General features: G+C 39.7%; 1 protein-coding gene and 1 long non-coding RNA gene across 3 annotated transcripts; both read left to right on the top strand.

The window, feature by feature from the left end:
- Nucleotides 1-41248: 41248 nt before the first annotated feature.
- Nucleotides 41249-111770, top strand: LOC131821333 (uncharacterized). Its single transcript, XR_009349878.1, has 2 exons — nucleotides 41249-41400; nucleotides 104238-111770. It is a non-coding gene; the product is annotated as an uncharacterized LOC131821333 (long non-coding RNA).
- On the top strand, nucleotides 99491-103745 carry PBDC1 (polysaccharide biosynthesis domain containing 1). 2 transcript variants are annotated; one of them, XM_059157359.1, is made up of 6 exons: nucleotides 99491-99638; nucleotides 99730-99795; nucleotides 101066-101125; nucleotides 101614-101754; nucleotides 102769-102880; nucleotides 103202-103745. In XM_059157359.1, exons 1-6 carry the CDS (start codon nucleotides 99609-99611, stop codon nucleotides 103456-103458), a joined length of 666 nt encoding a protein of 221 aa, XP_059013342.1. In that variant the 5' UTR covers nucleotides 99491-99608; the 3' UTR covers nucleotides 103459-103745. The 2 variants fall into 2 exon arrangements, with proteins under 2 accessions (XP_059013342.1, XP_059013343.1); XM_059157360.1 differs by lacking the exons at nucleotides 99491-99638; nucleotides 99730-99795 and adding an exon at nucleotides 99834-99976.
- Nucleotides 111771-144179: the final 32409 nt, after the last annotated feature.

Genomic DNA, 144179 nt, shown 5'->3' on the forward strand with positions numbered 1-144179 from the left:
CAATCTAATATTTTTACCATTGTATGTTACAGACTTCTTTTCCCGGGCTGCTTTCAGGATTTTCTCTTTGTCACTGAGACTTGTAAATTTTACTATTAGGTGACGGGGTGTGGGCCTATTCTTATTGATTTTGAGGGGCATTCTCTGAACCTCCTGAATTTTGATGCTCGTTCCCTTTGCCATATTGGGGAAATTCTCCCCAATAATTCTCTCCAGTATACCTTCTGCTCCTCTCTCTCTTTCCTCTTCTTCTGGAATCCCAATTATTCTAATGTTGTTTCATCTTATGGTGTCACTTATCTCTCAAATTCTCCCCTCGTGGTCCAGTAGCTGTTTGTCCCTCTTTTGCTCAGCTTCTTTATTCTCTGTCATTTGGTCTTCTATATCACGAATTCTTTCTTCTGCCTCATTTATCCTAGCAGTGAGAGCCTCCATTTTTTGATTGCACCTCATTAATAGCTTTTTTGATTTCAACTTGGTTAGATTTTAGTTCTTTTATTTCTCCAGAAAGGTCTTTTATATCTCTCGAGAGGGTTTCTCTCATATCTTCCATGCCTTTTTCGAGCCTGGCTAGAACCTTGAGAATTGTCATTCTGAACTCTAGATCTGACATATTACCAATGTCTGTATTGATTAGGTCCCTAGCCTTCGGTACTGCCTCTTGTTCTTTTTTTTGTGTTGAATTTTTCCGTCTTGTCATTTTGTCCAGATAAGAGTATATGAAGGGGCAAGTAAAATACTAAAAGGGTGGCAACAACCCCAGGAAAATATACTTTAGCCAAATTAGAAGAGATCCAGAATTGTGAGGGGGGAGAAAGGGGATAAAAAGAGGTTCAAAAAGGAAGAAAGAAAGAAAAAGAAAAAAAAAGAAAAAAAAGAATTTAAGAAAAAAGAAAACTCCTAAGAAATATATAAAAAAGAAAAAAATATATATATTAGATAAACTAGTAAAAAATCGTTAAAAAAGAAAAAGGTAACAGTTAAAAAAATTTTTTTTTACCTGAAGGCGAGAAAAAAAAAAATGATAAAGAAAAAAATTAAATTAACTGCAAGACTAAAAAAAATCACAGGGAAAAAGCCATGAGTTCCGTGCTTGGCTTTCTCCTCCTCTGGAATTCTGCTGCTCTCCTTGGTATTGAAACCGCACTCCTTGGTAGGTGAACTTGGTCTTGGCTGGATTTCTTGTTGATCTTCTGGGAGAGGGGCCTGTTGTAGTGATTCTCAAGTGTCTGCCCCAGGCGGAGTTACACCGCCCTTACCCGGGCCGGGGTGAGTATTCCGCTCGGGTTTGCTTTCAGGAGCTTTTGTTCCCTGAGCGCTTTCCATAGAGTTCCGGAGGACGGGAATACAAATGGCAGCCTCCTGGTCTCCGGCCTGGAGGAGTCGAGAGCCTAGGGCCGCGCTCCTCAGTGCGCCCTCAGAGAACAGCGCCCAGTTACTCCTGTCTGCCTGATCTCCGGCCGTGCTCCGAGCTCACTGAGCCTGCCACCGGTTCAAGGTAACACCGAGCTGCGAGCTTACTGTCGGCTCTGTCTCTGTAGCCGGCTTTCCCATTCCAATACCCACAAGCTCTGCGACACTCAGATACCCCCGATCCTTCTGTGACCCTGCGGGACCTGAGGCCCCGCTGACCCCGTGTGGGGTTTGCCCCGGGTAGCCTCTGGAGCGATGTCCCTCAGCGGAACAGACTTTTAAAAGTCCTGATTTTGTGCTCCGTTGTTCCGCCGCTTGCCGGGAGCCGGCCCCTCCCCCCGGGGTCTATCTTCCCGTCGCTTTGGATTCACTTCTCCGCCGGTCCTACCTTTCAGAAAGTGGTTGTTTTTCTGTTTCCAGAATTGCTGTTCTTCTTCTCTTCGATCTGCCGATGGATTTTCAGGTGTTGGCAATCTTCAGACACGCTATCTAGCTGATCTCCGGCTAGCTGAAGTAGTCTCAGCCTGCTACTTCTCCGCCATCTTGACTCCCAGTGAATGATTTTTTGATCAGTTAATCTTTACTGCTTCTCAAGAAAAAGAAAAGGAAAGGAAATGGAAAGGAAAAGAAATGAGAGGAATTGACCTCTGACAAATATGAACTTATCACTACAAAAGCTAATTATATTCTCTCTTCAAGGAGAGAGAAAAAAATTTAGATGTAGAAAATGTATTTTTTTACATGCATACACAAAAAAGAGTGACACACAACTGATTTTGAAATCTTATCACCCTTCACAATTTTATTAAGCTTATGATTAAAAGTCTACCACTTATTGAGGTTCTTGGGTGGCTCAGTCAGTTAAGCATCTGCCTTTGACTCAGGTCATGATCCCAGGGTCCTGGTATTGAGCCCCACATTGGATTCTTTGCTCAGTGGGGAGTCCACTTCTCCCTCTTCATCTGCCCCTTTCTCCCCATTCATGTTCTCTTTCTGTGTGTCTCAAATAAATAAAATAAAATCTTTTCAAAAATCTAGTACTTATCCCAGATTATAGAAACAAAGAAGATTTCTCCCATGTTAAACAAAATTATCTCTCCTTTTAAGAAATAAGACAATTTTGTGTATGTAGGGGGGTTAGGATGGTGGAGTAGTAGGGGGACCCTAAGCTTACCTCATCCTTTAAACACAGCTAGATAAATATCAGATCATTCTGAACACCAAGAAATCAATGTACAGACTGAGAGAGTAAACTGAACATCTAGAGGGAGAAAAAAAGGCCACATTATGGAAGGTAGGAGCTGTGGGAGTTGATTTGGGGGAGAAAATAATCACAGGTGTTGCAAGGAGAGAGAGCCCTGATCATGGAGAGAGGAGAGAGAGAGAGAGAGAAAGAAAGAGAGAGAGAGGAAGCAAGGTTCAGGGGATTGCAAAGAAAAACACTTCCCAAAAACCATTCACTGAGAAAAGGAGAGGGGCTGATTATTACAAGTTATTACAAGCAGTGGAGCTCAAAGTCTGAAGTTTTAGAAATCCACATCATTGCCTGGGTCATGCCTGGTGGGCTTAGCAGTGCTCTTGTGGAGAAGGAGGGCAGAGGTCTGGAAGCAGACAACATGGTCTGAAGATCCCATGGGTCACACTGGGAGAGACAGTTCCCCACCTTGCACTGCATTTGGAAGAGGTGATACAGCCTCTCAGGGGACAAAAGAGAATGTGGGCACCATTGAGCAGCCCCTTTAATAGGCCTCGTTAATTAGCATACCAGCAGAGGCACCTGCAGAAGGCAACTAACATGGAAATGAGCTTTTGTCTGTGCTTCCACATAAACTCCAAGACCCTGCATGGTCATACAACTGCTTTCTGGGACAAATTGGCACCAACCACAGTGTGACAAGACCCTCCCCCAGAAGATCAGCATGGATCCACACCATGCCAGTTCTCTAAAATTTGGAGTTTTGAAACATAGTCATGCACCTGAGATAAAATTCAGGAGCACTGTGCCACTAGGCAGGCAGACAGCTCAGATACAGTGTGAAGGCAGGGTTCTGACAGAAGCTTAGGACATAAGAGGTGAGATTTTTCACTCTTCTGTGAAGATTTACTGAAGAATGGCAGACATGAACTCCCCACTGTGGGCACAGGAGAGCAGGGTGATGCCATTTCTTCTTTGCCCATCAGCATGGACAGACTTCAGTGACCAACACAGCACCCCCAGGTGGCTGCAGCTCCAACACAGCCCCACCCCACTCTGCCCAGCAGGTGTATCTTTCCTAGGGCAGGTCTGCCTGAGAACCAGTGCAGCAGCACTCCCCATGGCCCAAAGAAGCAGCACAACCTCCCTACATGGACCAAGTCTACTGATCATGGAGGGCTACAAATCTTCAGCTCTAGGGGAAATAGGATCTAGTTTTTTCTAACAAGCAGACCAAAACACACCTAGTTAAAACTCACCACACAAGGACAAGATCCAAACTGCAGGCAAGGAACAACTCAGGCAGAGGACTGACCTGAGGGAAAGAGCAAGCAAAACACAACAGTAGAGTACACAAAAAAATTCCTAAAGCACCAAGCCCTGGACAGTATATGACCTCTTTATTACAGCCATTATTCTCAGAAGCAGGAAACATAACAGGTTTTCCTAACATAGAAAAGACAAAAATCTAGGCAAAATGTCAAGATGGAGGGATTCATCCTAAAAGAACGAAGAAGAAAAAGTTACAGCCAGGGATCTAATCAAAACAGATCTAAGTAATATTCTGAACCAGAATTAAAAACAACAATGATAAGGATACTAGTTGGGCTTGAGAAAAGCTTAGAAGACACAGGGAGTTCCATCCTACAGTGAAAAAAGAAAGACTAGTCAGGGTGAAACAAAAAATGCTATAACCAAGATGCAAAACTGATTGGATGCAATGACAGGGATGGATGAAGCAGAGGAATGAGTCAGTGACATATAAATAATGAAGCTGAAAAGAAGAGGGAAAGAAGAATATATTGGATAACAAATGTAGACTTAGAAAACTCAGTGCCTTGGGCTCTCTGCTCAGCAGGGAGCCTGCTTCCTCCTCTCTGCCTGCCTCTCTGCCTACTTGTGATCTCTGTCTGTCAAATAAATGAATAAAATCTCAAAATAAATAAATAAATAAATAAATAAATAAATAAATAAATAAATAACTCAGTGCCTTATAAAGGGCAATAACATTCATTAGGAGTCCCAAAAGAAAAGAGGGAAGGGGGGCAGTTTTCTTTGAAGAAATTATAGCTGAAAACTTCTCTGATCTGGGGAAGGAAATAGACATTGAAGTCCAAAAGGCACAGAAAACTCCCATCAAAATCAACAAAAAATAGGCTAACACCAAAATGTATCATAGTAAAATTTGCAAAACACATGCATAAGGAAATAATCCTGAAAGCAACAATGGGGGGGGGAAGCCCTAACCTACAAGGGAAGACAAATAAGGTTTGCAGCAGATCTATCCAGAGAAACTTCAGAGGCCAGAACAGAGTGACATGATTTATTCAATGTGCTAAATGAAAAAATATGCAGCCAGGGATATTTTATTTACTAAGGCTGTCATTCGGAATACAAGGAGAGATGGAGAGAGTCCCCAATAAACAAAAACTAAAGGAGTTCCTGAACACTAAACAAATGTTACAAGAAATATTAAAGGGGACTGCTTGAGGGGAAAGAAACATCAAAAGCAACAAAGGCTAGAAAGGAACAGAGAAAATCTCCAGAAACACTCATTTTACAAGTAATACTTTGGCACTAAATGCATGAAATGCATTAAATGGCACTAAATCTATTAATAATAACTCTGAATATAAATGGACTAAACATTACAATCAAAAGACTAAGGGTATCAGAATGAATTAAAAGAATAAGACCCATTGAAATAACCAAAGCTGAAACCAAGGGTCAGATGCTCAACAGACTGAGCCACCCAGGTGCCCCCAGACAGACTTGATTTTAAACCAAAGAGTGTAGAAAGAGATGCAGAAGGGCACTATATTACAATTAAGGGGTCTATCCAACAAGAGGATCTAACAATTGTAAATATTTATGCCCCCAACTTGGGAACACCCAAATATATAAATCCCAGTTAATAACAAACACAAAGAAGTTCATTGACAAAGATACAATAAAAGTATTGGACTTTAACAACCCACTTACACCAATGGACAGATCATCTAACTAGAAAATCAACAAGGAAACAATGGCTTTGAATGACACACTGGACCAGATGGTCTTAACAGATATATTCAGAATATTTTTTCCTAAAGCAGAATACATTCTTTTCAAGTATATATGGAAAATTCTCCAGAATAGATACAAACTGGGTCACAAATCAGGCCTCAACAACTACAAAAAGACTGTGCGTATTTCCTGACCACAATGCTATGGAAGTTGAACACAAGATAACATTTGGAAAGACCACAAATAAGGGCCTCTGGGCAGCTCAGTGTGTTAGGCCTCTGCCTTTGGATCAGGTCATGATTTCAGAATCCTGGGATTGAGCCCCACATCGGGCTCTCTGCTCAGTAGGGAGCCTGCTACTCCCTCTCTCTCTGCCTGCCTCTCTGCCTACTTGTGATCTCTCTCTGTCAAATAAATAAAATCTTTTTTTAAAAAAAGACCATAATGGGACGCCTGGGTGGCTCAGTGGGTTAAGCCGCTGCCTTCGGCTCAGGTCATGATCTCAGGGTCCTGGGATCGAGTCCCGCATCAGGCTCTCTGCTCAGCAGGGAGCCTGCTTCCTTCTCTCTCTCTCTCTCTCTGCCTGCCTCTCAGTGTACTTGTAATTTCTCTCTGTCAAATAAATAAATAAAAAATCTTTAAAAAAAATAAAAAAAAAATTTAAAAAGACCATAAATATATGGAGGTTAAAGAACATCCTAGTAAGGAACATAATGGGTTAACTAGGAAAGTAAAGGAGAAATTTTAAAAAATACATGGAAGCAAATGAAAATGAAAACATGACACTCTCAAACTTTTGAGATGCTACAAAAGTGGTTCTAAGAAAGAACTAAATAGCAGCACAAGCCTACATCAAGAAGCAAGAAAAGTCTCAAATACATAACCTAACCTTACACCTAAAGGAGCTAGAGAAGGAAAACAAATGAAACCTAAATCTAGCATAGGGGAAATAATAAAAATTAGAGCAGAAATAAATGACATAGAAACAAGCAACAACAACAACAAAACAAAAACAAAAACAAAACAAAGAATCAGTTGAACAGATTAGTGAAAGTAAGGGCTGGTTCTTTGAAAGACTTAACCAAATTGATAAACCCTTGGCTGGACTTATTAAAAAGAGAAGAAAAAGGACTCAAGTAAATAAAATCACGAAGGACAGAAGAGAGATCACAAACACTACACAAATACAAACAATAATAGAATATTATGGAAAATCATGGGCCAACAAACTGGGCAATCTGGAAGAAATGGATAAATTCCTAGAAACATAAACCACCAAAAATGGAACAGGAAGAAATTGAAAATTTGAACAGGACCCTAACTAGCAAAATAATTGAATCAGTAATCAAAGATCTCCCAATGAAAAAACATGCAGGGCCAGACAGCTTTCCAGGGGAATTCTACCAGGCATTTAAAAAAGAATTAATGCCTATCTTTTTCAAACATGTCCAAAAAAATACAAATAGAAGTTAGACTTCCAAACTCATTCTATGAAGCCAGCATTACCTTGATTCCAAAAGAAGAAAAAGATCACACTAAAAAAAAATTACAGACTGATATTCCCAATGAACAGTGATGTAAAAATTCTCAACAAGAAACTAGCAAATTGAATCCAACAGTACACTAAAAGACTTATTCACCATGATCATGTGGGATCTATTCTTGGGTTTCAGGGAATATGCCTCTCAATAGAGGCAGAAAATGCAGTAAAAAATACAGCATCCATTCTTGATAAAAAACCCTCAACAAAGTAGGGATAGATGGAACATATTTCAACATCACAAAAGCCATATATGAAATATCCACACATAGTATCATCTTCTATGGGGAAAAACCGAGAGGTTTTCCGCTAAGGTCAGAAACAAGACAGGGATGTCCACTCCCACCATTGTAATTCATTAACACAGTACTGGAAATTCAAGTCCCATTATTCAGACAACAAAAAGAAGTAAAAGAATTCAAATTGACATGGAAGAAGACAAATATTCAGTATTTGCAGATGACATGATACTCTGTAGAAAAGCAAGAGTCCATGAAAAAATTACTAAAATAAATGCACAAATTCACCAAAGTTACAAGACATAAAATCAGCATACAAAAATCTGTTACATTTCCATACACCAATAATGAAGCAGCAGAAATTGAAATCAAGGAATTGATCCCATTTACAACTGCACCAAAAACCATAAGATATCTGGGAATAAACCTAACCAAAGAGGTAAAAGATCTGTACTCTGAAAACTATAGAACACTTATAAAAGAAATCAAGGAGTTCAGGAAGAAATGGAAAAACACTCCATGTTCATGGACTAGAAGAACAAATATTGTTAAATTTTCCATACTACCCAAAGCAATCTACAGATTTAATAGAATCTCTATCAAAATACTGCCAGCATTTTGCACAAAGCTAGGACAGACAATCCTAAAATTTGTATGGAATCACAAAAGACCCCAAATAGTGAAAGCAGTTTTGAAGAAGAAAAAACTGAAGGTATCACAATTCCAAACTTCAGGTTATATTATAAAGACACTATTAATCAAGACACTTAATCAAGACACTATTGTACTGGCACAAAAATAGACACATAGATAAATAGAACAGACTAGAAAACCCAAAAATGAACCCATAACTATATGGTCAGCTAATCTTTAACAAAACAGGGAAGAATATCCAGTGGGGAAAATCTCTTCAACAATGGGCGTTTTGAAAACTGGACAGCAATATGCAAAGGAATATAACTGGACTACACTTGCTTATGCCATACACAAAACTCAAAATGGATGAAAGAACTACATGTGAGACAGGAATCCATCAAAAGACTAGAGAACACAAGCAGCAAACTCTTTGACCTTGGCTGTAGCAAATTCTTTTTTTAAAAATTTTTATTTCTTTTCAGCATAACAGTATTCATTGTTTTTGCACCACACCCAGTGCTCCATGCAATATGTGCCCTCCATAATACCCACCACCTTGTTCCCCCAACCTCGCACCCCCCACCCCTTCAAAACCCTCAGATTGTTTTTCAGAGTCCATAGTCTCTCATGGTTCACCTCCCCTTCCAATTTCCCCCAACTCCCTTCTCCTCTCCATCTCCCCTTGTCCTCCATGCTATTTCTTATGCTCCACAAATAAGTGAAACCATATGATAATTGACTCTTTCTGCTTGACTGATTTCACTCAGCATAATCTCTTCCAGTCCCGTCCATGTTGCTACAAAAGTTGGGTATTCATCCTTTCTGATGGAGGCATAATACTCCATAGCATATATGGATCACATCTTCCTTATCCATTCGTCCGTTGAAGGGCATCTTGGTTCTTTCCACAGTTTGGCGACCGTGGCCATTGCTGCTATGAACATTGGGGTACAGATGGCCTTTCTTTTCACTACATCTGTATCTTTGGGGTAAATACCCAGTAGTGCAATTTCAGGGTCATAGGGAAGCTCTATTTTTAATTTCTTGAGGAATCTCCACACTGTTTTACAAAGTGGCTGTACCAACTTGCATTCCCACCAACAGTGGAAGGGGGTTCCCCTTTCTCCACATCCCCTCCAACACATGTTGTTTCCTGTCTTGCTAATTTTGGCCATTCTAACTGGTGTAAGGTGGTATCTCAATGTGGTTTTAATTTGAATCTCCCTGATGGCTAGTGATGATGAACATTTTTTCATGTGTCTGATAGCCACTTGTATGTCTTCATTGGAGAAGTGTCTGTTAAACTTAACATGTTGTCCCACTCTGCTTTCTTTGCTACTTGTTAAACTTCTTTTTCTTCCCTAAACCTTGACTATCCCCCCAACCCCCTCTCATACAGCAAGCTCATTACTGTCTCATTTGTCATTTAGAAAATATTTACAATTAAAAGGAAATTTCATTGTCTTCCCTCCACCAAGATGATCAACTTACTGGTATCTTTACCTATACCTTTTGCCTTCCTTTCTTTTATAGTGGATGAAATGTCCCTGTTTCTATTGAAAGCTGGTGCCTGTACTTGTCCTAGGGACATGGCTCCTTCTTCCTCTTTTTTAAATATTATTTTTCAATATCTGTATAATAGGTTACACTATGGATAATATAAAATTGATTTAATTCTCTAATGATAAATTGTTTCCAAACTTTATCATTATAAACAGCACAGAAATAGATATTCTTACATATATTCCTGTGTACTGGTACTTTTACATGATATGTTTCCAAATGTAGGACTCATGGTTTGAAAAACATGTGTATTTTCAATTTTAATAGACATTTGCATATCACTTTCCCAACCAGTTGGTTTTGGCTATTCTAATGCCTGTACCTTCCCATTTGAATTTTAGAATAAGCTTGTCTATGTCTATGAAAAACTTGCTAAAATTTTTATAGGAATCACATTAATGTATAGATCAATTTGAGCAAAATTGGCATGTGTAGTATAGTGAGTCTTACAATCCATCAAGATGGATTGTACACTACATTTGTCTTCTTTGATTTCTGTCATCAACATTGTGTAGTCAGTAACAATGTCTTGTACTTTAGGATGAGTAGATATACACCTAAATGTTTTGTGGGTTTTTAAAATAGTGATTTAATATACTATTGTATTATTAATTTCAATAGCTACATGTTTATTGGTAGTATATAGAAATGCAGTAGATTTTTATATGTTTGAGTTATGACATTGCTGAACTCAATAATTAGCTTTAGGAAATTATTTTGATAGATTCTTTGAGATTTTCTTTGTAGGAAACCCTGATATTTGCAAATAAAGACTTATCTTTTCATTCTAATATGTATTTTTATTATTTCTTTTTCTGAATTATAATGAGTAAGAGTGGCAAGGGTGGACATCATTTTCTTGTTCTCAGTCGTAGGAGAAAGTAATCAGTCTTTCTCCATTATGTATGTTAACTGTAGACATTTTACAGGTGTTCTTTAGGAAATTGATGAAATTCTCCACTATTCCTAGTCTTCTTGGAGTTGTTATCATAAAACTGTGTTGGATTTCATCAAATACTTTCCCTGGGGGCGCACGGGGGGCTCAGTAGCTTAAAAACCTCTGCCTTCAGCTCAGGTCATCCTGGGATCAAGCCCCGCATTGGACTCTCTGCTCCGCAGGAAGCCTGCTTCCTCCTCTCTCTCTCTCTCTCTGCCTGCCTCTCTGCCTACTTGTGATCTCTGTCAGATAAATAAATAAAATATTAAAAAAATACTTTCCCTGCATCAGTTATTCTGATCATATGACATTTATCCTTTAGTCAGTTGATGTGGTGGATTACACTGATTTTCAAATCTTGAATTAGTTTTATATACCTGGAAAAGTCTCACTTGATTACAGTGTAAAATCACTTTTATACTTTGCTAAATTTTATAACCTAGTATTTTTGCTGAATATTTTTCCACCTAAATTTGGGGAAGATATTGGTTTATAGTTTTATTGTCTTCGGTTTTGGCATCAAGGCCTCAAAAAAAGAAAAATGATCTGGGAACAGTTCTCTCCTATTCTATTTTCTAAAAGAGATGCAAATTTTGTGTTAATTCTTCTTTGAAAGTTCACTGAAATTCTCCAATGAAGCTATCTAGACATGAAGTTTTCTTTTGCAGAATTCTTTAATTACAAATACAATTAAATTAACAGTTGTAAGATTATTACACTTACTTATTCTATCTCAGTTGAGATATAGTTTTTTTTTGGTTTTTTGAGGTATTTGTACATTTTTTTTAAGTTGTCAGATTTATTAGTGTAAATTTGTTCATAGTTTTCTCCTACATTTTAACAGTTGCAGAATCTTTAGTGATATCCTTAGTTTCATTTCTGATATAGGTGCTTTGTGTCTTCTCTTTTTAATCTTTGCCAACCTTGATAGATGTTTCTCAGTTTTGTTGATTTATTTTAAAGAAACAGCTTTATTGATTTTTCAATTGTTTTTAATTTAATAGATTTCTGTTTTTATTATTGCTAACTTCCACTTGTTTTAGATTCATTTTACTTTTTTAAAGGTTTTATTTATTTATGTGAGAGAGAGAGTGAGAGAGCGAGTGAGAGAGACAAGAAGGGGGGAGCTACAGAGGAGAGGGAGAATCAGGCTCCCAGCTGAGTAGGCATCAAGGCACCCCTCATTTTACTTTTCTAATTTCTTAAGGCAGAGATTTTGATAATTGACTTGAGATCTTTTCTATTTTCTGATGAAAACATGCAGTGCTACAAATTCTTAAGTACTACTTTAGCTGCATCCCACAAAATTTTAAAGTGCGTGCATGCACACACAAACACACACTTTATTTTTATTGATAGATTCTTTCAAGGTGTGCATTTTTTTTCTTTTTTAAATTACCAAGGGTTGGAAGATTTTCTTTTTTTTTTTCTATTATTGTTTTGTGCAAAGATGTAAAGAAAAGGGAACCCACTTGCACTGTTGGTGGGAATGCATACTGGTGCAGCCACTCTGGAAAACAGCATAAAGTTCCTCAAAAAGTTAAAAATAGAATTACCAGCAATTGCACTAGTAGGTAATTGCCGAAAGAATACAGAAGTACTGATTCAAAGGGATACATGAATCCCAATGTCTACAGCAGCATTATCTACAATAGCCAAATTGTGACAAATGTCCAAATATCCATCAAGTGATGAGTGGATAAAGATTTGAGATGGGGTGCCTGGGTGACTCACTTGGTTAAATGACTGCCTTCGGCTCAGGTCATGATCCTGGAATCCCAGGATCAAGTCCTGTTTCGGGCTCCCTGCTCAGCGGGGAGGATGCTTCTTCCTCTGAAACCCCCATGCTCTCTCTCATTCACTCTCTTTCAAATAAATAAATAAAATCTTTTAAAAATAAAATAAAAAGATTTGAGATACATAGATACATATATATTACTGAGTCGTAAAAAATTATATTTTATATATGTGTGTATATACATACATATATATTACTGAGTCATAAAAAAGAGTGAAATCTTGCCATTTGCAAGAATATGGATGGAGCTAGAGAGTATTAAGCCAAGTGAAATAAGTCAGTCAGAAAAAGACAAATACCATATGATTTCATTCATATGTGGAATTTAAGAAACAAAACAAATGATCATAAAGGGGAAAAGGAGAGAGAGAGGCAAACCAAGAAACAGAGTCTTAACCATAGAGTACAAACCAATGGTTACCAGAGGGGAGGTGGGGTTATGGGTTAAATAAGTGATGGGGATTAAGGAGTTCACTTGTTGTGATGAGCACTGAGTGCTGTATGTAAGTGTTGAATCCCTAAATTCTACACCTGAAACTAATATTATACTGTATGTTAACTAACTGGAATTTAAATTTAAAACTTTAAAAATATATATTATTGTTTTCTTGCTTTATCCCATTATTGGAAAAAGTACAGTATAATTTTAAATCTTTTAAATTTGTTTAAGTTTGTTTTATTACTAAAATAATGGTCTGTTCTGGTGAATCTTCATGAACACTTAAAAAGAATGTGTATTCTACTGTTGTTGGCTGGAGTGCTCTGTAATTGCCAATTAAATCTTGTTGGCTGATGGTATTGTCGAATTCTATAGCTTTGCTTATTTTGTTCAGTTATTCCATCAATTTTCGAGAGAACAGTGTCAAAGTGTTCAATTATAATTATGGATTTTTCTATTTCTGTATATAGTTCTCTTAGTTTTTACTTCACATAATTTGCTACTGTTGTTTGCTGCATCAGTATTTAGGATTTCTATGTCCTCTCAGTTGACTGACCCTTGTACCACTGCCCTTGGTAATTTTGCCCTGATATCTACTTTATCTCATATTGATATTGGCACTCTGCTTTTGATCAGTGTTTGCATGGTATACTCTTTTTAACAAGTTTATATTTCAGTCTGCCTATATAATTATATTGAAAGTGAATTTCTTATAGACTGCATATATTTGAGTCATGTATTTTTATTCACTGTGCCAGTCTATATACTTTAAAAAAAAGAAAACACCTAAGAAAAATATAAAAAAGAAAAAATATATGTATTAGATAAACTAGTAAAAAATCGTTAAAAAAGAAAAAGGTAACAGTTAAAAAAAAAAATTTACCCGAAGGCGAGGAAAAAAAAAAACAAAAAATGAAAAAGAAAAAAATTAAATTAACCGCAAGACTAAAAAAAATCACAGGGAAAAAGCCATGAGTTCCGTGCTTTGCTTTCTCCTCCTCTAGAATTCGGCTGCTCTCCTTGGTATTGAAACTGCACTCTTTGGTAGGTGAACTTGGTCTCGGCTGGATTTCTTGTTGATCTTCTGGGGGAGGGGCCTGTTGTAGTGATTCTCAAGTGTCTTTGCCCCAGGCGGAATTGCACCGCCCTTACCAGGGGCCAGGGTGAGTAATCCGCTTGGGTTTGCTTTCAGGAGCTTTTGTTCCCTGAGCGCTTTCCATAGAGTTCCGGAGGACGGGAATACAAATGGCAGCCTCCTGGTCTCCGGCCTGGAGGAGTCGAGAGCCTAGGGCCGCACTCCTCAGTGCGCCCTCAGAGAACAGCGCCCAGTTACTCCCGTCTGCCTGATCTCCGGCCGTGCTCCGAGCTCACTGAGCCTGCGACCGGTTCAAGGTAACACCGAGCTGCGAGCTTACTGTCGGCTCTGTCTCTGTAGCCGGCTTTCCCGTTCCAATACCCACAAGCTCTGCGACACTCAGACACCCCCGATCCTTCTGTGACCCTGCGGGAACTGAGGCCCCGCTGACCCGGGTAGCCTCTGGAGCGATGTCCCTCAGCGGAACAGACTTTTAAAAGTCCTGATTTTGTGCACGGTTGCTCCGCCGCTTGCCGGGAGCCGGCCCCTCCCCCCGGGGTCTATCTTCCCGTCGCTTTGGATTCACTTCTCCGCCGGTCCTACCTTTCAGAAAGTGGTTGTTTTTCTGTTTCCAGAATTGCTGTTCTTCTTCTCTTCGATCTGCCGATGGATTTTCAGGTGTTTGCAATCTTTAGATAAGCTATCTAGCTGATCTCCGGCTAGCTGAAGCAGTCTCCGCCTGCTACTTCTCCGCCATCTTGACTCCTCCGCCAGTCTATATACTTTAATTGGCCTATTTAGACTATTTTACTTTTTGTGAGGGGTTAAACAACAAAAATTAATTTTCTCACAGTTATAGAAACCAAAAGTCCTAGATCAACATGTTGGCAGAGTTGATTTCTTCTGAGACCTCTTTCCTTGGATTTCAGATGTCCATTTTCTATGTCCTCACATGGCTACTTTTCTTTGTGCACATACCTCTGGTGTTTATCTATGTGATCAAATTTTTTCTTTTTATAAGAACACCAGCTATATTGGATTAGCACCCACTCTGAAGTCCTCATATAAAACTAATTATGACTTTGAAAGTCGGATCTCCAAATAATGTCACATCTTCTTTTTTAATATTGAGGAAAAATTGATATATAACATTGTGAAAGTTCAAGGTGTGCATTATAACTCAACATCTGTACTCATTACAAAATAATCACCTCCAAAATTCTATTTACCATCCATCACCGTATACTTGGCCCCTTCACCCATTTTTCCCACCCCCCCAATCCCCTTCATTGGTAGCCACCAATCTGTTCTCTGTGTTTATGTATTTGTTTTTGTTTTTGTTTTGTTTATCTGTTTAGTTTTGTTAGTTTATTGATTCCACATATGAGTGAAATCATATTGTTTTTTCTTTCTCCTTTGTGACTAGTTTCACCTAACATAATACCCTCGAGTTCCATCCATGTTGTCAGAAATGGCAAGATTTCATTCTTTATTATGGCCAAGTAGTAGTATTTCAGTGTGTGTGTGTGTGTGTGTGTGTGTGGTGTATACATACCATATTTTATTTATCCACTTATCTATTGATGGAGATTTAGGTTGTTTTCATATCTTTGCCATTATAAATGATGCTGCTATGAACAATACAAGGGTACATATACCTTTTCAAATTAGAGTCTTTCTATGTTTCAGATAAATATTCAGAAGTGGAATAACTGAATCATATGGTGGTTCTATTCTTAACTTTCTGAAAAATCACATACCATTTTCCACTGTGGCTATACCAATTTACATTTCTACCAACAATGTATGAAGATTAATTTTTTCTCCACACCATCTCCAAAACTTTTTATTTTTGTCTTCTTGATGATAATCAATCTAACCAGTGTGAGGTGATATCTCATTGTGGTTTTGATTTGTATTTCCCTAATAATAAATAATGTTGACTATCTTTTCATCTGCCTATTGACTATCTGTATATTTTCTTTCCTTATTGCTTATTGCTTATTCAAATGCTTATTCAAATCATCTTCCCAGGACTTAATCAAGTTGTTTGTTGTTGGTTTTTGGTGTTGAGTTGTATAAGTTTCTAATATATATTTTTTAATACTAATCCGTTCTTGGATATGTGATTTGCAAAAATCTCCCATTTAGTAGATTTTTTTCTTTTGATGAAGAAGTTTCCTTTACTGTGCAAAAAATTTTGGTTTGATATAATCCCATTTGTTTATTTTTGTTTTTCTTTCCCTTGCCCTTGGAGTTAGAGCTACAAAAACATTACTAAGGCTAAAGTTAAGGAGATTGTCACCTATGTTTTTTCTAGGAACTTTATGGTTTCAGGTCTTACATTCAAGTCTTTAATCCATTTTAAGTTAATTTTTGTGTAATGTGTAAGATAGTAGTCTAGTTTCATTCTTTTGTATGTAGCTGTACAGTTTTTCCAACACTGTTTATTTATTTGAATATAGTTAAGACATAATGTTACATTAATTTCAGGTGTACAACATAGTCACTCAACTTCTATATACATCATTCTATGCTCAGCAAAAGTGTAGCTACTGTCACTATACGGTACTATTACAATATCTATATTTTCTATGCTGTGCCTATTTCCATGACTTATTCCATAAGTGGAAGCCTGTATTCCCCACACCCCTTTACCAGGTTTTCCCATCTCCCCACTCCCTTGCCTTCTGGCAACCATCAGTTTTTCTTCTGTATTTGTAGGTCAAATTCTGCTTTTTTGCTTGATTATTCATTTGTTGTATTTTAGATTTCACATATAAATGAAATCATATGGTATTTGTCTTTCTCAATCTGACTTATTTCACTTAGTATAGTACTCTCTAGGTACATTACTGTTGTCACAAATAGCAAGACCTCATCCTTCTTTATGGCTGTATAATGTGACTAAATATATAATAACATTTTCCTTATCCATTCATCCATCAGTGGACACTTAATTGTTTCCATATTTTGGCTATTGTAAATTATGCCGCAATAAACATGAAGGTGCAAATATCTTTTCAAATTAGTATTTCCTTTACTTTAGGATCATATGATATAGGATCATATGACATTTCCACTTGCAATTTTTCTGAAGAATCTTCATACCATTTTTCACAGTGGCTGCACCATTTATATTCTTACCAACATTGCACAAGGGTTTCTTTTTCTCCACATCTTCGCCAACACTTGGTATTTCTTGTCTTTTTTATTCTAACCGTTCTGAAAAATGTGATGTGATATTTCATTGTGGTTTTGATTAACATTTCCCTGACAATTAGTGATTCTGAGCATCTTCTCATATCTGTTGGTCATGTGTTAAGTCTCCTTTTGAAAAAATGTCTAGTTTCTTTGCCAATTTTGTAATTGGTTTACTTTTTCTTTGCTGTTGAGATACATAGTTTTCATATAATTTGTATATTCACCCCTTATTTGATATATAATTTGCAAATATTTTTCCCATTCTGTGTGATGAGTTTTTGTTTTGTTGATAGCTTCCTTGACTGTGCAAAAGCTTTTTATTTTGGGTAGTTTCAATTATTTATTTCTGCTTTCATTTTTCTTGCATGAGGAGACATATCTAGAAAATTTTGCTACAACAAATGTCAAAGAAATTACTCAAAGTCAACACACACAAAACAGATAATCATATAAAAAATGGGCAGAATACATGAACAGACACTTCTCCAAAGAAGACATACAAATGGCTACCAGACACATGAAAAAATGTTCATCATCATTAGCCATCAGGGAGATTCAAAACAAAACCATATTGAGATACCACCTTACACAAGTCAGAATGGCCAAAATTAACAAGACAGGAAACAACATGTGTTGAAGAGGATGTGGAGAAAGGGGAGCCCTCTTGAACTGTTGGTGGGAATGCAAGTTGGTGCAGCCTCTTTGGAGAATAGTGTGGAGATTCCTCAAGAAATTAAAAATAGAACTTCCCTATAACCCTGCAATTGCACTCCTGGGTATTTACCCCAAGGATACAGATGTAGTGAAAAGAAGGGCCATCTGTACCCCAATGTTTATAGCAGCAATGGCTACAGTCGCCAAACTGTGTAAAGAACCAAGATGCCCTTCAACGGATAAATGGATAAGGAAGATGTGGTCCATATACACTACGGAGTATTATGCCTCCATCAGAAAGGATGAATACCCAACTTTTGTAGCAACATGGACGGGACTGGAAGAGATTATGCTGAGTGAAATAAGTCAAGCAGAGAGAGTCAATTATCATATGGTTTCACTTATTTGTGGAGCATAAGAAATAGCATGGAGGACATGGGGAGTTAGAGAGGAGAAGGGAGTTAGGGTAAATTGGAAGGGGAGGTGAACCATGAGAGACTATGGACTCTGAAAAACAATCTGAGGGGTTTGAAGTGGTGGGGGGGGGTGGGAGGTTGGGGGAACCAGGTAGTGGGTATTAGAGAGGACATGGATTGCATGGAGCACTGGGTGTCATGCAAAAATAATGAATACTGTTATGCTGAAAATAAATAAAAAATAGATTTAAAAAATTTAAAAAAAAGAAATTACTGTCTGTTTTCTTCCAGAAGTTTCATATATTTTAAATCTTTGATGTCATATTCTGCATCTTTTCATTTTATGCATCCCATAATTAATTATTGTAATTTTAGTTAATTTTACTACTTTTGTTTTTAACCTGCTTACTTGCTTCATAAGGGATTGATCCACTACCTTTACTAAAGTCATACCTCAGAAACATTGTGAGTTCAGTTAATACTTGGTTGCAAGTTTGCAATAAAATAAATGTTGCAGGGGCGCCTGGGTGGCTCAGTGGGTTAAAGCCTCTGCCTTCGGCTCAGGTCATGATCCCAGGATCCTGGGATCGAGCCCCACGTCAGGCTCTCTGCTCCGAGGAGAGCCTGCTTCCTCCTCTCTCTCTCTCTCTGCCTGCCTCTCTCCCTACTTGTGATTTCTCTCTCTCTGTCAAAATAAATAAAATCTTTAAAAAAAAATAAATAAATGTTGCAATAAAATGAGTAAAGCAATTCTTTCAAGTGCATATAAAAGTTATGTTTACACTGTACTGTAGTCTATTAAGTGTTCAATATCACTGTATCTAAAAAAACAATGGGCATACGTTAATTGAAAATACTTTACTCCTAAAAATATTGTCATTTGAGCTTTTGACAAATCATAATCTTTTTGCTGGTGGAGGATGTTGTGTCAGTGTTGATGGGTGCTGACTGATCAGAGTCATGGTTGCTGAAGGCTGGAGTATCTGTGACAATTTCTTCAAATAAGACAACAGGGAAGATTACCACATCTGTTGGTCCTTCCTTTCACAAAGGATTTCTCTGTAGCACATGATGTTCTTTGATAGCATTTGACCCACTGTAGAACGTCTTTCAAAATTAGAGTCAATCCTTTCAAACCTACTGTCGATTTATATACTGTTTATTTGATTTTCTAAATCTTTGTTATCATTGCAATAGTCCTTTTTTTTTTTTTTTGGTTCCAACATCCTTCTTCACTATGATTCTTTTTTTTAAATTTTTAATTTTTTATAAACATATAATATATTTTTATCCCCAGGGGTACAGGTCTGTGAATCGCCAGGTTTAAACACTTCACAGCACTCACCATGGCACATACCATCCCCAATGTCCACAACCCCACCCCCCTTCTTCCAACCCCCCCTCCCCCCAGCAACCCTCAGTTTGTTTTGTGAGATTAAGAGTCACTTATGGTTTGTCTCCCTCCCAATCCCATCTTGTTTCATTTATTCTTCTCCTACGCCCTTAAACCCCCGTGTTGCATCTCCACTTCCTCATATCAGGGAGAGCATATGATAGTTGTCTTTCTCCGCTTTACTTATTTCGCTAAGCATGATACCCTCTAGTTCCATCCACATTGTCGCAAGTGGCAAGCTTTCATTCCTTTTCATGGCTGCATAGTATTCCATCGTGTATATATAACACATCTTCTTTATCCATTCATCTATTGATGGATTTCTAGGTTCTTTCCATAGTTTGGCTATTGTAGACATTGCTGCTATAAACATTTGGGTGCACATGCCCCTTCGATCACTACGTTTGTATCTTTAGGGTAAATACCCAGTAGTGAAATTGCTGGGTCAAGGGGTAGTTTTATTTTCAACATTTTGAGGAACCTCCATGCTGTTTTCCAGAATGGTTGCACCAGCTTGCATTCCCACCAACAGTGGAGGAGGGTTCCCCTTTCTCTGCTTCCTCGCCAACATCTGTCATTTCCTGACTTGTTGATTTTAGCCATTCTGACTGGTGTGAGGTGATATCTCATTGTGGTTTTGATTTGTATTTCCCTGATGCCGAGTGATATGGAGCACTTTTTCATGTGTCTGTTGGTCATCTGGATGTCTTTTTTGCAGATGTGTCTGTTCATGTCTTCTGCCCATTTCTTGATTGGATTATTTGTTCTTTGGGTGTTGAGTTTGCTAAGTTCTTTATAGATTTTGGACACTAGACCTTTATCTGATATGTCGTTTGCAAATATCTTCTCCCATTCTGTCAGTTGTCTTTGGGTTTTGTTAACTGTTTCCTTTGCTGTGCAAAAGCTTTTGATCTTGATGAAATCCCATTAGTTCATTTTTTGCCCTTGCTTCCCTTGCCTTTGGCAATGTTCCTAGGAAGATGTTGCTGCGGCAGAGGTCGAAGAGGTTGCTGCCTGTGTTCTCCTCAAGGATTCTGATGGATTCCTTTCTCACATTGAGGTCCTTCATCCATTTTGAGTCTATTTTTCATGTGTGGTGTAAGGAAATGGTCGAGTTTCATTTTTCTGCATGTGGCTGTCCAATTTTCCCAGCACCATTTATTTAAGAGGCTGTCTTTTTTCCATTGGACATTCTTTCCTGTCATTGCAACAATCTTTTAAGAATCTTCATTAGGGGGGCGCCTGGGTGGCTGAGTGGGTTAAGCCTCTGCCTTCCGCTTGGGTCATGATCTCAGGGTTCTGGGATCGAGTCTCTGCTCGGCGGGGAGCCTGCTTCCTCTTCTCTCTCTCTCTCTCTGCTTGCCTCTCTGCCTACTTGTGATCTCTCTTTATCAAATAAATAAAATCTTTAAAAAAAAAGAATCTTCATTAGGTATCAGTTTTATCTTAAGGAATCACTTTGTGTTTAATCCATATAGCAACACCTTATCCATTAATGATTTATTATGCAATAGCAGCAATTCAGTCACAACCTAAGTCTCCACCTCTAATTATAGCTCTCTTGCTATTTCCACCACAACTTATTTCCTCCACTGAAGTCTTGAAACCCACAAAGGCATTCATGAATGTTAGAACCAACTACTTTCAGACTTCTGTTAATATTAATATTTTGACCTCTTCCATGATGTTCTTAATGGATCTAGTATGGTAAATCCTTTCTAGAAGGATTTCTATTTACTCTGCCTAAATCCAAAAGAAAAAATTACTATCTATGGCCTTTATAACTTTAAAAAGGTATTTTCTTAAATAATGAGATTTGAAATTTAAAATTATTTCTTGTTATGTGGATTGAAGAACAGATTTTGGGTTAGTGGGAATGAGAAAAACATTAATCTCATTGTATAAATTGATCAGAGCACTTCGGTGACCAGGTAGATTGTTAGAAAGGAATAATACCTTTATTTTTAAATTTTTTGAATTTTCATATTCATTTTTAAATTTGTGTATATAATATACAGTGTTACATTAGTTTCAGGTGTAAAACATAATGATTAAATGATTCCATACATTACCCAGTGCTCATCATGATGTGTACTCTTAATCCCATTCACCTATTTCACTCATCCTAACACTCACCTCCCTTCTACCAACCACTAATTTGTTCCATATATTTAAGAGTCTGGTCTTTTGCTTGCCTCTTTTTTTCTTTGTTCTTTTGTTTTACTTCTTAAATTCCACACAGGAGTGCATTCATATTGTATTTGTTTTCCTCTAATATATTTCACTTAGTATAAAACTCTCTAGCTCTATCCATGTCCTTGCAAATGGCAAGATTTCATTATTTTTGATGGCTGAGTAATATTTCATTATACACATATAGACTACTTCTTTATCCATTCATCAGTTGATGGACATTTAGGTTCTTTCCACAAATTGCTATTGTTGATAATGCTGCTATAAACATTGGGGTGCATATACACCTTTGAATCAGTAATTTTGTGTCCTTTGGGTAAATACCTAGTAGTACAATTGCTTGGTTGTAGGGTAGTTCTACTTTTATCTTTTTGAGGAACCTCCGTACAGTTTTCCAGAATGACTGCACCTGTCTGCATTCCCCCCAACAGTGTGAAAGGGTTCCCCTGTCTCTGCATCCTTGGTAATATTTGTTGTTTCCTGTGTTTTAGTTTTAGCCATTCTTGCTGGTGTGAAATGATATCTCATTGCAGTTTTGATTTGTCTTTTCCTGATAATGAGTGATGTTGAAGTTCTGTTCATGTTGTCTGTTAGCCATCTGGTTGTCTTCTTTGGAAAAATGTCTATTGATGTCTTCTACCTACTTTATAACTGGATTATTTGTTTTTTCAGTGTTGAGTTTTATAAGTTCTTTATATATTTTGGATACTAACCCTTTGTCAGATATGTTATTTGCAAAATACTTTCTCCCATTTTATAGGTTGTCTTTTAGTTTAGTTCATTGTTTCCTTTGCTGTTCAGAGGTTTCTTATTTTGATCAAGTCCCAGTAGTTTATTTTAACTATTGTTTACCTAGCCTCAAAAGACATATCTAGTAAGAAGTTGCTACAGTTGATCTCAAAGAAGTTACTACCTGTGCTTTCCTCTGGGATCTTGATGATTTCCTGCCTCACATTTAGGTGTTTAATCCATTTTGAATTTATCTTTGTGTGTAGTGTAAGAAAGTGGTCCAGTTCATTCTTCTGCAAGTTGCTATCCAGTTTTCAAAGCACCCTTTGTTGAAGAGACATTTTTCCATTAAATAACCTTTGCTACTTCCTCAAAGACCAATTGACCATATAGTTGTGGGTTCATTTCAGAGTTTCCTATTCTGTTCCATTGATCTATGTGTCTGTTTTTTGTGCCAGTACCATATTGTCTTGATCACTACAACTTTTCAATATAACTTGGAGTGTGGAATTGTGATGCCTCCCACTTTGCTTTTCTTTTTCAAGATTCCTTTGGCTATTCTTTGTCTTTCATGGTCCCACACAAATTTTAGGATTGTTTTTATCATGAACCATTGTTGTACTTTGTCAAATGCTATTTTTCCATCTATTGAGAGGATCATATAGTTCCTGTCTTTTCTTTTATTACTGTGTTGCATCACATTGATTGTTCTGTGAATATTGAATCACCTTTGCAACCCAGGGATGAATCCTAAGTGATTGGGGTGAATGATTCTTTTAATATACTGTTAGATTTGGTATGCCAGTATTTAATTGAGAATTTTTGCATCCATGTTCATTAAGGATATTGCTCTTTTTAGTGGAGTCTTTATCTAGTTTTGGTATCAGAATAATGCTGGTCTCACAAAATGGAGTTGGAAGTTTTCCTTCCATTTCTATTTTTTGGAATACTTTGAGAAGAATAGGTATTAACCCTTCTTTAAATGTTTGTTAGAATTCCCCTAGGAGGCCATCTCGCCTAAGACATTTGATTTTGGGGTAGATTTTTGATCACTGATTCAATTCCTTTGTTGGTTATTGGTCTCTTCAAGTTTCCTATTTCTTCCTGTTTCAGTTTGGTATTTTATGTTTTGGGACTATATCCACTTTTTTCAGGTTATCCAATTTTTTGGCATATAATTTCCCATAATATTCTCTTATAATTGTCTTTATTTCTGTGGTGTTTATTTCTCCACTCTTATTTGTGATTTTCTTTATTTGGGTCCTTTGTTTTTTCTTTTTTTCAATTTTAATAATTTTCTCAAAGACCATCTGCTGGTTTCATTGATCTGTTCTATGTTTCTATATCATTTATTTCAGCTCTAATCCTTATTATTGCTCTACTTCTGCTGGCTGTAGGCTTCATTTGTTGTCCTTTTCCTAGCTTCTTTAGGTGTGAGTTTAGGTTGTGTATTTGAGACTTTTCTTGCTCTTGAAATAGGCCTATCTTATTGTATACTTCCCTTTTAGAACCACTTTGCTGTATTTCAAAGGTTTTGGACTATCATGTTTTCATTTTCATTGGTTTTCATGTATTTTTTATTTGTTCTTTTATTTTCTGTTTCACTCATTCATTCCTTAGTAGGATGTTTTTTTACCCTCCATGTATTTGTGATTTTTCCAAGTTTTCTTTTGTGGTTGAATTCAAATTTCATACCACTGAGGTCTGAAAATATGCATGGTATAATCTCGGTTTTTTTGTATTTGTTGAGGCCTGATTCATGACCCAGTATGTGAGAATTATGGAGAATGTCTCATGTACACTTGAAAAGAATGTGTATTCTTCTGCTTCAGAATGAAATTTTCTAAATATATCTGTTAAGTCTATCTGGTCCAGTGTGTCTTCAAAGTCATTGTTTCCTTATTGATTTTTTTGCTTAGATGACCTGTCCATTGCTATAAGTGTGGTGTTTAAGTTCCCTGCTATTATTGTATTCTTATCAATGAGTTCCTTTATGTTTGTTACTTTTTTTATATCTGGGTACTCCCATTGTTGGTGTCAGAAGTATTTACAATTGTTATATCTTGTTGGATAGTACCTTTAATTCTGACATTCTATATCTTCTTCATCATTTGTTACACTTTTTGGTTTGAAATCTAGTTTGTGTGAGAGACATGTGGGGGATAGGCTGAAGGATGATGTATATTAAGGAAGGCACTTGTTATGGTGAGCACTGGGTGTGATATGGAAGTGATGAAACACTTAATTCTATTCTAGAAACCAATATTGAACTGTGTGTTGACTAGCTGGAATTTAAAGAAAAATTTGGGAAAAAATAAAATCTAGAGTGTGTGATATAAATATTGCTACTTTGGCTTTTTGTTTGATGTCCATTTGCATGATATATCTTTCTCTATTCCTTCACTTTCAATCATGGGTGTCTTTAGTATAAAATGAGTCTCTTATAGGCAGCATATGGATAGGTTGTATTTTAAAAAAACAAGATATGAACTAAGAAAAGTTTTCAATTTATTCACTATTAAGTGTGATGTTAGCTGTGGATATTTTAAATATATGGCCTTATTAGGTTAAAACATTTTCCCTCTAAACCTAACTTGTTGAGAGTTATGAATCATCATGAATGGATGTTGTACATTTTCACATTTTTTTTCTGTATCTATTGAAAAGATCATATGGGTTTTTTCCCCTTTGTTTTGTCAATGTGTTGTGTCACATTGCTAGAGTCATTATATGGTGAAGGAAACAATCAGGAAAACAAAAAGACAACCTACTGAAGTTGAGAAGGTATTTGCAAATGATATATCCAATAAAGGATTATATCCAAAATATATAGAGAACATAAAATTCAACTCCAAAAACACAAATACTCTGATTAAAACATGGACAGAGAACATGAATAAACATTTTCCCCCAAGAAAACATATAGGTAGCCAACAGATATGTGAGAAGATGCACAACATCACTAATCATCAGAGAAATGTAAATCAAAACCACAATGAGATATCAATGCACATATTTCAGAAAGTCTAAAATCAAGAAGAAGAAAAGAAATAACTGTTGGTTAGGATTTGAATAAGAAAAGAAACCTTGTACACTGTTGGTGGAAGTGGAAGCTGGTGCAGCCATTGTAGAAAACATTATGGAGCTTCCATAAAGAATGAAAAATAGAATTAGTGTACAGTCCATCAATTTTACTAAAAGACCTCACAAAAATAATGAGCCCTGCAAGAAATATTAAAGGGGACTCTGTGAGTGGAAAGCAAAGACCAAAAATGACAATGATATTCTGATCCTACCTCTTAGAAAAGCTTTAGTTGAATCCCAGAAATTTTGGACAATTGTTTTAACTTTCATTTGTTTCCATGTATTTTTTTATTTCTTCTTGATAGCCAACCAGATTTCTTGGTTGGCCCATTCATTGTTTAGTATCTTATTAGTTAATCTCCATGTGTTTGTGTCCTTTCCAGATTTTTTCTTGAGTTTGACTTCTGGTTACATACTGCTGTGGTTGGAAAAGATGCATGATAAGATTTAAATTTAAAAAACCTATTAGGACTTATTTTGTAGCCTAACATGTGATCTATTCTGGAGAATATTACATGTGCACTTGAAAAAAGATGTATTCCACTGTTGGGGGATGGAATGTCCTGAATACATCTCTTATCCATCTGGTCCAATGTGTCCATAGGAGCCATTGTTTCTTTGTTAATTTTCTGTCTGAATGATCAATCCATTTTTAAAATATTTTTTTATTATGTTAGTCACCATACAGTACATCATTTGTTTTTGATGTAGTGTTCCACGATTCATGGTTTGCATATAACACCCAGTGCTCCATCCAATACCTGCCCTTCTTAATACCTACCCATCACTGGGCTAACCAATCCTCCCATCCCCCCTCCCCTCTAAAACTCTCAACTTGATTCCTGGACTCCATAGTCCCTCATGGTCCATTTCCCCCCCTGATTCCCCTTCCTTCATTTTTCCTTCCTTTTCTTAACATCCTCCATGCTATTCCTTATGTTCCACAAATAAGTGAAACCATATAATAATTCTCTTTCTCTGACTTATTTCACCTAGCATAATCTTCTCCATCCATGTCAATATAAATGGTAGATATTCATCCTTTCTGATGGCTGCTATGAACACTGGGGGTGCATGTGCCCCTTACTTTCACTACATCTGTATCTTTGGGGTAAATGCCCAGTAGTGCTAATGCTGGGTCATAGGGTAACTCTATTTTTCACTTTTTGAGGAAACTCCACACTGTTCTCCAAAGTGGCTGTACCAGCTTGCATTCCCACCAACAGTGTAAGAGGGTTCCCCTTTCTCCACATCCTCTCCAACACTTTTTGTTTCCTGTCCTGTCCATTTTGGCCATTCTAACTGGTATAAGGTGGTATCTCATTGTGGTTTTGATTTGAAAAATTCATAGGAAGGATGGTCTTTGGCTTCCAACTGTCTGAATTTTTTCCAAATTTTTTTCCTGAGATTGAGTTCGTTTCCAAACATTATGGACTGAGAATATGCATGGAATAATCTCAGTATTTTGGTATTGGTTGAGACCTGATTTGTGACCCAGTATGTGGTCTATTCTGAAGAAAGTTCGTTTGTGTTTGAGAAGAATGAGTATTCTGTTGTTTAAGGTGGAATGTTCTGTATATATGTATGAGGCCCATTTGTATATATCTATGAGGTCCATCTGGTCTAGTGTGTCGATCAAAGTTCTTGTTTCTTTGTTGATTTTCTGCTTAAATGATCTATTGATTGCTGAGAGTGGAGTTTGAAGTCTCCTACTATTAGTGTATTATTATCAATATGTCTGTCTATTTTCATTAACAATTGGCTTATGTAGTTGGCTGTTCCCATGTTGAGGGTGTAGATATTTACAATTGCTAAATTCTCTTGTTGGATAGACCCTTTCATATAGTGTCCTCCCATGTCTCTAACTACAGTCTTTAGCTTAAAATCTAATATGTCTGATATGTGGATTGTTACTCCTGATTTCTTTTGAGGTCTGTTGACATGAAATATAGTTAGTTTTCCATCCCTTCACTTTCAGTCTGGATTTATCTTTAGGTTCAAAATTAGTCTCTTTTCTTTTTATTCAGTCAACAACTTGGTGCTGTTTCATGGGAGCTTTTAAGCTGTTCATGTTGAGATTGGTTATTGACAGGTGTGATATTATTGTCATCTTGGGGTCTTTCTCTTTTTATAGAATCCTCCTTAATATTTTTTGCAGGACTGGCTTGGTGGTCACATGTTTTTTCAGTTTCTGCCTGTCTTGGAAGCTCCTTGTCTATCCATCAATTCTGAATGACAACCTTGCTGGATAAAGTAGCCTTGGCTGCATGTTTTTCTCATTTAGTACCCTGAATATATCTTACCAGCCTTTTCTGGCTTGCCAGGTTTCTGTGGACAGGTCTGATGTTATTTTGATGTTCCTCACTCTGTACATAAGAAATATCTTCCTCCTCACTGCTTTCAAGATTTTTTCCTTGGATCTAAGATTTTCAAATTGTGCTATTATATGTTGTGGCTTCAGTCTGTTCTCATTGATCTTGGGAGCGGTCTTCTCTGCCTCTTGGAAATGAATGCTTGTTTCATTTCCCAGATTAGGGAAGTTCTCAGCTACAATTTACTCAACTATATCTTCTAAACCTCTCTCTCTCTCCACCCCCTGCCCTTGGGGATCCCAATAATTCTGATATTGGATTGTTTCATTCTGTCGCTAATTTCTCTCAGTTTGATTCCTTGGGTTTTAATTTGTTTTTCCCATGCTGCCTCAATTTCCTTGTTTTCTATCTTCTTATTCTCTATCTCACTAATTCATTCTTCTGCCTCATTGTCCCTGGCAGTCAGTGTATCCACCTTAAACTACATTTCATTCATAACATTTTTAAGTTCAGCCTGATTAGATATCATTTCTGTCCTCAGAGATTTTATATTGTCATTGATATGTTCCTCACGCCTAGGTATCACCTTGATAATTGTTACTCTAAAGTCAATTTCTGACATATTTGTTATATCCATATCCATTAGTTCTGTGGCAGAGGCCACAATCTCTGTATCTTTCCTTTTCTAGGGGTTCCTCACCTTAGCCATTCTGTCGAGGGGTAGTTCAGGGAATGTACAGAGTCCGAATTATTGAGCACAACCCAAGCAAGATGCACCTGTCTTATGAGGACCTTAGGGTTTTCAGCCTCTTATTCATCCAGCCTGTCTTCTGGGGGAAGGGTCTTCTGTGCTGTTACTCAGGCAACCCTGTTTGGTCATAGTTGCCCTGCCTCCTGTTGGGAGGGTTGGGGTCAGTGAAAACCCATTCGGGGAGTGGTGGTGGTGGTGGCATTTGTTCTTTGGTGGCTTTCCCTTGCAGCTTTCCACATCTCTTCTGAGAGTCAGAGGAAAAGTGACTGTGTCCATATCTCTGTCTCAGAACAGAGAGATAACAGTCTGCTCTTCACTGAGCTCTCCAGGCCACACTGCTTCTGTTTCTGTGTGTGCTGCTAAAAACAGCAGTGTCCTGGGTTGTGTGCCCCACAGCAGCACTCCCAGCCCTTGCTTCCATGCCAGGGCACATCTCTGCCCTTTGCGCTTCTAAAACCACAAGCCACCCCCAGTTTGCATGCATGCCCCCAAAGCTCCAGGTTTCAGTCTGGGGGCTGCCCTAAAGTTCTTTCCCCAGGCTATGAACTACCTATCTGTGAGTGTTTGCCTGCTCCCCACCCTGGGAGACTTTTGCGGTCCTGTGTTATTTCACCTTCCCAGCTCAAGTGCTTATAGAAACTCCCTACCCCTTCCATTTATTTTCTGATATCTGCCTGTGGAATCATGGCTCCCTGTGTTATATCTTGAGACCAACCACCAAAGATATTCTGTTTGTAGAGATTCAGATATATCTTCTTATGTCTCAGGCTTATTTCATGGGTATTCAGAATGGTGTGGTAGATATCCAGCTCAATTCAGGGGACTGGTTGAAATAGGTCCCCTACTCCTCTGCCATCTTTTACCTTCTCCTGGATCATCTATCCATTGATGTAAGTGGAGTGTTATGGTCCCTGAGTATTATTGTTTTATTTTCAATTTCTTCCTGTATGTGTGTTAATAGTTGATTTATGCATTTCGGTGTTCCCATATTGGGTGCAAAGATATTTAAAATTGTTGTATGTTCTTGTTTGATTTTTCCCTTTAACATTATGTATCATTTTTGTCTCTTGCTACACTCTTTGTTTTAATATCTATTTTGTTTGATACATACATTGCTATTCCAGCTTTCTTTTCACTTCCAGTTCCATGATAATGGTTTTTCAATCCCTTCACTTTTAATCTGCAAGTGTCTTTTAGTCTGAAGTGTGTATGCAACATGTAGATGGAGCTTTCTTTTTTATTCATTCAGTCAGCCTATATCTTTTGATGGGAGTGTTTAGTCCTTTTACATTCAAATTATTGTTATGTATGTATTTACTTCCACTTTGTTACTTGCTTTATGGTTGTTTCTGTAGTTCTCTTCTGTCCCTTGTGGTTTGATCCTTTCTTTAGTGATATGCTTAGATTTTTTTCTTTTTCTTTTTTTGCATTTTTATTTTAGATTTTTAATTTCTCTTTACCATTAAGTTGATATATAACATCCTATGCATATAGCAGTCTATATTATAGTTGATGGTTACTGAAGTTTAAACCCATTCTAAAAGCACTTTTTTACTCCCCTGACCTACGTTTTATGTATATGATGTCATATTTTACATCATTTCATTTTGTGAATCCCTTGTCTGATTTATAAAATTGTGATTTATTTTCTTGCTTTTGTGCTTTAATCTCTATACTGGTTTTATAAGTGATTAGTCTACTATTTTCATTGTGTTTGTATTTACCAGTGAAAATTTTTCCTTTCCTTACTTTCCTAATATTCATTATGACCTTTTTTTCCACTCAAAGAACTTCCTTTTACATTTCTTGTGAGGCTGGCTTAGTGGTGATGAACTCCTTTAACTTTCATTTGTCTGGGAAACTCTTTATTTCTCCTTCTATTCTGAATGATAACCTTGCTAGAGAGAGTATTTTGGTTGCAGATTTTTTTCCTATATTCAACACTTTGAATATATTATGCCCTTCTCTTCTGGCCTGCAAAGTTTCTGCTGAAAAATCAAATGATAGCCTTATAGTGTTTCACTTGTATGTAACAGCTTTCTTTTCTATGACTGCTTTTCAATTCTTTATCACTACATTTTACCATTTTAACCATTATGTATCCTGGTGAGGACCTTCTTGGATTTGTTTTGTTAGAGGATCTCTGTACCTCATTGATCTGGATGTCTGTTTCCTTCTCCAGATTAGTGATTTTTTTCAGTTCTTATTTATTTAAATAAATTCTCTTTTTCTTGTTTTCTCCTTCTGGGATCAGTATAAGGAAATATTATTATGCTTGATGATGTCACTGAGTTCCCTGAAAACTTTCTCATTGTTTATTATTCTCTTTTCATGTTCAGCTTGGTTGCTTTCCATTATTCTGTCTTCTACCTTGATGATTTGTTTTTCTCTTTTCTTGTCTCTTGTTTAGTCCATCTGGTATATATTTATGTTATTGATTTCCTCATCTCTGATTGGTTCTTCTTTATATTTTCTGTCTCTTGGTTGAGATTCTGTCTCAGAATCTCACTGAGATTCTCGTCTCTTTTCTCAAGTCCAGTAAATATCCTTTTGACCATTACTTTCAGATCTGTATCAGGCATATTGTTTATCTATGTTTCATTAATCTCTTTTGCCATGATTTAGCTCTTTTTTTCCATTTGGAACATATTTTTCTGTTTTTTCATTTTGTCTAACACTCTATCTCGCTTCTCGGGTGTAAATCAAGTGTAGTGTCTAACACTCTATATTTCCATGTATTATGAAAGTCAGCTATATCCCCCACTCTTTAATGTAACAGCGTCATGAAGAAGATACCTGTAATGCCCAGTAGTACAATATTCTCTATTCACCACAACCAAGCACTTAGGACTGTCTCCTATGTGTGTTTTTTGTGCCCTACTGCTGTGTTTGAGCTATGTTTGCCTTCAGCCCAGTCTGCTTCAATGGCCCCTTTTGTTTGTTGTTGGCATTGTTTATTTCCTGTGCTGTTAAGAGGCCAATCTGGGGGCGCCTGGGTGGCTCAGTGGGTTAAGCCGCTGCCTTCGGCTCGGGTCATGATCTCAGGGTCCTGGGATCGAGTCCCGCATCGTGCTCTCTGCTCAGCAGGGAGCCTGCTTCCTCCTCTCTCTCTCTGCCTACTTGTAATCTCCCTCTGTCAAATAAATAAATAAAATCTTAAAAAAAAAAGAGGCCAATCTATACTCACCTTGGACTTACAGATGAGTCAAAGAAGATGGCTGCACTCAGCCCACTTGCTGGGCTGTGGTTGCATCACACTGTAGTGTGTCTTTCTGCATTGTCTCCTGATAGGCTTTTGTGTGTGTGTGTGTGTGTGTGTGTCAGGCTCATAGTCCAGCCATATTCCTGCTCCCAATCCATTTGTTGGTGTTATAGTGACCCCAAACTGCAGAGCTCTTTCCTTGTGCTGCACACTATGAGACTTCTTTGGTGTGTTGGGCTAGCTGGCAGATCAGATGTCTGTCTACTGTCCACTACTGGGGCTACATTCAAGCTTGTGTGTGTGGTTATTTTCTCCTCTCCCCTGGAAAGAGTCACTTTGGGGTGGTGTTGGTTACTGTTGCAACTGCTTGCAAAATGAAATGTATGAGGGGCCCCTTTGGAGGGACTTTTGCTGTGTGGGACAGGTTAGTTTGAGCAAACCTGCAGGAGAATGTGGAAGCTGGGCACATGGTGTTAGCAAGGTATGTGTCTTTCCTTTGTCCCTTCAGGGGTCACTTGCTGGATAAGAACTGGCTGGAGTTACTTTGGAGAGACTTGTGTCAAGTGGGGCTGGATGGATGGGGTGGATTTTAGGAGAACACATGGGTGGGGTGCATGGTGTTAGAAAGCTGTGTGGCTAGTGTTTATAATGGTTTCTGGATATCTAAGTCTGAGGGTGCAGGGTTTGGAAAAGAGAAATGGCACCCACCAGGTCTTTCATTATTAGAGAAACTACCTAAAGAACCGTGACCCTCCACAAGCAGTAATATCTTGAAAGGAATCTTTTTTCTAGGGAGCGTGACTCAACTGGGGGCTTAAAGTATTCAGATAACTATGTTGTAAACAGAAGCACTATCCTTCAGACTTTCTTATTACATTTATAGAGCACAGGCAGAGTAGGTTTAGCATAATTCTTAAGGGACAAAGGATTTGCAGAATGGTAAATGAGCATTGGCTTCAACTTAAATTCACCAGATGCATTAGTTTCTAACAAGAGAGTCAGTGGTCCTTTGAAACTTTCAAGCAAGGCAGGACTTCTCTCTAGCTACAAAATTTTTAGATGGCATCTTCTAATAGAAAGTTGCTTGGTATGCAGTGAAAATCAGTTATTTAGTGTAGCCACCATTATTAGTTATCTTAGCTAGATCATCTGAATAACTTGGCTGAGTCTTCCACATCAGCACTTGCTGCTTCACCTTGCACTTTTTTGTTATGGAGATGGCCTTTTTAAAAAAACCTCATAAGCCAGTTACTGCTCTCTTCATATTTTTCATCTGCAGCTTCCTCACTTCTCTAAACCTTCACAGAATTAAAAAGAGTTAGGGCCTTGCTCTGGATTAGGATTTGGCTTAAGGGAATTTTTGGCTGGTTTGATCTTATATTCAGACCACCAAAACTTTCGCCATATTATCAGTAAGGCTATTTGACTTTGTTATCATTTGTGTGTTCACTGGAGTATTATGTTGAATTTATTTTAAGAACTTTTTAATTTTTTTGCATTCAAAATTTGTCTGTTTAGTGGAAGAGACTTAGCTTTTACCCCATTTTAGCTATCATTTCTAGCTTTTGATTTTAAAGTGAGAGAGCTTTTCCTTTCCTTGAAGACTTTGGGGCCATTGTAGGATTATTAGTTAGCCCTGTTCTAATATTGTTGTTCTCAGGGAATATGGAAGCCCAAGGAGACAAAAAGATATGGAAGAATGGCCCAATGGTAGAGCAGTCAAAACATACACATTTATCAACTAAGTCTGATATGGAAGTTTCATGGCATCCCAAAATAATTACAATAATGACATCAAACGTTACTTATTACAGAAAACTATATAAAAAAGTAATAAGGATAGAATCTGAAATATTGCAATAATTACCGATACATGACACAGAGACATTAAGTGAACAAATGCTGCTAGAAAAATGGTGCAGATAAAATTGCTTAATTCAGGGTTGCCACAAAACGTCAATTTGTAGAAAATGCAATATGTATAAAGTATAGTAAAGACCAATAAAACAAGTTTCATGTATATATAAATTTACTTTATATATTATATATTTATATAATTTATATTATATATATTTATATATATATTAACAAGCCTGTATATATTTACCTGTTCCAGTAAGGTTTTCACTTTTTCATGTTTGTTAGTAATTAGTGCCATTTCTTTTCAACTTAGATAAATCCCTTTAACATTTCTTTTAAGGGTGCATGATGGATGAATTCCTTCAGCTTTTGCTTAACTGGAAAACTATTGATCTCTCTTTCAATGAGAATTCTTCATTGGAAGTTCTTGTTTGTTTGTTTTTTTTTCTCATTTGAGCACTTTGAATATGTTATGCTTCTCTCTTCTGTGTGCAGAATATCTGCTGAATAATCTGCTTAGAGCCTTATGGGGTTTCCCTTGTACATAAGTTGTTTTTTCTCTTGTTTTTTTTTAAAGATCTTTTATTTATGAAATTTTAACATTTCTATTAAATTGTGTTTTGGTGTGGATCTCTTTGAGTTCATTTTATTTGGGACTTATTGAGATTCCTGGAACTGGATTGATGTCTGCTTCTTTGCCCCAGATTAGGAATGTTTTCAACTATAATTTCTTCAAATAATTTTTCTGACACTTTCACTCTTTTTCTGGGCCCTCTATGATTCGCATATCACTTGATGTTATCCCAAAAGTCCCTTAAAATGTTCACTTTTTTTCCCTGCTCTGTCTTATCCATTGCCATTGCTTTGTCTTCCAGGTCACTGATTTGTTCTTCTGCTTCATCCAGGCTGCTATTGAACCCTTCTTGCATATTTTTCAGTTTAGATATTTTATTCTTCAGCTCTGTAACTCCTGTGGGAACTTTCTTATATTTTCTATATTCTTCCTGAAGAACTCACTGTGCTTAGTCTTTCTTCTCCAAAGTTCAGTAACACTATTATTACTTTGAACACTTTATCAAGTAGACTGCTTTCATTGTCTTTTTTCTGAGGTTTTTTCTTATTCTTTCATTTAGAACATATTTCTCTGTCTCATTTTTCCTCTCTATATTTGTTTGTATTTGGTGATGCAGCTGTCTCTTCCTGTCTTGAAGGGGTGTTTGCTGGAAATCTGGAGTTGTGTTTCTGTCTGTTGTCTGTGCAGTGTCCTGGGAGTAGTAGCCTTCTACCTCCTGTCTTGCTGATTTTTTTTTTCAGTCCCACAGGGACCAGAAATGTAATTCCCCCAACCAGCAGTGCCAGATGTTCAAGGAGTGTACTTTTTGTCAGGTTTGTCTGAACTGACAGTAACATGGTGGATGATGACAGGCTGGGATAAACCTATCCCCTTGGACTGTCAAAGTATGTGCTGCAGTGAACAAGCACCAAGACTGGGTGAGCCTACCTGCTGGTGTCTGGTGAAGCAATGATTGCAGTGAGAAACACCAACCTGGGACAAGCCCACTTGCCAGGTCTGGCAAGACAGGGACCTCAGTGAATGAGTGCTAAGCCAGGGCAAGACTGCCAGTTAACTTTGGCAAGGTTGGAGCTCTAATGGAGTTGCACTTGCCCAGGGTGATCCCACTTGCCAGATCTGATGAGCTGGGGGCAGTGGACAGTAACTAGGCCAAGCCTGGTGAGATAGGTTACAGAGAATGTACAGGTGGGGTAACCACCACTAGCAAGAAAGATTGAGAACACCAAAATTGGTGCCTACCAGCACCAGGCTAGTGAGGAAGAAGGCAGGCAAAAAATGGCACCCGTCAGTCAGTGCCTTTGTCTCTAGTGAGTTCTCCAACATACCCCTGCCCCTCTGGTATACTCCCTAATACTAGTCAATGAATCTCCCATACACATAGCATAAGTGCTTCTCAAAGCACTGCCTGTTTTGGAACTTGGTTTGGTACAAATGAATTTATGTGCAAGCCCTTCAAGAGTGCAGTTTTGGTTTCCTATATCCCTCCTGCTCTCCCAGGTGTTAGCCCCACTGGTTTTCAAAGATAGCCATTTGTGGGAGGGCTTAAATTTCTAGTTTAGGTCACTTAGGCTGGGGTGCCCTTAATTTGACTAAAAGACCAGAAACAAAAAGGAAAAAAAGGGGAGGGGGGAAAATATAATCTAACAGACACTAGATCCCAAAATTATAAAGGAAGAAAAACTTCATATATATATTTAAATACAATGAAAGGAAGCAAAAAATGAAGAATATATCTATAAAATGTAAATGTAAAAATGAAAATTAAAAACGGACTTACAAAAGAGCTAATAAAATGAACTAGTTGAGAAAGAAAAGAAGAAGAAAGGAAAAAGGAAATTTTAAACTGAAAGACTAAAGAATCATGAAAAAACCTTGAATTCTATATACCATTTTCCCCTAGTGTGGGAGTTTTTCAGTTCTATGTGATTCATAAACTTGGTATTAGCCTGATGTTTCTGCTCACCTTCTGCGGAGGGGTCTGTTGCACTGATTCTCAGATGTCTCAAGTGTTACAATGTGCTTGGATAGGGGCCCAGGCTCAGTGTACTCTGCTTCTGGTTGCTCTATGTGGCTTTTGTTCCCTACAGGCTTTCTGAGCCAATTTAGAGAATAAAATAAAAATAAAAATGGTGGCACCCTCATCTCCAGCCACAGAGCTGGCCCCCACTCTTCAGTGCACCCCCAGGGAGAAGCGCCAAACTCTGCAGATTCTTGTGGTGCAAAGGGCACCACTCCTAACGGAGGAGGGAGGGGTTTTCTCACCACAGCTCCGCTGATTACTTGGTCTCTGCTCCCTGAGAAGTTGCCCAATAGTGCATGCACCCGGACAGCTCCTCCCAGAGGATGAAGGAGGGCACCATTTTTTTGCTGGTCTCCCACTTGGAAAGCAGGCCCTAATCGTGCCATGGTTCATGGCTTATGGTATCACCTAGCTGAGAGTCCACATCAGGGCTCTCTAATTACAGCCAGCTTCCCTGCTCCAAGGCCTCGGAACTGCGTCACACTCAGGCATCACTGTTCTTTCTGTGACCCCAGGGTTCTTGAGATCACACTTGAGATCACACCTAGGATTCTGGCTCTTTGCCACCTGAGCACCTTTCAGACAGGGATGTCCATCACAGGAGCAGACTTCTAAAAGTTCTGATCTTGCACTCCATTGGTATAACACTTTCTAGTAACCAGGTGATAGAGCCTCCCTCCCCCTGCAGTTTATCTTCCAATATATCCCATCATATTCACTTCTTTGCACGTCCTACCTTGCCAAAAGTGTTCCCTTTTCTATTTCTAGGATTGCAGCAATTCTTTTCTTAGATCTCGGGTTAAATTCACAGCTGTTAAGAACAATTGCATGGATATCTAGCTGATTTCAAGAGATCAGATGAAACGAGGGTCCCCTCCTCTTCTGTTATCTTCCCTCCTCTTCCCTAAAGGTGTTTTTCTGTTGATATTTACTTTTCAGAAATTTATGACATGTCTTTACATGATTTATTTTGGTTCACCTATTTTTGGTGGTTTAACTCAGGAGTTTCAGTCTTTAGGTTTATATCTTTTGTCATATTTCAGTGTTTGAGACTATTACTTTCATTATTTTTTCTCTATTTTATTTAAATTCTAGAATAGTTAATATGAAGTTTTATATTAGTTTCAGGTATACAATATAGTGGAATTCCACACATCACTCAGTGTTCACCATAAGTGCACTACTTCATCCCCATCACCTATTTCACCAGCTCCCACCCACTGCCCCTCTGGTAACCATCAGTTTGTTCTCAATAGTTAAAATTCTGTTTTTTGGTTTGTCTCTCCCTTTCTTTTTTTTCCCCCTTTGCTGACTTGTTTTGTTTCTTAAATTCCACAGGTGAATGAAAATATTTGTCTTTCTGACTGAATTTTCACTTAGCATTATGCTCTTTAACCCCATCCATATCATTGGAAATGGCAAGGTTTCCTTCTTTTATATGACTGAAATATATCTATATCTATATCTATCTATATATATATATTCCACACCATCTCCATCTATTCATCAATTGATGGACACATGGACTGTTTCTATATCTTGGCTATTATTAAATAACGATGCTATAAACACAGGGCTGCATAATGCCTTTAAATTAATATTTTTGTATCCTGTGGATAAATATCTAGTAGTGCAATTGCTTGAACATATTTAAATTTTTGAGAAAACTCCAAACTATTTTCCACAGTGGCTGCCCAGTTAGCATTCCCCACAAAAAGACACAAGAGTTCCATTTTCTTTATTCTCACTAATACACATTGTTTCTTCTGTTTTTTATTTTAGCTATTCTGGGAGGTGTGGCATCTCATTGCAGTTTTGATTGCATTTTTCTGATTAGGTGTGATGATAAGAATCTTTTCAGGTGTCTGTTGGACATCTGTATGTCTTCTATGGAGAAATGTCTGTTCATTTCTTCTGTCCATTTTCCAGTTAGATTATTTGGGTTTGGGGGGTGTTGATTTATATATGTTCTTTTCATATTTTGGATATTAACCCTTTATCCAATATGTCACTTACAAATATCTTCTCCCATTCTGTAAGTCACCTTTTAGATTTGTTGGTTTTTTCTTTCACTGTGCAGAACTTTTTATTTTGATGAAGTACCAACAGTTAATTTTTGCTTTTGTTTCCATTACCTTAGGAGACATACTGAAAAAGATGTTGCCATAACCAATGTCAGAGATTTTACTTTCTGTGTTTTCTTCCAGGATTTTTATGATTTTGGGTCTCATATCTAGGTATTTAACCCATTTTGAATTTATTTTTGTGTATGGAATAAGAAAGTGGTCCACTTTTATTATTTTGCACGTAGCTGTCCAGTTTTCCCAACACAATTTGTTGAAGAGACTGTTCTTTTTCCAATGGATATTCCTTCCTTCTTTGTCAAAGACTAATTGACCATATACTTGTGGATTCATTTCTGGGTTTTCTATTCTGTTCCATTGATCTATGCATCTATTTTTATGCCAGTACCATACTGTCTCTTGATCACTACAGCTTTGCAATGTAACTTGACATCTGGAATTATGATACTTCCAGCTATGCCTTTTTTTTTTTTCAAAATTTCTTTTGCTATTTGGTGTTTTCTGTGGCCCCATACAAATTTTAGGATTTTTGTTCCAGTTTTGTCAAAACTCCTGGTGGTATTTTGATAGTGATTGCATTATATCTGTAGATTTCTTGGGTAATATAGACATTTTAGCAGTAGTCTTCCTATCCATGAGTGCAGAATGTCTTTCCATTTCTTTGTGTCATCTTCAACTTCCTTCATCAGTGTTTTATATTTTTCAGGGTATAAATCTTTCACTTATTTGGTTAGGTTTATTCCTATGTATATTGTTTTTGGTGCAATTGTAAATGGAATTGATCTTTTGATTTCTCTTCTGCTGCTTCATTAGTAGTGTATAGAAATGCAACAGTTTTCTGTACATTGATTTTTGTATCCTGCAACTTTACTGAATTCATTTTTCTATCCTAGTAGTTTTTAGGTGGTGTCTTTAGAATTTTCTATGTAGAGTATCATATCATCTGCAAATAATGTAAGTTTTACTTCTTCCTTTTCAATTTGGATGCCTTTTGTCTCTTTTTGTTGCCTAATTGCTGTGGCTAGGAATTCCACTTCTCTGCTGAATACAAATGGTGAGAGTGGACATCCTTGTCTTGTTCTTGACCTCAGGGGGAATGCTCTGTTTTTCCCCTCTGAGTATGATGCTTGCTGTTTTCATATATGCCCTTTTATTATGTCAAAATATGTTCCCCTTGCAACTACTTTGTTGAGGGTTTTTATTATGAATGGATATTGTATTTTGTCAAATGCATTTTCTGTTTCTACTGAAATGACTTTCTGTTTCCTTTTCTCTTATTGATATGATGTGTCATGTTGATTGATTTGTGAATATTGAACACACTTGCATTCCTGCAGTAAATCCCACTAATCTTGTTGAATGATTTTTTAATGTATTGCTGGATTCTCTTTGCTAATATTTTGTTTTGGATTTTTGTATGTATGTTCATCAAGTACATTGCCTTTAGTTCTCCTTTTTGGTGGTGTCTTTATCTGGTTTTGGTATCAGAGTTAAGCTGGCCCCACAGAATGAATTTGGAAGTTTTCCTTCCTCCTATACTTTGGAATAATTTGAGGAGAACAGGTATTACATTTTCTTTAAAAATTCAGTAGGATTTTCATGTTAAGCCACCTTGTCCTAGACTTTTGTTTGTTGGGAGATTTTTGATTACTGACAAAATCTCTTTGCTGGTAATTGATTTATTCAAATTTTCTAATTCTTCCTGCTTCAATTTTGGTAGGTTACATGTTTGTAGGAATTTATCCATTTATTCTAAGTTGTCCAATTTTTTGGCATATAGTTCTTCATAATATTCTCTTAATAATTGTTTGTATCTCTGTGATGTTTGTTGTAATTTCTCCTCTTTCATTTATTTGAATCCTGTCTCTGTTTTTTGATTAGTCTGGCTAGAGGTGTGCAAATGTTATTTATCTTTTCAAAAACCAGCCCCTGGTTTCATTGATTTGTTCTATTATATTGTTACTTCCATATCATTTATTTCTGCTCTCATTTTATTATTTCCTTCCTTCTGCTGGTTTTGGGGTTTGCTTGATTTCCCCCCCTATCTCTTTTAGGAGGAAGTTTAGGTTGCTTATTAGAGATTTTTCTTCCTTTTTGAGGTAAGCCTGTATTGCTATAAACTTCCCTCTTACATCCACTTTCTGATGAATCCCAAAAGCTTTGGTCCATTATGTTTTCATTTTCATTTGTTCCCATGTCCTTTTGGATTTCTTCTTTGATTTCTTACTTAACCTATTCATTATTTAATAGCATGTTCTTTAACCTCTATGTATTTGTGGTCTTTCCTGATTTTTTCTCGTGGTTGATTTCTAGTTTCATAGCACTGTGGTCAGAAAAGATGCATGGTATGATTGTGAGCTCTCTGAATTTGTTGAGAGTTGTTTTGAGGCCTAATATGTGATCAGTTCTGGAGAATGTTGCATGTGTACCTGAAAAGAATGTATATTCTTCTGTTTTAGGTTGGGATGTTAAAATATATCCATTAAATCAATATGTCCCAATGTGTCATTTCTTGCCAAATTTTTAGTTGAATGATCTGTCCTTTGATGTATGTGGGGTGGTATATTCCCCTACTATTATTGTATTACCATTGATTAGTTCCTTTACATTTGTTATTAACCACTTCATGTATTTGGGTGCTCCCATAGACAATTACTTTTAAATTTTTTAAGATTTTATTGATTTATTTATTTGACACAGACAAAGAGAGATCACAAGTAGGCAGAGAGGCAGGCAGAGAGAGGGACGGGGAAGAAGGCTTCCTGCTGAGCAGAAAGCCCAACACAGGGCTCGATCCTAGGACTCCGAGATCATGACCTGAGCTGAAGGCAGAAGCTTAACCCACTGAGCCACCCTAGTGCCCCAGACAATTATTTTTATTTATTTTTTTTAAGATTTTATTTATTTATTTGTAAGAGAGAGAGAGAGTGAGAGCGAGCACAGGCAGACAGAGTGGAAGGCAGAGTCAGAGGGAGAAGCAGGCTCCCTGCGGAGCAAGTAGCCCGATGTGGGACTCGATCCCAGGACGCTGGGATCATGACCTGAGCCGAAGGCAGCTGCTTAACCAATTGAGCCACCCAGGCGTCCCCAGACAATTATTTTTAAATTTTTAATCTCACTTCTCTGTTTCTATGTGAGATTTTGATGATACAAACGTTAGATCTTTTGTTCAGACCCCTTAGTCCTTATTCATTTTTTCAGTATATTTTCTTTTTGTTTTTCAGCTTGAATAATTTGATTGTTCTATCCTCCAGTTTATTGTTTTCATTCTGTAATATCACTTTATTGTCAAGCTAAGCAGTAATATTTTCTTTGTTCATTATATTCACTTCTAGAATGTCCATTTTAACTTTTGTTATGTTTCATTTTTAAACAATAATTTCTAAGTTTTCATTTGTTTCAAGAGAATTTTAATTATTCTTGTGACATTTTTATTGTGGCTGTTTTAAAATTCATGTTCATATCAGTTGGAACTCGACATATTGTTGGTGTAAATGCAAATGTGTGCAGTCACTGTAAAAAACACTTTGAAAGTTTATTAAAAAGTTAAATATAGCATTATCATATGATTCGCCAATTCCATTCTTAGGTATAAACCGAAAACATGTAAGGTGATGCATCTATTCAAAAAGTTACTAGAGGGACGCCTGGGTGGCTCAGTTGGTTAAGCGGCTGCCTTCGGCTCAGGTCAAGATCCCAGCGTCCTGGGGTCGAGTCCCACATTGGGTTCCTTGCTTGGCGGGGACCCTGCTTCTCCCTCTGCCTCTGCCTGCCACTCTGTCTGCCTGTGTTTGCTCTCGCTTCTCTCTCTATGACAAATAAATAAATAAAATTAAAAAAAAAAAAGTTACTAGAGAATTCCTTTCAGGAGAAATTAAAGAACTAAAATCTAACTAAGTTGAAAATTTTTAAAAAACTATTAATGAGGTGCAATAAAAAAATGGAGGCTCTTACTGTTAGGATAAATGAGGCAGAAGAGAGAATTAGTGATATAGAAAACCAAATGATGGAGAATAAAGAAGTTGAGCAAAAGAGAGACAACCACTGGATGATAAAGGGAGAATTTGAGAGATAAGTGATACTGTAAGATAAAACAATATTACAATAATTGGAATTCCAGAAGAAGAAATGGGAGGGGGCAGAAATGTTTATTAGAGTAAATTATAGCAGAGAACAATCCTAATTTGGCAAAGCAAACAAGCATTAAAAACCAGGAAACATAGAGAACTCCCCTCAAAATCAATAAAAATATGTCCATACCCCATCACTTAGAAGTCTCAGTGACAAAGAGAAAATCATGAAAGCAGCTAGGGACAAGGGGTTCCTAACATACAATGGTAGAAATATTAGATTGGCAGCAGACCTATATACAGAGACCTAGCAGGCCAGAAAGGACTAGCATGATATATTCAGAGCACTAAATGATAAAAATATGCAGCCAAGAATACTATATCCAGCTAAGCTGTCATTGAATATAGAGGGAGAGATAAAAAGTTTCCAGGACAAATAAAAATGCAAAGAATTTGCAAACAACAAACTAACCTATAGGAAATATTGAAAAGGGTCCTCTAAGCAAAGAGAGAGCCTGAAAGGAACATACCAGAAGGAAGAGAGACAATATACAGAAGCATTCACCTTACAGGCAACACAATGGCACTAAATTCTTATCTTTCAGTGGTTATCCTGAAAGTAAATGGGCTAAATGTCCCAATCAAGATACACAGGGTATCAGAATGGATAAAAAAAAAAAGAACTATTGATATACTGTCTGCAAGGAACTCATTTTAGACCGAAAGACCCCTCCAGATTTAAAGTGAGGACAGAGGAAAACAATTTACTATGCTAATGGACATCAAAAGAAAGCTGGGGTGGCATTCCTTATATCAGGTAAATTAGATTTTAAGCCAAAGGCTATAATAAGAGATGAGGAAGGTCACTATATCTTACTTAAAGGGTCTGTCCAACAAGAAGATCTAAAAATTTTAAGTATCTATACCCCTAACATGGCATCAGCCTATTATATAAACCAATTAATAACACAATCAAAGAAATATATTGACAATAAAAAATAATAATAGGGGACTTAAACATCCCCTTCCTGAATGGACAGATCATCTATGCAAAAGATCAACAAGGAAATAAAGGCTTTAAATGACACACTGGACTGGACGGACATCACAGATATATTCAGAACATTCCATCCCAAAGTAACAGAATACGCAATCTTCTCTAGTGCACATGGAACATTCTCAAGAATAGATCACATCCTGGGTCACAAATCAGGTCTCAACTGGTACTAAAAGATTGGGATCATTCCCTGCATATTTATAGACTACAGTGCTTTGAAACTAGAACTTAATCACAAGAAGAAAGTTGGAAAGAACTCAAATACATGGAGGATAAAGAGCATCCGACTAAAGAATGCATGGGCCAACAAGGAAATTAAAGAAGAATTGAAAAAACTCATGGAAACAAATTAAATGAAAACACAACTGTTCAAAATATTTGTGGTGCACCAAAGGCAGACCTAAGAGGAAGTATATAACAACACAAGACTTTCTCAAGAAACAAGAAAGGTCTCAAATACACAACCTAACCTTACACCTAAAGGAGCTGGAGAAAGAACAGGAAAGAAAGGCTAAACCCAGCAGGAGAAGAGAAATAATAAAGATCAGAGCAGGAATCAATGTTCTACCAAAAGAATGGTAGAATAGATCAATGAAACTAAGAGCTGTTTCTTTGAAATAATTAATAAGATTGATAAACCACTGGCCAAACTTACCAAAAGAAAAAGATAAAGGGCCCAAATTGATAAAATAACAAATAAAAGAGGAGAGATCACAGCCAACACCAAAGAAATACACACAATTATAAGAAAACATTATGAGCAGCTATACGCCAGCAAATTTGACAATCTGGAAGAAAAGGATGCATTCCTAGAGAAGTATAAAGTACCTAAACTGAACCAGGAAGAAATAGAAAACCTGAACAGACCCATAACCAGTAAGGAGATTGAAGCAGCATCAAAAATCTCCCAACAAACAAGAGCCCAGAGCCAGAGAGCTTCCCAGGGGAATTCTACCAAACTTTTAAAGAAAAATTAATACCTATTTTCCTGAAACTTTTCCAAAAAATAGAAATTGAAGAAAAACTTCTGAACTCGTTTATGAGGCCAGCATTACCTTGATCCCCAAACCAGACAAAGACCCCATCAAAAAGAATTACAGACCAATATCCCTGATGAACATGGATGCAAAAATTCTCACCAAAATACTAGCCAATAGAATCCAACAGTACATTAAAAGGACTATTCACCATGACCAAGTGGGAATTATTCCTGGGCTGCAAGGTTGGTTCAAGATCTCCAAATCAGTCAATGTGATACACTACATTAATGAAAGAACAAGGACCATACGATACTCTCAATAGATATAGAAAAGGCTTTTGACAAAATACAGCATCCTTTCTTGATCAAAACTCTTCACAGTGTAGGAATAGATGCTACATATCTCAATATCATCAAAGCCACCTATGAAAAACCCACAACGAATATCATTCTCAATGGGGGATAACTAAGAGTTTTCCCCTAAGTTCAGGAACACAGCTAGGCTGTCCACTATCACCACTGCTATTCAATATATACTAGAAGTTCTAGCCTCAGCAATCAGACAACAAAAAGAAATAAAAGACATCCAAATCAGCCAACAACATGTCAAACTCTCACTTTTTACAAGGGATATGATATTTGATGTTGAAAAACCCAAAAGACTCTACTCTAAAACTGCTAGAACTCATACAGGAATTCAGTAAAGTGTCAATATATAAAATCTATGCACAGAAATCAGTTGTATTTCTATACACCAACAACAAAATGGAATAAAGAGAAATTAAGGAGTCAATTCCATTTACAATTGCTCCCAAAACCATAAGATACCTAGGAATAAACCTAACCAAAGAGGCAAAGGATCCATATTCAGTAAACTATAAAGTATTCATGAAAGAAATTGAGGAAGACACAAAGAAATTGAAAAACATTCCATGCTCATGGATGGGAAGAAAAAATATTGTGAAAATGTCTATGCATTTAATGCAATCCCTATCAAAATCCGACCCATTTTTTTCAAAGAAATGGGATAAATAATCCTAAAATTCACATGGCACCAGAAAAGACCCCGAATAGCCAGAGAAATGTTGAAAAAGAAAACCAAAGTTGGCAGCATCCCAATTCCAGACTCCAAGCTCTATTACAAACCTGTCATCATCAAGACAGTATGCTACTGGTACAAAAACAGACACATAGGCATTGGAACAGAATAGAGAGCCCAGAAATGGACCTTCAACTCTATGGCCAACTAATCTTCAACAAAGCAGGAATGAACGTCTAAGGAAAAAAGACACGGTCTTCAACAAATGGTGTTGGGAAAATTGGACAGCCACATGCAGAAGAATGAAAGTGGACCACTTCCTTATACCACACACAAAAATAGACTCAAAATGGATGAAAGACCTCAATGTGACACAGGAATCCATCAAAATTCTTGAGGAGAACACAGGCAGCAACCTTTTCGACCTCAGCCACAGCAACTTCTTCCTAGACACATCACAAAAGGCAAGGGAAGCAAGGGTGAAAAGGAACTCTTGGGACTTCATCAGGATGAAAACTTTTTCACAGCAAAGGAAACAGTCAACAAAATCAAAAGACTGACAGAATGGGAGAATATATTTGCAAATGACATATCAGAGCAAGGGCTAGTATCCAAAATCTATAAAGAACTTACAAAACTCAACACCCAAAGAACAAATAATCCAATCAAGAAATGGGCAGAAGATACAAACAGACATTTCTGCAAAGACATCTAAATGGCCAAGAGACCCATGAAAAAGTGCTCAACATAACTCAGCATCAGGGAAATACTAATCAAAGCCACAATAAGATGCCACCTCACACCAGTCAGAATGGCTAAAATTAACAAGTCAGGAAAATCAGGTATTGGTGAGAATGTGCAGAAAGGGGAACCCTCCTACATTGTTGGTTGGAATGCAAGCTGGTGCAGCCACTCTGAAAAACAGTATGGAGGTTCTTCAAATAGTTGAAAATAGAGCTACACTATGACGCAGCAATCACACTACTGAGTATTTATCCTAAAGATAGAAATGTAATGATCCAAAGGGGCATATGCACCTGAATGTTTATAGCAGAAATGCTCACAATAGCCAAACTACAGAAAGAGCCCCGATGTCCATCAACAGATGAATGGATAAAGAAGATGTGGGGTGTGTATGTGTGTATGTGTATATATATATACACACACACACAATGAAATACTATGCTGCCAACAAAAAACTTGAAATCTTACCATTTGCAGTGAAGTGGATGGAACTGGAGGGTATTACGCTAAGCAATAAGTCAATAAGAGAAAGACAATTTTCATATGATCTCTGTGATATGAGGAATTTGAGATGCAAGGCTGGGGGTTTGGGAGGAAAGGGAGGGACAAATGAGACAAAATGGGACCAGGGAGGGAGACAAACCATAAGAGACTCTTAATCTCAGGAAACAAACTGAGGGTTGCTGAAGGTGGGGGGAAGGAATAGGGTGGCTGTGTGATGGACATTGGAGAGGGTATGTGTTATGGTGAGTGCTGTGAATTGTGTAAGACTGATGATTCACAGAACTGTACCCCTGGGAAAAATAATACATTATATGTTAATTTTAAAAATAAAGTAAAAAGTAGTAGTGGGAGATACAGGCTTCCAGTTATGGAATGAATGAATCATGGCAATAAAAGATACAGCTGAGGGAAAAAATGTTAAGTAAAATGAAAACTTTTTCAGAAATACATCAACAGTGGATCCACAGTACAAAAATGTTAAATGAAGTCATTGAGACATAAGGAAAATGATGCCAGGTGGAAATATGGATCTACACAATGGAATAGGGATCCTCCAAAATGATAAGTGCATGGGTAAACATATAAGGTAATTTTTATTATTTAAATAAAAATAACTAAATTTTAATTTTAAAGTTTATTAACAATAGTCTCTGATATCACCTGGAGGATATAGAAATGTGGAAAGAACATTATGTTGACCCACAGAGCAAGAAAAATGCTAAACAAATGTAAATTAACAACTCTTCTTAACCTATTGGATAAATGAAGTCGAAGGGCAGATAATTGATCTGAAATCTGAAAAAACAGGACTGGATCACTGTATACCCAGAATAAATGTTTTAAAATGCCATATAACCTTCAAGATTAAAGTGGAATTATTTAGTGAACTGCTAAAGGGCAACTATGGATTAGCATGTGAGCATAAATTAACATGGATTAGGATAAGGGCCGTAGCAGAAGTGTGTTCTCACCTATTTGCAGGCCTTCTTCCCCTTCCAGAAAACCCAGAGGTAAGACTGAAGAGGAACCTGAGAAAGCTCCCCCATGTTTCTGGCCAGAGGAAAAGAACAACAATAGCAACTGTTAAAATCAACATAGTCCAACATCCTCCCCCACTCCATCTGCACTACAGAACAAAAGATTTCATCTTCAAGGTAGTGCACTAAAAGAAACCCACTGCAGCTGAGTGAGAGAAATGCAGTCCCCCACAAAAACTGAGGCCATATTTACCTTCCTAGAATCTTCTGCATTTGGAGAAATTATAGGAATATTTGTAAAGAGCAAGTCTCAAAACTCAGGTTAAAAATATTTGCCTAACACTGAAGCTTAAAAAGAGTATCAGAGAATGTCCCCTTCACCAACTTCCACCTTACCAGAATAATGAACCTCGAGTAAATATTATAGTGGAGTACAACTGGAAGGATTTCAAGAGACTGACTACAGGGAGCAAAACAAAAGAAAGATCCAAATTCAAGAGGAGAGACAAAAACAAGGTCTCACTAGAGGATTTTTGAAATCTCTTGTGCCCATAGCAACAACAGAATCCAACTCAGATAACCATAGCAACAAATTCCAACTCTTGTAACCATAGCAACAATAGGGACTAAGCAAATTTCAAACCTAGTCCAACTCCTGACTAGAGCAACATAAGAATCCACACTAAAGGCCCAGCAGAAGGAAAAACATGCTAATCCTGAAGTATAAAAAAGTATCTCAGTATCTACCACTCTATACATGTTCATCTTCATTTTTTCAATAAATGGTGTTTATTATCAATGATATTATAGATTTCTAGATATATATTTTTAAAGATTTTTTTATTAACATATAATGTATTATTTGCTTCAGGGGTACAGGTCTGTGATTCATCAGTCTTACACAATTCACAGCACTCACCATAGCACATATCCTCCCCAATATCCATCCCCCAGCCACCTATCACTCCCTCCCCCAACCCCAAGCAACCCTCAGTTTGTTTCCTGAGATTAAGAGTCTCTTGTAGTTTTTCTCCCTCACAGGCGCCATCCTGTTCATCTTTAAACAAACAAAAAATCTATGTAGCATGACAAAAAAACATGAAAAAAACAGTTTGAAGTGGCAAAGAAATTATCCAAAGCAGACTGAGATATGAGATGGTTGTTAAAAATATCAGAAAGGGAATTTAAAACAACTATGATTAATATGTTGAAGCACTGGTTATCAAAGAAGGAGGGAAATTTTGCCCACAGGGAACATTTGGAAAAGTCTGGAGGTATTTATCATTATCATAAGATGTGCTATGGCATCTAGTGAGTAGAGACCATGGATATTAAGCATCCTACAATACACAGAACAGCACCTTACTATAGAATTATCTGGCTGGAAATGTTTATTATGCTGAGGTTGGGATACCTTGGAAACCCTGTATTAAAAGCTCTAATGAAAAAGGAGAAAGCATGAAAAATTATGTAAATACTTGAACAGAAAACAGAAATTGGAACACATGGGTGGCTCAGTCAGTTAAGTATCTGCCTTCAACTCAGGTCATGATCCCGGGGTCCTGGGATCAAGCTCTATCTCGGGCTCCCTGCTCAGTGGGGCATCTGTTTCTCCCTCTCCCTCTGCCCCTCTTTCCTGCTCATGCTCTCTCTGTCACTTACTCTCTCTCTCAAGTAAATAAAAAAGAAAACAGAAACTGTAAGAAGGAATAAAATAGATATGCTAGAAATGAAAAACAGAAATCAGAAATTAGATCATCTTTGATAGCTCATCAGTATGCTCATTACAGTTGAGGAAATAATCACTAATCTTGAAGATGAGCAAATAGAAATTACCCAGACTGAAATTACTGAGGAAAAAGAATAGGAAAATAGTACAGAAGATTCAAGCACTATGGAATAATAACAATGGTGTAATACACATGTCAGTGGCATCCCATAAGTAGAAAAGAGAAAACAAGACAGAAGAAATATTTGAAGAATTAATAGCTGTGAATTTTCTGAAATTACTAACAAACACCAAAGACTCAAAATGTTCAGAGATCATCAAGCAAGAAAAATATAAAAGAGAATAGAAACAAATATGCACACTTAGACATATTATATTCACACTACTAAAAAATAACCAGCAAGGAGAAAATCTGTTTTTAAGTTTTTATTTAAATTCCATTTAGCTAACATACATTATAATATTAGTTTCAGATGTACAGTGTAGTGATTCATCACTTCCCTAAAACATTTGGTGCTCATCACAACAAGTGCACTCCTTAATCCGCATCACCTATTTAACCCATCCTCCTATCCATCTGCTCCCTGGTAACCATCAGTTTGTTCTTTATACTTGACTCTGTTTCTTGGTTTACCTCTCTTGCTCTTTTTTTCCCCTTTCGCTCATTTGTTTTGTTTCTTAAATTCCACATATGACTGAAATCATATGGTATTTGTCTTTCTCTGACTGACTTATTCTGCTTAGCATAATACTTTCTGGCTTTATCCAAATCTTTGCAAATGGCAAGATTTCATTCTTTTTATGTCTGAGTCTCACCCTGTCAGAATGGCTAAAAACAACAACACAAGAAATAACAGGTGTTGGCAAGGATGTGGAGAAAAGGGAACCCTCTTGCTCTGTTGGTGGGAATGCAAACTGGTGCAGCCACTCTGAAAAACATTGTGGAGGTTCCTCAAAAAAGTTAAAAATAGAAATACCCTATGATCCAGCAATTACACTACTAGATATTTACCCAAAGAATACAAAAATACTAATTCAAAAGGATACTTGCAACCCATTGTTCATAGCAACATTATCTACAATAACCAAACTTATAGTCAGGAGTGGAGCCGTATTTCCTAGAGAGGAAGAAAATTAAGAATTACAGACTTCTCAGAAAGCATGCAAGCAAGAATACATATTTTAAGTGTTGAATGAAAAAAACCTCTCAGATTAGTATTCTTTATTTAATTTAATTTTTTCAGTGTTCCAAAATTCATTGTTTTTTTTGTTTTTGTTTTTGTTTTTGTTTTAATTTTTCAATTTATTTATTTTCAGAAAAACAGTATTCATTATTTTTTCACCACACCCAGTGCTCCATGCAATCTGTGCCCTCTATAATACCCACCAACTGGTACCCCAACTTCCCACCCCCCGCCACATCAAACCCCTCAGATTGTTTTTCAGAGTCCATAGTCTCTCATGATTCACCTCCACTTCCAATTTACCCCAACTCCCTTCTCCTCTCTAACACCCCTTGTCCTCCATGATATTTGTTATGCTCCACAAATAAGTGAAACCATATGATAATTGACTCTCTCTGCTTGACTTATTTCACTCAGCATAATCTCTTCCAGTCCCATCCATGTTGCTACAAAAGTTGGGTATTCATCCATTCTGATGGAGGCATAATACTTTTTACATTACTTCCCTAGGGCTGACTTATTTTATAACTATTAAGTTTGTACCTATGATCCCCATCACCCATTTCATCCAGCACCCCCCAACCCCATTCCTTTTGGCAACCAAACTATTCTCTGTATCTATGAGTTTTGCTTTGTTTTGTACAAAATTTGTTTTGCTGTTTAGATTCCATATATAAGGAAATCATATAATACTTGTATTTATCTGTCTGACTTATTTTACTTAATGAAGTCCTCAAATACCCTCAAAGTCCACCCATACTTATTTTTAAATTCGTTTTCATTTTCTTCAGATAAATTCTAAGAAATGAAATTACTGGATCATATACTAGTTCCAATATTAATATTTTGGGGAGCCTCCATACTGTTTTCCTTAGTGGCTACACCAATTTACTTTCTAACAGTGCATGAGTGCTCTCTTTTCACCACATCCTTGCCAACACATCATATTTTTTGTTATTTTTCTAATGATAGCCACTCTGAGGGGTGTGAGATGATATTTTTTTGTGGTTTTAATGTGGATTTCCCTTATTATGAATAACGAATATCTTTTGATGTGCCTGTTGGCCATCTGTATATCTTCTCTGTAAAGGGTCTATTCAGATCATCTGCCCATATTTAATTCATATTTTTTTGTTATTGAGATATATAGGTTCTTTAAATATTTTAGACATTATCCCTTATTGGATATGTAATTTACATATTTGTCTTCTCCCATTCAGTAGCTTGACTTTTTTCTTGTTGATGGTGTCCTCCACTATGCAGAAACATTTTACTTTGATGTCCCACTTGTTTATTTTCACTTTTATTGCCATTGCCTTTGGAATCAGATCTACAGAAATATCACCAAGAGCAATGTCAAGGAGTTTACAGCCTGTTTTCTTCTTGGAGTTTTATGGCTTCTTACCATATATTAAAGACTTTATTCTGAATAAATTTTTGGTGTGGTATATGATAGTCGTCTACTTTCATTTTTTGCATGTGGCGGTCCAATTATTCCAGCACAATTTATTGAAGAAACTGTGCTCTCCTCATTGTATATTTTTGCCTCCTTTGTCACAAATAAGTTGACCATATATATTGTATTTATTTCTGAGCTTTCTTTTTTTTTAAATGGTAAGTAAAATATTTTATTATATTTAATCTTACATAGTCCTGTTTTAAACATAATATGTCAAAATTATGAGATCATAATCAACATAACATCATTATATACAAATTTTTGCCATGATTTGGATATAGTATATTTTTATGCTGCTTTAAGATAAATATTTCCCAATTTCTTTTTTTTTAATATTTTATTTTTTATAAACATATATTTTTAGTCCCCAGGGGTACAGGTCTGTGAATCACCAGGTTTACACACTTCACAGCACTCACCAAAGCACATAGCCTCCCCAATGTCCATAATCCCAACCCCTTCTCCCAAACCCCCTCCCCCCAGCAACCCTCAGTTTGTTTTGTGAGATTAAGAGTCACTTATGGTTTGTCTCCCTCCCAATCCCATCTTCTTTCATTTATTCTTCTCCTACCCACTTAAGCCCCCATGTTGCATCACCACTTCCTCATATCAGGGAGATCATATGATAGTTGTCTTTCTCCGCTTGACTTATTTCACTAAGCATGATACGCTCTAGTTCCATCCATGTTGTCGCAAATGGCAAGATTTCATTTCTTTTGATGGCTGAATAGTATTCCATTGTGTATATATACCAACTCTTCTTGATCCATTCATCTGTTGATGGACATCTAGGTTCTTTCCATAGTTTGGCTATTGTGGACATTGCTGCTATAAACATTCGGGTGCACGTACCCCTTTGGATCACTACGTTTGTATCTTTAGGGTAAATACCCAATAGTGCAATTGCTGGGACATAGGGCAGTTCTATTTTCAACATTTTGAAGAACCCCCATACTGTTTTCCAGAGTGGCTGCACCAGCTTGCATTCCCACCAACAGTGTAGGAGGGTTCCCCTTTCTCCGCATCCTCGCCAGCATCTGTCATTTCCTGACTTGTTGATTTTAGCCATTCTGACTGGTGTGAGGTGATATCTCATTGTGGTTTTGATTTGTATTTCCCTGATGCCGAGTGATATGGAGCACTTTTTCACGTGTCTGTTGGCCATCTGGATGTCTTCTTTGCAGAAATGTCTGTTCATGTCCTCTGCCCATTTCTTTTTTTTTTTTTTTTTTTTTTTTTTTTTTGTTTCATACTAGTTTATTTAGGGGTTCCATTTTCACTCCTCAATAGATTTTATGTATTTCTCATATGCTTCTTCACTCATTAATTCATCCAGTTCTGAGGGATTACTGAGTGCTATCTTGATCAGCCAACCATCTTCATAACAAGATTTGTTGACAAGTCCTGGATTTTCTGCAAGAGCTTCATTAATTTCTGCCCATTTCTTGATTGGATTATTTGTTCTTTGGGTGTTGAGTTTGCTAAGTTCTTTATAGATTCTGGACACTAGTCCTTTATCTGATATGTCGTTTGCAAATATCTTCTCCCATTCTGTCAGTTGTCTTTTGATTTTGTTAACTGTTTCCTTTAATGTGCAAAAGCTTTTGATCTTGATGAAATCCCAATAGTTCATTTTTGCCCTTGCTTCCGTTGCCTCTGGCATTATTCCTAGGAAGATGTTGCTGCGGCTGAGGTCGAAGAGGTTGCTGCCTGTGTTCTCCTCAAGGATTTTGATGGATTCCTTTCACACATTGAGGTCCTTCATCCATTTTGAGTCTATTTTTGTGTGTGGTGTAAGGAAATGGCCCAATTTCATTTTTCTGCATGTGGCTGTCCAGTTTTCCCAGCACCATTTATTGAAGAGGCTGTCTTTTTTCCATTGGACATTCTTTCCTGCTTTGTTGAAGATTAGTTGACTGTAGAGTTGAGGGTCTATTTCTGGGCTCTCTATTCTGTTCCACTGATCTATGTGTCTGTTTTTGTGCCAGTACCATACTGTCTTGATGACGACAGCTTTGTAATAGTGCTTGAAGTCCGGAATTGTGATGCCACCAACTTTGGCTTTCTTTTTCAATATCCCTTTGGCTATTCGAGGTCTTTTCTGGTTCCATATAAATTTTAGAATTATTTGTTCCATTTCTTTGAAAAAGATGGATGGTACTTTGATAGGAATTGCATTAAATGTGTAGATTGCTTTAGGTAGCATAGACATTTTCACAATATTTATTCTTCCAATCCAGGAGCATGTAACATTTTTCCATTTCTTTGTGTCTTCCTCAGTTTCTTTCATGAGTACATTATAGTTTTCTGAGTATAGATTCTGTGCCTCTTTGGTTAGGTTTATTCCTAGGTATCTTATGGTTTTGGGTGCAATTGTAAATGGGATTGACTCCTTAATTTCTCTTTCTTCTGTCTTGCTGTTGGTGTAGAGAAATGCAACTGATTTCTGTGCATTGATTTTATATCCTGACACTTTACTGAATTCCTGCACAAGTTCTAGCAGTTTTGGAGTGGAGTCTTTTGGGTTTTCCACATATAGTATCATATCATCTGCGAAGAGTGATAATTTGACTTCTTCTTTGCCGATTTGGATGCCTTTAATTTCCTTTTGTTGTCTGATTGCTGACGCTAGGACCTCTAGTACTATGTTGAATAGCATTGGTGATAATGGACATCCCTGCCGTGTTCCTGACCTTAGCGGAAAAGCTTTCAGTTTTTCTCCATTCAGAATGATATTTGCGGTGGGTTTTTCATAGATGGCTTTGATGATATTGAGGTATGTGCCCTCTCTCCCTACACTTTGAAGAGTTTTGATCAGGAAGGGATGCTGTACTTTGTCAAATGCTTTTTCAGCATCTATTGAGAGTATCATATGGTTCTTGTTCTTTCTTTTATTGATGTGTTGTATCACATTGACTGATTTGCGGATGTTGAACCAAACTTGCAGCTCTGGAATAAATCCCACTTGGTCGTGGTGAATAATCCTTTTAATGTACTGTTGAATCCTATTGGCTAGTATTTTAGTGAGTATTTTCGCATCTGTGTTCATCAAGGATATTGGTCTATAGCTCTCTTTCTTGATGGGATCCTTGTCTGGTTTTGGGATCAAGGTGATGCTCGCCTCATAAAATGAGTTTGGAAGTTTTCCTTCCATTTCTATTTTTTGGAACCGTTTCAGGAGAATAGGAATTAGTTCTTCTTTAAATGTTTGGTAGAATTCCCCCCGGGAAGCCATCTGGCCCTGGGCTTTTGTTTGTTTGGAGATTTTTAATGACTGTTTCAATCTCCTTAATGGTTATGGGTCTGTTCAGGCTTTCTATTTCTTCCTGGTTCAGTTGTGGTAGTTTATATGTTTCTAGGAATGCATCCATTTCTTCCAGATTGTTAAATTTATTGCCGTAGAGTTGCTCATAGTATGTTCTTATAATAGTTTGTATTTCTTTGGGGTTAGTTGTGATCTCTCCTCTTTCATTCATGATTTTATTTATTTGGGTCCTTTCTCTTTTCTTTTTGATAAGTCGGGGCAGGGGTTTATCAATGTTATTCATTCTTTCAAAGGACCAGCTTCTAGTTTCGTAGATTTGTTCTATTGTTTTTTTGGTTTCTATTTCATTGATTTCTGCTCTGATCTTTATGATTTCTCTTCTCCTGCTGGGCTTAGGGTTTCTTTCTTGTTCTTTCTCCAGCTCCTTTAGGTGTAGTGTTAGGTTGTGTACCTGAGACCTTTCTTGTTTCTTGAGAAAGGCTTGTACCGCTATATATTTTCCTCTCAGGGCTGCCTTTGTTGCGTCCCACAGATTTTGAATCATTGTATTTCCATTATCATTTGTTTCCATGATTTTTTTTAATTCCTCTTTAATTTCCCATTTAATTGACCCATTCATTCTTTAGAAGGATCTGTTTAGTCTCCATGTATTTGGGTTCTTTTCAAACTTCCTTTTGTGGTTGAGTTCTAGCTTTAGAGCATTGTGATCTGAAAATATGCAGGGAATGATCCCAATCTTTTGATACCGGTTGAGTCCTGATTTAGGACCAAGGATGCCATCTATTCTGGAGAATGTTCCATGTGCACTAGAGAAGAATGTGTATTCTGTTGCTTTGGGATGAAATGTTCTGAATATATCTGTGATGTCCATCTGGTCCAGTGTGTTGTTTAAGGCCTTTATTTCCTTGCTGATCTTTTGCTTGGATGATCTGTCCATTTCAGTGAGGGGAGTGTTAAAGTCCCCTACTATTATTGTATTATTGTTGATGTTTTTCTTTGATTTTGTTATTAATTGGTTTATATAGTTGGCTGCTCCCACGTTGGGGGCATAGATATTTAAAATTGTTAAATCTTCTTGTTGGACAGACCCTTTGAGTATGATATAGTGTCCTTCCTCATCTCTTATTATAGTCTTTGGCTTAAAATCGAATTGATCTGATATAAGGATTGCCACTCCTGCTTTCTTCTGATGTCCATTAGCATGGTAAATTCTTTTCCACCCCCTCACTTTAAATTTAGAGGTGTCTTCTGGCTTAAAATGAGTTTCTTAGAGGCAACATAGAGATGGGTTTTGTTTTTTTATCTATTCTGATACCCTGTGTCTTCTGACAGGGGCATTGAGCCCATTAACATTCAGGGTAACTATTGAGAGATATGAATTTACTGCCATTGTATTGCCTGTAAGGTGACTGTTACTGTATATGGTCTCTGTTCCTTTCTGATCTACCACTTGTAGGCTCTCTCTTTGCTTAGAGGACCCCTTTCAAGATTTCCTGTAGAGCTGGTTTGGTGTTTGCAAATTCTTTCAGTTTTTGTTTGTCCTGGAAGCTTTTAATCTCTCCTTCTATTTTCAATGATAGCCTAGCTGGATATAGTATTCTTGGCTGCATGTTTTTCTCATTTAGTGCTCTGAAAATATCATGCCAGCTCTTTCTGGCCTGCCAGGTCTCTGTGGATAAGTCAGCTGCCAATCTAATATTTTTACCATTGTATGTTACAGACTTCTTTTCCCGGGCTGCTTTCAGGATTTTCTCTTTGTCACTGAGACTTGTAAATTTTACTATTAGGTGACGGGGTGTGGGCCTATTCTTATTGATTTTGAGGGGCGTTCTCTGAACCTCCTGAATTTTGATACTCATTCCCTTTGCCATATTGGGGAAATTCTCCCCAATAATTCTCTCCAGTATACCTTCTGCTCCCCTCTCTCCTTCTTCTTCTTCTGGAATCCCAATTATTCGAATGTTGTTTTGTCTTATGGTGTCACTTATCTCTCGAATTCTCCCCTCGTGGTCCAGTAGCTGTTTGTCCCTCTTTTGCTCAGCTTCCTTATTCTCTGTCATTTGATCTTCTATATCACTAATTCTTTCTTCTGCCTCATTTATCCTAGCAGTGAGAGCCTCCATTTTTGATTGCACCTCATTAATAGCATTTTTTATTTCAACTTGGTTAGATTTTAGTTCTTTTATTTCTCCAGAAAGGTCTTTTATATCTCTCGAGAGGGTTTCTCTAATATCTTCCATGCCTTTTTCGAGCCCAGCTAGAACCTTGAGAATTGTCATTCTGAACTCTAGATCTGACATATTACCAATGTCTGTATTGATTAGGTCCCTAGCCTTTGGTACTGCCTCTGGTTCTTTTTTTTTTTGTGTTGAATTTTTCCGTCTTGTCATTTTGTCCAGATAAGAGTATATGAAGGAGCAATGAAAATACTAAAAGGGTGGCAACAGCCCCAGGAAAATATGCTTTAACCAAATTAGAAGAGATCCCAAATCGTGAGGTGGGAGAAAGGGGATAAAAACAGGTTCAAAAAGGAAGAAAGAAAAAAAAAAAGAAAAAAGAAAAGAATTTTTAAAAAAGAAAACAAATTAAAAAAATATAAAAAGGAAAAAATATATATATTAGATAAACTACTTAAAAAACGTTAAAAAAGAAAAAGGTAAAAGTTAAAAAAAAATTTTACCAGAAGGCGAGAAAAAAAACAAAAAATGAAAAAGGAAAAAATTAAATTAACTGCAAGACTAAAAAAAAATCACAGGGAAAAAGCCATGAGTTCCGTGCTTGGCTTTCTCCTCCTCTGGAATTCTGCTGCTCTCCTTGGTATTGAAACCGCACTCCTTGGTAGGTGAACTTGGTCTCGGCTGGATTTCTTGTTGATCTTCTGGGGGAGGGGCCTGTTGTAGTGATTCTCAAGTGTCTTTGCCCCAGGTGGATTTGCACCGCCCTTACCAGGGGCTGGTTGAGTAATCTGCTCGGGTTTGCTTTCAGGAGCTTTTGTTCCCTGAGCGCTTTCCGTAGAGTTCCGGAGGACGGGAATACAAATGGTGGCCTCCTGGTCTCCGGCCCGGAGTTGCCGAGAGCCCAGGGCCGCACTCCTCAGTGCGCCCTCAGAGAACAGCGCCCAGTTACTCCCGTCTGCCTGACCTCCGGCCGCGCTCTGAGCTCACCGAGCCTGCGACCGGTTCAAGGTAACACCGAGCTGCGAGCTTACTGTCGGCTCTGTCTCTGTAGCCGGCTTTCCCGTTCCAATACCCGCAAGCTCTGCAACACTCAGACACCCCCGATCCTTCTGTGACCCTGCGGGACCTGAGGCCACGCTGACCCCGCGTCGGCTTTGCCCCGGTTTCGCCTCTGGAGCGATGTACCTCAGTGGAACAGACTTTTTTAAAAGTCCTGATTTTGTGCTCCGTTGCTCCGCCGCTTGCCGGGAGCCAGCCCCTCCCCCCGGGGTCTATCTTCCCGTCACTTTGGATTCACTTCTCCGCCGGTCCTACCTTTCAGTAAGTGGTTGTTTTTCTGTTTCCAGAATTGTTTTTCTTCTTCTCTTCGATCTGCCGATGGATTTCCAGGTGTTTGCGATCTTTAGATAAGCTATCTAGCTGATCTCCGGCTAGCTGAAGTAGTCTCAGCCTGCTACTTCTCTGCCATCTTGACTCCTCCCCCTATTTCTGAGCTTTCTATTCTGTTCCATTGATGTGTGTATCTGCTTTATACCATTAAATACCCTTTATATTACTGTAACTTTATAGTGTAGCTTGAAATGTGGAACTTTGATAACTCCTGCATTGTTTTTTCTTGGGATACCTTTAGCTATTTGGGTTTTTTGTCTTTCCATTTAATTTTAAGAGTGTTTTTTCCACTTTTCTAAAAAATGTCATTGGAAACTTGATAGGAATTGTACTGAATCTATAGATGGCTTTTGGTAGTATAGACATTTTAGTGTTAATTCTTTCAATCTATGAACACAGAATACATTTCCATTTATTTGTCTTTGATTTATTTCATCAGTGTTTTGCAGTTCTCAGAATAGAGATCTTGGTTAAATTTATTCTGAGGTAAATTTTGGGGGGAGGGGAGAATGCTATTCCAAATTTGGTCATTTTCTTAATTTCTCTTTCTGATACTTTACTGTTAGTATCGGAAACTACAACAGAATTTCGTATATTGATTTTGTACCCTGCAACTTTACTGAAAAAAAAAATTTACTTCTATTTTTTTGGTGGTGTCTTTAGAGTTTTCCATATATAATGCTGTATTATCTGAAAATAGTTATAATTTTAAAAATAGTTATAGTTCAATTTCTCCCTTTTTAATTTGGATATCTGTTATTTCTTTTTCCTGGCCAGTTGCTCTAGCTAGGACTTCCAAATACTGTGTTGAGTAAAAGTGGCAAGAGTGGGCATCCTTGTTTTCTTATTCATCTCAGAAAAAAAAACTTTCACTTTTTCATATGACTATGAAGTTAGCTATTGGCTTGTCATATATGGCCATTATTATATCTATAGCCATATTGTTGAGAATTTGTATCACAAATAGATGTCAAATTATATCAATTGTATCTATTAAGATGATCATAGGGAGTTTTGCTTCATTTTGTTAAAGTGGTGTAGTATGTAGATTGATTTGCAAATGAACCATCCTTTCATTCCTAGAATAAAACCCATCTAATCATGGTGTATGATCCTTTCAATTTATTGTTGAATTCAATTTGCCCTTTTTTAATGATTTTTGTCTGTTTTTGTCAGTGTTATTGGCCTGTAATGTTATTTTCCTCTGATGTCTTCTCTGGTTGTGTTATCAGGGTAATGCTGGGCTTGTAAAATGAATTTGGTACCATTATTTCCACTTCAATTTTTTAGAAGAATTTGATAAGGATATGTATTAAATCTTTGAATCTTTGGTAAAATTTACCAGTAAAACTATCTGGTCCTGGACTTCTGTTTGTTGCAAGGTATTTGATTGCTGATTCAATCTTCTTACTAGTAATTGGTCTATTCAGACTTTCTATTTCTTCATGATTCAGTCTTGGAAGATCATAAAATTTTAGTAACTTATCCATTACTTCTAGGTAGTCTAGTTTGTTGGTATATAATTGTTCACAGTAGTCTGGAATTATCCTTTTTATTTTTTTTAATCAGTTTTAATTTCTTCTCTTTTATTTCTGATTTTATTTAAGCCTTCTCTCTTTTTTCTTAGGCCAGCTAAATGTTGGTTAATTTTGTTTATCTTTTCAAAGTACTATGTCTTGGTTTCGTTGATCTTTTCAGTCTCTATTTTTTTTTTCCTCTCTGATATTTACTATTTCCTTCCTTATACTAAATTTGGACTTCACTTGTTTTTTTCATATCTTTAAGTGTAGTTAGATTGTTTATTTCAGATTTTTCTTGTTTTCTTTTTGTGGTAGGCCTGTATCACTGTAAACAACTCTTAGAACTGTTTTTGGTGTATCCCATAGATTTTGGTATGTTGTATTTTCATTTTCACTTGTCCTATGGTATTTTTTTAAATTTTTCTTTGATATCCTCATTAGTGCATTGGATGTTCAGTACCATATTTTTCAATCTCCATATATTTTTCAGGTTTTTTTAGTTTTCTTCTTGCAATTCATTTGTAATTTCATACCTCAATGGTCAGAAAAGATGGTTCAAATTTTTTGATATTTTATGTTTATTGAGACTTGTTTTCTGTACTTACATATTATCTATTCTGGAGTATGTTTCATGTGCACTTGAGAAAAAAATAAGTTCTATTGTTTTTGGATGGAATGATCTGTATATATTTCTTAACTCCCTTGTATAATATGTTGTTTGAAGCTGATGCCCCCTCTGACAAAGAAAAATAAAGTAAAATAAAATAAAATTTAAAAGCTAATGTTTCCCTATTGATTTTCTGCCAGATGATCTGTCCTTTGATGTAAGTAGAGTATTAAAGTCCCCTTCTATATTGTAATGCTGTCAATTTCTCTCTTTAAGTCTGTTAATATTTGCTTTACATATTTAGATGCTTCTGTGTAAAATGGATAGTTTCAAATACTATATCTTGTTGGGTTTCCACCATTTATCATATAAGGCTTATTCATCTTTATTTTTTATTACATTCATTGCTTTAAAGTCTATTTTGTCTGATACATGCTAACTAGATTTTGGTTTCCATTTGCATGAAATAATCTTTTTCCATCCCTTCACTTTTGGACTTTATGTGTCCTTACATATGAGGTGAGTCTCTAGCAGGCAGCATATATAATGGTTTTGTTTCTTAATCCATGCCGCCACATTTTGTCTTTTCATTGGAGAGTTTAGTCCATTTACATGACAAGTAATATTTTTAAAAAGATTTTATTTATTTATTTATTTGACAGACAGAGATCACAAGTAGGCAGAGAGGCAGGTAGAGGGTGGGGGGAGCAGGCTCCCCATGGAGTAGAGAGCCCAATGCGATTCGGGGCCTGATCCCAGGACCCTGAGATCATGACCTGAGCTGAAGGCAGAGGCTCAACTCACTGAGCCACCCAGGCACCCCTACATGACAAGTAATATTGACAGATATGTAGTTATAGCTATTTTGTTAGTTTTCTGGCTCTTTGGTATTCCCTCTCTTTTCCTTATTTCTTCTCTTTTATTCTTCTCTGTGGTTTGATGATTTTATTGTTGTGTTATTTAGATTTGTTTTACATTATCTTTAGTGTATGAATATAAATTTTTACTTTGTGGTTATCATGAGGTTCACATGTAACAGCTCACATCTATGAGCCTGTTTTAAGTTGATTCCAAGTTATATTTGAACACATTCTAAAACTTCATTTTTATCCCCCACCATGTTTTATGTTTATCATATTACATTATAAACCTTTTTATTTTGTATATCCTTTAGCTAGTCATTGTTGTTATCATTATTTTTACTTTTATCTTGTAACCATCATTCTAGTTTGATAAGAGTTTAACTCCTTTACTACATATTTACTTCTACCCATGAGATATTTACTGTAGTATGTGTTCTTATTGCTAATTAGAACCCTTTCTTTTCTGCTTAAAGCAGTTCCTTTAACATTTCATGTGGGGCTGATTTATTGGTGTGGACTCTGTTAGTTATCTTTGTCTGGGAAAGTCTTTATTTCTCCTTCAAATCTGAATGATATACTCACTGGGTAGAGAATTCTTTTTCCTCTCTGCACTTTAAATATATCATGTCATTCCATTCTGGCTGGCAAAGTTTTTGCTAAAAAATCTGCTGATAGTTTTATGGAGGGTTCCTTGTATGTAAAAGTTGTTTTTCTCTGCCTTTTTTTTTTTGAAACCATAAAACAGTTTTATTAAGGATAGTACACTCTCAAGGTGGGAAAGCAGACAGGCCCAGAAGTGGCAACTGCTGTGAGCCTTCAAACAGGCCCAGAAGTGGCAACTGCTGTGAGCAGGTTCTTGCATCATGGACTAGGTGGTTTTTAATCCAGGATGCTTCTAATCATCTGGTGGACTCTTCTCTCAGATTGGGAGGGACTCTTCCCAGATGAGGGACTCATCTGGAGGAGTCTTCTCTCAGATTTTGACCCTCTGAGGTTTGTACTGGAACCATTGTAGCAGCCTTCCTGCATAAAGGGGACTATAACTGCAATGTAAATGCATTATAATGAAGGTAGGGGTTGTCCTGCAGCAAAGGTGGAAGAGGACAACACATGATCTGTACCTCTGGCCCTTGGTCTGTAGCCCCAGGGTCTTGGAAACTACATGGTCAGGATGTAGTAAGCCACAAAATCAGGATATTGTGTCTTCAGACTTCTAATGTATAACTTATTTATCACCATCCTTGCCTCCAGCTCATGTCTAACTAACTGCCTACCCTATTATTCCCCCTCCAAGCACTTGGGACTCTGAAATCTTTCAGGTCAAGGGATGACGTTTCCTTGGGGTGTCCCTTCCACTGTTCATATTTAGCTTCCACCTAACATCTCCCCTGCTGCTTCAGAGAGCTTGAGCCCACTATTCTTGCTGTCAGGTGAAAGGAATTCCCAAGTGTGATGTCCATTCAGGGGTCCCATGTAGATGGAGGTGTTATGAGTAGAAATGATCTGGTAGCCTCAATGTTTGGATGCTTATTTTGAGTTTAAATGCTTCTTGTCTGGGAGACACAAACTTTACAGTAAATTGAATAAGGATGGTCCTGCAGAAGGAGAGCTATTATGGAAATTAAGAGCCCCAGAAAAGGAAAGAGGCAGCCATGATAGCCAGGATTAAAAAAATATCTTTTTTTTTTTTTTCAATTTGACCATCCTCGGCTATCTTGATTATGAAACACCTAAGCATTTTCTAGAAAAGTTTTTTTGTTTCTTTTTTACAGAGACCACATGTGAGTTGGAGGTAGTAGAGGGAGAGGGGCAAGAGAAGAGAATCTTAAGCAGACTCCACACACATTGCAGAGGATGAGAAGGCTCATTTTCACAATAATGAGATCATGACCTGAGCCAAAATCAAGTCATACACTTAACTGAATGAGCCACTCACCCAAGGCAGCCCTCTAGGAAGGTTTTGTTGTATTATACCTTGATATTTCAACTGACCCCAAAACATTCTTCTCCTAGTAATGAATAGGTTCCTCCACTTTTAGCTGTAAAGACATAAGGGCCTGACAGTTCTCTAAGACCATAACTGCCAAGGAGTTAATCTGTATCTGGGTGACAGAGAAAGTAGCTGCAATGTCCTCATTTGTTTTGGACAGGGATTTAGATAGATAATAATAAATTTGGTGGGAGGAATGGATACTATAGCTTCCTATGGTCATTCTTGCAATGATGATGAGAGACAAGATTCCTAGTAAGCTAGGTATTAAAGGCACAGTCTGTTTGGTGTGTCTCAAACCAGTGGTAATGGGAAGGGGTATAGGGACTGATCCCTCAAAGTAGGAAAACTGGAGAAGGACATGAGCCAAGGTGCAAATCCCTGTCCAGTTTGTAGGGAGGAAAGAATAACCCTGTTGCTGCTGACAAAGAGGATCCTGGCAGACAGTAGGAGGCACCCACGGGAATGATAAAAGACCCTCAGCTATCCAATTAGTTAGGGACCTATATCTCCACAGTAAATTTATGACTTGTATTGCCAAAGAAACAGTATTAAAATATGGGGCCTCAGAGGAGGAAGGAAAGGGGTGGAAGAATTTGACTGACAGCTTGCCAATGATCAGTCTCTTCTACCTGGGCTAAGTATAACTTTCCTTTGGTGGAGTTAAAAAGAATCAAGATGCCATGTTCTAGGAACTTGCTTATGAGGGGTTGGAGTCCTTGTCCTGCCTCAAGGGGATAGGGTATTGTCAGTTATTAGCATTCTTTAACTCTATTAACAGAGGAGTGGTGGTGACCACTCATTCTGGAAACCCATCATCTCATATCTTAGGGTCTACTAACAAAACCTCTTCTAAAGAACTGGGGTCCAGAATTTCTCCAATTACTAGGAGTTGTGGGGTGACTCTGGTAACTTTGGTTCCTCCCAGAATGAGCCTAGCTGCTCATTTGTTTAATATACCTCTTCCTACCAGGGGACAAGGACACTCTAGCATAACCAGGAAGCGGTAGGAAAAGCTCTAATCTTTCCATAGGCAACAAAAGAGGGGGATGCTTTAAAGGCTGAGTTATTAGTTTGCCTGATACTTCCATCATTTTACAAGAGTCTTTTATTTTAAGACTTTATTTATTTATTTAAGAGAGAAAGAGTGAGAGAGCATAAGAAGGGTAAGGGTCAGAGGGAGAAGCAGACTCCCCACTGAGCAGGGAGCCCAATGTGGGACTCAATCTTGGGACTCCAGGATCATGACCTGAGCCGAAGGAAGTCACTTAACCAACTGAGCCACCCAGGTACCTGCATTTTTAAAAAAGATTTTATTTGTTTATTTGACAGACGGAGATCACAAGTAGGCAGAGAAGCAGGCAGAGAGAGGAGGAAGCAGGCTCCCCGCTGAGCAGAGAGCCCAATGCGGGGCTCAATCACAGGACCCTGGGACCATGACCTGAGCTGAAGGCAGAGGCTTTAACCCATTAAGCCACCCAGGTGCCCCTGGGTACCTGCATTTGGCAAGAGACTTAATCCCAGAGAATGAGGTCAGGACAGAGTAAGTGGCCCCAGTATCCAAAAAGAAAGTTGTTCTACTTGCCACATCCATCTTTATACATGACTCCAGTCCACTGATGGTTACTTCTTGTGGGAGGTGGTGGTGATGGGAGCAGAGGGACCCTTCATCCATCACCATCAGCAGGGCATCAGTTTCTGATCACTGAGTCTTTTGGCGTTGGAGGCAGTTAGATGTCCAATCTCATGTCCGCTAACACTTAAGACAGGGTATTTGGGGAGACTTGTGCTTAATAGGACATTCCCACACCCAATGGCTAGTCCTACAGATCAGGCATTTTCCTGATCTCTTTTCAGGACAGAGTTGGATATCCTTGGAGTGGGATCAGTCCTGTGGGTCCACTAGCAATTGGGTCTGCCTTACCACCTTCCTTTGGTCCTTCTCTGAATAACTGACTTCTCCCTTTTGGTTCCTGTTACAAAAGATAGGAGTTGCTGCTGAAAGGAATTCCTCAAGAGCGGTGACTGAAAAAATTTTAAAAAAATTTTTTTTTAATTCTCTTCTTTTTTTTTCTTTTTTCCAGAAAAAATTCCGATTCTCTTACTAGTTTTTGCAGCCTCCACCTGATATCTGAAGCAGACTAAGAAAAGAATTTGTCTTTTAGTATTATCTGTCCCTCAAAAGACTAGAGATCAAGGTTAGTATATTTAGTCACAGACTCTTTAAGTCTTTCCAGAAAGGTGGTTTCCATTTGGCTTCTGTCTGACTGTAGCTGTCTTAAAGTAGCTGATGGATTTTTGTCAGCTGACTTTAACTTTGCCTTAACACAGACAGTAGTCTCATTCTCATGTCTCTGAAGGTTGATTATAATCCCATCCCAGATTCATGGGAAGGACAGCAGTACCTCCTATTGGGTTTTTGGTATCAGAAAGGTGAAGACTATTAGCATAAACCCTGGCTTCCTTAAGAACAATTTTCCTTCTTGGTCGAAAGTCTGTCTTAAAGTGGTCATCACATCTTTCCAAGATAGATCGTAAGCCAAGGTCAAATGCTATAAGACCTCTAGGTAACCATCCTGGTTAACCAGAAAACTTCCCCAGATTTTGTTTAATCTGTTCAACTCTATGAAAGAGAAAGGTTTTGAGTAACCTGAAGACAAAGCTCCTTGGCCACTTCAACCACAAGATGCAGCTTGGGGTGGGAAGCCCCTGGATATGTAAGCAGTGAATGGCGAGGGTCACAGGTTGGGAGACATGGATACAAACCAGCTGGCCTGGAAGGAGGGGAAGAGGGAGGAATAGAGGGTGAAGAAGATGGTTTGGGCAGTGCCAGTGCCTTCTGAATTTCCTCCTCACAGAGGGACTTAGCATCTCTTGATTGGGTGTCCCTTGGCAACTACAAAGAAAGCCATGGGAAAATCTGTGGCACTGAATGTGTTAAAAGACAGGCTAGAAGAAGAAGGTCAGATTGCTGGGGATCAGAGGCTTCATTCAAGAAAGGACTATAGTGAAGATGGTTGTGGCTGGCACAGATGCAACAAGGAAATACATGATAGGAAACTTGAGATGATGAGGTGAGAGACACACAGACTAGTGGTCCCCAGCAGTAATAAAGAAGAGGGTTAAAATAATGAGTTAAAACATTCCCAAGAAAGCATGGGATAGATGGGGAAGGCTGAGAGGACATTCCTTGAAGGTGATGGTCCTCTAGAAATCCAAGTTTGAAGTGGTTGGGAAGATAGGAACCAGCCAAGAAATGGGGCAATTCAAACTGTTGTCCTCTAGAGGAGGCAGATAAGCAGAGTCAGAGGCAAAGTGATTTAAATCACACCACCAAAAGGTGGCGTGCAAGCTGGTGCAGCCACTTTGGAGAATAGTGTGGAGATTCCTTAAGAAATTAAAAATAGAGCTTCCCTATGAACCTGCAATTGCACTCCTGGGTATTTACCCCAAAGATACAGATGTAATGAAAAGAAGGGCCATCTGTACCCCAATGTTTATAGCAGCAATGGCCACAGACGCCAAACTGTGGAAAGAACCAAGATGCCCTTCAACGGACGAATGGATAAGGAAGATGTGGTCCATATACGCTATGGAGTATTAGGCCTCTGTCAGAAAGGATGAATACCCAACTTTTGTAGCAACATGGACAGGACTGGAAGAGATTATGCTGAGTGAAATCAGTCAAGCAGAGAGAGTCAATTATCATATGGTTTCACTTATTTGTGGAGCATAACAAATAACATGGAGGACATGGGGAGACGGAGAGGAGAAGGGAGTTGAGGGAAATTGGAAGGGAAGGTGAACCATGAGAGACTATGGACTCTGAAAACAACCTGAGGGTTTTGAAGGGGCAGGGGGTGGGAGGTTGGGGGAACCAGGTGGTGGGTATTAAGGAGGGCACGTATTGCATGGTGCACTGGGTGTGGAGCAAAAACAATGAATACTGTTACACTGAAAAGAAATTTTTTTAAAAAGTGGCAGCATGAAAAGGATTGTGTCTCAGCTCTTGGCATGGACACAAGAAAAAGTTAGAGATCAAGTGCCCGAGGTGAAAGCAGCAAACTGTTTGATTATGGACATTACACTCTCAAGTTGGGAGAGCAGGCACCTGCCTCTCTTGCTGGTTTTAATGTTATCTCTTTATATTTAGACATTTATATTATAATGTGTGTTGATGTGGGTCTCTTTGGGTTCATCTTGTTTGGAATTCTGGATTTGGAGGATTTGAAGACTCCTGGATTTCCATGTCTCCTTACTTCCACAGGTTTGGGAAATTTTCAGCCATTATTCCCTCATATATTTTTTCTTTTTTCTTTTTAAAAAAGATTTTATTTATTTATTTGAGAGAAAGAGAAAGAGAGACCTGAGAGCAAGGTGAAATGTAGAGGGAGAAGCAGACTCTCCACTGAGCAGGGAGCCCAATGTGGGGCTCAATCCCAGGACCCTGGAGGAGCTAGAGGCAGATGCTTAACCAACTGAGCCACCAAGGCACCCTGACCTTCTCAAATATTTTTTCTGCCTCTTTTCCCCTTCTTCTCCTGGGGCCCCAATAATGTGAATTATTCTGCTTAGTGTTGTCCCATGGGTCTGTTACTATATCTTCATTTTTTAAAATTCATTTTACTTTCTGCTGTTCTGTTTTTGTGAGTTTTATTTTTCTGACTTTCAGATCACTGATTTTTTTTTCTTCATTTGTCTGCTATTGAAACTCTAAAATTTTTTAGATCAGTTCATGTACTTCTCTGCTCTGTGTCTTCTTGTTGGTACCTTTTAATTTTTTATATTTTGCTGAAGCTCTCACTGTATTCATTCATTCACCTTTCATGTTTGGGAAGCCTTTTTATGACCATTACTTCAAACTCTTCTTGATGTAATTGCTTGTCTCTCCTTTATTAAGGTTTTTTTTCCTGGGGTTTTATCTTGTTCTTTCATCTGGAACAAATCCTGTGTTTTCTCATTTTGCTTGACTCTCTATATCAGGCAAGACAACTGTCTCTCATAGTTTTTAATGTTGGCCCTTTTTAGGATGTGAACTTTATTATTTATCCTTGTCCTAGTTCTTAGTTGTCTTTCAAACTGTCTGTTCAATTTTTTGAGGCCCCTTTGTGCCCAGAAACACAGCTCCCCTGGCCACCAGAGTCCAGCACTCAAGGGACATCCTCTGTATGTGCTGTATATACCCACTTCTTTTAGGGGACTATGGGGGGTGGGGGTGAGGTGTTCATCTACTGCAGGAGTGGCATAGTTGGATAGAGTGCTTGTCAGCATTCTCTGACAGTGCTACAGGAGTGGTGTGGAGTGGTAGGCATTAGCAGGTAAGGATAAGAGTGAAAAACTTGTACTTGCTAGCACCAGTGCTAACAAGGTAGAGGGAGAACATAAGAATGGCATCCATTAGTACCTCTGTCCCTGTAGAGATTTTCAACAGGCCTTTGATCCTCTGGAAAATACATTAAGATGAGCAAATGAATCTCCTTCACATGTGATCTAGCTTCTTTTTAAACTGCTCCTTTTGGGGGTACCTGAGTGGTGCATTTGGAAGTATCCAGCTCTTGATTTTGGCTTAGGTCATGATCTCAGGGTCCTGGCGACAATCAGAAGTCAAGCTTTCATTTTTTGCAGAGGGATCTTTTAGTGAAGCCTTGCACCTCCCACATCTGTCCTTAAATTTTGCTACAACAATGAGAGTGTTAGTGGATGAAAAATTACTCAAGAGGGGAAATTCAGGGTAGGCAGGCTCTTGCTTAACTGGTCAAACAGGATTCTTGCTGAGGATGGCCAAGGCCTGGAACACCAAGCGCGCAATAGCGACTCTATCGGATATGAAGGTTAGGGAGGTTCTCACCAAATTGACGTAGCAAATATCTGCCTAGGGAGGGCCAAAGTAGAGGCATAGTGGAAAAAGCTCGGAATAGTCTGACTGGAATTTGTTGAAGTAGACTTTGTCAGTAGGACGCATGATCACGTAATATCCTGTTATAGCCTGTCCATGTGGACGTGGACCACTGCATTAACTTATCGTTTGGCATTCAGAATTTTCCTACATAACTGTTTTTGTTTTGTGTTGTTTTTAAAGCTTGAAGGAACAACTTTCCACAAAGCTTTGTTTTTCTGTCTCATTATATCATAATCTCTGTTGTAGCAGTCCTAATCCTTTGTCGGGAATACAAAACCAACAGTTCCAACGAGAGAGCAAGCCCTTTAGGATAGACAGTGTCTCTCTTAATTGAATGTGTATCAAGAAGGATCTAAAACCAAGGGGTGAGAGGGTACACTTCAGTTAAAAAAAAGGAAGTCAGAAGTGGGAGGTGCAAGGCTTCACTAAAAGAGCCCTCGGCAAAAAAGGAAATTCACCAAAACCGCCTCCGCGGGGGAGGAAGTCGAATTTTTGACTCTGAGGAGCGTTTTTTTTTTTTTTTTCCGAAAACGAAGGGCGGGGGAGCAGCGGAGTTGGGCACGATTGTGGAGCGATGCTGCCACCAAATGGCCAAAAGTTCACTAAGCGGCGGTCGAAGGCGCACTGCGGCAGCAGCAGCAGCAGGAAGTTCCGGGTCGGGAGTGCGGTGGTTGATGGGAACTGTGGCCATTTGCTTTAGGGTCGTACGGAATTCGGCCGGCTCTTTAGTGCCCGTGGCGTGCATTTATGTTGTGGACAGTTCCTTACGGTCTCCGCGGTGGTGGGCATTACTGGGAAAATTGGGGGCGAGGAGGAGGAAGATGCTAGTTCTCGGACCCATTCTAAGGGTCATCTGGAGGGGTAATGGGAAGATGGACGAGCTCGGTTCCGCGTGGACATGCGCGTTAGTGGTAAATGGAACTGCCCGGCCGGCTGTGTCGTCTCTGCCTTCAGGCTCTTCGGAGGGAAGTTTCTGCCGTTCCTTTACTCTGTAGGTGGGGGCCTAGGTGCTTGAGTGGGAGAAAGGGAAGGACCACTAGCCCTGGAATCCCCTTTAAGGGCGTCGTCCGTCAGTGTGTGTCCGTCCATCTGTCTGTCCACCCACCCACCCACCCACCCATCCATTCGCCCAGTCCTTCGTAAAACAAATATTCACTGGACACCCATTAACTACCAGACACAGCCTTAGACCCTGGGGACCCAAAGACACGTAAGAATACGAGGGCCCTGGTTTCGGGTACCATCCCTTCTAGTGAGTGGAGACAGAAACAACTTACCGAGTTCATTTCAGATAGTGGTTAATAAGACGGGGCGATAAGACAGAAAGAAATGCGGTGGATGCGTGTACGCGCTTTTACTGAGTGGTCAGATTCGTCTTCTTCAAGGAAATGAGCGTTGAGGACGTTGGGAGTGGTCCTGGATGGCTCTGAAGACACTGATGAGGATAAAAGCTGCTTGGTTTTGCGTTGTTTCATGCCTTATTAATACGGAGGCTTAGATTAACACAGAATATAGATAATGTTTGCTGCTTCATTCCCTGCTCCCAGGCTCTCAAAATGATTGATCATCAGAATAGAAAATACTAGTAGAAGGGCTCAGTGGATCAGGACCGGGAAGTGCTGGCACTACAGCGTGGACAGCAAAAGCTGCTGGGGTAGGGCCTTGAGTGTTTAGGTTAAAGAGCTCTTTCCACTGAACCCCAAAGAGCACAGAGGGTGGCGAAGCCTGGTTCCCTTCCTCTTTGTGGTTTGCCTTCCCTTCTGGACTCCTTTCTCTACGGGTCCTAGGATCTTATCCTTCCAGACTGGATCATTTATGGGGCTTGGCTTTGCTGTAATGGAGGAGTCAGTCAGGGACTTGCAGTCCTATCGGTGGAATTCCAGTGGAATTTTAATTCCAGACAAGAGTTTGGAATGGGCCCACGGTACAGTAGGTCCTATGTAGTTTTGGAGGCTTTATAGACGCGGCACACGTGACTATGGCTGTGACCTTTTAAGGGACCCTGTGGTTCAGCAGGAAGGTGAAACCATGTTGACAACAACATCTCAACTTGAATGAGTGAATGAGTGCATATTCTGTGTGTAGACAGCAATAGGAATCCCTTAGTTGTTCTGGGTGTGGAGGAGAGGTTAGCTGAAAAGCTGCAGATCGATGACTGGCTGAGGTTCTCCCTGATGTAGAGGTGAGGTACACAGTGAAGGGAAGTTATAAGAAGAGGCCTTCAGAAAGAATGGCCACAGTGGGTTCCAGAGTTTGTCCAAATATCCCGAAGGCCTCTGCCTCAAAAATTGGATCTGAGGAAAAAGAACTTGTAAATGGACAAAGCAAAGTGAATGGCCTGAGTAGGTGGGAGTTGCAGGGGGGTTGGGGGGGACTGGCTGCTTTAGTGTACAGTAGATGCTAAACAGAGTACCCACCCAATTCCCTGTTAGAGGGCAACTGCACACTTGTGTTGAGTGGAAATATCCAGGACACCAGCGGGTTTAGGCCAGGGTAGCAGCAAGCCTTTGCCCTGTGGTGTTGGACGGTGGGTGGCAGGTGGCTATGATCTTCGGTTCTTTCCATGATCAGCACCCACCTTTACTCCCAGTACAGGCCATGACAGGATTCATCCTCTATGTTCTGAGTACTGAGATTTGGGATCATCCATAGTCTGCGTATAATTTAGCTGCATTATTTGGGGGACAGAATTCCTCCTAGAAATGGGGGAAAAGGTGATTAGACGAGGACCAAATGTCTGCCATGGTATGTTTTGATCAACAAGCAACAACAGTAATAATAATTGCCTACCTCTGTTCAAGGTTTGCTGTGTGCTGGGCCCCATGCCAAGGGCCTTCTCCATATTCCCTCGTTTAATCTTAACAGTGACCAGCAATAGAAACACTGGTACTTGTGTTTCCATTTTATATATGAGGAGACTAAGGCTTAGTTTAGGTGGCCTACCTGGGATTAAACAAATCGGCCATGGTTTCAATCCAGGTTTGTCTCCAGTCCAGTTTTTTCTGAAAGTGTGATCCCCAGAACAACAGCATCAGCATCACCTGGGCCTGCTATGTTAGAAATGCAAGGCCTCGGGCCCTGCCCCAGACCTACTGAATCAGAAACTCTGGGGTCAGGGCCCAGCCATCTGTGGCTTTAAAACACCTTTCAGGTGATTCTGATGCGCATTTGTAAAATACCGCAGGTGCTCCATGACTAAACTACTACTAAAGAGCACACATTGCTGGTTTCTTTGGCATGTAGGACTGTTTGCCAGGAAGCTAATTGCTTACTCTGTAAGAGGTATGGTGTGTGTTCCTGACATTGATGGGAAATGAGGATAAGGAGAAAACAAATTGTATGAGACCAGTGACAGGGTTGGGGCAGGAGGACGTTGAACAGATGTTGTTGAATGGAGAGGATGCCCAGGCATCTCCATGGCCGTTTTTATTTTCCTGAGCTTCATGGAAAAGTTGACGAGTAACATGGGCACCTAGAGGAGGTGGTATAGCGGCAGCATATCTTTAATTTGGGGCCATGTAGATAGTACAGGGGTGTGGGATGCTGCTCCTGAAATCCCCAGCCCTCCTGGCCAAAGTTTTTCCAGAATTTTGACTGGGTAGGTTCCAGCCCTTCAAGGCCTCTGTAGAATATGGGAGTGGGAGTGGGGTGGGGGGCAACCCATATCCCAAACGATACCTCTTGTAGTCCCCACCACCAGGATATATCCCACTGATTATCAGCTATTAAATTATCCTCACCGAGTTTCAGGGGCTACCCGAATCTCTGCTTTGGGGAGGGCTGATGGGAATGGTGACTAGGAAGCACGGTGCCCTGTGGAAACTCAAGGAGGAGGGAAACTGCAGGAAACTCAGGCGGGTCACCTGGTACTCATCAGTTTCTCCACAAAGTTCAGGAAAACAAAAAGGGCCATGGAGATGGCTGGCCCCCGCTGTAGCCCACAGCAGCCCAGACAGACAGAAGAGCCTCTGTGTAATTCTCCGGTGCTCCAGGCCAGGAGCTCCAAGGGGAGGACTCAGAACTGTGGTGGAATGCCCAGCCTCCCTGGCCAATGGAACTCAGAGAAAAGGGAGGCAGAGTATCCCCATCTGATGGTGAAAGGAAGGAGGACGTTGTCTGGTATACTAACACATGGAGGCAGAGGGTAGACTGAACAGCGGTAATGGATACAATCTTCTAACCCTTGGGGAACTGGTGGGGAAGGCTGCCCCTCTAAGACCTGTGGACCCAGGTACCTGGCTTCAGTAGACATTGGTGGTGGAGGGGGCAGGGGGAGGCACTTGTGCTGGCCCCTTTGCTGCTACCACTGCTAATTCCTCAGAAAACTGTGTAGACAGTGAGTCAAATGGCCTTATCGCCTCCCTTCATTTTTCGTTTGTCTGATAAACCTTTGTGTGGGGTTTGCTTATAGGCCCAAGTTTAAGTTTATTTCAGTCAGTACTTCCACCCTCCCCTGCATCTGATTTGCTTTTGGCAAACCCATAAGTAAGAAGATTTGAGGGAGGCCTCATCTGGAAGAAAAATCCCTGTGTGTGTGTGTGTGTGTGTGTGTGTGTGTGTGTAGGTGTGTATACATATATGTATGTGCACATATACATGTATGTGTGCAGACATGCACACAAATCTATAAATTTTATATATTTATATCCATCCTTTAACATTAATATAGGATATATTTAAATGTAACAGTATAATACAGAATTAAATACAATGATATAATATCAATATAATAGTATGTAATAACAGAACATAGTATATATAATACATAATGTATACTATGATATGTAAAATGATATAATTTAGTATTATATACAATCCGTGTGTGTGTGTGTGTGTGTGTGTGTGTGTGTATACATATATAAAACAGGAGAATTTCTATGTCTGCCTGGTCTAGAAGAAGAAGTTCCAATCTGGGGAAAGGGTATATACATTCCTGTTCTCTGACATGCTTACACTGGCAGTACTTAGAGAAGTCTTCCTTCCTCGCGCTGTCGCGTGGCTCTTAGTCCCTCAATTCTGGCATCAGGGTCTCGGAGGAAGCACTTTGTAGGATCTGTAAATATTCATACAGCAGTTTGGACCAAGCTGGCCAGCAGGGCTTTGAAACTTGTCCATAAGCCAGTCCCTGCTTATCTCCCATTGCTTACAAGATGGCGCGGCTTACCGGTTTCCTTTTTCGTTCTCTGAAGGCCCTTTCCAACCTGTCTCTCGCTTTCAGATCTGGGACGAATTGCCTAACGGTGTGAGAGCTCTTTCCTCTGTGAGCAAAACTCAGAGTGCAGTTCTGCATAAGCTAGGCGTCTGGGAGAAATGTGTCCTAGCATGTCTTAGGCCCATCCCTGCTGCTTCCGCACAACTGAGGACGTAAACCCGGATTACTGATTTCTTCACTCGGGCCTATCCGTACCACCCTCTCCAGCAAGAGCAAACCTGTATTCACAGAGCGGCAGGCCAGCAAGAGCTAGTTTTCTGATGGGATCATCCAGAGTGACCTTTGTCTGGTCTTGAACACCCCATGTCGCTATTTAAACCAAAACACCCTTCCACAAGATGTTTAGTTCCAATGCTCAACCTACTTATTTTTCTCATGCCCCCAATCCTGTCCACCCTTCCATTCCACAACTTATTTTCTCTCTTCAAACCTCCAACACCGCCTCTCCCGGCCTCGCTCTTAGCTGATGACCTCCCTTTCTAGTTCGTTGGGAACACTGCCTAGGAGTCAACCCGAATTCACAAGCCCAAAATTGAACTTCCCCATCTTCCCCAATGAACCGTCTTCAGCTGCGGTATTTTCCATTGCAGGGTAATGGCAACTCTATTCATTCAGCTGTGGTGCCATAGACTTGAGAGTGGCCCCTCATGCTGCTGCTGTACTCAACCGCTCATTTTCAGCCTGTTAGGAGATCCCGTCCCGTGAGCTCTTTTGATCAAAATAGGCCCAGAATCTGACCACTTGTCACCACCTCCCCTGTTAACATCCAGTTACGAGCCACCATCTGTTCCCCTCCCTGCCCCAGCACACCGAAATTGTTTCCTGACTTATTTCTCTGCTTCCCCTTCCCTCCCGCCAACCCGCTAACCCCCCCCCGACCCCCCCCTCCAAACTGGCCCACTGATCGTCAATCCGGCAGCCAGAAAAATGCTATTAGAACATACAATCAGATCATATAATGAATGCCTCTGCTTGACTCCTTCCCTTGTCGCTTTTATGTCTTTGATTAAACGTCACTTTTCAATGTGGCTCACCCCTAAACATCTTATTTCAAGTGCCCCTCCCCACCACACGTACAATTCCCCTTTACCTTGTCTTACTTTGTTCCTTCAACACAAGTTATGCGATTTGCTTCCTTGTTAGGATGTTTGCTTGTCTCCGTCCACTAGAAGGCAAGCTCTTCCAAGCCAGGGCAGTTGTTGTGGCACTTGTGGTTGTTTATTACGTGTGTCTCATGGTTCACTACTTTGTCTCGATAGTGACTGGCATGGAGGAGGTCCTCCATAAATGTTTGTTGCATGAATAAATATATATTGCCAACATCCTCCACATTTACTCATTTTTTTTTTTTAATCCAGTGAACAGTGAGAGGGAGATGTTAATGCCCCCCGCAAAATTATGTTTCTGTCAATTTCCCCCTATGGTTGCACCATTGTCAACAAAATCCCAAGACAAAGAAAAATAGTTCCAACACCTATAACAGGCGAGAGTAAAGCAAAAGGTCAATCTCCTCTCCGAAGGAGGAGCAGCAGACGATAAATAGCACACCAAACAGCGAAACAGACAAGCAAAGGAAACACAGTAGGGCATCCATGAATGAACGAACACTGTTCACAAGCAATTTGGTAGTGGTGGTGAGGGTAAGGGAACAAACTACTTTTGCTCAACTGTGCTCACACCGAGTGTGGGAAAAGAGATCTCCACAAACGTCGTCATTGCGTCTGGTGTTAGGACAATGTTGAAGAGGAAGTTCACTCGTTACACAGCAACCTCCCTAGGGTGACTCATGGGAGAAACCTACCTCAGGCAAAAGCATGATTATTCCTTCTGTGCAGTCATTCAGGTTTGACTTCGGGGATCCTGGGACTCCTGCTGGTGATCACCTTTCCCTCTTTCCACTTAGGCAGCTCGAAAAGGTGGGTCAACATCTCTGGCCGACAGGCAGTAAATGTGGAAAGCCTTATGGCAGGTGTTTTGTGTTCAAATCAGTCATCCGATTAGACTTCCACACTTTAATTTGGCCTTGATTTCCTCACCCAACATATCTGTGAAAATTTAGATTTTCTTTGCCATTGATGTACTGTGTGAGCTGTGTGATTCCTCAGCTCAAAGCCTGCCAGTCAGGGGCTTCTGGTCTCACCCAGAGTAAAAACCCAGTCCTTGGCCTGGAGAGACTCTACCAGATTTAACTCCTGGCTAACTCTCTGGCCTCCTCTCCCCTTCACTCACTCTGCCCTAGCCCAGCTGGAGCCACCTGGTACTTTGAATAAAATCTTCTGTCTCTGGGGGATTGAGCCCCCACGATATATTACCATTACCATAGCCACAGACTCCTTTTTTTTTTTTTTTTTAAACCCAGCTTTTGATGGCAAAGCATGATGGCTCTCCAAGTCTGCTTACCCGCTCGTGCGTGCCGACATTTGAATAAAGTGTATCTGTCAGTCAGACCCTCAAGTGCTATGTATATCACTGCACTTTCCACCAGTAGCATCGCTGGTGTACCTTTCTGGCCAATGCTAAATTCTTGTTCTACAGCTCACCCTCTGAGAAGAAATATGGTCACCAGCCACCACTGAGACCATTAGATTGGTGACGACAACTACCTTCCATCTTAGCGCATCCACACTTTCTGCCTGAAAAAAAAAAAAAAGAAGAAGCTCTGAGCCTGTTTACTGGGGCCTTTCTAGAAAACAACAATCGTCATCCTTATGGCCATTTATCTCTGACTTTTTCTATCCTTGTAAATCCACCGAACTTCCAAGGCTCCCTCCTCCAGCCTATCCAGTACGACTGTCCCCTGCCTACTTGGATAATTATTTCCCACAGCCCGCACTGCTAACCCAGGATGGGGAAGCAGAGTCTATGCAGTACGGGAGAGGCTAGACTTTCAGTGGCACTGTGGCACCTCCGAGCCTTCTTTATCCAGAAGGATCCTACCTGGAGGACTGATCCCCAGAGCCCCTTGGAAAGTGCCCTGATTCGGTCAAAACATTCTAATGAGCCACTCCTTGGAAATCCAGGCCTCTGGAAACCCATGGCATGGGATTTCATCAATTTGGAGGTGCACAGGAGAGCCGATGGGGTGCACATAGTTTGAGGGTCATGAATTACTATCGGATGGTGCAGGGTCAAGGCCCGGAGGGTTTTTCTCTCTCTTGCTTCCTTTCACCTCAGAGAATGGCCTCAAGAAATGACTCTGAAGCCAGTTCACTCAGTCTTCTCTGAACAGCACTGCCAGCCCTTCCTTCCAGATCTTGTTCTTGTGTTGAAACCGCCGCCCCCACCCCCCCCACCCCCTGCATATGGACTTGACATCCTCACCAGAGACAAGTTGGAAAGCTGGGGAAAGTTACCAGAATGTATTTTTTAAAAGTCAACCACAATCCCACAACCAATGAATGTATCGTCACATTCAGTTCTTAATTTACTCCCTACTGGTCTCTTTCCTGTGGGAGTAAGATAATGTAGTCTGTAACCCACCACCGTGAGATTCAGTGGTGTCCCCTGCTGCATTCCAGACATTGCTGAGCATGTGTGAAGATCTGCAGAAACGGCCTTCCTGCCCCCTGCCCACACACCCCCCATCCTTCATGGAAAAGAAAAAACACTTAACCCCAACATTAGTCAGACAATTAAAAAAAAAAATCATTTTTGTTATTTTTTTAAGCTTTCATTTGAATTCCGATTATTGGACATGCAGCATAATATTAGTTTCAGGTGTCGGATATTGTGGTTCAACCCCTCCATACCACACCCAGTGCTCATAACAACAAGTGCCCTCCTTAATCCCCACCACCTATTGAACTCACACCATCACACCCTCCACCTCCCTCCCGGTTAACCATCAGCTTGCTCTTTATAGTTAAGAGTCTGTTTCTTGGTTAGGCAATAAAAATTTAAAAAAAAAAATTAGTCACAGTGAGATACCATTTATTTTCTATCAGAGGTCTCTTTGATTTAAGGACAGAAAAGGATACGAGGAAATTACACCCTAAGGAAGAAGAGAGAACCAGGAAGCCCGGCTTGGGCCACTAACAGCACTCTGTGGCTGTTTGAAGGAAGTGGTGCTATCCCTCACTCAGGTTTGTCCCCTGGCCCAGTTCCTATGGGATCGGCTAGGAATCCAATGAGGGGCTGAGAGTAAAAACTGAAAGAGCTGTTTCCATAATAAGGGAGTGAACTTTTGGGACTTCATCAAGATAAAAAGCTTCTGCACAGCCAAGGAGGCAGCCACGGAATGGGAGAAGATATTTGCAAATGACATTGCAGATAAACGGCTGGTATCCAAGACCTATAAAGAACTTCTCAAACTCAACACCCAAAAGACAAATAGCCCAGTCAAAAAATGGGCAGAAGACACGAACAGATACTTCTGCGAAGTAGTCATACAAAGGGTGAACAGACACACGAAAAAATGCTCAACATCACTAGCCATCAGGGAAATACAGATGAAAACCACAATGAGATACCACCTGACACCAGTTAGAATGGCCAAAATTAACAAGACAGGAAACAACGAATTTTGGTGAGGAGAGAAGGGGAAGGAGAAAGGGGAACCCTCTTACACTGTCAGTGGGAATGCAAGCTGGTGCAGCTACTCTGGAAAACAGCATGGAGGTTCCTCAAGATGTTAAAAAGAGAGCTACCCTGTGACCCAGCAATTGCACTACTGGGTATTTACCCCAAAGATACAGATGTGTTTAAAAGAAAGGCCACCTGCCCCCCAAGGTGCATAGCAGCAGTGTCCACAATCGCCAAACTGTGGAAGGAGCTGAGATGCCCTTCAAACAGATGAATGGATGAAGAAGATGTGGTCCATATATACAATGGAATATTATTCAGCCATGAGAAAGGATGAATACCCACCATTCGCATCAACATGGAAGGAACTGGAGGGGATTGTGCTGAGTGAAGTAAGCCAAGCAGAGAAAGACAAGTATCATGTGGCTTCACTCTTATGTGGAACATAAGGAATAGCACGGAGGACTACAAGGGAAGAGAGGGAAATCTGAAGGGGGAGAAATGAGAGAGGGAGATGAACCATGAGAGACTCCGGATCCCAGGAAACAAACTGAGGGTTTCAGAAGGGAGGGGGTGAAGGGAGGGGTTAACGGGGTGATGGGTATTAAGACAGGCAGGCACGTGTGGTGATGAGCACTCGGTGTTATATGCAACTAAGGAATCATGGAACACTACATCAAAAACTGATGATGTGCTCTACAGTGGCTAACTGAACATAATTAAAACATAATAATAAAATAGCTAAGATCATCATTCAGAGAGAGAGAGAAAGAGAGAGTGACGAAGCAGTACAAATCACTCAGCACAGCCCAGACAGCTCCCTTTCGTGGTGGGTGACCACCATGTGCAACTAGTGGGCCTGTGGTCAGACCAGCGGTTGCTCCTGTGCCACCAAGCACCACAGGAGCCACTCTCAGAGAGGTCTGCTGGTGATACCTGGCTCCAGAGTCCCAGAATCTTTTTGTAGGTGTGGCTGAATAAAGACAGGATTAACACCAGGTCAGCAGAACAGGCCCATCACCAGTCTCATCCCTGCCTCTTCTCTGGATGCTCCAGAACTCCTGATGAGCTCTGCATCAGCATATTCAGCAGCCCCGGCCAGGGTGTGTGATGGCCACCAAGGTTATCACCAGGCTTGGGCAAGGACAGGCCTGATGGTATATCCTGACATATGATTCCGTATCCTCACCCAAGAATGGAATACAATGGAATGGAATGGAATGACAAAGGAGATCTGAAACATGGGCATGGGGAAGGCTTCAGAGGGCTCTGAGTGAAGAATTGACCCAAGTCCTAAAGGACCAAATTGTTCTGACCATTTAGGGAAATACACACACACACACGCACACACACACACACACACACACACACACACACACACAACTGAAGCAAAAACTTTACCACACTTCTAGCTGAGAAAATTTAAAGATGGGGCTTGGATTATCAATGTAAGGGCCGACTTAGCCAGAGCGAGCCATTTTGTTGTTTATGCAGTAAACTTAGGTTGAACCTGCCCCTTCCCCCCAAGAGAAAAGCGCTTAGAAACAGAACTGGTGAAATATGACTGACCAGCCCCTGATAACGGAGCCCACATACAAGGACGTGTCCGGCCAGATGGAAACGTTCAATCAGTGAAAGGGCACGTATTACCTCCCTACCCGCCAAGGATGAGCCAGGCCAGGTGGAAACGTCCAATCAAGGGAAAGCACACATATTACCGGCCAAGGAGTGTGAGCCCCGCCTTTTGGGCTCCAGACAAATTCTAGCCAAGGTCATAGGCTGAATTAGATGACTATCATGGGGTAGAGTGTAATTCCATTGGCCACCTGTGTGTGGCCAAAGGCTCAACCACATGGCCTTTACTCTATAAAAGTAGAGTCTGTGAGACTGGGAGGGGTCGCCTCTTTGCAAGAGACGGCCCTGGCCCGTCAGTTTGATTCCCGATGGTTGGCGCGAAATAAAGCTTTGCTTGACCTTCACTTTGTATCAGTCTCGTCCTTTTGTCTATGGACCCTTTCAGTGGGGGTTCGTCCGGGATGAAACGGCAAGGACTGAGCCAGCATCAGAAAGCCTCCGGAGGTAAGATCTTAAGACCCCTTGAGATCCTATCTGTCTGTTTGTCTGTCTTGTCTGTCTGTCTGTCTGTGGCGCTCCAGGGTAGTAAAGCCCACCGGGGAGAAGCTGGACGCAGCATAGCTCCCAGGGCTGGAGTGGATGTCGGGACGCCTCATCTTGCAGGGGGGGGGGGGGGTGTTGCCAGGAGTTATGGGCCCTCCCAGGCAATCCAGGGACCGAGAAAATCCCCAACATTGGGTGCATCTAGGGGACCAAGTGAATCCGCACCAGTGAGTGCATCTAGGGAACCGAGAAAATCCCCACCAGCAAGTGTGTCAAGGGGACCACAACCGTTGGGTTTACGGATGCACGTAGGGAACCGAGAAAATTCCCCGCTGGGTCAATGGATGCTCATAGGGATCCAAGAAAACTCCCTACAGCGGCAGGTTACCTTTTTAAGCTGGGATTACATCTTGCACATCTTTGGGTTTAACATCTGGTCGAAGAAGGGCCGCTGGGCCTGTGGTTTTCTTTGTCTTGCCTTCTTGTTGCTTGTTGTGTTGTTTGTTGTGTTGCTTGTTGTGTTTAAGAAATGGGGCAAGCAGAGAGTGAGGGGACTCTTTCATCTCTCCATTCCTTCTAATAGATGTAGGGCTTCTCGCTCACTCATTTCATGTGTTAAGGGCTATAACTGGGGCCAACTGGGGTTGGTCTAACTCGAGACAGAGACTTTAAGGAATATTCCCAAGCAGCTGCCGAAACTTCCTTTGTTTTGGGGAAGTTCCTTGCCCTCTCTGGCCCGATGTGGACTGCCTAGCCCCCACCCCTTGCTGGTGGGAAAGCATGATGTCTGCTCCTCTGTTGAAGTTGATAAGCTCTAAAACTGGGAATCCTTTCTCTGCCTTCTGGTGGCACTTTGTTTCTTCTGTGTCCCACTTCTCATGTTTCTGCACCAACGTGCGTGCAGCCTGTATGACTAGCCTCTAGATCATGCACCACGGCTGCTCCCCTCTTCACTGTCAGGGAGCAAGAAGAGCAGCCCCTGGACCTAACACCCCCCACTCCAAATCTTCCCACCCATGTCTCAGGTAAATATTCAAAGTGGAGTGGGCCCAGGTGGAACGTAAATCAGTATTTGAACTACGTTAAGTTTGGTGGTTTAATTAAGATATACGTGTCTTTTAAGTTATCAGCAGTAAATGTAAAACTTCAGAGTTTACTTAAGATCAAATAAGCTCTCATAATTTCTGTTAAAATCTGTTGAAATCTATTAGCAAAGAGATGACTGAACTGATGGTTAATTGTCTGTCTCAAAGTTTAATGGGTAATTGCTGAAGTAGCTTTCAAAGTCTTTGGTAACCTAAAACTTTAAAGTTTTGGTTGGATGACAAATGGTTTTAAATTATGGACATCTAGGTCTTAACCAAACAGGATAAAATGCTAAGTCATTAATTACTGAAGCTAGGTTTGTGCTTTTGAAATCTGTTGGTAAACATGTTTTGCGCTTAACTGATTCATAAATTTGCCATCTGAAGAATTCTGTTGTAACAGTTCACAATTGGTTAATAACTGATTAAGGCGTTTCTAAGAGTACAAAATTCTGCTAAATGTAACTAAGACTGATGGAAATAAAGAAAGAAACTCTATGGAAAAGTAGATGATATGTAATAAAGATTTAAGGAATGGGAGTACATTTTGTTGAGGGTAAGAGAAGGTAATTTTGTCCTAAATAAGATGGTTGTTTGGAAGGAAATGACTTGGGACAAAACCTGATTGCAAAGGAAAGTTGTAGAAGATTTATGAGATTTATGAAGGGAAATCTTCAGAAAAGGAATTTTAGGTATGGTCAGGACAGACTAAGAGAAAGAAAAAGGGGGGAGAAAATACCAGATGTCTCATCCTGTTTAAATAAGAGAGAAGAACAGCCTCCCAGGTGATTTAGCACTCTCTTGACCTGCCTCCACATAGATTATCCTTCCAAGTGTAAGGGCCATTTGGCCTTGAGAAATTAAGGAAGCAGCCCAACCTTGAGGGACTGGGAAAACACCCTGTTACCATCCTCCATTGTCTGTAACCATAGAAACTCACTCTAATCTGTAAAGAGGGAAAAGGGAGACTGATCACCTCCCATTAGCCAGGGATACCCCAAAAGGGGAGGGTGTCCAACCTGTTTGAATCTGAAGAGTGCCTGACTGTATGAGTGTGTCTGTAGGGCTCCACCGCTTCAGATACGGAGTCTGAGTGAGCTGCACCCTGAGTCTCGCGGGGCGTCATATGGCATAACGGTCATCTACTCCACGGAGTAGCCTGGTCCGGGGTTTATACGGACAGACCTTAGCTAAGACGCTCCTAAGTTCCCGCGAGGGACGTGAGCAGGACAGCATCTGAAAGATTCCCCTCCCTTTGTTTGCGATGTCATTCACAATGGGAGGGAAACCCAGAAAACTCACATCTTAAGACTGCACGCTTAAAAATAAAAAAGGAAAAGACACTGGTATAGAAAAGCTGGTTTTCTCTCTGTTTGAAAGGGCAAAGTTCTCTTCGGTTAATTGAAACAGAAAGGGTTTTCTCTTTGCCTGCCCAGAAAACCCAGTTTCTATGTTTTGTTTTATCAGGTGTTTAACATCCCTAATTATATTTAGGCATGTGTTTTAAAAACTTTCTAAGGTTTTAGCAATTGTTGACAAGATTTAAACCAATAATAAACCTTGGGTTACATTTGGGTAAATGCTGTAACTATTCTAGAGATTCTGTGCATTTCCTAAAGTTTTAGTGTTTTGATAAGGTCAAAGGTCATCACCTGGTAGTTTAGCCATATCTATTCTGAGCTTTTGTCATTTGTAATTGTTTCAGTTCTCTTGTAAGATAAATTCTGCCTTAAAAGAACTTCATATGGGAGACTTTCAGGACAAATACAGGTCTTTGATATATTAAAATCCTGGAATGGAAACGGATAAGAATTTCTGGAAGTAAAAGCTGCATGCGGACTAAACCAGAATTAGCACCATGGAAAGTAATATGGGACTAAACGAACTAAAAGATTATAGTGTTGTATCGGTTATTTTAAACATTGCTGGTTCTCTAATGTTTGTTCTTCCAGACCAAGAAAACTTTTTCCTTAAGATATCTGTGACTTACAAAAATGGAAAAATATTTATTTGCAAACGAATCAAGGCATTCAACTTTTCTCTCTATCTAAACCCTCTGAAACCAAAAGGGCTCAGTAAGTATTCTTTCTTCCATGGCAATCAGTCATTTGCATAAGTTCAATAAGAATCTGTTCTCCTTGTAGCAGGACACTATTGGAAGCTGGTTATTTTACCATGGCTTTGACTGGAATGTCATATTTGAAAAGACTCAGATATGACCAGACAGTTTAAAGTGAAAAAGGAACTAAGGTTGACTTTATGAAACCTGGAGCCATAAAGCCCCTTGGGACTGTTGGCCTGATACCTTGCTTACAGAGTTCCCAGCAGCCTCACCAGGTGAGTAAAGAATGTCACTCCTTGGTAGGTGCAGAGTCTCATGAAGAGGCATTCGCCCAAATCGACAGGTTTTGCAGGCATGCCTGATGGCAAGTACGTGGCTTGGCTTCTGGCCCGGAGAGGCTACACAAAAGTTCAACCTAGAGATTCCTTATAAGAAGTTCCACCAAAGCAGATTCTAAAATGTCTATATGATCACACTCACTGTTCTTGCTGAGCTTATGTAAATAATTAGGCCAAGTTTGTTAAAACTGGACTTATTTTTCAAATAAATAAGTCCTGATTTGGCTATCTCTGGAAATGAGGGTTATTTTAGAGAGAAAAATTATGTTTTAATAACATGCCTTTATGGATGTTAAATTCTAGATTTGGTTGTATTTAAATGTTTGTCTGTCTAAGCTAGACAACCTAAGGTAAACTTTAGAGGAAGATTTAAAATATTTACAAAAGTGGGTTAAACTAGACTATGAAGGGGACTGGGCTAAGACTAGGAAGAAATTAGTAAGCCAAATACATCAGGGCACTCATTTGGGGACATGCAAGCTCAAGGAGCTCATGGGCAAGCAGTTTCAGGTTTCTAAATTATGGCGTATGGCTCAGGATATGGTTGATAGATGTGCGCAGTGTCAGGTGGTAAATGCGGGAAGAACTAGAATGGGAAGAGGGAAAAGAGAAAGAGGTAAGGAGCCAGAGATTTCTTGGGAAATGGATTCTACAGAGATGAAACTGGGAAAATATGGACACAAGTATATGTCAGTTTTTATGGATACCTTTTCAGGCTGGGTAGAGGCCTTTTCTGCCAAACACGAGATGGCAGGAGTGGTAACCAAAAGCTACTAGAGGTTTGGGTTACCTCTCACGATCGGGTCAAACAATGGCCCTGCGTTTGTGAGTTCAGTCTCACAAGCATTGGCCAAGGCCATAGGCACTAATTGAAAACTACATTGTGCCTACTGGCCCCAGAGTTGCGGGCAAGTAGAGAGAATGAACTGGACTCTTAAAGAGACCTTGACAAAGCAAATTCTAGAGGCTGATGGTGGATGGGTGACTCTCCTTCCTTTCGCCCTCCTCACGGCGTGATGTACACCCTATTTAAACAAGGTGGCCCCATTTAAAATAATGTTTGGGAAACACCCCCACCCCTCGCTCTGCCCTCGGCTACAAGAGGTTGCCCTAGCAAAAATGACTGATCAGTCTGTACTCCAGTCACTGCAGGCATTACAGTCTGTCTTAAAAAGAGCCCACGCAGGGATCCGAACTGCCCACACTGAAACAGAGATGGAGCTGGAACCACATCCTTACCAACCCGGGGACTTGGTTTGAATGTGCCGCCGCCAAGTGGAAAACTTGGAACCTCGTTGGAAGGGACCATTTACTGTCATCCTGACCACCCCCACAGCAATAAAAGTAGAAGGCATCCAGGCCTGGATTCATGAGGGTCACGTCAAACGAGCCAAGGACGAGGACGCCCCCCAGAGATGGAAGCTGTTGCCCATGGACCCCGCTGACCGTGGACTAAAGCTAAGACTCAAAAGACTATGAGTTCATTGTTGCTCCTATTGTTACCTGTTTTTGTAAAAGCTTCTGAGTCACCTCATAAGACAGAAAAGTATAGGTGGGAAATTAAACAAACGAAATTAGGAGAAATGAAAAAGGTTATACAAAGCGGTGAATGGCTGACCCATCAGCTAACGATGCAATTTAATGTAACCATATGTCAGTTGGCCCCTGTAACTCCTTGTGTCACGCATGCCTCTTACTACATGTGTCCTTACACAGGGACTCATACAGGGTGTGGAAGAGCTTCAGACTATTACTGAGCACGGTGGGGATGTGAGACAATAGCCTCTGATTGGGGAATAAACCGTGACCCCCATATAACAGTAGTACCCATCAGAACAGATAGCTGTGTAACACAAAAGGAATTTGGTAAACATTTAGCCACAAGGATCTTTCCTTCAATTGCATCCCACCGATTTGGAAAATATTGTACAAATATATCTATTACAATCATCAACCCCAAAGATCGTCTCTGGGAATATGGCCGATCTTGGGGCCTTAGATATTATGAACCTGATGCAGATAGAGGAGGGCAATTCACCATCCAGAAGATAAAAATTCGAGAACTGCTTCGGTCTCTAGGGATGAACCCAGTTTTAAATCCTCCCAAGCCATTACAACCAACCAAGCTACCCGCCACGTCTACCCCGAGGGAAACTATCATAAAAAATAAAAGAGAAAAGGTTGACAATGGCAATAATGTTATAAAAAGTTTCACTCCCACTGGTAGATACAATGTTTAATTTTTTGAATGCTTCAGGTCCTAATGTCACCCACGACTGCTGGCTATGTTTAAATCCTCAGCTCCCATACTATATTGGCATGGGGGCCAATCTTACTATAGGGACCCAAAAGGGCCAAATTAAAAATGAAAGCTCTCATGACTCCTGTGGATGGGGAAAAATACCTAGACTAACTTTAGGAGATAAAAGAGCTAAGGGACTTTGCTTTGCGACATGGAAAGGGAAACAATCTTCCCAATACAAAAACTTATGTGAGGTTATAATAGTCCCTGCTGTCTTCACTAATTTCCCTAAGGCCCCTGCTGGGGCCTGGTTTGCTTGTAATTTGGGGCTCACGCCATGCCTTAATCTTGCTTTATTCCAAAACTCTTCATGGAATGAGCTCTATATAACAGCTCACATCCTTCCCCAAGTAGGTTATTATAAGGGGGTCGAAGGATTCCAGCATCTTACTGCAGGGACAGGGCGAACAAAACGTGAGGTCCCCATCCTAATTCCAGCATTAGTGGCTGCAGGAATAGCGGGGTCTACAGCAATAGGAACCGCAGCCTTAATAAAAGAAAAAGTAGATTTTGAGGCTCTGGGATCCCAAGTAGATGCTGATTTACGTCACATGCATGAAAATATAGATAAGCTAACTGATTCCCTAAGCTCTCTAGCCGAAATGGTACTGCAAAATTGAAGGGGGCTTAACATACTATTCTTAGAAAAAGGGGGACTTTAGGACTCCCAGGGATGATCTGAAAATTTATGCAACTGGTCTCCATGGATGACTTCCCTAATATCAGCAATTACAAGCCCCTTAATCTTACTATTATTGATGTTCCTCTTTGGCCCTGAAGGAGCAGGAGGCTGGCTGAGGACAAAGCAAAAGCTGGCGCCTTGCACCCCCCCCCCCTTCACCCGCTCCCCTCCATATGTGTAGCATTCCTCAGGCACCCCTGACTGTCATAAAATGATAAATGGTTAACTTGCTGAGATCACAATCCTGCAAGACAGGAGTCTCCCTTGGTTTGCAAATGTCCTTGAGATTTACAAACAAAGAAGTTACCTTATCAACAGCCCAATTTCCAGGGACACAGAACTCAGTTCCTCAAGCTCTAAAGTCACCCTCCCCTCCATAAAAAAAAACGAAGGAGGTGGAGGTAGAAGGAAAAGTAAATAAAGTTCAATTTCTTCTAAACCTAAATCTCATTAACAAGGATGCTTGATAGCCGGAATGTAACATTCCACCAGGAGACTCCCAATTGTCTTTACTTGATAGTAACCAGGCCTTCAATATCCTGATAGTGCTTTTTTCCGCATGCGTGGGCTAACTGGCCAGTTCTGCTTCTGTAAGATTGCTTTGTCTGCTTTCACGCGGGGTCCCCTGACCCAATTCACTGACGCCAAGTATGCCTGTTCAAACTGTCAATCAATCAGCTCAGCCCCACCCGAAACTTGTTTGTACCTGTCTATAAAAACCCTGCACCAACCCAGCTCTGGACCTCTCGGCGTTATCGGCAACGAGCGGCGCAGAGGTCCAGGTTCGAACCTGCAATAAACGACCCTTGCTGATTGGCTTTGACTCACGTCTCTGGTGGTCTTTTAAGGTGGGGGTAATACTCTATTGGCATTTCAGCCCCTGCACTATAAAGGCCCTGATGTCATTTATACCAAAAAAAAAAAAAAAAAAAAAAAAAGGATTGGGGCTATAAAGATGCTAATCTTATAGACTCAATATAACCCCTTACAACAGGGGGGCATAGAATCTTCAAAGATTTGACTAATCTCCAAAGAAAAGGGGGGAATGTAAGGGCCTACTTAGCCAGAGCGAGCCATTTTGTTGTTTATGCAGTAAAGTTAGATTGAACCTGCCCCTTGCCCCCAAGAGAAAAGCGCTTAGAAACAGAACTGGTGAAATATGACTGACCAGCCCCTGATAACGGAGCCCACATACAAGAACGTGTCCGGCCAGGTGGAAACGTCCAATCAGTGAAAGGGCACGTATTACCTCCCTACCCGCCAAGGATGAGCCAGGCCAGGTGGAAACGTCCAATCAAGGGAAAGCACACGTATTACCCGCCAAGCAGTGTGAGCCCCCCCCATTTGGGCTCCAGACAAATTCTAGCCAAGGTCATAGGCTGAATTAGATGACTATCATGGGGTAGAATGTAATTCCATTGGCCACCTGTGTGTGGCCAAAGGCTCAACCACATGGCCTTTACTCTATAAAAGTTAGTCTGTGAGACTGGGAGGAGTCGCCTCTTTGCAAGAGACGGCCCTAGCCGGTCAGTTTGATTCTCGATGCTTGGCGTGAAATAAAGCTTTGCTTGACATTCGCTTTGTATCAGTCTCGTCCTTTTGTCTACGGACCCTTTCAGTCAAGTGTTAGGAACATTAAAAACTTTCACGTTTCTGTAAAAAATGATCTGCGATTACAAGAAAGCAAAAAAGGAAAGAAGGAGCAGGGGAAGAGGAGGAGAGAGAGGGAGGGAGGAGGGAGAGAGAAACAGAGAGACAGAGACACACACACAGAGGATAAAGACAAAAGATGGAAAGAAGGGAAAGAGAAAAAAGTGACTATGGAGACCAGCCATGCGCTTAAGTTTGTTTTTCTCCTTGAAACCCAGGGCCGCTGCCTCTAAAGCCCAAAGTCCTGATGATAACCTTCTGGTACTGTTGCTTGCTGAGTGAAGCTTTTCAGAGCTTCCCTTGAGTAAAAGTTATGACCCGCTGCAGCAAGACAGGCATGACTGGGGTCTATGTCCAGCCAATGTGACAGCCCTAGTTCACCATAGCACCAGGAAGTCACTGCTGGACCCACAAGTACCCTGGCTAACCTAGACCTATTTCTCCCCTTCATTGCCCCAGGCCTTCCTCTCCCATAGGGGATGTGGAACAAAGGAACATTTGCAGAGGGAAGAAAAAAAAAATCTCTGGAGCCTCAGTCTGAACTGTGTCTGCAAAGTCCATGGCATTCTGAATGATCAAGAACTTACTGAGCATTTACTAGGCTCTAGGCCTTATGCTAAGGGCTCATATGTTCACTCATTGTATAATTCCATCATCAAAACAATCAAGTGAGGCAAATGGGACTATAACCTCCCCTTTGGAAGTGAGGAAACCAAGGCTCTGTGAGCTTTAGAAACCTGCCTAAGGTCACACAGATAAGAAAACTCAGGTGCAGGGGCACCTGGGTGGCTCACTTGTTAAGCATCTGCCTTCAGCTCAGGTCGTGATCCCAGGGTCCTGGGATCAAGCCCTGCATTGGGCTCCCTGCTCAGCAGGAAGCTTGCTTCTTCCTCTCCCACTCCTCCTGCTCGTGTTCCCTCTCTCGCTCACTGTATCTCTCTCTGCCAAATAATAATTAAAATCTTAAAAAAAAAATTCAGGTGCCTCTGAAATACAAGATGACATACTTTAACCTGTAACCATCATGGCCCTGAGATTCAAGAGGAGAATGAGGTTGGTAATGCCCAAGGAGGAGGTGATTTTTAAATCTGGCCTGATTTCAAATCACTTGGAACCACCCCTGCTGTGCTTAGGGAGGCACCTTCTCTCTCTCTCTCTCTCTCTCTCTCTCTCTTCCTTCTTTCTTAAATTAACATATAATGTATCATTAGCCCGAGGGGTACAGGTCTGTGAATCGCCAGGTTTACACACTTCACAGCACTCACCATAGCACATACCTTCCCCAATGTCCATAACCCCACCACCCTCTCCCTACCACCCCTCCCCCCAGCAACCCTCAGTTTGTTTTGTGAGATTCTCTTATGGTTTGTCTCCCTCCCGATCCCATCTTCTTTCATTTATTCTTTTCCTACCCCCCAAGCCCCCCACATTGCATCTCCCCTTCCTCATATCAGGGAGATCATATGATAGTTGTCTTTCTCCGATTGACTTATTTCGCTAAGCATGATACCCTCTAGTTCCCTCCACGTCGTCACAAATGGCAAGATTTCATTTCTTTTGATTGCTGCACAGTATTCCATTGCGTGTGTGTGTGTATACATATATATGTATATATATATCTCACATCTTCTTTGTCCATTCATCTGTTGTTGGACATCTAGGTTCTTTCCATAGTTTGGCTATTGTGGACATTGCTGCTATAAACAGTCGGGTGCACGTGCTCCTTTGGATCGCTACATTTGCATCTTTAGGGTAAATAAGCAGTAGTGCAATTGCTGGGTCATAGGGTAGCTCTATTTTCAACTCTTTGAGGAATCTCCATGCTGTTTTCCAGAGTGGTGGCACCTTCTCTCTTAAACATCTAGACACACACACACACACACACACACACACACACAACTGACTGGTGTGGGGCAGTCCGAGTCCCATGTGATCCAAGCTCAGCAGTTCACAGAATGATTATTTCCTTACCCTTACTCATGAACAATATTAAATGAACATTCCCAGAATTTTCTTGGAAACTTAATGTATCAGAAGCTTCCAACTTTAGCCCCAAGTGTGTTCACTTCAGTTGGGCAGATTCCACCACTCCCCTGAGGATAACTTAGAACCCTTCTCTGTCTTCCCATAATGCCCTGGATGTATTGTTATCGATCCATTCACCCAACAAATAATCATGGAACTCCTCTCATATATGCCAGCCGCTGTATTACTCCATGGAATCTCTGTCATTCCAATTACTACTTTTTTCTTTTCTTTTTTTTTTTTTTTTTTTTTTTTTTTTTAGCTATCAGTTTCAATGTAACAGTAACTCTCACTAGGATGAGTGTCTTGTGGGGCACCTGGGTGGCTCAGCTGATTAAGTGTCTGCCTTCTGCTCAAGTCAGGATCCCAGGGTCCTGACTCCTTACTCAGTAGGGGGCCTCCTTCTCCCTCTCCTTCTGCCTGCTGCTTCCCCTGCTTTGCTCTGTCCCTCTCTCTCTAATAAATAAATAAAATATTAAAAAAAAAAGATGAGTGCCTTGTAAGAAGGCACCTCGCATTACTCACTCTTCTATACCTAGGTCTTAGCCACATATGGGCACACCTCTGAGTAGGCTATCAATGAACACTGGATATTGGATGAAAAATTTCACGAGGTTATCTATTGCATGTAAAAATTAGGAAGACAAAGAGGAGATAAAGCAGATACTAGATGGCATGTAAACCCCACTGAGGGTAAAGAGATGATGCCACATGGAAGGTGGGGTACCCAAAAGGGGAGCTCTTATAATTCCCACAAACACCCTTGGCAAAATAAACCAGGGTCTGTACGCTCAGATAAGAGCATGTCTTAAGTAGGATGGCAAAATAACATCCAACCCTATAATAGGAGCCCTCTCTTCTTAGTCTCAGGTCTGCTGTGTGGGTGGGGTGGGGGGAGGGTCTGCCTGTCCATACTGTGTGTAACACAATCCCCTGGAACGCCAGGGACATTAGAAGTGAGAAGTGAAATTCTTCCTTTTAGGAATGGACACCGTCTACTAGGATTCACTGTACTGTCTTGCCTGTCTCTTGAAGTATTACAAGTTCTGAGTCCCCAAAACCTGCCCAGGAGGAGTGTTGCTACTCCAGACCTCCGTTCTTCCTTACCATGCACACGTTTTTTTTTTTTTTTTTTTTTTTTTAAAGATTTTATTTATTTACTTGAGAGAGAGACAGTGAGAGAGAGCATGAACGAGGAGAAGGTCAGAGAGAGAAGCAGACTCCCCATGGAGCTGGGAGCCCGATGCGGGACTCGATCCCGGGACTCCAGGATCATGACCTGAGCCGAAGGCAGTCGTCCAACCAACTGAGCCACCCAGGCGTCCCCCATGCACACGTTTGAAGGGCCAACTTTGGCCTCCAGTTGCCCTACAGCTAGCCGATTTTATCTGTGAATTCTGTTGACAGGACCCACCCAGCATTCTGCAGGTTCCACTCATTTACCAGACAATGCCGCCTTTGTTATCAGACAGGGGTCCTTCCCCAGAGGCCAAGCAAGCCAAGCACTGACACCAGCTTTGAGGAGGGCAAAATGGATTTTACTGCAGGGCGTCAAGCAAGGAGACAGGAAAACATTTCTCAAATCCACCTTCCCAGATGGCTGGGGTTCGTTGTATAGCAGGTCAGGGTGCCAAGGGGTACGTAAGGTTGAATGGAATATCCTGATTGCACATAGGGACAAAGGGAGGTGTCCTCCTTTCTGAGCATGTGCTTTCGAGAATCATGCCTCTTCATGGGACACACATTCAGAAAATGGTGGCAGAAGCATGATGAACGGGGAGAGATCTCAGGGTGTGTTGTCACAGAGGTTACTCTCGTTCACTCTTGGTCCCCTCCACGCAGCTGCAAGAATTCTTCTCCGTTAGCTCCAGTCTTAGCTAGTCTCATCCCTGCTTGGTCACCTACTGCAAAACAGACTCAGAACTCACTCAAATTAGCCAGAGTTTCTTTAGGATAGGATGATCAAACGTCTGTTGATGTGTCGGTTTCACTTTCAGTTGGTCACTTTTTGCTGCGGAGGTGTAGTTTTGTTTTGTTTTTCTGGACAAGGAGCCTGAATTGTCTCTTGGTCCCTGGTATAGTGTTCCGGGATCATGCAGGCCTTCGGACTTGACGTTGGGCTGCAGGGGGCAGCAGGGAGCAGCTCCTCCTTTCTTTATGCCGCTACTGATTACTAGGAAATAAAAGCATAGTTTTCATGAACCGAGCAGCTTTTCTACATTAGGTTTCACACTCCATCATTCGTCTCAGAATAACTCTACAAGTTGAGTATGCCTCTTCATTTAATATTCGAAAAAGAAAAAGAGGGAGGGAGGGAGAGGGAGAGAGACCCTGTACAGAAACAGTAGATGGAGGAATTAAGACTTGATTCAAGGTCCAAGGTTATCACTAATTGATATTATGGATATCCAGTGGTGTTTCTTGAGTTTTGCTTCCTGAGAAGCAAATCTGTTCCTCAGCAACACAAGGGCAGTAGCTGGAGTCCATGGCCAGCCTGGTGGTAGGCACTATCTCATTACACAGCACCCCTGGGAACCCTAGAGCTACTTTTGATGGCAAGGGGGTAGGAGAGAGGGAGGTGAGACTGTGGACAGGACACAAAGCTGAGAGGGACTTACGGAGACTAGTGAATGGCCGTACCTTCATTTCAGTAAGGGAGAGGCAGTGGTGGTGTCAGTGGCACGACGTCAACCCTTCCTGGCCACTGCAATCCAGGACAGAGCGAGATTTTCAGGGACTTGTGAGTCCCTATGTCAAAAGGGACGCAGTGCCCTGTGTCACCTCCTGTAACAGCTGTGTCAGATGGCCAGGATGGCATCTTAAGGGGCCGGTGTACTTCCTCCTGACCACAAAACAGTCCTGGAATACAATCACCACACTCACAGGCAACAGCCCCGGCAAGATGGCGCCAACCATCTCTTTCACCTGGCCCTTGCTACATTGTGTAAATCAGGTTTTCTGTTTTCAGGGAACACTCTCTCACATGATTTCTGACCACAGCCCCGGTTTTGTTTTGTTTTTTCCCTCTCAACTTTTAGTCATAAATTTCGAGGCCAATCAAATTTGCTTTCCTGTCTTTAGTCCAATAGCCAAACAGTCTGTGAGAACCACACCCCTGGATACAATCTGCCTATTTAGCTACTTGATTCCTGTTTTGTATCCCAGTGACCTCATTGCCCCAGGACACCCTACCTCATACCATTTATAGCTTCTAGCCTGTCTGCATGGATTGGACTCTTTGCTCCTTTCATGTATTTATGTATTTATTTGAGGTGCACTTTGTCTCGTTACTGTATCTATTTAAGACTTTATTTGTTAGGGGGGGGGAGGGAGAGCATGAGCAGGGGGAGGGGCAGAAGGAGAGGGAGAGAGAAAAACAGACTCCCTGCTGAGTGCCGAGCCAGGTGCGGGTCTCCCTCTTAGGACCCTGAAATCATGACCTGAGCCAAAGTTGGATGCTGAATGGACTGAGCCACCACCCGAGCACCCCCAACAATACATTTATTATACACGTTGCATAGATGCTTGACAGTAATGTGTGTTATAAATTGCTAGCTTCAGGTTTCAGAAGTTCTCCATAAAGTCAAGTTTGTTCCTGTGTTCAAAACTTCTACTAAATTCTTAGTAAGTTGTTGGCTGTTTGGGCCGTCAACTGCCAAGCAACATGTTAAAATAGTCCACTATTTTTCTGGATTTGTCCATCTCTGTTTGTAATTCTTTCAATTTTTGCTTTCAATTTTGAGGCTGTGTTACAGTGAAGTTTCTGGGACAAGTTCCAATCTGGGACAGCCACCCGGGGTCATTGTTGCACTCCCTCCTGACCACAGACCACACCCCATGAACACAGTCACTCAAGATGTCGTCTCTAAAATTCTGTCTTGGCATGAAACGCACTTACTATAAGATGAATCCACCCCTGTGGGTATTGTGAACCACACCTATCACAGAAAAACACTTTTACTACCCAGATTTTATAGTTCTATGGTTGACTAACTCACATGGCTTCTGACCATACTCCTATTTTTCCTCCCAACTTTTAATGACCAGTTGCAAGGTCCTTCAAGTTTGTCTTCCCATCTAGTCTGACAGCCATCAAGACCATGTGGTCCATATTTTTAAGGAGTATCTACATGGCTTTACCACCTGCAAGTAGAAGCACTCACCCAACTGCCTTGCCAATGACAAACATATTTGAAAATGGAACGTGCTTTTCCTTTACATGTCAGGAAAAGGAAAATTTCCTTTTCCTTCTTCTACTCTATGGCACTCTAGCTCCGGCACTTACAGCTTTCATTTTCTCCACACCCCTGTTATCCCTGGCATTGCCGATTCCTCGGCACCTTCGTCAGGACTGGTGATGCCTTTGGCTCTACCCGTGGCGTGTCTTAGAAGGCAGCTGAAGGTCAACTCAGTGGTGCCCCTCCAGAAGGAGAAAGAATCATCCCAGTTGAACTCCCATCTCCATTTTTCTTACCCTACACCAAAAGGTCTTTCTGCAATATAGCTCTTAAAGTCCACCAATTCGCTTCTTTTAGGTACTGTCTTTTGTTCCTGGCCCACTCCTCATCCCCTTATTTTAATAGCCAGCTGCCTTGAGTCCATCTGAAACAATAGGTTCGAGTGCAAAGGCCAAACGCTTATTTTGATAGCTCTGCCTGGCCTGGCAATGGGAAAGGCTCTCGATGACAGTTTCATCTCCAGCCGTTTGCGGGTACAGATCTTCCAATCTTGTGAGGACCCCAATTCCTGGTCCGTGAGAGTGTCTAAGGCTGTGAATATTTGAGCAACGAGAAGTTCCCTGATTTAAAAAAAAAAAAAAAAAGTCAAATAATTCTAACACACCATGTGCATGGTGTACATAATTATGAGGTGGGTTTCTTTTTTTAATTTAAAGGCAATTAATGTGCCCAAAGCATTCGATAAAGCGAATTACCTAAGTGCTTTCTCAGGTTAAAGGCCGGTTGTGTTTCTTAAGACCCTATTCCTATTCAGTTGTTATGTACGGATTTGGCCATCATCATGAGCCTACCCTTCCATTTTACTGTTGTCAATTGACCTCCTGGTCAGGCCTCCACATTCACTAACGTCCAGCATCCCTGTGGATGACCTGTCTTACCTTCAAACCTCTGGGTTACATACAGACTGCTATCCTTGCAGATTCATGTCCTCTCCTTATAGCTGTTCCCTGAAAACGTCCCTCCACCTCCTTTAGATCAGTTCTTCCTTTCCTCTGAGCTGCTCTGCGGGACTTCTAAGACATTCTTCTCAAAACAAGACTTGAGCACATTCCTTCTTGCTCTCAGCTGCCTTCTTGTGTTTCACAGAGAAAACAGAAAGCTTCTGGAGGGAACACCTCCATTTCCTCTTTCTGCTGACTGTCTCCATTCGGTTTCTCTGGAGATACACCCAGCTCACCGTCCAGGACAGTCTTCTCTATAAGGCCAATTCACCAGCCAGCACATTTAAGTCTCTCTCAACCTAAAATAATAATTTAAAAAGTCCCTGAGTTTCCTCAGAAAATTAAAAATAGAATCTTACTTCTTGGTGTAAATCCCAAAGAACCGAAAACGGGGTGTCGAAGTGATATTTTCACACCCATGTTCATAGCAACATTACTCATGATAGCCAAAAGGTGCAAGCAACCCAAATACTCATCGATGGGTGAATGGATAAACAAATAAACACAATGTGGTATATATATATATGAATATTATTCAGCCCTAAAAATAAAGGAAATACTCTCACCTGGCAGTAACATGGATGAACCTTGAGAACATTATACTAAGTGAAATAAGCCAGTCGCAGAAAGACAAATACTATATGATCGCACTTGTATGGAGGTATCTAAAATAGTCAAATTCATAGAAACAGAAAGGTGGTCGTTGCCAGGGGTTGAGGGGAGGGGGAAATGGGAAGTTGCTTAATGGGTGTAGTTTTTCTGTTCTGTGAGGTGAACTAATTCTGTCACACAGCAGTCTGGATAAACTTAACACTATTGAACTGTATGCTTAGAAATGGTCGAGAGGGTAAATTTTTCTGTTACATGTATCTCACCACAATTTTTAAAAAGTCCCTGGACCTCGTGTCCCTATCCAGCTTCAACTCTTTGGAAGAGTCCTCTATGGTCATTGCCATCTCTTCTTTAACTTCCACTCTCTTCTCAGCCCACTGCCACTAAAACTGCTCTTGCTAAGGTTGTCCATGACCTCTCGATATTGTGGGCTTTGTGTACTCAACCTAGGATATTGGACACGATTCACCTCCCCCCCCCCCCCACCCCGTTTCATTCTTTTTCCCGGCATTTTTTTCTTCTTCATAAATCGTTCTTTCTTTGGCATGTTGATCTTCATGTCTTCGTAGTTCTTCAGTTTCCTTTGAACAGCTCAATCCAACCTAAAGACATAGCTATCAGATTTACATCTCTGATCAGATGTCCCTCTTACTAGTCCACTCCGTCTGTATGTCCCATAGGCTCTTCAAACTCAACTCTTCAAATTCAACTCATCATCCCTCCTCTTGTTTTGGGGGGTTTTGTTTTTGGCTCAATGCTTGCATTCCCAAATCTTATTCTGAAATTTGGGACTCATACTGGAATCGTGTTTATTCTTTATTTCCCGTATCCAATTAGTCATCAAGTTCTATGGATTCTTTTTCCCCTCTTAATTCACAAAGTCATCTCAACTGCTATATCCTCAGCTTAGCTTTTAATTCCTATTCATTTCAGTGCCTTTAAATTGGTCTCTCTGATTCCAAAATTGCTATCCTGAAATCTGTCTTGTATGTTGTATTTTAATGATCTTCTTAAGACTTAAGCTTAATCTGGCAGCTGTCTACTTGAAGCTCCCTATCAGCTTCCCATTGCTTTTAGGTTAAAGTGTCAAATTTCTAATATTCAGTATAGATAGTTCAACTTTTCCATCAAAATCGTAAATGACTAGGGGCGCCTGGTTTGCTCAGTGGGTTAAAGCCTCTGCCTTTAGCTTGGGTCGTGATCCCAGGGTCCTGTGATCCAGCCCACCATAGGGCTCTCTGCTTTGCAGGGAGCTTGCTTCATCCTCTCTCTCTCTGCCTGCCTATCTGCCTACTTGTGATCTCTGTCTGTCAAATAAATAAATAAATAAATCTTTTTTAAAAATCGTAAATGACTACACACATACCGCTTTTTTTGGGGCGGGGGTATTTGCTTCAAGGTCCCATGGTGTTTAGTTCTCCAGTGCCTTTGTACATGCACTCTCCTCTCCCTGGAGTGTCGTTCCCTGCCTTCGTTGCCTGCTTTTCTGGTTGTCCTTTCCGACTCCGTTTTTGTAACCCTTATTTGTGTTCCCATAGTGCATGATGCTATTTCGAGATGACTACTTTATATGCTATCTCACTGTATGTATTTCTTCCAAAATGGGGACTAAATTCTTCATCCCTCTACTTCATTGTCTAGCACCAAGCTTGTTTGTAATTTACTCCTTATTTGGAGTATTGGGGTGTGTGTATGTATTGGTACATGAGCCTGCTTGCAGTAATGTAGAGAGTGAATCCGAATCTCTGCTGGGCACTCAGCGCAGTGGGCACGCGAAAGGTTTTAAACTAAAGCTTTTCGGAAGATCACCACCGATATTAAGGAGCATTAAACTATCTGTGACATCGGAAGCATCCCATATTGTGCAGCAGCGCAACACCTTTGCGCGAGCGCAGGGTGAATGAGGAGGGGCCAGGGACAACTATGGAGGTTGCGCGCAGGCGCACCCGGAAAGAAAGCCTCTCTTATTCGGCCCTCCCTTTCCAACCAGCTGCCGGCCGAGTTTGCAAATAGTCATTTCCGGGAAACAGGCGCTTGCTTTGTGGGGTGCAACATGGAGACGACCAGTGGAACTGCTGAGCCGGTGAGACGCTGCTCTGGGATCGGGTGGGTGGGGAAGCCGAGAGGGGTCGAGCTTTGAACACCATCTCTCCCCCTTCTTGTTCCCTTCCCAGGTTTCCGGGGAACTGGCGTCTGTGGCACATGCTCTTTCTCTCCCAGCCGAGTCTTACGGCAACGATGTGAGTATGACTCACCCCCAGCTCCCACTTAAACAGTTAGCTTGGTATGTCTGCAGGGCCTGCCACGAAACTGTAACCTCCTGATGTCTTCTGTGAACCCTCTCCATGCCCGACAGAAACGGAGGTTTCTCATTCATTTTAACCTTTTTGGTCCACAAACCGAGGACAGATGCCGGTGGAGGTAATTCTCTAACTTTGCTGCAGTAGAACCAACCACCTGAGAAGGTTTTATATTTTCAGTTGTCCAGGTCACAATCTATACCAATTAAATCAAAATATTGGGGGGGGGGGGCGGCGGCGGTGAGAGTCAGAAACTGCTATTTTTTAAAGGTTACTGAATGATTTCATTATTCAGTAAAGTGGCACTGAATTATGATATGTCTTGTTTAGATTCTTAAGAAGAAAGCATATGATATTTTTGAGATACAAGACACAGGGACATGAGAATAGTATTAACAGTCAAATAAAAATGTGATTGATGTATGTTAGGTTAGAGTATAAGATCCAAAGGAGTTTAGTCGAAGGAGAAACCCCTAAGAACTGAGACAGCAGTATAGGAAGACTTCACTGAAAAAGTGAATCTCTAACTGAATCCTCCAAGTATAGATGGACACAGGATATGGAGTAAGGCATGGAGGTGAAAATGAAAATGGCTTTGCTGGGGTCAGTGAAATAGATCCATCTGGCTAGAGTGGGAGATTTTAATGGAAGAGGTGATAGGTATTTGGGAAGGCTTATTTAATAATCTAGCCTGCTTCACAATACTGATTCAATTTTAAGTGTTTTGGATGGGGAATTGGCTATCTTTTTTGGGGGGAGGAATTGGCTATCTTATAAACACAAATCTTATAAACAGATTATAACATGTTAGACTATTAAAAGTGAAGGGTATTTCACTTCATTTATCTTACTTTGTTCTCCCAAGGCCTCAGTGATACATGTGAGTATATTGTATCAGTTTTACAATGGTTTAATTGACTCCTGAGAAGGCACTCTATTTACTGCTTTCTGTAGTCTCTCACACTTCACTAGCTGCTGGAAAAAGAACCAGTGACTTATGCTGTTGATTAGATTGTATAGGCAGCTTCTTTTGGTGGGTAGTTTCCTTCATTAAGGACAAAAGTTTTCTATTTTCCAAACCTATTAGTCCAGTTTTTATTCTTTGGCAGTAGTGTTATTGACTTTACCTAGACATCCACAGACATCTTTAATTTGTTCTCTAGTAGCAGAATTGGGAGATTCTGACCTGACATTCTTCACTCCTTTGCAGCCTGATATTGAGATGGCTTGGGCCATGAAAGCAATGCAGCATGCTGAAGTCTACTACAAGGTGAGTTGTCTGTTTTCATTATTAAGCAGAATTAAACATGGAATTGTAGTGTTTGGTTCTCTGCTAATCACTATTCTCAGCAAAACATATGTATTTTGGAGATACTTTTTATTACTGTAAGATTTTACCCACAGAGAATGAGGGAGTGAAAGTGAATTTTGTTTTGACAATGAGGAGTTGTACTTCTTTGCCCAGTGTTCTGCTAACTAGCAAAATGATTCTGTAGTAGGCAATCAATAAATGTTTGATGACTGAATGGACAATTCACAGAGGGCAATAGCCAGGCAGTACTAGTCCCAAAAGGGTTTGAACTGGTAGTATATTATGGCCTTTGAAAACTATGTCATGATTTCATCTGGGACCTCGTCTGCCTGTACTTCCTAATAACTCTTCTGCCCTTAGAACCATAAAGAATTTTCTGGGGAAGGGGGTATAGAAGTGTAGTAAATTAGAGACTAGTTTCTGTTATGTTGTCTTGTGTCTGGCAGCTGATTTCATCAGTTGACCCACAGTTCCTGAAACTCACCAAAGTGGATGACCAAATCTATTCTGAGTTTCGGGAAAATTTTGAGAAACTCAGGATAGATGTGTTGGATCCAGAAGAGCTCAAATCAGAATCAGCTAAAGAGGTAAGAGTTCTCTCAAATATTGCATAGCATCTCACTAACAATTATTGATTGTGAAAACATTTTTATACATCTAACCTTTTTTCAGTATGTTTTAAGGAAATATGTAAAGAACCAGGGCTTTTATGTAGTTATAATCAACTAATAAGTAAGTTATGAAGCGAAATAAATATTTTTCTGGTATTTGAGTTTTTTATGTACATTGGATGTATTTTTTTCCTTTTTTTTTTTTTTTTTTTGACTTGGATAATTTATCCCTTCCTACCCAGGCCTTTCAGGGAAGAAGGAGCAAATTTACTTATGTTATGTTAGTAGTTTAGCTTGGATGGAGAGTTGGCAAATTGGCAAAAAAAGTCTTGAATGGAGAATTGGCAAATAGGATATAGAGAGGTGTCTGAATTCTCCGGATTTAAGTTCTCATTATCATGGGCCATGGATACTAGGAGAACTTAGGTTTCCCATTGCTTACCTGATTATCATACTTTTACAGTGTGCTAAAACTCTTATAGTGGGGAAAATACTTCCCTGAGAGTAGGTCCTTGGTTTGTGATATATGTGACCTTTTAACATTGTTACTGTTAACTGTTAACTCTGTTACTGATCTTGGCAAAAGTACTTCTAGCAATGGACTTCTTTCTTAAAATTTAACTTTGTGACCTTGCCACATACCTGCTGCCTTTGTCTCAATTTGTGCTTCAGTGGGGATGAATAACTATTTTGGGCTGAGTTAACCAATAACTTAAAGACAAAACAATATATATAAGAAGTCAAATTTTAATTCTGTAGCCTAGGATTTAAATATTTTGTCAAGTTAAAATATTGTTTGTGTTGAGAAATACCAGTCTAAGGACAATAGATAGCATAGAAACTCAGTGCTATTGAAAGTAGAAATTAGCTCAGTCCTAGTCTCTTTCACTATGGGTACGTCGCTTACTGAGGAAGTGGAGTCCCTTCTCCTGGCCTGACTTCACCAGCCTCCTGCATTTGTCAGCTAAGGCATCTTTTTTGCCTTTATAGAAGTGGAGGCCATTCTGCTTGAAGTTTGACGGGATTGTAGAAGACTTCAATTATGGTACTTTGTTGCGACTGGATTGTTCCCAGGGCTACACTGAGGAAAACACCATCTTTGGTGAGATTCTTGCCTCTGGAGTGGTTTCTGTATAAGGAAATTGAGGGATCTGGTTTTACTGATGAATTAGTGACATGAATAGTTTGGGGATTATTTTATTTGTTACATATTTAAAGATCATGTTACTTTTCATTGAATAACTATGAGATAAGATGGTTAAGTATTTTCAGCCTCATTTAACAAGATTAGAATTCCACATCTCTGAAGTTTATGACTGTACTGGAATGCTTTGACTGTTAGTTCAGCTTTGTTAATAGACTTCCAGTAGGTTTAGAAAAGTAACTGGGACTAGGACAATAATCAATTCTATTTACATTTCAGCCCCCAGGATACAATTTTTGGCAATTGAAATTGCTCGGAACCGAGAAGGCTATAACAAAGCAGTTTATACCAGTGTTCATGACAAAGAAGAAGAGAAAGAAGAAGGCAACCATGGAAGAGAGAAAGGAACTGACAGTGGACGGGCAGAAGAGAAAGGAGATATCAGAGAAAGAGAAAAAACAAAAACCAACAAAGGAGAAGAAAAAGAGAAAGGAGCCGACAAAGAAATTAGCAAGAGTGGTGAAACAGCTCTGTAAGGTAGACAAGGAATAGCCCCCTGGAAGCTATGACCCAATTATATCTACAGATACTACGATGCTACTTGCACAGACCATGTGGTTAAATGTATCTCTTTGTGCAATTGAAAGACATAAAGAAGGACATCTTTCCAGCCTAATAATCAAGAGCTACTTTTGTTGTTCTCTTGTCTGAACCAGCTTAGAGACTATTAGGGTGTTAGTTGAGCATTTTTTGGTATAGTGTTTCTTGGTTCTCACCACTGGTCAAGTAAGAAATTTTACAAATAAATTTCTTTTGGTTCTTATGACTAGATCTATAATTGACTTTTAAAAGATATTTCCAATTATTTGACACTACAGATTTTTTTTCAAGTATATAATCTTTTTGGCATGTCTAACAAAATGATTTTTGCCTATTTTTAAATGCTTATCATTGTTTCCTGCAGTAAAGTTTCCTCAAACCTGTATGTTGTATGTGGTTTGGGGATTAGAAGTCCCTATGTAAGGGTTAATTCCTGCTATTTGAGTCACTATAGCTTTCTGATTTTCTTTGATATATCTGGCAAATATTTGATGAATATTCTATGGAGATAAGAGCTGGGGCCTGAACCTGTCAGACCAGTGAATGAAGCCCAGTTCACATTAGAAGAGCAGGAAACGACCTGCTTCAGTACCTGCTTCTCTTCTGGTACCCAAGTTGTTACCCGAAAGCTAGCAGAAATTAATAATTAAATATAAAGCCTGTTAGAGTTACTTCCCTTTTATAATACTATGAACAAGAGCATACATTTACAGAGTAACATAAAATGAAAATTTTTAAATGATATTTTGTCAGACTCCAATAATAGACCAGTTGATTTTATATGGATGGAGGGGTTTCTTCTCATCTCATGACTTTTAAGAGTGTATGTTTCCATTATCTTTATATATGTATAAAGGTTTGTGCATGTCCCATTAGACCTACTGACCTTGATAGCTAAAACTAGTTAGAAGCAGCCACAATGTTTATAGTGCATACAGTAAATTCTCTTAAAACTCTAACCACAGCATGATCATTTGAGAATGGATTTAGCAGAGCAGAGAAGCGGGAGAAATGAGGCTTTTTCCCCTGGTGGATATAGAAGAAAAATAAAAGTTAAACTTAATTGATGAATTACTTTCTAGGCAAGAGCTGAACTAGAGATACCTATAGCTAGCAGCAGCAGTTATACACAAAGCAAATAGGTTTCTCTATGGATGCTTTTTAGCCAACTCTTAAAAATATTTAAAACATTTGTTAGACTTCTCATTTTATAGAAAATATCCCTTTAAATGAGTAGGAGAGTGTTAAATACTTCGTGCTAGACAGACTTAAAAATCAAGAACATCCTTTGCTGTATTGACTTTGTGTAGTTCATACATTCTTTTTTTTTTTAAAGATTTTATTTATTTATTTTACAGAGAGAAATCACAAGTAGATGGAGAGGCAGGCAGAGAGGGAGAGAGAGAGGGAAGCAGGCTCCCTGCTGAGCAGAGAGCCCGATGCGGGGCTCGATCCCAGGACCCTGAGATCATGACCTGAGCCGAAGGCAGCGGCTTAACCCACTGAGCCACCCAGGCGCCCCTCATACATTCTTTTTTAAAGATTTTATTTACTTATTTGACAGAGAGAGACCGCAAGTAGGCAGAGAGGCAGGCAGAGAGAGAGGGGGAAGCAGGCTCCCCACTGACCGAGAGCCCAATGCGGGGCTCAATTCCAGGACCCTGAGACCATGACCTGACCCGAAGGCAGAGGCTTAACCCACTGAGCCACCAGGCGCCCCCATACATTCTTAAATATCCATGAACATGTGTCCATACTCATTGCCTGAGGAACTAGGGAAGAATAAAGATTACTGGCTGCATACAATTCTGCCTGTGGTAGCCTTTTCCAGATTGCTCACCAGCAAGAAAACTTGCTTAATTACTTCTCTCTGATTTTATGGAGAATAAGAAATAAATCATTGAAAGATTACTTTAAAGTGAGAGGCATCTCTGTCCAAGAACTAGGAAATACAAACTGAGCAAAGGGAGGGGAATAAGAACATGAACACTTCAGCAGTGTTGTAAAGCTAGGAATCCAAGACCATATCCAAGGTCAATGGGGAGAGTGGGCAGAATTCTCAAGGTGGCCTCAAGATTTCCACCCTTGGTATACATGCTCTGTATAATTCCCTATTCCCTCCTGTTGGTGTGGGCAAGCCTTGTGAATATGAGGGGATTCTGTTCGTTCATTTAAGTTATAACCTTTTAATTTTGAGTTAATAAAAATGGAGATTATCCTGGGTGAGTTTGGCCTAATCAGGTGAATCCCTAAGTGGGAAAAGCAGCAGCAGATGTTCACCTGTTGGCCTTAAAAAAGCAAAAAGCTGTGTTACTCAAGGGGGCCATTTGGCAAGGACCTCAGGGTAGCCGCTGAGAGCTGAGAATGCTCCCAGGCTGAGAGCCAGCAAAAAATGGGGATTTCACTCTAGTTGGAAGGAACTAAATTCTACCAATAACCAGCAAGTTTGGAAGAGGACTTAAAGTCTTAGATGAGCTTCAGGCCTGGCTGATACCATGATTTTGGTCCTTTGAGACCCCGAGCAGAGGACCAAGTTAAGCTATATCTGGACTCTTGACCCATAGGACTCTGAGATGGTAATGGGTATTGTGTTAAGCTACTAATTACATGGTAATTTGTTACAGAGCAGTAGAAAATGGCTACAGACTCTGGTACTGGAAGTGGAGTGCTGCTGTATCAAGTACCTAAAATGTGGGAGTGGTTTTAGAATCAGGCGGTAGGTGAAGACTAGAAGAATTTTGAGGACCATGATAGGGAAAGCATAAATTGCCTTAAACAGGCTGTCAGTAGTAATATGGACTTTAAGGATGCTGTAGGCGAAGGCTCAAAAGTAAGGAACGTGCTGTTGGAAACTAGAAGAAAGGGAATCCTCTTAGTAGGTGGTAGCATTATGGTTAGAGGCCCGGAAGTTTGGGATTTGAGTCTTTGCTCTAAATTATTTGGGAGATGTTATCAAGCCAGGCTTGACATAGTATGTAACATCTGTGATTTATTCAGAATGTGGTACCATTATTTATCTCCATGACATCTTTTGGAGGCAGGGAAAGGGCACAGACTAATTTTGGCATTTACAGAAGGGAAAATTGCAGTCATTTTGAAGTTTTAGGCCACTGAATTTGTGGTAATTTGTTACAACAACAATAGGAAACCAATAAAGAAGGCATACTGAGCCCTGTTTAAAGGTAGAGACATTTACTACACTGTCATTATTTACTTTGAAACTATAGTTTAAACAAAGATCTTGTGCCAGATAATTGAGACATGAACTGTACCCAAAGCAAGCTTCAATGATTCTAAACCATTTTGAACTTATTCTAAGGAATTCCTGTAGCTGAATCTGTGTGTTAGGTGCCATTAATATAATTGGGAATTCTCTGAGTTTACTTAAAGGTTAACAGTACAGGGCTTAGTAATGAGTATGTGCTCATGTGAAGCTTACAGTAGTATTAATAAAACTCGACAGTAACTTCATCAATTATTTGGACTTTAGACAAAATATTTTTCTGGACAGGTGTATTTTATCATTGATGTTGTTTAAAATTGTCAGAGCATGGTGATAATTCAAATAGGCCAGATTTTTGTTGGTTTTATCACTGTTTTTAAATTTTCTACAGATTATACAGTTCTTTTTTTTAAATTTAATTTTATATTTTCAGTGCTAAGATTCATTGTTAATGTACCACACCCAGTGCTCCATGTAATACAGTTCTTTTTGCTTGCACACAATGTGGATGATTCTCACTATCCCACATTGGTACACAATTGCTTTCATACATATTCTTACTCAGATACATAGTCAATATCTTGGGGCACCTGGGTGGCTCAATTGATTAAGCGTCTGCCTTCAGCTTGGGTCATGATCCCAGGGTCCTGGTACTGAGTCCAGTCTCAGGCTCCCTGCTCAGCGGAGAGTCTGCTTCTCCCCCTCCTTTCCGCTTGTGCTCTCTCATGCCATCTCCATCTCTCTCAAATGAAATATTTTAAAAATTGTCAATATCTTAATTGATGATTCACAATTAAGGCATGCACGTATGTTATGTGAATGGCCATTTCCCCATGCCTACATGTTTTTAATCTAGAATTATAGAAGCTTTACAGATGGATATCAACATGATGGTGGTCTCTCAAATTGTACTACTTTCACATGATGACCATTTATATGACTGGCTAGCTTTAAATTTTCCCTACTCAGGATTTCTCTGATATCCGCAATATAAACTGCATTTTTGGGGCACCTGGTTGGCTCAGTTGATTAAGTGGCTAACTTGATTTCCATCAGGTCATGATCTCAGGGTCCTGGGATTGAGCCCCAAGTCAGGATCTGCATTCAGTGGGGAGTCTGGGGATTCTCTCTTTCTCTCTACCCTACCCCCACTTATACTCTCTCTAAAATAAATAAATATATCTTTAAAAAAATATATATATTTATTGCATTTTCTTTAAGTCAGTATGTTTTCATTTTATAAAAATTGAGATTGAATTGGGATGCCTAGCTGACTCAGTGAAGCATGCAACTCTTTTTTTAAAAAGATTTTATTTATTTGACAGAGATCATAAGTAGGCAGAGAGGCAGGCAGAGAGAGGGGGTGAAGCAGACTCCCCACTGATCAGGGAGCCCGATGTGGGGTTTGATCCAGGTACCCTGAGATCATGACCTGAGCCGAAGGCAGAGGCTTTAACCCCCTGAGCCACCCAGGTGCCCTAAGCATGCAACTCTTGACCTTACAGATTTGAGTTCAAGTCCCACATTTCTCATTGTGGTGGCCTCAGGCCCAGAGTAGTGTAGGTGTAATTTGGAAGCCGGATGAATGAGAAGGAAGTGAAAGGTGAAAGAAGAAGAATCAGTGAGAGACATTACCAAAATTTTTAATGAGAATGATAGAGAAAAAATGGTTATGACCTATATATATATAGATCTATATATACGCATATATATGTGTGTGTATATATATATATCTATACACACACATAGATCTATATATACACATATGTATATAGATTTATATATACACATACATATGTGTATATATCTATATCTACATATACATATGTATATGTATAACATACATATGTACACATACATATATACACATACATATGTGTATATATAGATCTATATACATATGTGTATATATAGATATCTATATGTGTATATGTGTGTATATATAGATCTATATATATCTATGTGCATATCTATATATGTGTGTGTATATATATAGATATATCTCTATATATATACCCACATTGGGTATAAAGCTTACTTTAAAAAAATTGATATTGAATCATAAAGTAATTTGCCCTCCATCACATAAGTGTGGTATTAGGATTCAGATCCATATCTTTTGGTTATGAATCTTATGGTTTTTCCAGAATCCCCCTCTAGATTCAGCTTCTTGCCAGAATAAGACAAGTAATTTGAGTAAGGAATCAAACCATTTAATAATCATAGGCAAGAGCATTCTAGTGTGGAGTGATGTACTGAGGTAGTTTAAGCTCCTCAAATATTTGTAATTTCTCTTTGTCTTTTTCCTTCTTATCTCTGCAAAAGATTCCTTCTTGCATATGCAACTCAGACTTGTTTAAAAAACATTACAGTGTAAACATTATAGTGTATCACTGAATGTTCAGTTTCAAAATTATATTTAAATTTAAATTAAATTTCATTTAATTTCTTCACCTTTCTTATGAACTGAGATTTGGCTGATACATTCCTGCAAGTGTTTTTTTTTTTTTTTAAGATTTTATTTATTTATTTGCTAGAGAGAGAAAGAGCGCACAAGAGGGGGAGCGGCAGGCAGAGGGAGAAGCAGGCTCCCTGTCAAGCAAGGCACCTGATATAGGACTTGATCCTGAAAGGGTCCGTAGATAAAAGGATGAGACCGATACAAAGCGAAGGTCAAGCAAAGCTTTATTTCGTGCCAAGCATCGAGAATCAAACTGACCAGCCAGGGCCGTATCTTGCACAGAGGAGACCTCTCCCAGTCTCACAGACTATCTTGTAAAGGCCATGTGGTTGAGCCTGGCCACACACAGGTGGCCAATGGAATTACATTCTACCCCATGATAGTCATCTAATTCAGCCTATGACCTTGGCTAGAATTTGTCTGGAGCCCAAAAGGCGGGGCTCACACTCCTTGGCGGGTAATACATGCGCTTTCCCTTGATTGGATGTTTCCACCTGGCCTGGCTCATCCTTGGCGGGTAGGGAGGTAATACGTGCCCTTTCACTGATTGGACGTTTCCACCTGGCCGGACACGTCCTTGTATGTGGGCTCCGTTATCAGGGGCTGGTCAGTCATATTTCACCAGTTCTGTTTCTAAGCGCTTTTCTCTTGGGGGCAAGGGGCAGGTTCAATCTAACTTTACTGCATAAACAACAAAATGGCTCGCTCTGGCTAAGTAGGCCCTTACATTCCCCCCTTTTCTTTGGAGATTAGTCAAATCTTTGACGATTCTATGCCCCCCTGTTGTAAGGGGTTATATTGAGTTTGTAAGATTATCATCTTTATTGCCCCAATTTTTTTATATAAATGACATCAGGGCGTTTATAGCGCAGGCGCCAAAGAGTAACATTAATAATAGTAAGAATAAGGGGCCTGCAATTGCTGTTATTAGGGAAGTCATCCATGGAGAACAGTTGAATAAACTTTCATACCATCCCTGGGAGTCCCTGCACTGTTGTTCACGCTCATCTAGTCTTATTTTGACAGCTGTCAAGCTGTCTTTAATGACCCCAGTGTGATTTACCCAAAAGTAGTATTCTTCCCCCAAGGCTACACAAAGTCCCCCTTTTTCCAAGAATAGTATGTTAAGCCCCCTTCAATTTTGCAGTACCATTTCAGCTAGAGAGCTCAGGGAATCAGTCAGCTTACCTATATTTTCATGCATGTGATGTAAATCAGCATCTACTTGGGATCCCAGAGCTTCAAAATCTACTTTTTCTTTTATTAAGGCTGTGGTTCCTATTGCTGTCGACCCCGCTATTCCTGCAGCCACTAATGCTGGAATTAGGATGGGGACCTCACGTTTTGTTCACCCTGTCCCTGCAGTAAGATGCTGGAATCCTTCGACCCCCTTATAATAACCTACTTGGGGAAGGATGTGAGTGTTATACAGAGCTCATTCCATGAAGAGTTTTGGAATAAAGCAAGATTAAGGCATGGTGTGAGCCCTGAATTACAAGCAAACCAGGCCCTGACAGGGGCCTTAAGGAAATTAGTGAAGACGGTAGGGACCATTATAACCTCACATAAGTTTTTGTATTGGGAAGATTGTTTCCCTTTCTGTGTCGCAAAGCAGAGTCCCGTACCTCTTATATCTCCCACAGTTAGTCTAGGTATTTTTTCCCATTCACAGGTGTCATGAGAGCTTTCATTTTTAATTTGGCCCTTTTGGGTCCCTATAGTAAGATTGGCCCCCATGCCAATATAGTATGGGAGCCGAGGAGCCAGCAGTCGCGGGTGACATTAGGACCTAAAGCATTAAAAAAATTAAACATTGTATCTACCAGTGGGAGTAAAACTTTTATAGCATTATTGCCATTGTCAACCTTTTCTCTTTTACCTTTTATGATAGTTTCCCTCGGGGTAGAAGTGGCGGGTAACTTGGTTGGTTTTAATGGCTTGGGAGGATTTAAAACTAGGTTCAGCCCTATAGGCCGAAGCGGTTCTCGAATTCTTATCTTCTGGATGGTGAATTGCCCTCCTCTATCTGCACCAGGTTCCCAATAGCTAACGCCCCAAGATCGGCTATATTCCTAGAGATGATCTTTGGGGTTGATGATTGTAATAGATATATTTGTACAATATTTTCCAAATCGGTGGGATGCAATTGAAGGGAAGATCCCTGTGGCTAAATTTTTAACAAATTCCTTTTGTTACACAGCTATCTGTTCTGATGGGTACTACTGTTATATGGGTGTCACGGTTTATTCCCCAATCAGAGGCTATTGTCTCACATCCCCATCATGCACAGTAATAGTCTGAAGCTCTTCCACATCCTGTATGAGTCCCTGTGTAAGGACACATGTAGTAAGAGGCATGCGTGACACAAGGAGTTACAGGGGCCAACTGACATATGGTTACATTAAATTGCATCATTAGCTGATGGGTCAGCCATTCATCGCTTTGTATAACCTTTTCAATTTTTGTTAATCCCACTTGTCTAATTTCACATCTACACTTTTTTGTCTGATGGGGTGACTCAGAAGTTTTTACATAGACCAGTAACAATAAACTTAATGAACTCATTGTTTTTTTTGTTTTGTTTTGTTTTGTTTTGTTTTTGAGTCTTAGCTTTAGTCCATGGTCAGCAGGATCCATCGGCAATGGCATCCATCTCTGGGGGGCATCCCTGTCTTCTGCTTCTTTGACATGACCTGTGTGAATCCAGGCCCCATGCCTTCTACTTTTATTGCTGTGGGGGTGGTCAGGATGACAGTAAATGGTCCCTTCCAACGAGGTTCCAAGTTTTCCACTTGGTGGCGGCACATTCAAACCAAGTCCCTGGGTTGGTAAGGATGTGGTTCCAGCTCCATCTCTGTTTCAGTGTTAGCAGTTCGAATGCCTGCGTGGGCTCTTTTTAAGACAGACTGTAATGCCTGCAGTGACTGGAGTACAGACTGATCAGTTATTTTTGCTAGGGCAACCTCTTGTAGCCGAGGGCAGAGCGGGGGTGGGGTGGGGTGGGCGTGGGGGTGTTTCCCAAACATTATTTCAAATGGGGTCACCTTGTTTAAATAGGGTGTACATCATGCCATGAGGAGGGCGAAAGGAAGGAGAGTCACCCATCCACCATCAGCCTCTAGAATTTGCTTTGTCAAGGTCTCTTTAAGAGTCCAGTTCATTCTCTCTACTTGCCCGCAACTCTGGGGCCAGTAGGCACAATGTAGTTTTCAATTAGTGCCTATGGCCTTGGCCAATGCTTGTGAGACTGAACTCACAAACGCAGGGCCATTGTTTGACCCGATCGTGAGAGGTAACCCAAACCTCTAGTAGCTTTTGGTTACCACTCCTGCCATCTCGTGTTTGGCAGAAAAGGCCTCTACCCAGCCTGAAAAGGTATCCATAAAAACTGACATATACTTGTGTCCATATTTTCCCAGTTTCATCTCTGTAGAATCCATTTCCCAAGAAATCTCTGGCTCCTTACCTCTTTCTCTTTTCCCTCTTCCCATTCTAGTTCTTCCCGCATTTACCACCTGACACTGCGCACATCTATCAACCATATCCTGAGCCATACGCCATAATTTAGAAACCTGAAACTGCTTGCCCATGAGCTCCTTGAGCTTGCATGTCCCCAAATGAGTGCCCTGATGTATTTGGCTTACTAATTTCTTCCTAGTCTTAGCCCAGTCCCCTTCATAGTCTAGTTTAACCCACTTTTGTAAATATTTTAAATCTTCCTCTAAAGTTTACCTTAGGTTGTCTAGCTTAGACAGACAAACATTTAAATACAACCAAATCTAGAATTTAACATCCATAAAGGCATGTTATTAAAACATAATTTTTCTCTCTAAAATAACCCTCATTTCCAGAGATAGCCAAATCAGGACTTATTTATTTGAAAAATAAGTCCAGTTTTAACAAACTTGGCCTAATTATTTACATAAGCTCAGCAAGAACAGTGAGTGTGATCATATAGACATTTTAGAATCTGCTTTGGTGGAACTTCTTATAAGGAATCTCTAGGTTGAACTTTTGAGTAGCCTCTCCGGGCCAGAAGCCAAGCCACGTACTTGCCATCAGGCATGCCTGCAAAACCTGTCGATTTGGGCGAATGCCTCTTCATGAGACTCTGCACCTACCAAGGAGTGACATTCTTTACTCACCTGGTGAGGCTGCTGGGAACTCTGTAAGCAAGGTATCAGGCCAACAGTCCCAAGGGGCTTTATGGCTCCAGGTTTCATAAAGTCAACCTTAGTTCCTTTTTCACTTTAAACTGTCTGGTCATATCTGAGTCTTTTCAAATATGACATTCCAGTCAAAGCCATGGTAAAATAACCAGCTTCCAATAGTGTCCTGCTACAAGGAGAACAGATTCTTATTGAACTTATGCAAATGACTGATTGCCATGGAAGAAAGAATACTTACTGAGCCCTTTTGGTTTCAGAGGGTTTAGATAGAGAGAAAAGTTGAATGCCTTGATTCGTTTGCAAATAAATATTTTTCCATTTTTGTAAGTCACAGATATCTTAAGGAAAAAGTTTTCTTGGTCTGGAAGAACAAACATTAGAGAACCAGCAATGTTTAAAATAACCGATACAACACTATAATCTTTTAGTTCGTTTAGTCCCATATTACTTTCCATGGTGCTAATTCTGGTTTAGTCCGCATGCAGCTTTTACTTCCAGAAATTCTTATCCGTTTCCATTCCAGGATTTTAATATATCAAAGACCTGTATTTGTCCTGAAAGTCTCCCATATGAAGTTCTTTTAAGGCAGAATTTATCTTACAAGAGAACTGAAACAATTACAAATGACAAAAGCTCAGAATAGATATGGCTAAACTACCAGGTGATGACCTTTGACCTTATCAAAACACTAAAACTTTAGGAAATGCACAGAATCTCTAGAATAGTTACAGCATTTACCCAAATGTAACCCAAGGTTTATTATTGGTTTAAATCTTGTCAACAATTGCTAAAACCTTAGAAAGTTTTTAAAACACATGCCTAAATATAATTAGGGATGTTAAACACCTGATAAAACAAAACATAGAAACTGGGTTTTCTGGGCAGGCAAAGAGAAAACCCTTTCTGTTTCAATTAACCGAAGAGAACTTTGCCCTTTCAAACAGAGAGAAAACCAGCTTTTCTATACCAGTGTCTTTTCCTTTTTTATTTTTAAGCGTGCAGTCTTAAGATGTGAGTTTTCTGGGTTTCCCTCCCATTGTGAATGACATCGCAAACAAAGGGAGGGGAATCTTTCAGATGCTGTCCTGCTCACGTCCCTCGCGGGAACTTAGGAGCGTCTTAGCTAAGGTCTGTCCCTATAAACCCCGGACCAGGCTACTCCGTGGAGTAGATGACCGTTATGCCATATGACGCCCCGCGAGACTCAGGGTGCAGCTCACTCAGACTCCGTATCTGAAGCGGTGGAGCCCTACAGACACACTCATACAGTCAGGCACTCTTCAGATTCAAACAGGTTGGACACCCTCCCCTTTTGGGGTATCCCTGGCTAATGGGAGGTGATCAGTCTCCCTTTTCCCTCTTTACAGATTAGAGTGAGTTTCTATGGTTACAGACAATGGAGGATGGTAACAGGGTGTTTTCCCAGTCCCTCAAGGTTGGGCTGCTTCCTTAATTTCTCAAGGCCAAATGGCCCTTACACTTGGAAGGATAATCTATGTGGAGGCAGGTCAAGAGAGTGCTAAATCACCTGGGAGGCTGTTCTTCTCTCTTATTTAAACAGGATGAGGCATCTGGTATTTTCTCCCCCCTTTTTCTTTCTCTTAGTCTGTCCTGACCATACCTAAAATTCCTTTTCTGAAGATTTCCCTTCATAAATCTCATAAATCTTCTACAACTTTCCTTTGCAATCAGGTTTTGTCCCAAGTCATTTCCTTCCAAACAACCATCTTATTTAGGACAAAATTACCTTCTCTTACCCTCAACAAAATGTACTCCCATTCCTTAAATCTTTATTACATATCATCTACTTTTCCATAGAGTTTCTTTCTTTATTTCCATCAGTCTTAGTTACATTTAGCAGAATTTTGTACTCTTAGAAACGCCTTAATCAGTTATTAACCAATTGTGAACTGTTACAACAGAATTCTTCAGATGGCAAATTTATGAATCAGTTAAGCGCAAAACATGTTTACCAACAGATTTCAAAAGCACAAACCTAGCTTCAGTAATTAATGACTTAGCATTTTATCCTGTTTGGTTAAGACCTAGATGTCCATAATTTAAAACCATTTGTCATCCAACCAAAACTTTAAAGTTTTAGGTTACCAAAGACTTTGAAAGCTACTTCAGCAATTACCCATTAAACTTTGAGACAGACAATTAACCATCAGTTCAGTCATCTCTTTGCTAATAGATTTCAACAGATTTTAACAGAAATTATGAGAGCTTATTTGATCTTAAGTAAACTCTGAAGTTTTACATTTACTGCTGATAACTTAAAAGACACGTATATCTTAATTAAACCATCAAACTTAACGTAGTTCAAATACTGATTTACGTTCCACCTGGGCCCACTCCACTTTGAATATTTACCTGAGACATGGGTGGGAAGATTTGGAGTGGGGGGGTGTTAGGTCCCCCTGTTAGGGGCTGCTCTTCTTGCTCCTCGACAGTGAAGAGGAGGAGCTGTGGTGCATGATCTAGAGGCTAGTCATGCAGGCTGCACACTCATTGGTGCAGACATGAGAAGTGGGAGACAGAAGAAACAAAGTGCCGCCAGAAGGCAGAGAAAAGATTCCCAGTTTTAGAGCTTATCAACTTCAATAGAGGATCAGATATCATGCTTTCCCACCAGAAAGGGGTGGGGGCTAGGCAGTCCACATCGGGCCAGAGAGGGCAAGGAACTTCCCCGAAACAAAGGAAGTTTCGGCAGCTGCTTGGGAATATTCCTTAAAGTCTCTGCCTCGAGTTAGACCAACCCCAGTTGGCTTCAGTTATAGCCAGCCATTAACACAAGAAATGAGTAAGGGAGAAGCCCCACATCTATGAGGAGGAACGGAGAGATGAAAATCAGAATCCCCTTACTGTGCTTGCCCCATTCCTTTAAACAAGCAACACAACAAACAACACAAGAAGCAACAAGAAGACAAGGCAAAGACAACCACAGGCCCAGCGTCCCCTCTTTGACCAAATGTTAAACCCAAAAATGTGCAAGATGTAATCCCAGCTTAAAAATGTAACCTGCCGCTGTAGGGAATTTTCTTGGTTCCCTATGAGTATCTGTTGACCCAGCGGGGATTTTTCTCCGTTCCCTACGTGCATCCATAAACCCAACGGTTGCGGTCCCCTTGACACACTTGTTGGTGGGGATTTTCTCCGTCCCCTAGATGCACTCACTGGTGGGGGTTCACCTGGTCCCCTAGATGCACCCAATGTTGGGGATTTTTTCGGTCCCCGGATTGCCTGGGAGGGCCCGTAGCCCTGGCATTCCCCCCCCCCCCGCCAAAGATGAGGCATCCCCGCATCCACTCCAGCCCTGGGAGCTATGCTGCTTCCAGCTTCTCCCCGGTGGGCTTTACTACCTTGGAGCTTCGCAGACAGACAGACAAACATGACAAACAGACAGCTAAGATCTCAAGGGGTCTTGAGATCCTACCTCTGGAGGCTGTCTGACGCTGGCTCAGTCCTCGCCATTTCATCCCGGGAGGAGCCCCCACTGAAAGGGTCCATGGATAAAAGGACGAGACTGATACAAAGCGAAGGTCAAGCAAAGCTTTATTTCGCGCCAAGCATCGAGAATCAAACTGATCGGCCAGGGCCATCTCTTTCACAGAGGCGACCCCTCCCAGTTTCACAGACTAACTTTTATAGAGTAAAGGCCATGTGGTTGAGCCTGGCCACACACAGGTGGCCAATGGAATTACATTCTACCCCATGATAGTCATCTAATTCAGCCTATGACCTTGGCTAGAACTTGTCTGGAGCCCAAAAGGCGGGGCTCACACTCCTTGGCGGGTAATACGTGCACTTTCCCTTGATTGGACGTTTCCACCTGGCCTGGCTCATCCTTGGCGGGTAGGGAGGTAATACGTGCCCTTTCACTGATTGGACGTTTCCACCTGGCCGGACACGTTCTTGTATGTGGGCTCCGTTATCAGGGGCTGGTCAGTCATATTTCACCAGTTCTGTTTCTAAGCGCTTTTCTCTTGGGGGCAAGGGGCAGGTTCAATCTAAGTTTACTGCATAAACAACAAAATGGCTCGCTCTGGCTAAGTAGGCCCTTACAGATCCAAGGACCCTGGGATCATGACCCAAACTGAAGGAAGCTGCTTAACTGAACCACCCAGGTGTCCCTCCCTCAAGTGTTTTGTAAGTTTCTCTTTCTTTCTTTTTTTTTTAAAGGCTTTAACTCTGTCTTTCTAAACTTCATACAAGTTTTTCAGGATAAATCACTGGAAGCTCTAATAGGTATTACTCGTTGGTCTTTACATTGAAAACAGCATAAAGGAAGTAAAAAACACCTTAAGTTAGAGAAGAACAGGTTTTTGCAACTAGAAGGATCTGAGAAGTCCAATTCAAAAGTCTCATTTTTTTTTTTTTCTGGTGAAAAAGCAAGGCACTGAATGATTGATGTGCTTTACCCAGTTGAAAATCCTCTATGTATGTAGAAAAATGTTTATTAATTTACTTACTATTCTTACTTTTGCAGTTAGACCATGCACCTGTTAGGGTACGGAGTCAACCACCCCTCAATTAGACAGAGAACACTCTCGATAATGCAAGTCACACAGCGAGGTTTATTTCCAGCTAGCTGGGGTCCAAGTATCTGCCCTGCGCAGCGGGTTTCAACAAGGACCCCAAGCACTCAAAGCCAAGGGTTTATATAGCATTTTCAAGGCACTTCTCCATGGCTACATACATATCTTGTGCCCCACTTTGACAGTTTAATTTTGTTTAACCTTTTGCCACTCCAGCATCACCCAGGCGTCATCCTGGCAGTTAAGTGAGATTTAGGTTTAGAAGAAATTTAACTTTATTTACATTTCCTTCTGCCTCTGCCTCCTTCAGTTTTATGGTGGGAAGGGCAACCTTAGGCCTTGAGGAACTGAGCCACTTTTCTCTGGAAATTGAGCCATCCAAGAGATAGCCCTTTTTGTTTTAAATACCAGGACATTTGCAAACCAAGGGAGACTCTTGTCTTGCAGGATTGTGATCTCTGCAAGTTAACTATTTGTTTTCCTTAACGTCTGGTCCCTGTGGCGCCATCGCCTAACCGCGCTGGTGGTATCTGATTAAGTTGTTTCTTAGGTTTTAGCTACTTTCTCTTATCTCAAGTTACGTGCGTGCCGGTGTGGGCTGGTTAGGGATGCTCAGTAAAATGGCTTCCCCGTCTTCAGGATGGCCATTCTTATGCTAACCTACTCTTACAGTGCACGGTGCAGGCTTTTGCTTTGCCAAGATGGCTGTTCTTATATCAGGGCTAGACTCGAGGTGGGTACAGCCTTGTTTTTATTGGCCTCAACACCTGGAGGTGGTTTCCAGGATTTTATTTATTTTTTTGCCAGAGAGAGATCACAAGCAGGCAGAGAGGCAGGCAGAGAGAGAGGAGGAAGCAGGCTCCCTGCTGAGCAGAGAGTCCGAAGTGGGGCTCGATCCTAGGACCCTGAGATCATGACCTGAGCCAAAGGCAGTGGCTTAACCCACTGAGCCACCCAGGCGCCCCCAGGACTTGTCTTTTTAAGTCCCTTAGGGGAAAGGGAGCAGGGACAGTAAAATAGGTCCTTACACACCAAGACATGATTCCATAAGATTCCCTTTGTCCTTGATATACCCTGTCCTCAATATACCCTGCTTTCCTGCAGAAAACAGTCTTAAAATCACTATTCTTCTTCATAATTTAGGATTCTTCTGATGTCCTTTCTGTTTACAATAATGTCTGGCCAAACTTACACAATTCTGAGAATTTAGATAATATTTAAAATCAAAATCTCAATAGTTTAAAATTTCCATGTTTTTGGCTTTTTATTAAAGAAAACAAGAGTAATGTCTCTTTCCTAACCTCTGCCTCCTCTGAACTCATTTTTTTTTTTTTTTTTGGTCATAACCATTTTTTCTTTATCATTCTGGTTTAAAATTTTGGTAATGTCTCTCACTTATTCCTCTTCTTTTACCTTTTACTTCCTTCTCATTCATAAGGCTTCCAAATTACATCTATACTACTCTGTGGCTGAGGCCACCACATTGAACAATTAACTCCAGGGGATGGTATTAACATTTTGGTTTATGTTAATGGAGTCATGCACTGCATAAGCCTGCACAACTATACACAGTGGTCCTGCATGTGGCTGAGACTGCTAGATGCTCACCCAATATTTATTCTCCCCTTCTTTTTTTAAATTTTCCATTATGTTCAGTTAGCCAACATATAGTACATCAGTGGTTTTTGCTATAGCATTCAATGATTCATTAAATGTGTATAACACCCAGTGCTCATAACAACATGTGCCCTCCTTAACACCCATCACCCAGTCACCCCATCCCCTTCTGTTTAATAGAAGGACTCCAAATTTTAGCTTTACATATTGACGCTTAGATTAAAAGACTATTTTTGCCAATCTCTTTTGTAGCTAAGTTTAGACATATGACTAAGTTCTGGCTAATAGGAGGCAACCTCAAGTTTGTTTTGTGGATCTTAGAAGAAAGTTGATAAAAGAAAGCTAATTCATCTGATGGGGTCCCTTCCATTCCTTTTCTGCCTTCTGTCTTTCCTTCTTTTTATGGCCTGTAACAAGAATGTGATGAAATGGGAGATAAACCATGGGAGACTCTGGACTCTGGGAAACAAACTGAGGGTTACAGAAGGATGGGAAGTGGGGGAATGGCGTAACTGGGTGATGGGCACTAAGGAGGGCATGTGATATAATGAGCACTAAGTGTTATAAGCACTAATGAATCATTGAACACTATATCAAAAACTAATGATGTACTATATGTTGATTAATTGAGCTTAATAAAAAAGGAAAAAAAGCTTCAGCTTGGATTATACTTGGACTATAAGGTGATCTTGAGGATATAAACAGTTATTTATTCTGCCTATAGTACCATTTGTTTCTTCTATCATGATGTCTTACTTCTACCTTAGCCCAATCCTCAGGGACAACTGGTTGTCTGACAAAGTTAGCATTATTGAACCATTGCAGAGAGAAAGACAGCACATCAGGGAAATCATGGAACACTTTTACAAACAAAGGAAAAATGGAATTACAGGATTTGGAGGAAATAAAGAGTTTAGGTGAAATTTAAAATGAAATGTAAATGTAAATGAAGCATGTCTTGTTAGCCTCACAGCAAAGCAAGGTTGTGTTTAAAGGGGTCAACATCAGGTCCTGGTATGCAAAAGTCAACCAAGAGTTTTGTTTTCTTGGAAATTACAAAGGTAAGATAGATACATATTTTGTTCTGAAACTCCTTACCTGAATCTCTGCACTTGGTTTGTATTTGAAAGTGTCTTTTCTGGGTCAAAGTAACTTATATTCTCCAGGAAGAGATGGATGTTTTATTTTTTCCAATATAATTTCAAACAACATTTCCGATGGTCTATGATTTTAGAGAACAAAGTTTCTTGTTGAGTAAGAAAGAAGTAGTCACTCAAGCAGAAGTTGTTATGAACCTTCAGTTTCACTGTGGCTTGAAAGAAACAATTGTTTCTTAGTAACTTCTTGGCTGGCTTTATCTGTGTCTGTTGTGCTAGCATGATGAATAGCAGCTCAGGTTTTTATTTTATTAGTTGAAGCTAAGTTTTTATTTTCTCACCTCTAACCTCAGTAGTAATATTACTTTGCTTTTCCTTGTAATATACTTTATAGTTTTCACACTATGCTTGTATGTTCCCATTATAAATTAAACTTTAAAATAACCTTCTGAAGTAGGAAAGGAAAAACACAGATGCAGAACCTAGAGGTCAAGGAGGTTATTTGATTTATCTGTGGTGGCATGCGAGCAAATGACTAGGCCAGAACTCAGATTTAATCTCTGGTTTAGATTCCTTTTAGATTCTTAAAGACACTTCTACCTCTCCTTAAACTTTCTCTTTTTGGGAAAGGATTGGTGGATTATATAACCAATGAGCTTAGATTTAGCATTACCTAGCTGCATCACACATATCTATTCAAGAAATAAAAACAAGTGTCTTTTTTTTTTTTTTTTTTTTTACTTCTTTCCTCATACGAATATATGGCATAAATTGAAAAACAGAGTAATCAGGTTATATTTACAGTGTAAAGTCTGTAAATAGCAATCAGTGCCTTAAAATATATAACTATTTCAGTAAGATACAATAAAGCTTTTAAAAAAAGAATAATTTTAGGACACTTGAGAGAAATTTCCAATGAAAGAAAGATAAATATAATGTTTAAACTCAAGTGAAACTATAGTTTTTCAACACTATAATGGTTTTATTGAAAGTGCAACATACTATTTGCTATTACTGAAACTGTTCATTTAGTAAATCTGCATGGATAATGAAAAATCTTCATGGTCTGTTTGTCTTCCTATGTATTTATCTATCATCAATCTATCTAATATCTCTATCTGCTTTTGTGTGTGTGATGGTAATAGATGGTTAGAGTTAGTGATCAGACTTCCAACCTGATCATACCTTTGCTTTAACTATTACCTATCCTCTTCTTCCATAAAAAACATACTGTATTGGGATCCTCTTTTCCTGCATCAGTTCTCCATCTTTTTAAATGGTGGGATTGAAAGTTCTTTTTGGAACAAAAAGTAACTACTGTTACTACTGTTAACTGTTGCAGAGCATTCTACAAGGCTAGGGAAAGCTAGAGGGAAAAAATAGAGATTTTGGCTTGTAGAGCAAAACAGTAACTGAAAGGGCTGAAAGTAAGCATATGGATTAAGGGAGAATCAGCCTTATGGTCCTCTAAACTTTACACTTTTGAAGCCACTTCTGGGTCCTGCAATGGCACCTTGGATTTGTTCTCTTTCTCTCCCCCCCCTGCCCACACTCATTCTTTCCCCTTCCTCTTTTTCTTCCAGTACTCTCAGAGTTTAGGCCATACTTTAGTGAAAAGAATAAAAAGGTTGAAGTCATCAGGCATAAATCATAAACACCAGCTATATAATCCTGGACTAGAGAGTAATTTAATTGGGCTAAGTTTAGATATGTCCAGTCACTGCATCAAAAGGAGATACATCTCCTGTTCCTTTTGAGATTGTATGGTGTAGAAAACTTGACATTCTTTCTCTTAGTACCAGCCATCATCATTATGGCTATTTTAAGGAAGTGAACTCTTCTATGCAAGGGAAAGAGAGGTGGAAGTGGAAATCTTCGGGCTCTTGACTTCACATGTATTCTTCACCAGATGCTTTATCAGTAAAGCCTTGCATTTGGGGGAAAGTAGATTAAGTGGTAAAAAGACAGTAAACCCATAATTTGAATAAAGTATATGAATCTATGTTAGGCCATGGTTTGGTTGTCAGGCCATTTCTGTAATTAGAAAGCATTATCTGTTAAAATAACCTCCTGGGGCTCCTGGGTGGCTCAGTGGGTTAAGTGTCCAACTCTTGATTTTAGCTCAGGTCATGATCTCGGGGTTTTGTGCTCAGCAGGAAGTCTGTTTGAGATTCTCTCTTTCCATCTCCCTCTGCACCTCCCCCTCAAAATATATAAATAAATCTTAAACTCTAAAGGTCATTTATAACTTAGTATGAAATAGTTCAGAGCTTGTTTTGTAATATTGAAATTAACTGAAAAATACAATTAAAAAATTGACAGAGGATCTGAATAGACATTTTTCCAAAGAAAACATCCAGATGGCCAACAGACACATGCAAAGATGCTCAACATCACTCATCATTAGGAAAATGCACACCAAAACCACAGTGAGATATTACCTTACATCTGTCAGATTAGCTAGAATAAAATTGTTAAGAAATAACAAATGCTGGTGAGGATGTGGAGAACAGAGAACCCTCATGCACTGCTGGAAAATAGTATGGAGGTTCCTCAAAAAATTAAAAATAGAATTACCATAAATTCAGTATTTCCACTACCAGATACTTACCCAAGGAAAATGAACACAGTAATTTGAAAAGATATTTGAACAGCTATGTTTATTGCAGCGTTATTTACAATAGCCAAGATATGGAAGCTCAAGGGTCCATCAATAGATGAATGGATAAAGAAGGTGTGCTACACACACACATACACACACATACAGATACACACACACTGCAATATTACTCAGGCCTTAAAAATGAATAAGATCTTGGGCGCCTGGGTGGCTCCGTGGGTCTCTGCCTTTGGCTCAGGTCATGATCTCAGGGTCCTGGGATCGAGTCCCATGTCAGGCTCTCTGCTCAGCAGGGAGTCTGCTTCCCCCTCTCTCTGCCTGCCTCTCTGCCTATTTGTGATCTCTCTCTGTCAAATAAATAAATAAAATCTTTTAAAAAAATTAATAAGATCTTGCCATTTGCAGCAACATGGATGGACCTAGAGGATATAATGCTAAGTGAAATAAGCCAGACAAAGACAATATCATATTATTTCACTCATATGTGAAATTTAAGAAACAAATCAAGTTAACAAAGAAAGAACAAAAGAGACAAACAAACAAACAAAAAAAACCCAGACTCTTAAATACAGAGAACAAACTGGTGATAGCCAGAGGGGAGGTGAGTATGGGATGGATGCTCTAGATAAAGAGAATTAAGAGTACACTGATTGTGATGACCACTGAGAAATGTATAGAACCATTATATTGTACACCTGAAACTAATATAATACTGTATGTTAATTAAACTTCAATAAAAAAATTAACTGAGCCACCAGCTGGAAGTTTTGATATAATAAGTTTGATAGGCTAGAATAGATTATTCAGGCAAAGATTGAACTGAGTTGAATAGAACAAACTCAGTCCACATGGATACCCATGCCATATGGCAAATACAAATACAAATTTCAACAATTCTGAAATTTGAGCTTAAATTATACTGTGCACTATGGTTATTTTGGTGGTAGATGAAACCAATTAAGTGGCCTGTAATGTGACAGATAAAAATCTGCAGAACAAGCATCTATTTGATACATTTCCAGTTCTGACTGATAAATGTATGTTATGTCACCAACATCCACAGAGCCTAAAAGATATTTTGGTATGAATAGCACTCCATCCCAAAAGGCCAAGCTGAAGATTGTTTATTACAGAAAATTGCATTTCCCACAGTTAAGACATAAGATAGCAAGTGTAAGGGCATATTTTTGAAACTGCTTTCTAATTGTGTGTAAAACACGACTGTTTAGAGACTTTGAATTGCAAAGTTTTTTGCAAAAAGCAATCGATGTCTATTTGTGTATTTGATAAATTGGAATTGCAGTGATCAACTTCAATAAATATCCTTTGATTTTCAGTCAGCCTTATTGTTTAGTTAAAAATATTTCAAATCCAAGCTGTCACCTGAGCAGTTCATCTGCACTAATTGAGAATGTCACGAATTGTAAGCAGTATTGCTAATGGCAAGACACATTTGTTAAGGCCATCCTGAACCAGAAAATTTCACTTAGGTGAACAATTTGCCCTGGGTTGCTTAAAGATGCTAGGGATAATTGCAAAATGAAGGTGACTTTATTCATTTCAGGGTACTTTCTGTATCATATGTAGCACTATATTCCTACTGATGCAGGAGATTTTGTAAACTAAAAAAATAGGGTACTTTGTTAGAGGCAGTAAAAGAATGCATATTCTAATCCCTTGCACTTGGACTCCATAGTTCAAAGAATACTTTTGCATTCATTATCTCATTTAATATTCACAATATCCATGAAGTACATTGAAATAAGCAGGGGACAAACCAAAACTCCAATTTTATATGTGACAAATATGAGGTTCAAAATAGTTGACTTGCTTAATGTCATGTAGATAATCAATTATAAGAGCAAATAAAAAAAAAAGATCAATGTCTTCTTGATCCTAGGCCACTGCCTGTATATTTGTGTATTTGATGATGTCCAAAAAGAATCTCAGATGAAATGACAGGGGAATCCAAGCACAAAAAAATCAATTTTTATCCAAAGCACAATGTGCAAACACAATGTGCTTAGTTTCTGGTCTGAGTTTATTTCTTTTGGTGATATACTTCTGCCATTCTAATCTAGCATTGGGAGGAATAGGTTTTTTTTTTTTTTTTAAAGATTTTATTTATTATTTGTCAGAGAGAGTGAGCACAGACAGACAGAGTGGCAGGCAGAGGCAGAGGGAGAAGCAAACTCCCTGCTGAGCAAGTAGCCTGATGTGGGACTCAATCCCAGGACACTGGGATCATGACCTGAGCTGAAGGCAGCCACTTAACCAACTGAGCTACCCAGTCATCCCGGGAGGAATAATTTAAAAGGAAAAAATAGATTTAAGAATTAACCATAAAAATGTGAAGGTCAGAAACTGCTAATTATTAGCAAATACCTATTCTCCCCCTCCTTTTTGTAATAGAGAAGCTCTGATTTTTAAGTTAGGCACACGACTACTTGGAATAAAAATTACATTTCCTAGGTTACTTTATATCTAAGTATGAGCATATTTTTACAGAGGTGTCTTTAAAGATAGAAAACATACACTGATTCATCTTTTCCCACTGGGGGAGATGGAATATGGACATGATGAATGGAGGTTAAGCAGCCATCTTAGAACCTATGTATTTAAGTTGTCGGAAAAAGATACAAGGAATATGAATTACTGATGAATATGGAATCACCATACTAATCCTAGACTATTTTCCTGTGGATTGCTTTGCTTGAGAAAAAAAACCAAGAATTTTCTATCTTATTAAGCTACTTGTATTTTGAGTTTTCTGGCACTTACAACCAGTACCTAACTCTAAGTTTGATAACATATGCTCTATGTAATGTAATATGTAATATGCCTTAGTTGTGTCTAGTTATATAGTTAGCTATAGTTAGTTATATCTAAAAACTATACTTAACATCCAAGACTTTTAAGTTAAAAAATCTCATGACTGTATTACATAAGATTGAGGGGAGGAAATATGAAACATTATATAATTCTCTATTTTTGAAACTACATTTTCCTAATACTCCCATCCAATTCTGATAAGCAGGAGTAATGGGAATGGGGGAGTAATAGAATTTTCATACCCACCCACAGGGAGAAGCATATCAGAGTAAGAACAGAGTAAGTAGCAGATGTGCATGGTTTGAAGAATCTCATGATATATTTCTGTGACACACTACACACCTCTCTTCAAAACCATGGATATAGACATTCACTATCATGTCCCTGGATAATGTCCTACACACATGTATACTGATAACATAAAAATCAGTGTCTCTAACCCAAATCTCTCTACTGAGATTCAATATACCCATCTATACCCTAGATATTATCATCACAATGCTTCAAAGATATCTCATTCACTCTCAACATGGCCAAAACTAAATTCCAAATTTTGTCTACTTTATTCAAGTATAAATTAATATACAGTATTGTATTAGTTTCAGGTGTATAATATAAAGACTCAACAATTGTATACATTACACAGTGCTTATCATAATCCATCAATTCCACTATTGAATATCTACCCAAAGAAAACAAAAGACTTATTTGGAAAGATATACACACTCCTATGTTCTTTGCAGCATTATTTACAATAGCAAAGATATGGAAGCAACCAAAGTGTCCATGCATCATACATTAGTGGGATATATAGCATGTATGTGTATGTATGTGCTTGTGTGAGTGTATATACATACATATATGTCTACATATATGTTATACATATGCATACATATATGTTATATATGTGTGTATATATATACACACACATGTTTTTCAGACATAAAAAAGAATGAATTGTCATTTCCAACATGAATGGACCTAGAGGGTATAATGCTAAATGAAATAAGTCATATCATCACCATATACATTTTATAAATTTTGTAAAATATCTTTCACATCACAATTCAGTTACTTACTTCTGCTATTATGATTTCTCTAACTTTCATAGTATGACTCAAGTTATCACCCTTTTACTCTAATTCACTTCTAGACATCTTGTTAAAGTCAGTCACTTATATCTGTGAATTTAATCTTTTTAATTTAAATTAAATTAAAATAAATTTAATCTTTTTTCTTTAACATTGGGATATTAAAAATTCTTCAGTAGATTTTTAAAAAGTAAATGACATAATGCTCATGAAGTGTTCATCACAGTATTTTTTTATAGTGTCTAGAATGTTATAATTGACCAACACAAAATTTAGTCCAAGATAATGGGTTTTCAGAATCTCTGCTCTTGATCATGCTAACATACTTAACTCTCAAGTAGATATTATTTACTCAAAATAATTTTTTATCACACAGGAAACAACAGATGCTGGCGAGAATGTGAACAAAAGGGAACCCTCTTATATTGTTGGTGGGAATGCAGCCACTCTGGAAAGACAGTATGGAAGTTCCTGAAAAACTTAAAAAGATAACTATCCTATGTCCCAGCAATTGCACTACTAGGTATTTACCCAAAGGATACAAAAATACTGATTGGAAGGGGCACATACACCCTGATGTTTATAGCAGTATTACCAACTATAGTCAGATTTTGGAAAGAGCCTGAATGTCCATCAACTGATGAATGGATAAAGAAGATGAATGTAGGAACATAGGGGAAAGGGAAAAAAGAGAGGGAAACAAACCACAAGAGACTCTTAATGATAGAGAACAAAGTGAGGGTTGTTGGTGGGGAGGTTGATAGGGGCTGGGCTAAATGTGTGATGGATATGAAGGAGGGCACTTGCGATAAGCACTGGATGTTATATGTATGTGATGAATCACTAAATTCTATCCCTGAAACCAATATTACAGAATATGCTAACTAGAATTTAAATAAAAACTTGAAAAAATACATTAAAAATAATACTTTATCAAATGTTGACTTTACTTATTCCCCAAGATAATTGTAGCCATGTTCTGGGGCTAAAGTTGTGTGCTGAAAATGGATTCAGATTTTGTTTCTGGTGTTCATACTTTTTTTTTTTTAGAAGGTTTTTATTTAAATTCCAATTAGTTAATATACAGTGCAGTACTAGTTTCAGATGTATACTTTAGTGATTCCACACACAGAGTACCTGGTGCTCATCACAAGAAGGGCACTCCTTAATCCCCAACACCTATTCAACCCACCCCCCCGACTCACCCCGGCTCTGGTAACCAACACTGTATTCACTATAGTTCAGAGTCTATTTCTTGGTTTGCCTCTCTCTCTCTTTTTTTCCATTTGCTTGTTTCTTTTTTTTATTATTAATTTCTTTTCAGCATAACAGAATTCATTGTTTATGCACCACACCCAGTGCTCCATGCCTTTGCTAGTTTCTTTTGTTTCTTAAATTTCACATATGAGTGAAACCATGTGGTATTTGTCTTTTTCTGACTTATTTTGCTTAGTGTAATACTCTCTAGCTCCATCCACATCATTACAAATGGAAAGATTGTGTTTTTTTTTTTATGGTTGAGTACTATAGATACAATGGAATATTAATCATGTGTGTGTGTGTGTGTGTGTACACGTATATACATATCACATCATTTTTATTCATTCATGAATCAGTGGACATTTAGGCTGTTTTGGCTGTTGTAGATAATGTTGCTATAAATATTAGGGTGCATGTACCCCTTGAATTAGTATTTTTGTATTCTTTGGTTAAATACCTAGTAATATGATTGATGGTAGTAGGGTAGTTCTACTTTCAACCGTTTGAGGTACCTCTATACTGTTTTCCAGAGGGTCTGCAACAGTTAGCATTCCCACCAGCAGTGCAGTGGATTCCCCTCTCTCCACATCCTCACCAACATCTGTTCTTTCTCATGTTATTAATTTTAGCCATTCTGAGTGGTGTAAGGTGATATCTTATTGTATCCTGGATTTGAATTTCCCTGGTGATAAGTGATGTTGAGCATCTTTTCATGTGTCTGTCAGCCATGTGTATGTCTTCTTTGGAGAAATGTCTATTCATCTATTCTACCCATTTTCTATCTGTGTTATTTGTTTTTGGGGTGTTGAATTTGATATTTTATTTATATATTCTGGATACTAACCCTTTATGAGATATCATCTCCCATTCTGCAGGCTGTCTTTTAGTTTTGTTCATTACTTTCTTCACTGTGCAGAAGCTTTTTATTTTGATGAAGTCCCAATAGTTTTTCTTTTTCTTTTTCTTTTTGTTTCCTCTGCCTCAGAAAATGTATCTAGTAATTAGATGCTAAGACTGTTATCAAAGAGGTTGCTGTCTGTGTTCTCTAGGATTTTGATGGTTTCCTGTCTTATATTCAGGTCTTTCATCCATTTTGAATATATTCTTGTGATGGTGTAAGAACGTCATCCAGTTTCATTATTTTGCATGTTCCTGTCCTGTTTTTCAGCACCATTTGCTGAAGATAGTTTCTTTATTCCCCTTGTATGTTCTTTCCTGCTTTGTTGTGGATTAATTGACCATATAGTTGTATCCTGTGACTTTGCTAAATTTGTGCATCGGTTTTACAGGCTTTTCCTGGAGTCTTTGGATTTTCCATGTACAGTATCATGTCATCTGAAAATAGTGTTAAGTTGACTTTAGATTTAGATGCCTTTTATTTCTTTTTTTGTGTGTAATTGCTTGTTGGGTTTGGCCAGAAAACCCTGAAGTGGTGAATGAAAAGATTACTTCAGACACCTTAGTAGGAGAAAGGAGAGGGCCTGGGGACCAGATGCTCTAGTGGCAAAAGGTCTCAAGTCAGACTTTGCTTCCACATTTATTGTGAATGTTATCAAGACAACAAGGGAATAAAAAAGACAAGAAGGAACATGAAATTGTAATAATCAAGATAGTGGCATAGAGAGTATCATGTGACTAGAACAAGCTGTGCTTGTGATGGGCAGGGAGTATGTGGAGTGCATGATCTCCAAAGACAAATGTTTCTCTTAAGTCAAGGATTTACTCCCTGGATGGTATGTTCGAGGGTAGCTATAGCAATGTTAGTGGATATCAAAATGTGGAGACAGCTTTTACAATACTGGATATAAGTACGCTTAGAAACCTGTGTGCCCTTTTGTTTGTTTGTTTTTCTGCTTTTCTTATTTTTATTTTTTTATTAATATATAATGTATTATTTGCATCAGGGGTACAGGTCTGTGAATCATCAGTCTTACACAATTCACAGCACTCACCATAGCACATACAAACCCCATTGTTCATATTCCAGTCACCTCATCCCCCCCTCCCCAACCCACAACAACCCTCAGTTTGTTTCCTGAGATTAAGAGTCTCTTATGGTTTGTCTCCCTCACCTGGTCCCATCTTGTTTCATTTTTCCCTCCTTTCCCCCCACAACCCCCTGTACTGCCTCTCAAATTCCTCATATCAGAAAGATCATATGATAATTGTCTTTCACTGATCAACTTATTTCACTTGGCATAATACCCTCTAGTTCTATCCCTGTTGTTGCAAATGGCAAGATTATGATTTTTATGATGGCTGCATAGTATTCCATTGTATATATATACCGCATCTTCTTTAGCCATTCATCTGTTGATGGACATCTAGGTTCTTTCCATAGTTTGGCTATTGTGGACATTGCTGCTATAAATATTCGGGGTACATGACACTTCAGATCACCACATTTGTATCTTTATGGTAAATATCCAGTAGTGCCATTGCTGGGCCCTAGGGTAGCTCTATTTTCAAATTTTTGAGGAACCTCCATGCTGTTTTCCAGAGTTGGTGCACCAGCTTGCATTACCACCAACAGTGTAGGAGCATTCCCCTTTCTTCGCATCCTCACCAACATCTGTCATTACCTGACTGGTTAATTTTAACCATTCTGACTGGTGTGAGGTGGTATCTCACTGTGGTTTTGATTTGTATTTCCTGATGGCGAGTGATGTTGAGCAACTTTTCATGTGTCTGCTGGCCATTTGGAGGGCTTCTTTGTAGAAATATCTGTTCATATCTTCTGCCCATTATTTGATTGGATTATTTGTTCTTTGGGTATTGAGTTTGATAAGTTCTTTATAGATTTTGGATACTACCCCTTTATCTGATATGGATTTTGGATACTAGCCCTTGCTCTAATATGTCATTTGCAAATACCTTCTTCCATTCTGTCATTTGTCTTTTGGTTTTGTTGACTATTTCCTTTGCTGTGCAAAAGCCTTTTATCTTGATAAAGTCCAAGAGTTCATTTTTACCCTTGCTTGCCTTGCCTCTGGTGATGTACCTAGGAAGAAGTTGCTGTGGCTGAGGTCAAAGAGGTTGCTGCCTGTGTTCTCCTCAAGGATTTTGATTGATTCCTATCTCACATTGAGGTCTTTCATCCATTTTCAGTCTGTTTTTGTGTATGGTGTAAGGATATGGTCCAGTTTCATTCTTCTGCATGTGGCCGTCCAATTTTCCCAACACCATTTGTTGAAGAGACTGTCTTTTTTCATTGGACATTCTTTCCTGCTTTGTTTTTTAAAAAATTTTATTTATCTATTTGATAGAGAAATCACAAGAAGGCAGAGAGGCAGGCAGTGAGAGAGGGGGAAGCAGGCTCCCTGCTGAGCAGAGAGCCAGATGTGGGGTTCAATCTCAGGACCCTGGGATCATGACCTGAGCTGAAGGCAGAGGCTTGACCCACTGAGCCACCCAGGTGCCTCTCTTTCCTGCTTTCTTGAAGATTAGTTGACACAGGGTTGAGGGCCCATTTCTGGGCTCTCTATTCTGTTCCATTGATCTATGTGTCTGTTTTTGTGCCAGTACCATGCTGTCTTGATGATGACAGCTTTGTAATAGAGCTTGAAGTCCGGAATTCTGATGCCACCAACGTTGGCTTTCTTTTTCAATATCCCGTTGGCTATTCGATGTCTTTTCTGGTTCCATATAAATTTTAGAATTATTTGTTCCATTTCTTTGAAAAAGATGGATGGTACTTTGATAGGAATTGCATTAAATGTATAGATTGCTTTAGGTAGCATAGACATTTTCACAATATTTATTCTTCCAATTCAGGAGCATGGAACATTTTTCCATTTCTTTGTGTCTTTCTCAATTTCTTTCATGAGTACTTTATAGTTTTCTGAGTATAGATTCTTAGCCTCTTTGGTTAGGTTTATTCCTAGGTATCTTATGGTTTGGGGTGCAATTGTAAATGGGATTGACTCCTTAATTTCTCTTTCTTCTGTCTTGCTATTGCTGTATAGAAATACAACAGATTTCTGTGCAATGATTTTATATCCTGACACTTTACTGAATTCCTGTATGAGTTCTAGCAGTTTTGGAGTGGAGTCTTTTGGGTTTTCCACAGAAAGTATCATATCATCTGTGAAGAATGAGAGTTTGACTTCTTCTTTGCTGATTCGGGTACCTTTAATTTCTTTTTGTTGTCTGATTGTTGAGGCTAGGACCTCAACTGTTTAATAGCAGTGGTGATCGAGGACATCCCTGCTGTGTTCCTGATCTTAGGGGAAATGCTCTTAGTTTCTCCTCAATGAGAATGATATTCGCTGTGGGTTTTTCACAGATGGCTTTGATGATATTGAGGTATGTGCCCTCTATCCCTACACCGTGAAGAGTTTTGATTGAGAAAGTATGCTGTACACTGTCAAATGCTTTTTCAGCACCTACTGAGAATATCATATGGTTCTTGTTCTTTCTTTTATTAAGGTATTGTGTCACACTGATTGATTTGTGGATGTTGAGCCAACGTTGCAGCCCAGAAATGAATCCCACTTGGTGAATAATCCTTTTAATGTACTATTGGATCTTACTGGCTACTGTTTTGGTGAGAAACTTTGCATCCATATTCATCAGGGATATTGTTCTCTAGTTCTCCTTTTTGATGGGATCTTTGGTTTTGGGATCAAGGTAATGCTGGCCTCATAAAATGAATTTGGAAGTTGTCCTTCCATTTCTATTTTTTGCAACAGTTTCAGAATAGGTTTTAATTCTTCTTTAAATGCTAGCAGAATTCACCTGGGAAGACGTCTGGCCTCCCGTTTGTTGGGAGATTTTTGATGACTGCTTCAATCTCTTTGCTGGTTATGGGTCTATTCAGGTTTTCTATTTCTTCCTGGTTCAGTTTTGGTAGTTTGTATGCCTCTGGAAATGCACCCACTTCTTCCAGATTGTCAAATTTTTTGGTTTATAGTTGTTTATAATATGTTCTTATAATTGTTTGAATTTCTTTGTTGCTGTTTGTGATCTCTCCTCTTTCATTCATGATTCTATTAATTTTGGTCATTTCTCTCTTCTTTTTGATAAGTCTGTCCAAGGGTTTATCCGTCTTATTAATTGTTTCAAAGAAACAGCTCCTAGGTTTGTTGATTTGTTCTACTCTTCTTTTGGTTTCTATTTCACTGATTTCTGCCCTGATCTTTATTATTTCTCTTTTCCTGCTGGCTTTAGGCTTTCTTTGTAGTTCTTTTCCCCACTCCTTTAGGTTTAGAGGTAAGTTGTGTACTTGAAACCTTTCTTGTTTCTTCAGAAAGGCTTGTATTGCTATATACCTTTGGTGCATCACAAAGATTTTGAAGAGTTGTGTTTTCATTTTCATTTGTTTCCATGAATTTTAAAAATTCAAAAAATTTCCTTGTTGGCCCATTCATTCTTTAATAGGATCCTCCTTAGCCTCCATGTATTTGAGTTCTTTCCAACTTACCTCTTGTGGTTGAGTTCTATTTTCAAAGCATTGTGGTTTGATAATATGCAGGGAATGATCCCAATATTTTGGTACCATTTGAGACCTGATTTGTGACCCAAGATGTGATCTATTCTGGAGAATGTTCCATGTGCATTAGAGAAGAATGTGTATTCTGTTGCTTTGGGATGGAATGTTCTGAATATATCTGTGATGTCCATCTTGTCCAGTGTGTCATTTAAAGCCTTTATTCCCTTGCTTATCTTTTGAATATATGATCTGTCCATTTCAGTGAGGGGAGTGTTCAAGTCCCCTACTATTATTGTATTATTGTTGATGTTTTTCTTTGATTTTGTTATCAATTGATTTATATAATTGGATGTTCCCATGTTAGAAACATAGATATTTAAAATTGTTAGATCTTCTTGTTGGACAGACCCTTTGAGTATGATATAGTATCCTTCCTCATGTCTTATTATAGTCTTTGGCTTAAAATCTAATTTTAATGCTGCCAATCTAATATTTCTGCCATTGTATGTTACAAACCTCTTGTCCTGAGCTGCTTTCAGGATTTTCTCTTTGTCACTGAGACTTGTAAGTTTTACTATTAGATGATAGGGTGTTGACCTATTTTTATTGATTCTGAGTTGAGTTCTCTGTGCTTCCTGGACTTTGGTGCTTGTTCCCTTAAGACAAATTAGGGAAATTCTCTGCTATAATTTGCTCCAATATACCTTTTACCCTCTCTCTCTTTCTTCTTCTGGAATCCCAATTATTCTAATATTGTTTCATTTTATGGTATCACTTACCTCTCGAATTCTCCCCATGTGCTCCAATAGTGGTTTATGTCTCTTTTTCTCAGCTTCTTTATTCTCTGTCATTTGATCTTCTATATCACCAATTCTTTCTTCTGCCTCATTTATCCTAGCAGTAAGAGCCTCCATTTTTTTTAAAATTTTTTTTTAAAAGATTTTTTATTTTATTTATTTGTCATAGAGAAGCGAGAGCAAGCACAGGCAGACAGAGTGGCAGGCAGAGGGAGAAGCAGGCTCCGTGCCAAGCAAGGAGCCCGATGTGGGACTCGATCCCAGGACGCTGGGATCATGACCTGAGCTGAAGGCAGCCGCTTAACCAACTGAGCCACCCAGGCGTCCCTAGAGCCTCCATTTTTTATTGCACCTCATTAATTGCTTCTTTTTATTTTAACATGGTTTGATTTCAGTCTTTTTATTTCTCCAGAAAGGGATTCTCTATTATCTTCCATATATATTAGATATATATATATTAGATCTATATATAGATATATATATAGATCTATATATATATAATATATATATATATTAGATATATATATATAGATATATATTAGATATATATATATAGATATATATTAGATCTATATCTATATATCTATATAATATATTAGATATATAATATCTAATATTATATATTATATCTAATATATAATATATCTAATTAGATATTATATATTTAACATTATATTTTATATTAATAAATATATTATATATCTAATATTATATATTATATTAATAAATGTATTTATAATTAATTAAATAAACATAGTACATATTGCATATATATTTATATATTAATATGTAAATATAAGAAATATATTTATGTATATTTTATATATAATAGATTTTATATTTTTAATAAAAAAATATATATATAACTGTTGAATAGAACAGGGGCATGCACTTGACTTTGGGTGTATTTTGATCTGTTAGAGGAAAGTTCCTGCCCAAATTTTAAAGAAAGAAAAGCATATATATACAAAAATAAGGGTAAACATGATTGAAGGACTGGAATATGATGGTAAAGATTAAATTTAAAGAAGATTCTAAAAAAGGAATTGATAAGATAAGACATTGGTTAAAAAAAAAGAAAAAAAGGGGTGCCTGCGTGGCTCAGTCATTCAATGTCTGCCTTTGGCTCAGGTCATGATCCCAGGGTCCTGGGATCCAGCTTCGCATCAAGCTCCCTGCTCACTGGGAAGCCTGCTTCTCCTTCTTCCACTCCTTCTGCTGTGTTCCCTGTCTCTCTGTGTCTCTATCTGTCAAATAAATAAATAAAATCTTAAAAAAAAACAAAGAAAAGAGGAATGAATGTGATCCAGCTGAGACTAGAACAAAGCCATGTGCTAGATTTAGTGTATATTTTGATTTGTTAGTAGAAACTGTATCCCAAAATTTTAAAGAATGAAAAACCTGTATGTATACAAAAAATAAGGTTACATGCAATGAAGGGATAGAATATGACTATAACAATGAAAATTTAAAAAGATTTTTAAAAAGGCATTGATAGGATAAAATGGTTAAAAACGTTAAAAAGGAAAGAGGAAAAAATTTAAAAATAAAATAAGAAAAAAATAAAATTAAAAATGTAACTTTGAAATACTAAAGAATCATGGGAAAAAAGCCATGAATTTCATGTGCTGTATTCCCCTAGCTCTGGAGTTCTGCAGTTCTCATTGATGATCATGAACTTGGTGTCGGGTGGATGTTCTTGTTGATCTTCTGGGGGAGGGGCCTGTTGTAGTGATTCTCAAATGTCTTTGCCTGAGGCAGAATTGCACCGCCCTTGCTGGGGGCCAGGATAAGCAATCTGTTTGGTTTTGCTCTCGGTAGCTTTGGAGGAGGAGAATGAAGATGGCAGCCTCCCAATCTCCAGCCCTGTAGGAGCTGAGAGCTCAGGGCCCCACACCTCAGTACACCCTCAGAGAAAAGCAGTCAATCATTCCTGTCTCCCTGGTCTATGGCTTCACTCCGTGCACAGCCAGCCTGTGACCGAGGATTTCTATCTCTGGTGTCTAGCCCCATTTGGAATCTTCAAACCCAGCAGTTTCCTGCCGTGAATTCCCATGCCACTCCTCCCAGAGGAGGAAGGAGGGGGGGTTTCCTCGGATCTGCCACTTGTGGGGTTCATGCCCGAAGAGCAGTGGTCTGACTGTATCTTGGATGATGGTTTAAGGTAAAGCTGAGCTGAGAGTGCACTCTTCGGCTCTCTCTCTGCAGCTGGCTTACCCAGCTCTGTCACAGTCAGACAACCCTGGTCTTTTTGTGACCCTGCCGGTCCTGAGACTGCACTGTCCTTGCGAGGGCTCCATCCCTCACTTAGCCTCTGGAGTCATGTCCCTTAGTGGAGCAGACTTCTAAAAGTTCGGATTTTGTGCTCTGCTGCTCCACCACTTGTTGGGAGCTGGCCCCTCCCACTATGGTTTATCTTTGCATATATCACCTCAGATTCACTTTTTGATGTGTCCTGCCTTCTAGAAAGTGTTCACTTTTATGTTCCTAGAATTGATGCTCTTCTTCTTTTTGATCTCCTGTTGGGTTTATAGGTGTTCAGAATGGTTTGATAACTAACTAACTGAACTCCTGGGACCCTATGATATTTAGTTCCTTTACTCCTCCACCATCTTGCTCTTTCCCCTGTGTCACATTTATAATTCAAATAGTGCTTGATTAGAATGTTGAGTGATTTAGATGCCTCCAACAGCCTAGTGAGGTTGACAGGGATAAAGGCAAAAGGGTGTCTTTTTAAAACAATGATGTGAGTAGCTTTGTGGTAAGTGATGTTGTAATTACTTAAGCTGGCTACATAATATGCTTTTTGCCTATTGGAAGTCTTGATAATGTGGAGTCCATCCTCCCTAGATAGGGATATATTGGCTCCAAATAAGAAAACATAATGGTATGGTATGCATCATCAGTAAAGTTCTTATGAAAAATCATGGAGTAATCATCTGAAGAATTTAGTATTCTCCATGCCACACAGGGAGTGGGGTGGAATATATGTCCTAGCCTCCAGAGGGACGATTGAATCAGGAGAAACTCTATCTGTGGAGTTGGAGAGCCAAGGCATCCTTTGTGCCAGATTATAGGAGAAGCTGCTCTACCAAACAGCTTCCATGGACTTTAATTTTTGTCTTATGAGCTATTAAATGTCCTCTTGGATTCCAGTCTGTAATAGTATGATTATCAAGATTTAGAATTAGAGGGGCACCTGGGTGGCTCAGTGGGTTAAAGCCTCTGTCTTCGGCTCAAGTCATGGTCTCAGGGTCCTGGGATCGAGCCCTGCATCGGGGTTTCTGCTCAGCAGGGAGCCTGCTTCCTCCTTTCTCTCCGTCTGCCTCTCTGCCTACTTGTGATCTCTCTCTCTCTCTCTGTGTCAAATAAATAAATAGATTTTTAAAAAAGATTTAGAATTAGAATATGGAGATTAAGAACTCTGCATGTTGCCCATGTTATTGATTCAGATGATGGAGTCCATTTAATATTTTTCTCACAGAGGGAGAGAGAGGAGTGGTTTTTATTATTGGTCCGATTGGTATGCCAGATACTACTGACAGAGATAAAGGTTAATTGAGCCTTTTTATTGGTGTCTTTAGGCATGAAATGTAACCAAACTTGAGGGAATACAGTAATTCAAAGAGGATCATATGGGGTGGGGGGAATATGGGAAGAATGTTGGCATACAAGCTTATATTATATAGTATGGGGGGCCAGAAAGAGCCATTAAGCTGGGTTTGGGAAAAGGGGAAGGAGGGTCCTCCTACCCAATTACAGTTATTGTTGAACATGGAAAAGGGCAGTAGGGGCTTCCAGAGGGGAGGGTTAAGAATGTGTGTCCAAACATGGGTAAAAGAATAGAAGTATGAATGGATATAACTTGTATACATACATGTAGTTTGATTTGGCTAGAATCTCATGATTTGAAATGAAGCAATAACAAAAAGATTGAAAAGATTGTTTTGTCCCCCACCCAAAAATGAATGTATGCCCAGGATTAGTAGCCATAGCTCCTGGAATAAGATAGTAAAATATACCCAACATGACAGAAGTTTTACTTATCATTGAGATTATGGCCAGAAACACGTTTTCAGGTGTGGGGGTCTGCCCTGTTAATTGCAGGATTTTTTCAGCCTTCTGAATTGTTTTCTTCAGGTCTCCTCATTATCCCTGTCACTCACTGTGTTCTTGTTAGTAGGCAGTTCGTGGGTTTGGGTCACCCAGTCTCAGCTGACTTATCTGTGAAATTGGCTTTAGGCCATGCCAGGCCATGATATAGCTTGATGTTCTGTGCTGGGAGCCAAAGTTGTCCTTCCTGTGAGAAGACACAAGCATAACCTCTACTCCAAGTGAAGAGCTCATGGGGGCCTTGCGACAGATTTGAGTTAAGGTCTCTCCATAAGACTAAGGGACATAGCCCTGGGGATTCTTGTGTGAAATGTTTCAAAACCAGGGTTAAACTGGTCATTCAAATTAAAAAGGTTTAGTGTTAAGAGGGACTTATATAATTGTGAGGAGAGGTCTGTATTACTTAGATCTATAGTCTCTCTCTTTCGTTTTTAAGGGTGGAATGTGCACGTTCAATAATGGCTGGTCCTTGTGGGTTATAAGGGATTCCTGTATGATAAGTAATTCCCTAAAGAGTGCAAAATCCCTTAAATGGTGAGCTAGTGAAAGTTGGCCTGTTATCTGTTTTGATGGCATGGGGGATTCCCATATGAGAAAATTCCATAAGCAGATGTTTGATGTTTTGTTTTGGGATTCACCCACATGGGTTGAAGCAAAAATATAGCCAGAATATTTATCAATTGAGACATGTACATAGCAAAGTTTCCCAAAGGAAGAGACACGTGTAATATCTGTTTGCCAGCGAACATTAGCTGCCAAACCTTGAGGGTTGGTGCCTTGTGGGCATGAAGTGGCTCTAGTGGCCTGGCAGTCAGGGCATTGGAGTATAATAGATTTAGCTTGTTGTTCTGTAAGTTGAAAGTGTTTGTCAAGAGTGCCCGTTTGGGTGAAAGAAATCATGAGAAAGATGAGCTTGCTCTAATAGAGATAGCATAACTAGAGTCTGCTTGAGAATTGTCAAGAGTGAGTGGTTCTGGCAGGCCATTATGAGATCTGACATGAGAAATAAAAAGAGTGCATATGAGTGCATATGCAGAAGATGTGAACGACAAAAGAGGGGAAAAAACTCCTGGGTCAATGGTGGGTTTAATATGTGCTTTTGAAGATGTTGAAGAATGAACATAGAATAAGCAGAGTCACATATAATGTTAGTTCTTGAGGAAAAGTTTCTAAGGCAAGAATTTGGACCCCTATTTTGGCATGTTGTGTTGATGAAAACGTAGAATAAATTTTTGAGTTGTTTGGTAGCCAAAACACACCAATTTTACCTGATTTACCTGACTAATCTGTAAAAACAGTTTTAGCTCAAGGTATGGGTTTATGAGCAAGCCATTTTTGGCATGCAAAGTGGGTAGTTCCAAATAATTTAGGAGTTTGTGAGGGTGTAAAATATGGGTGACTCTTCCAATAAAATCAGCCATGGCAATTTGAAGAGAGAGTGTTTGATACAATGCTGTCTCAAATTGGACTTTGAACAGAGGAACATAAATGATCTGAGGAATCATAATCAGAAAACTGAATGCCATGTTTGTGACCCCCTACTGATGATATCTGTAATCATGTCTAAGAATGGTGACAAAGTTTTGGATGGGGCATTGGGAGGAAAATTTTGTCCCATGCATTCCAAATATCGGAGGGAGGGATTTAATTGTCCAAGTAAGGCAGATGGGAGTTTGGGAGTTGGGAAGATAAAAAGCTTAACAGGGAAATTTGGATCAAAGCAATTGAGATATCAAGTTGAGAGCATCTGTTCTATTAATTGGAGTTCCTTAGAGTCCTGAGGGGTTAAATGATGGGGGAAGTCCAAGGCTGGATCCCCTCGCAGGGTCTCAAATAAATGAGAGAGGACTGTTGTAGGAGCACCTAGTAGAGGCCTGACCCAGTTAATATTTATGAGTTTTTGAAAGTCATTGAGAGTTTTGAGAGAATCTTTTCACAGAACTAATTTTTGAGGTTCAATCTGCCATTTGGTAAGCATGTATCCTAAGTATAGCCATGGGGACATGCATTGTACTTTGTTAGGAGCAACATACATTCCATGAAAAGTTACTTCTGATTGTAAGTCCTGAAAAACATGAAGAAATGTATCTTGAATGGATTAGTAATTAGAGTGTCAGCCACATAATTGATTAATTTAGTGGAGGCCCATCTTTTTTGAATAGGGTGTATCACCTGGTGAACATGATACTGGCATATAGGACTATTAAGCATGCCCTGAGAGAGAACTTTCCATTGAAATCAAGCATTAGGCTGCTCATTTTTTTTTAAAAAAGATTTTATTTATTTATTTGACAGATAGAGACCAGAAGTGGACAGAGAGGCAGGCAGGGAAAGAGAGAGGGGGCAGCAGGCTCCTGCAAGCAGAGAGCCTTATGTGGGGCTCGATCCCAGGATCCTGAGATCATGACCCAAGCCAAAGGCAGAGGCTTTAGCCCACTGAGCCACCCAGGCACCCCAGGCTGCTCATTATTTAAGGAAGGAAGTATAAGGGCAAATATTCCTCTATCTTGTGTAGCTAGGGGAATGGTGGAAAAGCAATCTTTAAGATCAATAACAATGATAAGCCAATCTTGTGGAATCATAGCTAGGGAGGGGAGCCTAGGCTGCAAGCTTCCTGTAGGCTGAAAGATGGCATTAATGTAATAGTCTCCATTTTCCTGGTTTCTTTGGGATGACAAAAATGGGTGTGTTCCAGGGGCTATGTGAGGGTTCTATATGATCTGCTTTTAATTGCTCTTGAATCGGTTGATGGGCATGTAAGTTTTTCCCCTTTTAAGGGCCATTGCTCAAACCAGACTGGGTAATTAGTTTTCTAGGTCAGAGGCATGGGAGGTATATAATAGTGACCCCAATAAAAAAACAGGAAGTATTCAGTTTAAAGTCCCATTGGGCAAGTAGTCCTCATCCCCAGAGATTAATAGAGATGTTTAAAATTAAAGGCTGCAAATATCTGATTTTTCCTTTTTGCTCCTGAGAAGTTAAGGAGCTGCTTTGTAATGGTTGAGAGCAAGTCCTGATTCTAGTGCCTGAATCTAGGGCTAGTTTTTGGGCACAGTTGGGGGGCTATTCTCACTGAATAATGATAGTTATGTCCACCCCAGTGTCAATAAGCCCAGTGAAACCTTTTCCTTGGATACTGACTGTAAGAACTCATCTTTGATTGGTGATGGCTTGAGTCCAATAAATTTCCTTTTGTCCTATACTCCCAAAGCCTTGGGTCCCCCGGGGGTTCTGAGATGTCACAGGGACCCAATAGGGAAGGGACAATAGTTGTGCTATCTTAGCCTGGGGGAGAAATAGGTAGGCCTTGACAGATCGTAAGTACTTGAATTTCTCCCAAATAATCACAATCTATGATCCCAGGTATAACCGTAACACCTTTAGAGTTTAAGCTGAATTTTCCCAGCAATGGTCCTACTGTTTCTTGAGGTAGGTATCCCCAAATTCCCATAGGAACCTTTTTAGGGTCATTTCTCTCTTTTAGAATTAACTCTGGGTGAGAAGGTCCAACCTAGTGCTTCCTTGGGTATCTGCTCAGAGGGAAAGGACTGTTGTTTTCTCATCTGCCTGAAGAAGGTCATGGACCCCATTGTTTGTGGGGCCTAGTAAGGGCCCCTTTGGGGGTTTCCCAACTGGAGAGAATTTCATTGTGATCATATCTGGACTTACACTGATTAGCCCAATAAAATCCCTTTTCACAGAGAGGGAAGATATCCTTGGGAGAATTAAAAGTGACTTGCTTTTCTTTTCATTCTTACAGTCTTAAAGTGGCATTTTTTTTAAATGGCCAGGCCTCCTGCTTTGAAAGCAGTTCTGTCTTGGCTGGGATTTGGGCAGTCTTAAGACAGAAGCAAAGATCCAGGCCTTGTAGGTTTCTGTTCTCATGTATCGATCTGCCTTGATAAGGTCACCCACTGCAGTGGCTTTGGCGCTTACCCCTCTTATAGCATCTTGACAGTCTTTATTGGCATTTTCAAGAGCCAATTGTAATAACAAAATGTCTACATTCTGGTTGTAATAACAAAATGTCTACATTCTCCTTATAGTTTGTTGCAATATCAATAAATTCTGCAAAGGGCTCTTGTGGTCCCTGTTTAATGTTAGCAAAGGAGCCTTGGGTGTATTACCCTCAGGGATTCTTTCCCATGCTCTTTTATTGCTGAGGGGGAGATTTGATCATAGACCCGAGGATCAAAATTAAGTTGCTGATTGACCATGGAGTATTGTCTTCAGCTATGTAACATATGTGTTGTGATAGTTATTCTTGCCATTTGATTTTGTGCCACTTGTTGTTCATACAAGTTATCAAATTCTGACCACTGTATTAGATATTAGGGAGCTCCTACTACTGTTTTACATAAGATTTGCCAATCCTGGAGGGACATCACATAATGGTCTGTAAGGGAAGTAATTAGGCTCTTTGAAAATGGGCTAGCAGCACCATTTTCTCATATGTTTTTCTAATTCCCTTAAAACTACTAAAAGCGAGCAGCTCATAGACACGCTGACTTCATTGGTTGACCATTTTTGGAAAAGCAGAAAGATCCCCAGTAGCACTGCTTCTTGAATGTAGCCTTTGAGTAATGGTTGCTTAAGAATGGGGCATGTGGGGGATGCCTGGGTGGCTCAGTTGGTTAAGCAGCTGCCTTCAGCTCAGGTCATGATCCCGGCATCCTGGGATCAAGTCTCACATCGGGCTCCTTGCTCCGCAGGGAGCCTGCATCTCCCTCTGACTCTGCCTGCCACTCTGCCTGTGCTCACTCTCGCTCGCTCTCTCTCTGACAAATAAATAAATAAAATCTTTGAAAAAAAAAGAATGGGGCATGTGGGCAATGGTAGGAACTTCTAAGTCTGGTGGGGGGAGAAGGAAGGTGGTCTTCCTCTTTGTTAGGCTTAGGTTGAGGAGTTGAAGGGTTAATTTGGGGGGCCAAAGGAGTTATAGCTTCCTCCTCTTTTTCTTTAGAGACATTTGAGATGTCTTCAGTACGCAGTGGGGCTAAGGCAGACCTCACTAGACCCCACATTGTAAGGGAAGCAAGGGGGCATCCTCTTGCTTTGCTCATGGCATCAAGTTCTTTCCTGTTCTCTCCCATACTTCTAAATCTAAAGTCTCTTCGTCTGGAATCCAAGGATTATATTTAATGATAACCTTTAATAAACTCCAGAGTTGGTCCTCCATCCTTGTGGCCCCACTTGCTTTCAGGAACTGTTCAAGGACATTAATAAACGGTTTTTGATCAGCTGAGAGACATTGACCCATGATACAGAAAGAAAACTTAATCCTGAAATTCCTCTCGAACTCGGCAAGCTTCACAGGCTCTGACTTATTGTATAGTCCTTTCGTTTTCATTTTCCAGGGCTCCACCACAGATCAATCACAAGTCCTCACATGGGGCATCATTGTCAGG

The sequence above is a fragment of the Mustela lutreola genome, chromosome X (genome assembly GCF_030435805.1).
Source record: "Mustela lutreola isolate mMusLut2 chromosome X, mMusLut2.pri, whole genome shotgun sequence".
NCBI lineage: Eukaryota > Metazoa > Chordata > Mammalia > Carnivora > Mustelidae > Mustela > Mustela lutreola.

Bases quoted from the DNA above. Each gene is read 5' to 3' on its own strand.
- PBDC1 (XM_059157359.1), top strand. From the start codon at position 99,609: ATGGAGACGACCAGTGGAACTGCTGAGCCG. The intron at 99,639-99,729 runs GTGAGACGCTGC...TTCCCTTCCCAG, and splicing joins CCAGTGGAACTGCTGAGCCG to GTTTCCGGGGAACTGGCGTC. The intron at 101,126-101,613 runs GTGAGTTGTCTG...TGTGTCTGGCAG, and splicing joins ATGCTGAAGTCTACTACAAG to CTGATTTCATCAGTTGACCC.